The following is a 128,642-nucleotide window of genomic DNA, read 5'->3' on the forward strand; positions in this document are numbered from 1 at the left end:
TCCCATGGCCAAAAAAAAAAAAATCAAAAAAATCCATTTTTATTAAAAAATCAGCTTTTATAGCCCCACAAAGCCCAATTTCTTTTATTAAAATGGATTTTTTAATACTTTTTTTTCTTTTCTTGATCATGAGATTTTTTCAAGTTATCCAATAGTCCCAAAAATAAATTATTCTTTAAAATTTATACTTGTATTTTTGGGTAAATTTTATAATCATTACATCAATTTAATCCAATGTTGTTAGTAATTAGAACACTTAATCATGTATTGGTTGTGTTTTATTATCATTCTATTGTTATTTCTTGTGAATTATAAATTTAATCAAATCAAAAATGTAAAATTACATTATTTTTCATTGAGTAACTTTGAAAAATCCCATGGCCCAAAAAAAAAAAAGATCAAAAAATCAATTTTTATTAAAAAATCAGGTTTCATGACTCCACAAAACCCGGCCCGAGTTTTGTGGCCCCACAAAGCCCGATTTCTTTTATTAAAATAGTTATTTTTATCCGTTTTTTTTCTTTTTTTGGCCATGAGATTTTTTCAAATTATTCAATAGTCCCAAAAATAAATTATTGTTTAAAAATTATACTTTTATTTTTAGATAAATTTTATAATCATTACATCAATTTAATCCAATGTTGTTAGTAGTTAGAACACTTAATCATGTATTGATTATGTTTTATTATCATTCCATTGTAATTTCTTGTGAATTATAAATTTAATCAAGTCAAAAAAAGTAAAAATACATTATTTTTTATTGGGTAACTTTGAAATATTCCATGGCCAAAAAAAAAAAAAAAAGATCAAAAAATACATTTTTATTAAAAAATCAGGTTTCATGGCCCCACAAAACTCGGGTCGGGTTTTATGGCCCCACAAAGCCCGATTTTTTTTATTAAAATTATTATTTTTATTATTTTTTTTCTTTTCTTAGCCATGGGATTTTTCCAAATTATTCAATAGTCCCAAACATGAATTATTGTTTAAAAATTATACTTTTATTTTTGGATAAATTTTATAATCATTACATCAATTTAATCCAATGTTGTTAGTAGTTAGAACATTTAATCATGTATTGGTTGTGTTTTATTATCATTCCATTGTTATTTCTTGTGAATTATAAATTTAAACAAGTCAAAATAGGTAAAAATACATTATTTTTTATTGGGTAACTTTGAAAAATCCCAAGTCCCCCCCTCGAAAAAAAGATCAAAAAATCTATTTTTATTAAAAAAACAGGTTTCATGGCCCCACAAAACCCAAGCCCACAAAACCTGGGCTAGGTTTTGTGGCCCCACAAAGCCCCATTTTTCTTATTAAAATGGTTATTTTTATCTTTTTTTTTCCTTTTCTAGCCATGGGATTTTTTCAAATTATTCAATAGTCTCAAAAATAAATTATTGTTTAAAAATTATACTTTTATTTTTGGATAAATTTTATAATCATTACATCAATTTAATCTAATGTTGTTAGTAGTTAGAACACTTAATCATGTATTGAATGTGTTTTATTATCATTCCATTGTTATTTCTTGTGAATTATAAATTTAATCAAGTCAAAAAATGTAAAATACATTACTCTTTATTGGGTAACTTTGAAAAATTCCATGCACCCCCCCAAAAAAAAAGATCAAAAATTCATTTTTATTAAAAAATAAGGTTTCATGGCCCCACAATACCCAGGCTGGGTTTTGTGGCCCCATAAAGCCCGATTTTTTTTATTAAAATGGTTATTTTTATCCTTTTTTTTTCTTTTCTTGGCTATGGGATTTTTCAAAGTTATTCAATAGTCCCAAAAATAAATTATTGTTTTAAAATTATAATTTTATTTTTGGATAAATTTTATAATCATTATATCAATTTAATCCAATGCTGTTAGTAGTTAGAACACTTAATCAGGTATATGTTGTGTTTTATTATCATTCCATTGTTATTTCTTGTGAATTATAAATTTAATCAAGTCAAAAAAAGTAAAAATACATTATTTTTTATTGGGTAAGTTTGAAAAATCCCATGGCCCCCCCCCCCCCAAAAAAAAAGATCAAAAAATTTATTTTTATTAAAAAATAAGTTTCATGGCCCCACAAAGCCCAATTTGTTTCATTAAAATGGTTATTTTTATCTTTTTTTTTTATTTTCTTGGCCATAAGATTTTTCCAAGTTATTCAATAGTCCCAAAAATAAATTATTTTTTAAAAATTATACTTTTATTTTTAGATAAATTTTATAATCATTACATTAATTTAATACAATATTGTTAGTAGTTATAACACTTAATCATATATTGGTTGTGTTTTATTATCATTGTTATTTCTTGTGAATTATAAATTTAATCAAGTCAAAAAATGTAAAATACATTACTCTTTATTGGGTAACTTTGAAAAATCCGATGGCCCAAAAAAAAAAAAAGATCAAAAAATCTATTTTTATTAAAAAATCAGGTTTCATGTCACCACAAAACCCGGGCCCACAAAACCCAGGCCAGGTTTTGTGTCCCTACAAAGCCCGATTTATTTTATTAAAATGGTTATTTTTATCCTTTTTTTTCTTTTCTTGTCCATGGGATTTTTTCAACTTATTCAATAGTCCCAAAAATAAATTATTGTTTAAAAATTATACTTTTATTTTTAGATAAATTTTATAATCATTATATCAATTTAATCCAATATTGTTAGTAGTTAGAACACTTAATCATGTATTGGTTGTGTTTTATTATCATTCCATTGTTAATTCTTGTGAATTATAAATTTAATCAAGTCAAAAAATATAAAAATACATTATTCTTTATTGGGTAACTTTGAAAAATCTCATGACCCAAAAAAAAAAAGAAAAAAAATCCATTTTTATTAAAAAATCAGGTTTCATGGCCCCACAAAACCCGGGCCCACAAAACTCGGGCCGGGTTTTGTGGCCCCGCAAAGCCCGATTTTTTTTTATTAAAATGGTTATTTTTATCCTTTTTTTTTCTTTTCTTGGCCATGGGATTTTTCCAAGTTATTCAATAGTCCCAAAAATAAATTATTGTTTAAAAATTATACTTTTATTTTTGGATAAATTTTATAATCATTACATCAATTTAATCCGATATTGTTAGTAGTTAGAACACTTAATCAAGTATAGGTTGTGTTTTATTATCATTCCATTGTTATTTCTTGTGAATTATAAATTTAATCAAGTAAAAAAAAGGTAAAAATACATTATTTTTTATTGGGTAAGTTTGAAAAATCCCATGGCCCAAGAAAAAAAAAAAAGATCAAAAAATCTATTTTTATTAAAAAATCAGGAATCATGGCCCCACAAAACCCGGGCCCACAAAGCCCGATTTTTTTTATTAAAATAGTTATTTTTATCCTTTTTTTTCTTTTCTTGGCCATGAGATTTTTCCAAGTTATTCAATAGGCCCAAAAATAAATTATTGTTTAAAAATTATACTTTTATTTTTAAATAAATTTTATAATCATTACATCAATTTAATACAATATTGTTAGTAGTTAGAACACTTAATCATGTATTGGTTGTGTTTTATTATCATTCCATTGTTATTTCTTGTGAATTATAAATTTAATCAAGTCAAAAAATATAAAATACATTACTCTTTATTGGGTAACTTTGAAAAATTCGATGGCCCACAAAAAAAAAAGATCAAAAAATCTATTTTTATTAAAAAATCAGGTTTCATGTTCCCACAAAACCCGGGCCCACAAAACCCAGGCCGGGTTTTGTGGCCCCACAAAGCCCGATTTGTTTTATTAAAATGGTTATTTTTATCTTTTTTTTTCTTTTCTTAGTCATGGGATTTTTCCAAGTTATTCAATAGTCCCAAAAATAAATTATTGTTTAAAAATTATACTTTTATTTTTAGATAAATTTTATAATCATTACATCAATTTAATCCAATATTGTTAGTAGTTAGAATACTTAATTATGTATTGGTTATGTTTTATTATCATTCTATTGTTATTTCTTGTGAATTATAAATTTAATCAAGTCAAAAAATATAAAAATACATTATTCTTTATTGGGTAACTTTGAAAAATCTCATGGCTCAAAAAAAAAAAAAATCCATTTTTATTAAAAAATCAGGTTTCATGGCCCCACAAAACTCGGGCTGGGTTTTGTGGCCCCACAAAACCCGATTTTTTTTATTAAAATGGTTATTTTTATCCTTTTCTTTTCTTTTCTTGGCCATGGGATTTTTTCAAGTTATTCAATAGTCCCAAAAATAAATTATTGTTTAAAAATTATACTTTTATGTTTGGATGAATTTTATAATCATTATATCAATTTAATCCGATATTGTTAGTAGTTAGAACACTTAATTATGTATTGGTTGTGTTAGAACGGGTAGGTTCTATGGCACACACCAAGAGGGGGGGTGAATTGGATATTTTAAAAATCTTTGACAGAACTTTGAAATCCTTTTGATGGAAAATTCGATGCAAGTGAGGATTATTGAATTGCTTGAAATAATAAATGAAATAAAATCACAAGCACAAGAGAAGAACACAAAGGATTTATAGTGGTTCGGCTTAATCCAAGCCTAATCCACTACCTTAGCTCCTCACTAAGGATTTTTCAAACCATCCACTAAAACCCCCTACTTAAACCAAGTAGGTCCTCTAGTCCAAGACTAGGAATTACAACCTCTTGCTTATACAAGCAAGCCCTCTAGCACCTAGCTAGGAATTACAGCCACTTGCTTCAACGAGCAAGTCTTCTAGCACAAAGCTAAGAAAATAAGAACGATATAAATGAAAGAGAGAAGCTAAGAGTTAACACTCTTAGTTACAAGTTCTCTCACAATGAAAACAAGGCTTAATAATAAATTTACAATAATAGAACAACAAAGCCTTGGATAGAAAATACAACAGTGAAAGCGCAAAGATTGTAAGCTTCGAGTAAAAATGATTTTAACTCTTTAGATCAACTCGTTCTCGTCAATTAGTCTTCTCTTGATCATCCATGACTTGTATTTATAGGCTTCCCAAAAGATTGAAGAGAAATGTAGCCGTTTGTGATCGTTGGAGTTGAAAAACTAGCCGTTGGAAGCTTTCTGTGAAACACATAGTCGACAGATCAAATAGGTTAGTCGACTATTTTATCAAATAAAACTAGCCATAGTCGACAGACAGAAAAGCATAGTCGACTATCTTATAACACAAAAATCCCATAGTCGACAGATACATATGCATAGTCGACTATTGCAAAAATATGAAGAAAATTTTGAATTTACAGAACAAAAATAGTCGACAGATGAAATAGCATAGTCGACTATCCTTTCATAATAGTCGACAGACACAAAAATAGTCGATAGATGCAAGATATAGTCGACAGATTGAAGAAGCATAGTCGACTATCCTTATGCATAGTCGACAGATTGAAGCACACAGTCGACAGATAAAGTAAATGTCCTCATTTTGTTTAATTTATATTTTACCTTCCATTTACTTTAATACATAAATGTAAATAAGAAAATACCCCCCATTTGGATTCAATAAAAATATCTAAAAAATCAAAATCCATAAGAATAAAAAAGTAGAATTTGGATTTTAATAGGAACTTAGGATTTTGCGATTTTATCACCTCCAAGATATACACTTTTTATTTCTTGAAAAATTCGTTAAAAATCATTTTATCACTAATGAATGTTAGTTATTGAATTACCGGGAGTTAATTTTCTAAAAAGAAACCATTTTCATATATGTCTCCTTATAAGGTGCTAGGCTTCCAGACTTAGAAAAATATTGAAGCGTTATCAAAACGAGTTTCAAGACATGATGCATGAATTAAAGGATTTTTCATACGATTAAGTTTCAAACCAAAACCTTTCATGCATATTTCAAAATATGAAAGCTTATTCTGAAGAATGAGATTAACATAAATGATTTTTCATACTTAAGATTGAATTTTCATCAAACACATTTATGTTCAAGTTGGTCTTTTGCCTTAGAACAATTTTAGCTCTATGTTAACCAACGACTTCAAAGCTAATTTGAAAATCATTTTAGGAGATTCTTTTAAGACTAAAAACTTGACTTTGCAAATCTCTAACTAAAATAGAAAATCATAAATCTTTTTGGTTTTCATTTTAACAATGCACTTGAAATTGATTTTTGTTGAAAACCACCACCTTGATTCATGACTTAGGGATTTAATAACATATGTTTTTCATCATCAAAACTAAGCACAAGGGTAGAACATCAGGTTGTGTTTTATTATCATTCCATTGTTATTTTTTGTGAATTATAAATTTAATCAAGTCAAAAAAGGTAGAAATTCATTATTTTTTATTGGGTAACTTTGTAATATGCCATGGCTAAAAAAAAAAATATCAAAAAATGATTTTTATTAAAAAATTAGGTTTCATGGCCCCACAAAGCCCGATTTTCTTTATTAAAATGGTTATTTTGATATTTTTTTCTTTTCTTGGCCATGGTATTTTTCCAAGTTATCCAATAGTACCAAAAAAAAATTATTGTTTAAAAATTATACTTGTATTTTTGGGTAAATTTTATAATCATTATATCAATTTAATCCAATATTGTTAGTAATTAGAACACTTAATCATGTATTGATTGTGTTTTATTATCATCCCATTGTTATTTATTGTGAATTATAAATTCAATTAAGCCAAAAAATGTAAAAATACATCATTTTTTATTAGGTAACTTTGAAATATCCCATGGCCAAAAAAAAAAAAAAAAGATCAAAAAATGATTTTTATTAAAAAATCAGATTTTGTGGCCCCACAAAACCCGAGCCCATAAAACCCGGGCCGGGTTTTGTGGCCCCACAAAGCCGATTTTTTTTTTATTAAAATGGTTATTTTTATCCTTTTTTTCTTTTCTTGGCCATCGGAGTTTTCCAAGTTATTCAATAGTCCCAAAAATAAATTATTGTTTAAAAATTATACTTTTATTTTTGGATAAATTTTGTAATCATTACATCAATTTAATCCAATGTTGTTAGTAGTTAGAACACTTAATTATGTATTGGTTGTGTTTTATTACCATTCCATTGTTATTTTTTGTGAATTATAAATTTAATCAAGTCAAAAAATGTAAAAATACATTATTTTTTATTGGCTAACATTGAAAATTCCGATTGCCAGAAAAAAAAAAACTATTTTTATTAAAAAATCAGGTTTCATGGCCCCACAAAATCCGGCCCGGGTTAACCCGATGACGTTGTGCAATTTTGAAAAATTATTTTTTCATGAAAATTAGTATAGATCTGGAATAATATTTATCAAAATTTATTTTATTTACAACCATAAATATACTACACAGCCTTTATGAGTAATGTGTCAACCCTTAGAGATTCAGTCAGTGAAATTGTTTGTTAGAGAGAAATAATTTTGTTTAATGAGATTTCAATGAGATCGTTGTGATTGATGAAGATTGTTAAATGACCCAACAAGCAAAAAAATTGAATGTATAATGAATGATTGAGTTTGGATGGTTTGATAATGGAGAGAAAGAGAGTACCGTGAACGTTGAAAGATGAGAGAGAAGAGAAAGACAATATGAAAGAAATAAGGATATTTTAGTAAATGAAGATAAGGACAATGTGAGTTTTCTAATTTAAAATCTCATTAAGGGTATTTTAAGCATTTCATATAAAAGTGGGTATAGAGTGCAATTAGTTTGTTTGATTTGTCAAAAATGTTTTTTTACTAGAAAGTGGTTAAAAACAATTTTTTAAATTTCTTTTAGGTTATTTATGAATTTCTCTCTATAAAAAAATTAACTTAAACCTTGTAAGTTACAACTTTAAAGCAATTAGCTTTGTAGTACTGATGTGACACTTAGTCTGAAGAACTAAACATGCAAGTACAGTTACCCCAATTTCTCCTGGAAATTCAACATGGCATATATCATGATTGAGTCAAACGAGCCAAGCATGGACAACTCATTCAGAAGCCGAGTGGAGCTTGAACATGTTGAAAATAATCTAGCGTATCACTCAAAGGCTATGGAAGATGTGTCTAGCCAAGCTCAAGCTGGCACAGGTTTATCTCAGTTTGGATTGATTTCACCTCTTGTGCCTTTCTCTTTTCTCACTTCCATCCGCACTGCCTTGAGTGATTGCACAAGATTCTTCTGCCAAAAATACATATATGTGCCTTTTCATAATTAATTATGAAAAATAACATTTAATATTTTTTTGAAGGTAAAAGAGTGTTGTCAAATGCTAGGGTCCTGGATATTCTCAGAAGCCATATGTGTGGCAGAGGTTAAATCCAGAAGGTGATAGACCATATGCTAGAATGTGAGTTTAATGCTTTTCTACATTGTAAGCTATGCTTTGGTGATTGCTGAAGTTCTTGTCTCCTCATCATCTCAGAACTTGTCTTTTATATTCATTATTGACCTTCTTTCACAAATGCGGTTCTGAATTGCTGAAAATAGAATTCCAGAGTGAATCTTGTTTTCTGAAATAAGATAATTTTGAAGCCACATTATTGTTATGGTATTTTTAAAAGTAACATGTTAAGAGTGTTATTCTGGGGCATCATTGAGGGAAGAAATCAATCTCCAAATATGTCAAATTAGCTGTCTTATTAATATGGTTATCATACTGTTGTTATTTGAAATAGGCTCCGCCTGGTTTCCAAAATAATGTGTTCTTTTCGCAACGATCCTGTTCTTTTTTGCAAGTAATTGCTGCTTCAAGGGTACAATCTTGACAAAAACAAAACCAAAAATTGTCTGTTTCTTCTTGTTTTTCTCCGTTCTTCCTTTCTTGCAGTTAATTGCTGCTTTTCAGATACAATCTTGAGACAATGGCAAACCCTGTCCTTCATCAGCTAGTCTCATTCGTCATTTCTTTGTCCAAGTCCAGTTTTCTGTCTATGGCAGACGGCTTGTGTCTAAGTTAAGTAGCATCTCTGGATGCTACCCTGCAACATTTCTTAATTGTCAACATCCTATCCATATGCAGGTGTCCCTGCAAAACTTGCAAGTTATGGAGAGGGCTTTTAGTAAGATTTCAAACTTCTTACTATCTTGGCACTGCGTAGAGCTGCCTTTTCCACTGTTTTCCATTCCCTGCTGTTGTATTATAGTCCCCTTTCAACTTCCTCTTTCTTACTGGTGGTATTTGTTGAGCCATACTTCATGCAGTTGAGTATGTGCAAGTTTCGTCAGTTAACTGCTATTTGTTGAGGCTTGTAAGTTTTATCAAGCCTGCATTGCTCAATTTGTTATTTGTACTGAAATGGGGCTTCTTTCATGTCTTAGATTAGCATTTTACCTCTCAATGAAACGTTACGAATTTCCCCATTCTTAAGCACCAAATGTTGCTTATTCTTCATTACTTATGGGCATGCAACAGCCAGTGCACGCTCAGGTGGCATGCTTTTGCTGTGGGGAGGAAGGGACTCCCCTGGTGCGGTATGATCTAGTTTGATAAATGGCTTAATTCCTCTGTTGTGGAAAGAAAATGATTCTAGGTTTTTTGGATTCTATGTTCAAATGTATAGCAGAGAGATTAACTGATTTGTCTGCAAATGATGCTACCAAATAAAAGGAAAAACATTGAAAAGTAGAATGGCTATATCCTATGCTTAATTTGTTTGTTGTCTGTGCTGGGATGTTGTGTAAATTGGATGTCTCTTGGAGTCCGTTTTTCCTTTCATCTAGGCCAGCTTGGTTTGTGCCTTGTTAGGGCCCCCTTTCTTCAAATGATAAGCGCAAGACACAGCATCAAACACACACACACAAACAAAGTCTCTTTAAATCCATTTTGATGTTTCCCAAAACATAATTTTTTCCCTAACCTTTAATTGATTAATTTTTTTAGTACTATATTTGTATTTTATATTGAGGATTATTCATTGCAGCATAGGATCCATGTCTTGATTGTTTGTGTACATAGGAATGGGCTGCATATGCATAGGAATGGTCAGTGGGAGTGGACGCTTGCACCTGGGGTGTCCACCACCAAGATATCAACACGCTGCTGTAAGTGATAACCCCACATAGCAACATCTCCTTTCAATTGCATTGTTCATTACTTTTTATCTCTCAAATTTCCTGGGAGTAGAAATTTGTAATGAATCTTGTTCAGAGAACATGTTAAATTGGAAGGGCTACTCGGGCTTTGGCTTACAATGGCATGTTGTTGCAATTCTTCTGTTGTTCGGGTGGACCTTCAGTAACTCACTTTCATTTTTCCTTAATAGCTTAGCTTTCAATTGATTGGTTGTTGACATGGTTTTAGCGCAGGAAGTACTGCAATTGATTGGTTGTCAAATAGATCTGTTGCTTGATGAAAATGAGAAGATAACTAGTGCATGTCCAATTTATTATCATTCCTAGTGACAGGACTTTTCTTCGATGGCGCACACCCAAGAGACAACGCTTACTCCGGCACTTACGACAAAACAAAACTACAACAATTGGATTCCACTTAAAAAGTAATAGAAACAAATCCCACAATCAACCAAACTGGAGATGTAAATTCTGCTAAAATCCTTCCCCGCCCCCATTCTTTTCCAAACAAAAGAAAAAAGAGTGACAGATATATAAGCATCAAATGTATACATTTAGAGAGATAGAAAACCCGAAGGTCGCCCCTGGTGAGGCACGCAGTACAGTATATAATTCGGATAAAAATTTTGCTATACATGATCCACGCGATTCCTCATCACTCCACCAAATGTATTAGCAGTCGGGATGCCAAGTCGAGTCGGGTCTTCATTTTCTAGCATTGCTGCTAGAAATGAGCCTCTTATCCACCATCATGTGCTAAAAGTAATGAAGATTGGCCGCTTTGCTTGGTGGAAACCCTCTTGAAATTTTCCCAGAAAGGCTCAACCCAGTGGACCTCCTCACTCCCGCAGCCATAGCTTCAGTCTGCAGAAATCAGTGGGCGATTATAGACTGATCTGATGTATGACAAAAAAAAAAAAGTAGAAGGCAAGCAGCATGTTCAATCTCGGGTCTGTTGACATCATTTTAGTTGCTATTTTGAAAAGGGAGCAGAGATGGAAAGAATGCTGAAGAAAGAGAGGAAATAACATATTAGTATCAAAAGTGAAAATAGGAGAAAAGTTAAAAAAAAAAAAAAAAAAACCTTACGACTAAGGCCTGTACTCTGGTACAAATATCAAATATGCGACTCGTCTGCAGGTAGGGGAAAGCTCTTACCTTAGTCTTCTAAGAAAGAGATGTGTGATGGTATGTATTCACCGAGGGGGCAGCATGAAAAGTTTGTTGGAATCCCACAACACTCTCATTGAGCCAAGTTTCTGTTCAGCTTCGTCAAATGAGGTGCCCGTGGCTTCACCCGGGTGTGGAAGACTCGTCCATCTCTCAGCCTTAAGCTCAATAACATCCACAACACACGCATTTGATTCCTCCAAGTTACGCCCAAACCATCTGCCTTGCACCTGATGCACCTTTCCCTTGCCAATTTCTTCTCGTTGACCATCTACTAGCACAACGTGCTGACCAGGTGCGCAATGAACAAATCCTGCAGACGCAATGTCAACAAATTCTGCAAGCCCGGTCTCTGATTTTTCCCTACTACCAATCTTGGAAGGGCTTTCTCCAATTCTGTTCGGGTGAGTCCCTCTTGTACTGGATGACATGTAAACATCCTCAGCAGGGCTCTCAGCCGAGTCATAGTGAGAAGCAATTCCTGAGCCCCCCTGTTTGTCAGGAAAAGCATTGTTTTCTTCAGATGGCACACGAGCATCCTTAGCTGCTCGGGCTAGCCTGGCTTTTCGATTATTCAGCCTGTCAGAGAGCAAGAGAACAGGAAAAGGAAAATCTTAATGCCTAAATAAATATTAAGATAAACCAATAGCCATCACAGAAGCAGCTTATAGTAAAATCTCAAATTATGATGAGATAAAATATGGAATTAACAATGTTGCCAACCAACAACTTTTCAATGGTTCTACAAATTACAATTATGGATATATTTACAGCACCTTCCAAACACAATTCATAGTCTGACAAGAGGATGAGAGGAAGCAGTCTGACATTCAGCAATGTGGCAAAGGCAACAATGGTAGGTATGATCAATAACAATTAAAAACTCTAGTTTCTCCTACATCATAATTTGTGAAAACTAGCAAAGAACAAAAATATTGATCAAATAGTAATGCTTTTCTAACCCAAAAACTAAACAGATAAGAAAGAAATATGCAAAAAGATGGAAGCAGGAACTCCCAAGTATATGTAGCATGGCATGGTAAACTTCTCAATTTAATGGGATGTGAAAAATTCTCCTTTTCTTCTATCCTTACTCTTTCAGATCATAAGTTAAGAGTATTGTGCTAATGAAAGATGACAGTGGGCACAATCTGTAACTTGTTTCTTCTAATCCCTATCCCCTTAGATGTGGGATATCTTAGTTAGGTCATGTCTATGTGCAGATGGTGTACTGGCTGGTACCTAACTTTTCAGGTCATGATAGTATTTCTCTACTTATAGATTGCCTATCCTCTAAGGTTGGGTTGTTTTCGCCTTGAAATTGTGTTGTGAGGTTCACTACACATCCTTCATTGGGGACAATGGTACTTCATGACCTTACTTCACACTGAAAAAAAGAACTACAGATGCAGAAACACGGCTCAGCACCTCTTTTCCATAAATCAAAAGCCAAAAACAAAAAAGCAAAAATATTTACCAAAAACCCATTTAGGAAAAATCAATCCACACCAGTTCCATTTAGAATGAAAGAAGATGATGTCTCCGCTAAGAATAGAGTAGTCAGAAAATGCAGGTAATGGTGGGCACCTACTAAAGATGTCCAAATAACAAGCTACACCTCATTATGATCACAAGCCTTATTCCCAACTGGCAGGGTGGGCTACATGGGTTCTTACTCTTCAATCATCTCTAATCATGGTCATATCTTCTATAAAGCCATCATATTCCATGTTGTGTGGAAGGGTTTTCCAAATGGCATGGGATTACATGGATTCTTACTCGTCAAGTATATCTATCCACAGTTATATCTTCTGTAAAGCCATTATATTCCATGTCATGTCGAAGGTTTTCCATCAAGTTCTCTTTGGTATTCCTTTAGCTCTTTTGCTACACATTTTTTTCATTCTATCTACCCACGTCATGGGCACATCTATTGATCGTTTTTCTCACGTCCAAACCTTATTAATTGTGTCTCATACATCTTATCTTTAGTAGGCATACTCCAACCTTATTACAAATATTCTCATTCCTAATTTTGTCCTTTTTTTATGGCTGCACATCCACTGCAGCATCTTTATCTTAGTTATGTCATATTCTGTATATGTTGATACTTAATTGCCCAACATTTTGGCTCATAGAGGGAGGAGGAAAAATCATTTCCTAAAATGGACCAAAAAGATTCCTTCCCAGTTCCAAATCACATCTACAGTCATGCTAATAGTCTACTTTTAGAGCAAACAAACAAGGCACCATGAGGCAATACCTTTTCAATGACCTCATTTAACACGGTACAGAAGTTTATGTCAGTAAGGCTTAAATCTCCAGCAGAAACTGGATATTTTTTGGGATAGATAATGATGAAAGATACAATGTTAAAAGGGATGGGCCTACACAAAAAGCATCAAGCAGCTAAAAAAGAGCTAAGAGTGCACAAGAACCTTATCAAGAAAATGATAACAGGGAAAATTGAGCAGAACTACAACACAGAAAACAAAAAAAATAACAAAATACAGCCCCTAATAAAAAGAACTGAATGGTGCTCATCCTTGAAGGCCCCGGAATTCCTTTCCCACCAAATGCGCCATATCACAAAGAAAGGGATGACCAACCAATCTCTTCTTAGAACCAAACGGGAAGGGTGCCAACCCCAAGCAAACAAAAAACTCCTTCACCAATGGTAGCCTAATCCACTGAAGACCAGGGCAAGAAGATGAGGGTTTAAATTGCACTTATGAGTTCAAAAAAATTAAAAAAATAGCTCTGGTTCCAACGATAAAATTGTCATGAGGTGTGAAGGAATAAAAGTAGATGCAAGAACACTCCCAATGACTTCCAAGTATTACATTCCAGAAGGAAGTCTTGCAACCAAGACTTTGTGATTGTTGGGCAACAAAAAGAAAGGGTTCTCAAACCAAAGGTCTGCAATCACACTGGATAGAGGAGGTCCACAATAGCAAGAATGCAGACAAGGCCATACAAGAGCAGTTTGGACTCAGCTCATTTCACAATTCAATGAAGATTCTCCAGAAGTGAAATGACCAGAACTGAAGCGAGGGTCAAGGCTGTGTTGCTACAATATGAAAATCATCCCACACATTTGGTTTGGTGAGCTCAGTCATGGAAGCAATAAAAAGGTATTTGGGATGTCATGAGGTGCATTGCCACCCAAACAAATAGAAGCTACAAAATTTAAGCGTGAATAATATTTCAGTTAAAGCATTGGGGGTGCTCCAGTGAACAGCATTTCAGTCAAATCATTGGCGATTTTCCATTTTATTGTCAATGATTAATAGGATGACAGGTGATAGAGGGAAAAGAAAGAAAAGAAAAATCAACCTGTTAATTTTAAATTGGGCGTTTAATTTTTCCCTTGCCTTTTCAGGAACTAATACACCAGCAAATAAATTAGCAGAAGAAAAAGTTGGAGAACTACAGCATGTATAACATGAAAGGTGAGGCTTTATTACCAATTTTTTAGTTGAGAAGCAGTAACCTCTGAACCCTGGAAAAGAAAATAGGCACATCATAGGAAGCATAATTGTCTTATGTTCATAAGAATATAGAACCAAACTTCAAAATGAGAACACTTGCTCATTACATACATGGGAACTTAAATTTTCTGCCCATAATAGTATTGAAGCAGCATTGCGTTGCATGTCAGGTTCAACCGAGAGGGCCCTCTCAATCAGGGAAATCTGTTTATCATTCATTATGGTGCGCTTTCTTTTTCTTCTCTGCTTCTCTTCAAATTGAATAGTTTCAACCTTCTCTTCCTCTCTAAGTCCTCCAAACCCACTTTCTTTGATTTGCTCACTCGACTCTTGAAACTCAACATTTTGCCTTTGATTAACAACATTCTTTCCTCGAGTAGAGCTTGAATCTGAGCCACTTGTTTCAACATTCTGATTATCCCTCTCAGTCTCCCTTAAATTTGCAGTGTCCCTGCCAGATTTGGCTTTCTCTTCCCCCTTATCTGGTTTCACAACAGTTTGATCTATGCAGTTGCTCCTGACATAGTATTGGTCCTCTTCCTGGAAAGCCGAGTTCTCTGACATGCCCTCTTTCAGGTTCCCACTTCTGTTGGTACGATCAGGACCAACTTTATCTAAAAGGGGCGAAGAGCATCGACCAGCACTTTGAGCCTCCTTAAAGGGAATCAAACACAACTTTTCAGATGACTTATACCACCAAAAAAAAAAAAAGAGAAAAAAATCTAACACCATGAGAAAACAGGAGAAAGAAAGGAAAAGAAAACATTGAAGATCAGCAGACTGGTAGAGACTAGAGAGCCAATTTGAGAATTCACAGATTTTATACATATTTTAACATTGAAGATCAATTCTGCTTTAATTTTATGACAAAAATACATCCTTTGGTCCCAAATACAAGTCACCTAAGTTCAAATTTTGCAACCACCATTAGGTCCTGTCGTGAATTACTTGACCTTTGTAAACATAGTAATGAACGTTCCAGTAAAGTTTACTTGACTAAAATTTTAGTGATATCCAGCTAGATAATTTTATTAAAGTAAAACAAAGTGAAATTCCAGATTCACCTGAAGATGTTCACTGATACTGAGTTTTGATAACTTATCCCCACATATCGATCCCTCAAATTTGCTTTCCTAATTTCCTCGGGCAGCACATTTTGATCACATTGAGTTGGCAGAAAATGACAATTTCAGCATGACTATTAATAAGTAGAAGTGAAAACACATTCCACAAAGTAAAATAAGTTAACAATATATTAAAGATGAAAGATTTACCTGAACTTGATTAACTTCAAATTCAGCTGGACTGACCAGCGATTCTAATCGCATAATAAACACCCTGTATCAGAAATTTTAAGAATTTCTTTAAGGCTCATCTCTATGTTAACTATGCCAGAACAATGTCCAAGACAAACTGAATACATCTGTAACAGAATCAACAAATCAAGTGCATGAGAAGTGAAAGACAAGTTACCCAAAAAAATACTGGCTAATAGCTTAGACATATAAGACATTGATTATACACCATGAATATTATGGTAGACAATTAACTCCTTGTAAAAGATTCTTTAATAATTGCTAAAAGCTGTATGCAGAGAGCCAGAAGCAGATGTTAACACTGTAAAAGCTGTTGAGGCTCAAGTGCCATGAAGACTTGAATTTGACATCCCAAGGGCCTTATCAATCATTTTAGGGAATAAAATTCAAAACATTAAGGAAAAATACAACTGCCCAGTCACGTAGAACCATGCAAGTGCCTCAACTAAATTTTCCCATGAAATTATATACAACACAGAGTAATAGTAGTTCACAGAGCTCCCTCAAATACATTCTCTGGAAACTTCTAAATCATAGCTGATAGAAGAGGTAAACTGTCATGTGCCCACAAGTATAAGGGTAAGGGGGGTATAATTGTATGTTGCATAAGTTGCAGCGACCTTACTGTAATAAACTAGTAGTAGGCGGTTATGCTTATTTTGAATTTGAGCGCCGATTACCAGTAGAGGATCAGTATATAAATCTGATCCCGCTCACAGGAAGATCATCAATGAATACAAGTTGAATTCACTTTCTTGCTTACCTTCTCTCTTTTCTCTCTCGATTCTTCTCTCATTCTCTCCCTCACTCTCAATTCCCTCCCAAAATCTCCATAATTCTTCTCCATCCAAAGGAGAATTCCCCTTGTCAGACCCGGAGTCTCACAAAAACAAACTTCATCCTTCAATCCATTCTACTCATATGATAATGTAGAATGACTTAAACAGCAATAAGTCAAATGAGAGACATCTACACTGAAGTGAGTTCGGAAATGATTTCTACTTCAAGCAAACTTCCCATGTAAAAAAAGAGATCTCAAGTTGTATATTGCTGGCCCTTTACATCAACGCACTATTAGACACTTACAGAGTATGATAATTAGAATATGGAGCTGTGACAAGAAAGTAAACATAATGGTTTAGGCAGTTTGTATCATGGTGTGCAACAAAAGCTTGGTCAATCATCAGAAGGCCAGACCAGAAATCATCATGACATTGTCAAGCAGCTCAAAATAAAATATCCAAACATAAACAGAAGAGATGGATGATTGCAGAATTTAGCTTTGAATCACCTTAAAAGATGTACATCATCCTCATTTAGAAAAGGAGGAGTCAGAGACTCCGCATGACTCAACAAGGAACCTACACATCCAAGTCAGTTATCAGGGATGCAAAAAATAAAAATTAAATAACAATATATTAATTTTGAACAGTGAACACAAGATACTGAGATTTACGTAAGTTCTTGCTAACAGTGCCAGCTTTCTCAGAATCACAAGCTGATAACTTAGGTAGCTCAGCTCGTAAGCACTCAAGAAACTTGTTAAGGAATAAATCCTCCTCCTCTGTGGATTCACACCATATTATGCTTAATAATCAATAAAACTTTAATATGAAACTGAAGATAGCTGCTATTTACATTGAAAATGTGTTGATAAAAGCACTGACCTTTACAGATTTCTGGAACAAAACAATGGAGATTTGCCATTATTTTGACCAACAATGATGCTCTCTGATGTGCATAGGAAGCCCTTGGCATGTTACTAGGAGTGAAGTTGGATCCAGTATTCATTACACTCAAATCGGACGTTGAAATTAAATCTAAAATACATCCAGCTGCCACAAATGAGTCATACTCAAGAGTAGCATCTTCTTCCCAAATTGGAAGGTCTGATGCACACCATCTAGACAAGAATTCTTGATGTGGGAGTGAAAATATTGCAGCCAGAACTTCTGTCTGAAGAGATACACAAGTACTCATCAGAAACCCCACTATTGTGCAGAATCTATAATGCATACATATTAACCATTAATATAAGATGTAATAAAATCTCATCATCCTGGCACAACTTTTAACAAGTAATGGCATAATTGAATTGATTCTCTAGTGAATTTGCATTTGCCATGGCTCTATGACAACGAAGGCATCCTTGCATAGAACTACAGTAACATAAAAGAAGCTAGAAAAAGGGAATTATGCCAAGCATACATAGAGACTAACAACAAGCTAGATGAACTGACAAAAGGCTTACAAAGTATATAGTGATAAATGATCGAAAGTTTGAGTCATCTGATAATATATCTGACAGGCGCATTGCATTCAGTTGCAAAAGCCCCGTTGGGTAATTTTTGTTGGAGCAAGCATCAAGCTGTTGTGGTTCTCTAACAACCATAGTCTTCAATAATTCAAGAACCTACACAGTGACATTTGTATCGAAAACAAGTCAGTCAAAGAATCAGGTTCTGTGGATGAGACAAATAATCACAAAAAAGGTTAGCTGATTACAGTAAGAAACTAAATGAAGGATGATGATGGCATAACTATAATCTTTTACTCATTCAAGCAAAAAGGGAATAAAAATGACTCCATAATTGTCAAAATCATGTAATGCACAGCACACTTCATATTCAGACATGCACTGCTATTGTAAGACAAGAATTTATTTATTTATTTATTATTATTATTATTATTATTATTTTTTTTTTTTTTGGGGGGGGGGGGGGGGGGGTGGGGTGGTGGCGCTCTATGTTTGGGTAATCTATCACAAGTGAACATGTACTATACGACAAGTTTCAAATATTCAGCCATATGATAAAATAGAAACGAATTAAGTTCACTTAAACTAGAAGCTATATTAAATGCTTTATCAACACAGCAAGACATTTTACAGTGCTTTTTTTTTTTTAATAAACAATTCTGTACATATCAAATAATGCCTATGCACGTGGTCAAAGAAAAAAAGGCCTATGCTAAAAAGAAGCAATAAACAACCAGAAGTTTGTGCTACCCAAAACCAGAAATCAAGAGATCATTCATTAACTATACAAAAGAGAACAAACAGAAAAGGAGTCCAACCAAGAATATTTAGTAGATAAAATATACCACTTTGAACAACAAACAGAATGCTCAAAACCTTAGCGACAACTCCTTATTGATTTGTCACCTTATATAACACAAAACAGAAAAAGGAAACTAAGCCCAAATTGTCCCTAGCCAAAAACCATGGGTAGCTTTGCCTCCAGGAAAACAAAAGACTGTTATGACCCAGGGGTAGACTAGACATTTTGGGGGGAAATCTTGTAACCAATTGTAACAAAGAGGAAGTTAAGAGGTGATAGGCGGTTGTAGACAGTTGAATTGTTGGAAACGGTTACAAGTCCTTCAGCTGACTGTTAAATATCAAGCTGAAAGGAGTGGCCTTTAAGAAGGCTATTGTAGAGAATCAGGATCAGCTTTTGGCAATAACAGAATTCTCCTCATTCTCTTTACTCTCTCCCTCTTGTTTCTTCTCTCTCTCGTTCTACCTGTTCCTTCCTCAACTTCTATTCTTTCTTCTTGAATTCTACCAAAATTCCCAAATTGCCCAACCCTCAACTTGCAGGTGTGGCATTTTGGTATCAGAGTCGGTGTTGACTGATTCATGAGAATATGAAGAGGATTGGATTATAATGTCTTCCTAATTTCGCACAGATCTTATCTACAATGTTTAGAAAGAAATTATTCAGATTTAGATATTTCCTATTCTAGTTTTCTGTATCTTTGACTTTTGTATAGAGTACAGCCTACCTTTCCTTATTGTTTATCTTTCCTATGTTGTATTCTTCTTCCCCATTAATAGGGGTTGTAACTTTTTGTCCAATAGTGAGAAATACGGCGTTTTCTGTTCCTCCTACATCTTTTGATCTATTTTTCTACATAATATCAGAGCCATAACCTATTCTCTTGATTTATTTGTTGTGAGTCTTCATTGCCACAATTATTCTCCCCCCCCCCCCCCCCCCACACACACACACACTATTTTTTGTTGTAGTCCCGCATAATGTTCGAAATTTCTGAAATAGCTTCTCCCATCTCCCATCTCAATGAGAGAAACTATGCCAATGGAACAACCAAACAGTGGTACCCCTGCTGGTGAGCTGCCAAGAATGCACCATTCACACTGCCTAGATGGTGGGAATTACCTTCAATGGTCTCAATTGATGAGAACGTTTATGAAAGGTCGAGGGAAGATTGCTCACCTTACTGGTCTAGTACCCAAGGCCTCAGATCCTGCGTTTGTTGCTTGGGATGTAGAAGATTCAATGTTGATGTCATGACTTTCAAGTTCAATGCTACCCGAGGTAAGCATGAACTATATGTTATTATCTACAGCTAAGGACATTTGGGAGACAGTTAAGAAAACTTATTCTAAGGTGCAAGATGCATCAATTGTCTATCAAATAAAAACAAAAATCAATAGCATAAAACAAGGGTCTTTGTCAGTAACTGATTACTACAATAGGATGAATGGTTTTTGACTTGAATTAGACCATTATCAAGACATTAAAATGGTGTGTAGCAAAGATGTTGTTATTCTAACCTCCATGATGGAAATAGATAGAATAATAGAATTCTTGATTGGGCTTAATCCTGAGTATGATCAAATAAGACCACAGATTCTTAGCAGGGAAAAAAATGTCATCTTTGAATAAGGTGTATTTCATAGTCGTAGTGAGGAACATAGACGGGAAGCCTGGAAGGGTCAACTATGGTATCTAATAAGGTGGAGGGAGCATGGACTAAATCACAGCAAGGTAGAGATATGTTCTCCTCTAAGCAGAACAAGAAGGGCTTACGTTATAAATTGGGAGCACTAGTAGCCTTTAAACACACCCAAAAACTAATCAAACACCACTCAACACACTCTCAACTCACCAGCCAACAAACCACAACACACCAAATAATAAAGAACAGAAATAGAAGCATAAACAGAACAAGAAAGAAACATCAAACCACATGAGACACAACCTTTTATCCTAGTTCAAGCCAATTGAATTGGCTCTACATCCAGCAGTCCAATACCCTCCATCGAGCAACCTTTATTCAGTAGAAATTGATCAATACAAAACTCAAGCTCTCATACAATCCTATCGCTCAAGTACAATCTCTCATTCACTTCAAGAAAGCCCAAGAACTCATACACAAGCCTTACTTTCTCTAGAACAACATGTACTCACAATAGCAACCAAGAGCTTAAAAGGATATTGGATCTCTCTAGACTGCCGCCTTACCCTCTTATTTATAGAAGAGGCAGAACCCCCATATAACTAATCAAATACGGGATATTACAGTTAGACCTCAAAAGATACAACAATTACACTTTGGAAAATAAAATTCTTAACTGCCTAAAATAAATCCAGCCGATAAATCTTCAAAGCTTGCACTAATCTCCTATCATCTATCTTGAGGCAAACACAACAGCTTATGGTGTTCCTATTGTAAGAAGCCAAAGCAAACGAGGGAGACATGCTTTAAATTGCATGGAAAAGAGGTTGTTTTGAACAAAAATGGGAGGATTTAAAAATATGTAGTCTAAGAGTCAAGCAAAGGTGTATCTTACAACTAAAGAATATGAGGAACCAGTTGAAAAGTTGACTCTACTATCTCTTATGATCTAGGAGAATTAAATGCAGAAGAAATTAGTAAGCTAAAATCCTTCCTAAAGACTTTTCAAGGAGAATCATTCTCTCTATCTATAAACAAAGGGTGATGGAGAAATAAAGTTCTCTATTTTCTGTATATCAAAGACACTGATTCCTTTTTTTCTTATAAAGGAAGAGTATAACATAATAGGAAAGAAAAAAAAAAGAAAGAAGAATATACATAATATTCCTACAGTATACTCTTATCAATCAAGGAAGTGATTTGGGGTATCAATTACACAAATTGAAGATAATTCCCATTAGTCAAAGAGGGTAATTAGCCCCTTTCCATTTCCACACTCCCCCTCCCCCTCAAGCTGGCTTGAAGATATCTTCCATGGCAAGCTTGCTTACTAATTTTTCAAACTAATTTTTATGTAACCCCTTTGTAAGAACGTCGGTGAATTGATAAACTGTTGAAATATACGCCATACAAATTATTCTATTATCAATTTTATTCTTAATAAAGTGTTTATCCACCTCTACATGCTTAGTCATATCATAGAGTACCAGATTGTGGACAATGAAAATCACAACTTTATTATCACAGTAAATCTTAGCCGATAAGGAAGTGGAGACCTTTTAAGTCTTCTAGTAACCTCTTTATCCACATAACCTCACAAATGTCGTGGGCTACTGAATGAAATTCAATTTCAGCACTACTTTTGGCCACCACGTTTTGTTTCTTACTCCTCCAAGTGACAAGATTATCTCCCATGAAGGTGCAATAACCCAACATAGATCTTCTATCAGTAACATTATCTGCCTAGTTTGCGTCTGTATAAACCTCTATGTGAAGATGCCCTCGTTTTTTGAAGAGCAAACCTTTTCCAGTTGCTCCCTTTAGGTACTTTAGAATTCTGTACGTAACATCAAAGTGCTATGAACTTGGTGAGTGCATAAATTGGCTTACTACACTTACTGCAAATGCTATATCAGGTCGAGTGTAAAATAAATAGATGAGTTTGCCCACAAGTCTTTGGTATTTCTCCCTTTCTACCACATCTTTTGCCTCAACAAGTTGCAACTTCAAGTTAGGTTGACGAGAGTTTCAAATATCTTATACCTAAGCATTCTTGTTTCATTGGGTAAATCTAGGACATATTTACGTTGGTTGACAGAGATTCCCTCCTTAGATTGTCACGGTATAAGCACCTAGAGGGGGAATGTACCATGCAAGTGGCATGGCCTTCACGTGTAATGGTTAGAGAGTTGGGTAGTTATTTCTAGAAGGGGGTACAACTCTAAATAAAGCTTCCTTTTGGCAGGAGCTATGGCTACAGAATCCCCTATATAAAGGACCCGATTACTTTTAATGAGGCATGCTAAAATTTGAACTGAAATTCACTATGGAATTCTCCCTCATTTCTCTCTCTCCCCCTCTCAATTCTCTCTCCCTCTTTCTCTGAACTCTACCAAATCTCCCTTAATTCTCTAGAATTCTTCACGAATTCTCGAGAGTTACTGTCAGATCCCTCAAGATCTGACAATTTAGTATTAGAGCAAGGCTCGGGCCAAAGGAATTCAGTAGGTGAAGCGATGGCAGAAGTGACTCGAATGAAGAATCAGGAGTCGCAGGTGTAGCAGTTCCATTCAACGATTACCAATTTGCAATCTCGAGTGGAATTGCTGGAGATTGGATCCAATCAAAACCATGAAGTGATCATGGCAATGAATCGGAAGATTGACACCTCTCTAGGAAGCTTGGAGAGGAGATTGGATGGGATTAGAAAATTCGGGATCAACTGCAGAATTTTATGGTAATGTTCACACACCTGATTTTCCCCCGAGAGAAAGGACGGAGTTGGTTCTAACCAGTCATGGCATGAGGAATGGGAACGTCGGGCCCTCTGAAATTGAGGTTGCCCCAAGAGAAGAAAAGGATCCAAAGTGGATCATAGGCAGGAGGGATGAGTTGCATTCAATCAACCGGGGTTTCCTATGCCTAAATTAGATATTCCCTTGTTTGATGGGAGTAATCCCAGATGGTGGGTGAGGAAATGTGAGCGAATGTTTGGCTAGAATAACTGTGATGACCCAGTGGTAGTTTTGTAAATTTTTTGCAATTTCTGTTATAATAACCGCAACCCACATGGGTCACTTGTAGCGGGAGCTAGAAGCTTCTTCCCACAGTTACAATATGAACCGTGAAAAGGCCGATTACTTGAGGATGGGATTTATATGTTGAATGAGAAGATCTTTCCCTCTTAAACTCTTTCTCTCTTCCCTCTCAATTCTCTCATTTTTCCTCCCAATTTTGTCTCTAACTCTCTCTCGATCCTTCTAAAATTCAGTTCTCTCAAGTCTTACATCCGAGACTTGACATTTTGGTATCAGAGCCGGTCATCCTTGGCCGAGATTCCGGTGTAGGAAGGTGCGTGATTGATTAATTGTATCGGGCCAGAAGGAATTTCGAATGGCGGAAGGCACTAGGATGAAACAACTGGAGAATAGGATGGAAGCGATGGATTCGGAATGAATCAGATGCAGGAGGCTGTGGCCTAGAGTAGAGAAGAAATAAGGGCAATCTGAGAAGAGCTGCGCGAAGATATAGCAGCTTCCCGAGAAAGAGTACAACGAGAATTAGCAAGGAACTGGGAAAACATGGAGCAATTCGGACAGAGAATCAACAGCATGTTCAACATGCTGTCGTCATTGCCTCAATTCCGATTGCCATCGAAATTCCCTCCCAGAATGGGTTATGAGCAAGGAATGGCGAGAGCAAGCATCTTCTTGAGGCCACAAGAAATCAATACAACAACAATAACATATCCAACCTTTATCCCACTATGTGGGGTCGGCTACATGAATTCTAGACTTCCATGTATTTATGTCTTTTATCATATTTTCATTTAGGTCCATACACTTCATATCAAACTTTAATGTCTCTCCTAAAGTATTCTTGGGTCTGCTTCTACCTCTTTTTTTGACTAATTGTTCCATTTCATCAACTCTCCTCACAGGAGCGTCTCTTGGACTCCTTCTCACATGACCAAACCATTTTTGTCTAGTCTCTCTCATCTTCTCCTCGATTGGCACTACTCCTACCTTATTACGAATGACTTCATTTCTAATTTTATCCTTTTTTGTATGGCCGCACATCCATCTTAACATCCTTATCTCCGCTACACTCGTCTTTTGCTCATGCTGGTATTTAACTGCCCAACATTCTGAACCATACAACAAGACTGGTCTTGTAGTTGTCCTATAGAATTTTCCTTTCAATTTTAATAGGATTTTATCATCACATAATTCCCCCGATGCATTTCTCCATTTTAGCCAACCTACCTTAATTCTATGTGCGACATCCTCCTGAATTTCTCCATCTTTTTGAATCACTGATCCCAAATATCGAAAATGGTCTTTTCTTTGTAAGATTTGGTCTTCCAATTTTATTATAACATCTTCCACTCTTGCATTCTTACTAAATTTACATTCCATATATTTTGTTTTCTTTCTATTTAATTTAAATCGCTTAGATTCTAAATTGTTTCTCCACAACTCAAGCTTAGTGTTCACTCCTTCTTTTGTTTCATCCACCAACACTATGTCGTCTGCAAATAACATACACCATGGCACCTCTGAAGCAGGAAATTTATCCTACGAGGAGACAGGAGATCAGGCAAGAGAAGCTAATTCCCTTAGATTCAATCAAGGCCCAATGCCGAGATTAGAGATCCCTCTCTTTGAAGGATCCAAACCAAGGTGGTGGATCCATAGATGTGAGAGATCCTTCTAGTTTTATGGGGTAGTGGAGAATTAGAGGATCAATCTAGCTACCGCTTATCTAAATGATACGGTAGACGCTTGGTTTCAAGGCTGGTTTAGATCAAGGGGAATGAATGTGAGGTGGATAGATTTTGCTGAAGAATTATGTGTAAGATTTGGCGAAAGAAAGATGGCAGATATAGTAGAAGAGTTCAATAAGCTTAAACAAGAGAGATCAGTGACTAGGTATCAAGAGAGGTTTGAAGAATTAGGGGCACTAATGTGGAATGCGCAGCCTACATTAACATACCAATACTTTGTGTGTAGCTTTATTAGCGGCCTCAAAGATGAATTAAGATCAATGGTTAAAATGATAATGCCCATCACAGTTAGACAAGCTGCAAAGAAGGCGAGACATCAAGAGTTAACATTGGAAGCCATCTACAAGAAGAACTGGACACTGATGAGGCCCCTACCACCCAATAATCATACCTTGGGAGGAAATTCCAGAGCCTTAGTGACTGGAGGGACAATAGGAGGGCTTAGGACCAATCCCAATCCTCAACGATCTACTACTATGGAGCAAAGGAGACTCATGGGGCTATGTTACAAGTGTGAAGAAAAGTTTGGGCCGGGACATATCTACAGGAGACAATTGCTGAACATGGAAGGGAAGAAAAAGACGAAGGTGAAGACGGGGAGGATATAGTGGAAAGGGGAACTGGCCAAGATGCTACAGCAACCCATAACAATGAGGAAATAGAGCAAGAAAGGGTGGAAATCTCATTTCATGCTCTCAGAGAAGGCACAACAAGAAAGATCATCAAGGTACCAGGGAAATGGGGAGGAAGGGAACTGCTAGTACTAATTGATAGTGGCAGTACACATAACTTCCTAAATGATGCTACGACAATAGAGTTGGGATGTAAGATGATGGCCACCACCCCCTTATCAGTGACAGTGGCTAATGGTAGCAAAATGTACAGCCACAACAAGTGTGAAGGGATCAAGTGGTCTATGCAGGGTTAGCTGTTCCAAAGCGATCTGAGAATACTGGAATTGGGAAAGTGCGATATAGTGCTGGGCGTTGATTGGATGCGAACTGTAAGTCCTCTCACATTTGACTTCAACAAACTGAAAGTCACCGTGGGTATGGGGAGTATCAAATTAACACTAAAGGGCATCACAGAACAAGGAGAGCATAAAATGATAGAAGGGGGCAAATTGCAAAGGCTAATGCAGAAGAAGAAAGGGCAAATTGCCAAATTATACTCTATTCATGTGCGGGAATGGGACGAGCAGGAAGGAAGAGAAAAGGCGAATGTACAGAGGAGGGAGAGCAGTTTAGCCACCCTACAATACCCAACTAAGGTACTTCTCCCTAATAGCTTACACTTACTTTTGCAAGAATTTTAAGACCTTTTTTATGAACTCAAATCACTACCACCCAAAAGAGCCCTTGACCACTCTATACACCTTAACCCAAACTCCCTACCCATAAACATACGTGCCTATAGATATTCACCCATCCAAAAAGCCAAGATAGAGAAGCAAATCTCTAATATGCTCTCTACCTCAATCATCACACCCTCTCAAAGCCCATTTGCCTCTTTCGTGTTACTTGTTAAAAAAAAAAATGGGTCATGAAGGTTTTGTGCTAACTATCATCAACTCAATATCAACACCATCAAAAACAAGTATCCTATACCCCTAATTGATGATCTATTAGATGAATTGAATGGAGCACACTTTTTTTCTAAATTGGACCTGAGGTCCGGCTACCACCAAATTCGGATGACCCCTAATGACATACCCAAAACTGCATTTACTACTCATCAAGGGTTGTATGAATTTGTGGTGATGCCCTTTGGGCTCACCAATGCCCCGGCCACCTTCCAAGCCCGCCCTAATGAACCAAGTTTTCCATCCTTACTTGAGGAAATTCATCCTAGTTTTCTTTGATGACATCCTCAAATACAACCCGAACTATGAACAACACCTAGACCACCTTCATACCACCTTTGAGGTCTTGACTTCTAACAAGTTGTATGTTAAGCTATCAAAGTGTACCTTTGCTGAAAAAGAAGTGGAATATCTAGGCCATATTATATCGGGAGACGGAGTGAAGACTGATCCAAATAAGATCACAACCATGGTAGAGTGGCCCAGGCCACAAACAGTAAAAGAACTAAGGGGTTTCTTAGGGCTAACAGGTTACTACTGGAAGTTTATACAAAGTTATGGCCCCATCAGCAAGCCCCTAACTGGACTTCTCAAGAAGGCCATGACAAAGGCATCAGTGCTAGCTCTCGCAGATTTTTCTAAAAAATTTGTGGTCAAAACAAATGCATGTGACAATAGGATAGGTGCGGTGTTAATGCAAGAAGGAAGACCCTTATCGTACATCAGCCAAGCTTTGGCCCCTAGGCCTAAGTGTGTATGATAAAGAACTTCTGGTTGTGTTAGGAGCTGCTGATAAATGGAGGCATTACCTAGAAGCAGGACCCTTCATTATCAAAACAAACCACGAGAGCTTGCAATTCTTGGACCAACAAAGGCTGCACACCCAGTTACAGAGGAAGGGAGTGTCCAAGTTAATGGGAATGGATTATACCATTATGTATCACAAGGGTAAGGAAAACGTGGTAACTGATGCCTTCTCGAGAAGGGAAGAGAAAGGAGAGTGCAGATCAACACTGGTTGTGGTACCTGAGTGGGTTAAGGAGGTCACAGGAAGCTATGACCAAACACCTTGGGTGCAAGACCTAATAACTCAGCTTGCAGTACAACCCACGAGTAAACCAGGGTATACTTTTTCCAATGGTCTACTAAGGTTCAATGGCAGAGTAGTAGTGGGTGAGGATGAATCACTCAAAAGGCAAATCCTAACCTCTCTACATGCTTCACCCATAAGAGGTCACTCAAGAATACAAGCCACTTATCAAAAGGTAAGACAAATGTTCTACTGACCGGGGCAAAAGAAGGTTGTGGTAAGTTTTGGGTTGTCTTGTGAAGTTCGCCAAAGGTGCAAGCATGAGAATGTGGCTTACCTAGGTTTGTTGCAACCCTTGGCAGTGCCCGATCAAGCATGGGAAGGGATCTCTATGGACTTCATAGAAGGGCTACCCAAATCAAAGGGTAAGGATGTGGTGTTAATGATGGTGGTAGATAGGCTAACTAAGTTCTCCCATTTAATCAGTCTAACCCACCCCTTTTCAGCACAAGAAATAGCAAGAAAATTCATGGATTCAGTAGTTAAATTACACGGGGTTCTGAAATCCAATGTCTCGGATAGAGACAAGATCTTCACAAGCATGTTTTGGCAAGAATTGTTCAAAAGTATGGGGGTAGGGCTGCACATGTCCACAGCCTATCACCCCCAAACAGATGGCCGAACCGAGAGAGTTAACTAGTGTTTGAAAGCTTACCTGAGATGCATGTGTTTCAACAGACCAAAGAGTTGGAATAAATGGCTATCATTAGCTCAGTGGTGGTACAATTCCAACCACCACAGTGCCATTGACAGAAGTCCTTTTGAAGCTGTGTTTGGCTAGAAACCACCCCTCTTACCAGCCTTATCAAGTTCTACAACCACCCTGGCTTCGATAGAGCAATGCTTACAACAACGGCAGGGAGTGTTGAAGGAATTGAAGAGAGAATTGGCCATAGACCAAAAAAGAATGAAGTAGAATGCCGATAAGAAGAGGAGTGACATAACCTTTAAAATAGGGGACCAAGTCTATCTGAGAGTGAAGAGATCTATGCAGCAACCATTCACTGGTACCCTGGCATCCAAGTTAAGTCCAAAATACTTTAGGCCATATACTATCGAGACTAAAGTGGGACAGGTTGCCTACAAGCTCAAACTACCGCCACAAGTCCACATGCACCCTGTATTTCATGTGCCTCTACTTAAGAAAGTCATAAGTCCCCAAGCGGGTGGAGCCACAGGCTATTCTGGATAAGAGGGTCATCTACTAGGGGTCGTTACCCTTAACTTAAGTGCTGGTCAGGTGGTCTCACATGGATCCTCATCACACCACTTGAGAGTACTTATCGGAACTGCTAACCCAATTCCCACGAGCTACTGAACTTCTACAGATTCTTGAGGACAAGAATGTTTTCTAGGGGTGAGGAATGTTATGACCCAGTGGTAGTTTTGCAATTTTTTTGCAATTTCTATTATAATAACCGCAACCCACATAGGCCACCTGTAGCGGGAGCTAGAAGCTTCTTCCCACGGTTACAATATGAACCGAAGGGCCTATAAAAGGCCGATTACTTGAGGATGGGATTTCTATGTTGAATGAGAAGATATTTCCCTCTTAAACTCTTTCTCTCTTCCCTCTCAATTCTCTTATTTTCCCTCCCAATTCTGTCTCTAACTCTCTCTTGATCCTTTTAAAATTTTGTTCTCTCAAGTCTTACATCCGAGACTTGACAATAACATACTAGAGGGGCGTAGAGCAACATTGGCAGCAGCATACCTTAATGATGCGGGGGATGCTCGATATCAAGGGTGGTAGCAAACTAGGGTAGTGTGTCCTTGGGAGGAGTTAGTTGATAAATTGTGTGAGAGATTTGGAGACAAAAATAAGAAGGATGTGGTGGAAGAATTCAATAAACTGCAACAAGAATGAGGGGTACAGACTTACCGAGCCCGATTTGAGGAGTTGAGATCAATCATGGTCAACTTGAACCCCCAGCTCTCTGAAGCCTATTTTGTCTCTAACTTCATGAGTGGGTTGAATGAGGAACTCTGGCCTATGGTCAAGATGCTCCACCCGGAAACGATGGAGCAAGCAGCAGAGAATGCTAGGTTGCAAGAGATTGTAATAGAAGCTATCATGAAGAAGCAAAGACAGCAAAGTAAGGGAGCTAATATGGGGCTTGTAGTACTAATGGTGAAGGGGTATGGTAAGGAATTGGTACGGGTAAATCGGGGCAGAGAGGGATGACAGTGGTTGCACCTGGTAGTCACTCAGCAAGTCAGAGTGGGAATTTTATAAAGCAAAGAAGGCAGGTTGGGTTCTGTTTTAAATGTGGTGACCGGTATTATCCAGGGTATCAACGCAAGAGGCAATTACTCTTGTTGGAAGGAAAAGATGGAATAATGGAAGAAGTAGAGGAAATAATGGGAGCAGAGGAGTTAGAAGGGGAAGATAATGGAGAGATTTCGTTACATGCTCTCAAGGGGTTAACTAACAACAAAATCATTAAGGTGGAAGGTAAGGTGTAGGAGGGAAATTTGATGATTCTAATTGATAGTGGGAGTACCCACAGTTTCTTGGGTGAGAGCACTGCCAAGAAACTCTATTGTAGGCTTACCGAAACCTAACCCTTATCAATGACTATTGCCAACAGCAACAAAGTGCTAAGCAACTTAGCTTGCACAGGTTTTTGTTGGGAGATGCAAGGGGAGTAATTTGAGGCTGATCTAAGACTACTTAAGCTAGGGGGCTGCGACGTGGTGTTGGGGGTGGATTGGATGAAACAAGTTAGCCCTATCAGCTTTGACTTTAACCAAATGGAAGTGACCTTTGAGAAAGGTGGGAAGAAGCTTACCCTCATTAGCAGTAGGGAGATGGGGGCTTGTAAGATGATTACAAGGAGGAAGTTGCAGAAGTTACTCAAGCACAAGTGGGCTCAAGTAGCTCAACTGTTTTCTATCCAAGCAGTGGATGAGATAGAGGAAGGGAGTGAGCCAGAAGGGGAGTTCCATCTAACCACAATACTCCAAACTAAAGCCAATTGGAGGTACATTACTTAACCCGTCTTAATATGCTTTTGGCTGAATATGAGGAACTGTTTGTAGAGCCTAACTCCCTAACACCCAAAAGAACCCTCAACCACTCAATCAACCTAAAACCTAACTCAGAACTCATTAATGTCAAATGTTAGATCCTACAGATACCCCCCTTACCAGAAGACTGAAATTGAAAGAATACTTAAGGAGATGCTCCAACAATCCTTAATTAGACCAAGCCAAAGTCCCTATGCATCCCCTGTCTTTCTTGTCAAGAAAAAAGATAGTTCAAGGAGCTTTTGTGTTGACTATCGTCAACTTAATACCCTGACCATCAAAGACAAGTTCCCTATCCCTATAATCAAAAACTTACTCAATGAACTAAAAAATGCTACCATCTTCTCCAAATTAAACCTACGTTCGAGATATTATCAGATTCGTATGAATTATGATGACATCCACAAAACAACCTTCAGAACCCATCATGGCCACTATGAGTTCTTGGTGATGCCATTTGGGCTCACCAATGCCCCAACCACCTTTTAATCACTTATGAACCAAGTCTTTGTGCCTTTCCTACGCAAATTCATTCTAGTTTTATTCGATGACATCCTAATATACAGTTAGACCTTCAACCAACACTTACAGCACCTAAGGACTACATTCGAGGTCCTCAAGTCTAGCCAATTGTATATTAAACAGTCAAAATGTTTAGAAGTAGGTAGAATACTTGGGGCATGTTATTTCAGGTGCATGGGTAAGCATTGATCCGAGAAAAGTGGCAACTATGGTGAATTAGCCCAAACCTGCTAACCGTAGAGCATTGAGGGGTTTCTTGGGGTTGATAGGTTATTACAAAAGATTTGTGAAAAAGTATGGCCTCATAACCTGGCCACTAACAGAGCTATTGAAGAAAGATGGGCTTAGATGGGGATCGGAGGCAGAAAAAGCATTTGGGCAATTGAAAGAGGCCATGAGCAAGACCTTGGTGTCGGGTTTACCTGATTTCAGTAAACCTTTCACCCAGGAGACTGATGCTTGTAGCACGAGAATAGGAGTTGTGTTAATGCAAGAAGGGAAGCCCCTGGCTTATCTCAACGAAGCCTTGTCACCTAGGCATGAGGGGCTTAGCATATATGAGAAAGAGCTATTGGTTGTGGTGATGGCAGTGGAAAGGTGGAGACATTATTTGGAAAGAGGGCAGTTCATCATTAGAACTAACCATGAGAGTTTAAAATTCCTACTTCAGCAGAAGCTTCATATGCACCTTCAAAGGAAAGGGATGGCCAAACTTATGGGTTTGGATTATATCATACAATATAGGAAGGGAATAGAAAATGTGGTTGTCAATGCCATTTCCAAATGCCACAAGGAAGGACAAACAACAGCCCTTACTATGATAACCCCGGATTGGTATCGAAAGGTTGAGGAGAATTATGAAGGAGATAGCAAGATGAAGGAGTAAAGGGAGCAGTTGATTCTGAATCCTAACAGCAAGCTCGGGGTACACATTGAATTAGGGAGTGATAAGATATAAAGGGACACTAGTAATTAGGGGTAGTGAGACACTAAGGAAGCAGATATTGAGTTCCCTTCATGAGTCACCCTTGGGAGGCCATTCAGGAATTTAGAATACCTACTACAAGGTGAAGCAGATCTTCTATTGGACCCAGTTGAAAAGGTACATGACTGAGTATGTGTTAGCCTTTGATACTTGCAGTTGTTGCAAATATGAGACAATAGCTCCACCGAGCTTACTGCAACCCCTACCTATCCCTGCACAAGCATGGGAAAGTATAAGCATGGACTTTATTGTATTATGGTAGTGGTGGATAGATTCACCAAATTTGCACACTTTATTAGTTTAACCCATCCCTATTCTGCCCAAGAGGTGGCCAGAGTTTTCTTGGATCAAGTCATAAAGTTGCATAGAATTCCCAACTCAATAGTCTTTGATAAAGACAAGAAGATCTTCACGAGCTTATTATGGCAGGAGTTGATAAGATCCCTAAGGGTGTAGCTGAAGATGTCTATAGCTTACCATCCCCAAATGGATGGGTAAACTAAGCAGGTGGCATAAATGGGTTTCGCTTGGATAGTGGTGGTATAATTCCAGCCACCATGCATCAATCAAAAGGTTACCCTTTGAAGCATTGTTCGGTTACCAGCCCCCACTCTTTCCAACAGTATGGGAAATACTACGGTAGCTATGGTGGAGGCATATTTAGAGAAAAGACAAAGAGTATTGCAGCAGCTCAAAGAAGAACTTGCAATGGCCCAAAACCACATGAAGTAGCATGCAGATAGAAGAAGAAGTGAGAGGGAGTTTGATGTGGGAGAGAAAGTATATTTGAAACTCAGACCAACCCACCTCAAGACAATTGTTCGAGGCCGAATAACCAAATTGAGCCCCAGGTACTATGGGCCACACCTAATTGAAGCTAAGGTGGGAAAAGTGGCATATAGGCTAAAACTACCAGAAAAGTCCAGGATTCACCCAGTCTTTTACGTCTCTTTACCTAAGAGATTGGTGGGGACACAGCAGATGACTTCTAGCTTGCCTTAACTGTCAAGAGAAGTGATTGTGACAATAGAACCCAGCTTAAAAATAGACATTAGAGTTTTGTACAAGCATGGAGCCCCCTATCATATAGGTGTTGGTGAAGTGGTCCAACCTTCCACACGAAAACAACACTTGGGAATATTTGCCTAACTTATTAAGGCAATTTCCCCAAGCAGCCAGCCTACTCAACATTTCTTGAGGACAAGAAAAATCTCAAGCATGGGGGAATTTGTCATGGTACAAATACCTAGAGGGGGAATGTACCATGCAAGTGGCATGGCCTTCACGTGTAACAGTTAGAGAGTTGGGTAGTTATTTCTAGAAGGGGGTACAACTCTAAATAAAGCTTTCTTTTGGCGAAAGCTGTGGCCGCAGGATCCTCTATATAAAGGACCCGATTACTTGTAATGAGGCATGCTGAAATTTGAATTGAAATTCTCCCTCATTTCTCTCTCTCTCCCTCTCAATTCTCTCTTTCTCTCTCCCTCTTTCTCTGAACTCTACCAAATCTTGAGGGATCTGACATAGATCTTGCAAATTCCATCCCAAGGAAGTAACTTTAGGAGTCCTAAGTCCTTGATCTCAAACTCGTGTGCTAGTTTCCTCTTAAGCTCTCCAAGCTCTCCCATGTCATCACCAATCATTATTATATCATTCACATACACAATCAAAATAACCCTTTTATCGCCTCTAGAGTGCTTGAAGAACATTGTGTGGGCGGCTTGACTCTGAGTATAACCATAGCTCTTCACTGCCTTACCAAACATTTCAAACCACACTCTTGGAGATGGTTTCAAACCATACAAAGATTTTTTAGTCTACAAACCCTGTTGGTATTGAGGCTCTTCTCAAATCTAGGTGGGAGGTCTATAAACACTTCTTCCTCCAAATCACCATTTAGAAAGGCATTCTTTACATCAAGTTGGTGCAGAGGCCAATCAAAATTCACCACGAGAGAGAGGACTCGAATAGAATTTATCTTTGCCACCAAAGCAAAGGTCTCTTGATAGTCAATATCTATGTTTGGGTGAACTTCTTGGCAACAAGTTTTGCCTTGTACCTTTCTATGCTCCCATCTGCCTTACATTTTACAGTGAAGACCCACTTACAACCTATAGTTGTTTTGCCTCTCAGTAGCTCCACATTCTCCCAAGTCCCATTCTTTTCAAGAGCATTCATCTCCTCCTTTACTGCTAACTTTCAATCTGGGTCACCTAGAGCATCCGGAATAGTTTTTGGAACATGTAGGTTAGAAATATTATAAAGAAAGGCTTTATGGTTATTGGACAATTTCTGGTATGACAAGTATTTGGCAATAGGGTGTTTGGTACAAGATCTCACCCCTTTTCTAGTAGCAAACATCATGATTGAACAAGTCAAATAAGAAAGAATCCGAAGAAAGTTTAGAGTTAACCTGAAAAGAAGAAAAACCATCATTCGGAGATGTCGATTATTCAATTGTTAGAGGAATATTTGGATTAATAGTATTCTTCTGAGTTTGCCTTCTCGTATAAAACTGAAGCTCTGGTTTTGGATTGCTTTAATCTGTTTGTGGTAATTCTCCCCCTAGTTCCAATCCCATCATGCTAGGTACTTGTGAACTGAACACATCTTGTTCCTTAATTTTTTTAACATTTGTTTCCTCGGATTGTTTATCAAAGTGGAGTGGAGTGTCAATCATGGTTGGAAGAGGATCATGGATTTTTAGAAAAGTATCGTCCTCAACATAAAGTTTCAAAAAATTATCTTCTTCCACAATATTCTCCCCTTGAAATGGCTCGGTTGTTTCTAGATTTTGTGGTTAAGATTCATGGAGTCCCTAAGTCCATTGTGTCGGATAGGGATAAAATTTTTACAAGCACTTTCTGGCATGAGTTATTCAGGAGTTTGGGAGACAGGCTACACATGTTGACAACCTACCACCCAGAAACCGATGGGCAAATTGAGAGGGTGAATCAATACCTAGAGGCATATTTGAGGTGCATATGTTTCACTAAACCTAAGAGTTAGAACAAGTGGTTGTCTCTAGCACAATGGTGGTACAATTCTAGCTACCATAGTGCTATACTATTAAAAGGACCCCCTTTGAAGCAACATTTGGGTACAGCCCTCCCTTATTACTAGCCATTCCTAATTCTCTGACCACTATGACAGCAATTGAGCACTACTTACAATAGAGACAGGAGGTATTGACAGTCCTAAAGAGAGAACTTGTTGCAGCCTGGAACCGAATGATACAGACTGCCAATAAGAGGAGGAGTGACAGATCATTTATGGTGGGGGGCAGGGTGTTTCTTAAGGTCAACCACTTCCTACACCCTATTTTTTCAGCCACCATAGCCTCAAAGCTCAGCCCAAAATACTTTGGGCCCTATACCATAGTAGCTTACAGGTTGCAGTTACCTACGGGAATGAATATACATCCTGTGTTCCATGTCTCATTGCTCAAAAAATCAGTGGGACATAATGCTTCTGCTAGTCCGAATCTGCCCCCTGTGGAAGAAGATCCTGAAGGAGTGATTAAGCCCCAGGCCATTATGGACAAGAGGATAATTTACCAGGGCACAACACCCATCACACAAGTATTGGTGCAGTGGACACACCTGCACCCTGATCATACTACTTGAGAATACTTGACAGAATTGTTGAAACAGTTCCCATGAGCGACCAACCTACTTTAAATTTTTTAGGGCAAGAATTTTATCATTAGGAGGGGAATTGTTACGACCCAGGGGTAGACTAGACATTTTGGGGGGAAATCTTGTAACCGATTGCAACAAACAGGAAGTTAAGGGGTGATAGGCGGTTGTAGACAGTTGGTTGAATTGTTGGAAACGGTTACAACTCTTTCAGCTGACTGTTAACTATCAAACTGAAAGGAGTAGCCTTTAAGAAGGCTGTTGTAGAGAATCGGGATCAGCTTTTGGCAATAACAGAATTCTCCTCATTCTATTTTCTCTCTCAAATCTCTCCCTCTTGTTTCTTCTCTCTCTCGTTCTATCTGTTCCTTCCTCAACTTCTATTTTTTTCTTCTTGAATTCTACCAAAATTCCCAAATTGCCCAACCCTCAACTTGAGGGTGTGACAAAGACTTGTCACAGAAGCTGGCATAACCTCCCTGACAACAAAGAAAGAATTAACAAAAACTAAAAACTTTCCTTAGCCACAAAACATTGGAGGAAGAGATGGTCCACTGGCTTGTCATTACTCTTGCCCATAAAATGACCATCAAAGGACAATCTACCTTTTCCTCAGGTTGTCAGAAGTAAGAATAGCCACCCAGAAAAAGAATGCAACTCTTTGGAGAACCTCAATATCCAAAATTAGCATCCAAGCAAATTCCAGCCTCTCTTTTTCCCAAAGAGCCTCATAAAAGAAACGTGACCATTTCCTCTTACAGTTGGCATCATGCTCATCTACATTCCCCTTGGCCACCCAAGGGATGGTCATCAGGCAATCATAGAATGACATCATGGAAATCAACTTTCCAATCCGAAAAATTACATTTTAACTGCAGAAAAAACAACACCCTCAGGATAGACAGATAAACACTCACTAACAAGAGCTTTTTTGAAAGCCAAAGAGAACAAAATTCAGATTATTATTAAAAAAAAAAGAAAAAGAAAAACACTCCTTCCTTGAAAGACCTATTCCCTCACCACTTATCCTCTGAAAACATCACCAGAGACTTAAGCCACATGGTACTAAATAGAATTTGAGAAACCTCAATAAACTTTTTATAGCCTCCAAAGACCAAAAGGAGAGGGTTAAAGATCCTACTTGTATGCCAACCCCCTCTAGTGCACCCATAACTATTCACCGTCACTCTTTTCCACAAACTGCCTCTATCATTAGAAAATCAAAAAGGTAGGTAGGGTTACTCTTATTAGAAGTTCCCTTTATGACACAAACAATGAATCAGAGGTACATATATGATATAATATTATGATACATTTGCCCTTGCATTGCGTCACAACCGAACACGTAAATAATCAATGAGAGCTTTTCCACAGCATCCTGCTGCTCCCGTTTCCTACTCAGCTTCAATTTTAACAAGAAAGGAGAAACACACATGCACAAAATTATTTCAGTCAAGAGAAGAGAAAGACAAAGGATAGAGAGCTCAAGTTCTTTTAAACATATTATCTTTTTTATCACTTCCACGATGCAATACTGAAAAGCAAAGCAAATTGAGGCATGTTGGTCTGCTTATGTACCATCCTTTCCAACAAGTCATTAAAACAGTTTTTTTTTTGCTAAGTATGAAAAGGGCATTCATGATCCATAAGAAGAACCTCATAAAAGATAACAACACCCTACAAAATGCTAAGAACGAACCTCTAAGGCAACAGATTTTGCCAGATTCAGGGTTTGAGGAGTGCTGGCTACCTCATCCAGGTAAGAGATACTTTCTGCTTCGCAGAGATGCAACAGCTAAACAGAAATTTTTAATTAGCTTAAGCCTCCAGTTAAGTTTTTAAGAAATCAAGACAATCACTTGGGCTTACAACTGATAAAATTTTAGACTTCAGCCTGGAAACGGCAGCCACAACAAAGGATGACTCTTTAAAAGGTGGCATTATCTTTAGATTCAATATAGCTTGAGCCAGTAAAAGAATGCCACCTTTTCCACATAATTCCTGAAATAGTAACAAAAGTAGACTTTGTGTTAAAAGCAATACCACATTTAAGAAAATACCCTAGGTTAAAAGTCAGGGCATAAGACATAGGCAGTTTGAAATTAAACAAGAAGGCAAACCACATCCAGATTCATTGCAAGAAATAATGCGTAAATGGTTCCATATCTCAAGAAGTTTCCATGAGATTCACATGGAGAAGTGCTATAGTTGCTAACAATATGTCAATAACCACGCAAAACAAACAGAGAATGTGTAGCCATGATATATATGGTCTCATCTCATTGGGGAATATTGAATCCACACACTATTAGGTTTCTTTTGGCAAGTAATCATACCATTATGACATAATAAATCATGGTACAAATTTCTTCAATTACCCACCAAATCACAGCACTTTTCTTTTTAATCATTGAACCCACTCAAAAAATCAGTGATGGTGAAGTGCTGCTAGAAATCATCAAGTCTACCTTCAGTACCTTTGGTTCCAGTTTAAAAGAAAACTGTTTGCCTTATTCCAACGCAATAGAAGAGATGACATGCATTGCATTTCCAACTACTTGTCACCAAATTCCAACAGGTAGAATGGAAAGAGTTCTTAATAAAAACCTTATTTTTGACAAGGCGCTCTCGGAATGACTTCTGCTGACACAGTGATTGAAGAAACTGCAAAGAAGCCTCACATTGCTGGCACAAATAATCCAATGTTCCTTCAGCAATAGAACCTGAGTTTATTTCCATATCAGTACATTGACCAGTCATCTTATACTGGAGAAATTTGATGTCCACTCGAAGTGCTGCAAAAGCAGCATCCATAAATATATCAACCTATGACAGAAAGATCCACAGTCAGCCATCCGCCTCATGTTTTTTGCCTCTGTAAGCAATAGCTCATGGTATGTATATCCAATAAGAAAAATGTGGCATCACTAATAGAAGAGAACATTTTAGAGCAATCAACATGCATGCACAGGCTCTTAAATCCAAACAAGTAGCACTGTAGCTTACATTACTTAGTTTTGATAACAGACCATTGTTCTGCAGTCATAAAAGTGAACAAGTTAAAAATTTACCTTACGGTGAGCAACCAAAACAGAAGCAGTATCTTGCCACTGAGAAGCAATACATCCTGTCAATAGGTATAGACTACAGGCTACTAAAGTTGAATGCAGTAGGGGCATAAAACTTGTTCTGTGGTGTTCCTACATCAAATCATGTAAACCTCAGTGCACAGAAGCAACATGAGAAATAGCTAAAAGAAGAGAATAAATGGGTAACCTGTCTATAATTGCTGAGAACTATAAGAAGATAAAAGACCAAATCCAGAAGCTGCTCTGATATTTTCACATCATCTAGTAAAATCTGAAAGAATATAAAATAATTATTGTTTTCATTGATCAGACAAGAATTATGTAAACTATTAATAAAAGCCAGTGCAATTAAACTTTCAAAATAGTTAGGAACGTAGACGAGAAAACACTAAAGGGAACATAGGCATAAGCAATCAAAGCAAGAGTGAGCCAAATGAATCCAAGCAAAGAGTTGGACCAATTTACATGTTGCTTTATCTTACTTATCAAAAGTTTTACCAAAGTGTATAAACCAATAATTAGAATCTCCAGCACAATATTTAGAGTTCAAACAGGTTTTCCCAGACACCTCTAAACTCCCAGGAGAAAACAAAAGTCAGCTACTGCAAAAAGTAGAAGTGTCAATGGGAGGTTAGATTATAATAAGCTCCCAGATTCCAACTTCCTTGGAACTCAGATAATCTTGTAAATGAGTTTTATGTATTAATAGAATCATCAGCTACTGTAAAACTTACCATAAAAAAAAACTCAAAATAATAAAGAACACCAGAGTAGATTATAATGACAATTGCTTCATGGGAAAAACAAACTACTATATTGGTCCTATGACAGATGAAGCATGAACATGACTAGATAGCTTCATGGGGAATAGACTGTCAAGACCTAGATGAATTAGGAAGTTATTTTTATTTACAATTATGCATTAGGAGTAGTTGAGTATTATGTACAGTTAATTGACAGTTATGGAGGAGTGGGGAAGTAGTGGAGTAGTGGTAACAGCTGTAAAATAACTGCCAGATAGCTTTATATATAGGCTATGCCACCATTCCAAGAATCATATCAGAATTATTGGAATATCAGAACTCAAGTCTCTTACTCTCAATTCTCTCCCTATATATCTGTTTCCCCCCACAATTCTGTCAGCTTCTCCCTCATTTTTGTCTGTTTCTCCCTATTATTCTGTCTTCTTCTTCCTCAATTCATTCTATTTCTCCCTCACTCTCAATTCTATCTTCAAGGAAAGCCTTAGTTAGGACTAGGATCCTGACATAGACCCATAAGGATACTAGCAGGACATTGGAACATCAAGAAATGGCACTAGTTGCCTCTGGAGGCAGCACTAGCATACATACTCCTCCATGAATGAAACACTGGAGAAACACAAAGGGATGGAGTTTTACCAGATTTTGAGAATTCAGTCTTGTTATCCTAGGACTATGCGGAATGACCCTTGGATGATATATGCCTCTCTCAACACTCTCAAAATCCACCCAGCAATTATAGGAATTGAAAATAGAAAACATAAGAACAAGAAACAGAAAGCAAACCACACAACGCAAAGATTTATCCTGGTTCGGTTTCCTTTGAGGAAACCTACATCCAGCCTTCAAAGAGTCCTTCTAGCAGTCTTATTAAGGAGAAGAAATACCAGTACAGCAGTAAGATCTCCCCCCTATTCCCGAGTACAAAAACAACAACTTCTTTTCCAAGATTACAAAGCTAAAAACAGAACTCTAGCATTTCTCTCAGAGAATACAATGCACTCGTTACAATAGAAGAGAATAGAATGGCCGCACACACCCCCTAGCACTCTATTTATAGAGCTGGCAGTTATCTCTAGAGAAAACATTAGATATTTACAGTTTAACTCCCCTAATTTCCATCAATTACAGTTTGGGATATAAACTTATATCTAATTCTTCAATGGCCCTCTAGAACACTGCCATCACACACTGCTTGCACTTTTCTTCTTCTTATACCATATACTCGAGACAATATTTCAACAAATCTCCACTATTGTCTTGAGTATACTTCAGCCTTCATCCATCAAGCCTTGGCCTTTCAATAGATGAACTTCTCCTGCTCTCATCTTGCTCTTCATATGACCTGCTGCTCCTGATCACTCAAGACATAAAACAAACATATCAAACAAAACAATGCTGAAAAACATAACAATGGACCACCTTTGAATAAATTCCTAGCTGCAATAACTAAACTTGCAACTCTCATTAAATATTATCTTCCTCGAGGGATTTCCTAATGAATATATTCGTAACATCAATACGATAGGTCTCTACATGGTGTCTACCTACACTCCACCATAAATAAAAATCCATACTTGATGTTACTCATTAATCCAAAGAGGTTCCATCCTTTTACACAGCATCACAACACAGTGAACCTTACCCGGATTGGCCTTAACTTTGCTAGACTTACTCTTAGCACCCAAAACTGGCCTTTTAGGATTTACCACTGACTTTCTCTTATGTTTGTTTCAAACTTTGAGAACTGCTCAACTCTCTTGAGACTCTTCTAAGTACCAGCCTACCAAGATATGCTTAAGATTTGGGTAACCTAGGCTGCCATAAGCTGTCCATTTCTATTCCAACCTCTATGCCTGATCTTTCCAGCTTCTCCTCCTTCCAACAATCTCAAATACTGAACTACAACCTCAGCTACACCTTGAGATTCCCATTGGATAACTATCAATGAAGCTGCCTTACTTATCCTAGGCATACCATTGAAATTGACACAGCTTCCTCATGCACTCAATTTACCCTTTGGACTATCACAATCTTATATCTTACCTAGGGAATTACTATCATACCTAGAGAGACCTTCTAAGCAACCAATCCTTGCTTACCTTTCCCTCTAGGCTATTATCCCTTGGCTACACTATAAGATCCCTTTTCTCTCTTAATTTCCACATGGATAATGGCTATTAGAGATTACCTATTTGATCCAAATTAAGCCTTCATGTGCTGCTATAACCAATGGCCATGTCTAGCCATTTCCCTAGACTTTTCCCATTTCCCAGCACTTCCTTAATTTACAAATAGACACTACAACAGCCACCCCTTTAACCTAAGAGATATACCATTTAAGTCCAATATTCTCCCCAAATTTACATGGCTCCATGCCATTCATTTGGACAAGAGTGCATCACCTCTTCTTATACAAGAGATTCTATTTTCCAGCCTGCTCCTTAGCACTCAAACCTGAGCCTAAGCATCCTTCAAACCCAACATTCCATACCTCACTGGTAGATTACTTGAGGTTCTATCTTTTACCCATCCTTGGCAACACTAGCCCTTCTATTCCCTTGCTCATTACCTACAAGATGATTCTCCTTCCCTTTCCTTGCTTAATCCAGATTTTGATCAACCAAGGGCTTCACCATACAAGACAACCCTTGCACACACCCTTATCCCCTCACTGACACAAGGACCCTCACTGCAAGAGCAAAACCTATCTTAAACACTAGCTTCCTCCCTCTCACAATTCAGCCCAAGCTTACACAATGAATCTGATCAAAAAACATTTTCCAGATTTCCATATTGCTATACCCTGGTTCATGGGTTAGTTTTGGACATTCCCAAAGGATTCTCCTTGCTGGCCAGCATTCCAAATTCCATCCCCTGGCCTTGGAATCAACTAATTCCATGTCCTATTAGAGTTTTCCCTCATAGGTAAGAACCCTAGCTTTAGGAGACTTAGGTATACCTATTACACAACTCCGCACACCTAACCCTTCACACCAGAAGCAATTTCCAGCAAGCTTCCTAAATTCCAGCAAGCTCATATACACTTGGGAATTCCTTAGGAACACATCATCTTCACTAGGTTCACCTCACCTAGCTCCACCATGAGACAAGGCCTAGATAGGTCCCCCTAGATCCTAGAAACTGATCTCTAATGGGCTTGATACTTTACTCTTGATTATTGCCTACTAACACCATATCACCTACTATGACTCTATAAATTGAAAAAACCATTTCCTATGATAAGTCCACCCTAAACCTAGAAACTATGCTATATTTCCAGCATTTCTAAATACTTATAGGGCATCTGCACTATCATAGTCAGCCTCACACACAGATGAAGAAATTCCAGGGTTTTTCTCTAGGATTTCACTCTTTCTTTTGGGACAATTTTTCTTAATATGTCCCTCATCATGGCAGTGATAGCATCTTATCATTTTCTTGCCATTCCTAGACTTTGACCTAGACCTACCCTTAAATTTAGGGTCCTTGTTTTCTGGTCTAGTCCCAACTGTAAGAGCATCATGTATAGAGTTCTTTCCTTCAACCTTATGTTGTAATTCCTTGGAACTCAAGGCTCCGGTCACATCATCTAGAGACAACTTGTCTCTACCATGTTTTAAGATGTCAACAAAGGTTTCATATGACTTTGGTAGAGAGTGCAATAAGACTAAGGCCTTATCCTCATCATCATATTTAATGTCTATGTTCTCAAGATCCAAACATAACTTGTTAAACTCATCTATGTGCTCCTGCAGTTTCTTACCTTCATCCATTCTAAAGGAGAAAAATTTGGTTTTCAAATATAACCTAGTAGACAAGGTTTTAGTCAAGTAAAGGGTCTCCAATCTTTTCCAAAGGTCTAATGCCGTGGTCATTTTGGCCACTTCCCTCAAGACTTTGTCCCCTAAACTTAAAATCAAGGTGTTAAAAGCTTTCTTGTCAATATCTTTCTTTTCTTTTGATTTTTCCTTTTTTTGTTCTTCAGTGGAGGTTTCAGGCAGAGTTTCTTCCTCATCTAAAGCCTCTTCTAGTCCTAGATTCCCTAGCAATGCCCTCATTTTCATCCTCCAAATGCCGAAATCATTCTGGCCATCAAACTTCTCAATATCATATCTAGTTGCAGCCATTATAACACTATTCTATGATAGAGAATTCAAAACAGATGAAATCTTGAAGGTTCTTGGACTGTTCTTGAACCTAAAAACTAGCTCTGATACCAATTTGTTATCCTATGACTATGCGGAATGACCCTTGGATGATATATGCCTCTCTCAACACTCTCAAAATCCACCCAGCAATTATAGGAATTGAAAATAGTAAACATAAGAACAAGAAACAGAAAGCAAACCACACAACGCAAAGATCTATCCTGGTTCGATTTCCTTTGAGGAAATCTACATCCAGCCTTCAAAGAGTCCTTCTAGCAGTCTTATTAAGGAGAAGAAAGACCGGTACAGCAGTAAGATCTCCCCCTATTCCCGAGTACAAAAACAGCAACTTCTCTCCCAAGATTACAAAGCTAAAAACAGAACTCTAGCCTTTCTCTCTAAGAATACAATGCACTCGTTACAATAGAAGAGAATAGAATGGCCGCACACACCCCCTAGCACTCTATTTATAGAGTTGGCGGTTATCTCTAGAGAAAACATTAGATATTTACAGTTTAACCCCCTTAATTTACATTAATTACAATTTGGGATATAAACTTCTATCTAATTCTTCAATGGCCCTCTAGAACACTGCCATCACACACTGCTTGCACTTTTCTTCTTCTTATACCATATACTCGAGACAATATTTCAACAAGTCTCATGCATATTCCTAACAGGTAGATCCACTTAGGTCCAGCACAGGTCCCTCACATGCCCATGGCATCCACTGCACATAGTAAGAGAATTTTTCTTTGCGCCCCCCCTCCCCCCCCCCCCCCCCCCCCCCCCCCCCCAAAACCATCCTCTCCACAATAAATGGAAAACAAAAAGGGAAAAATGGGAAGAGGAAATAACTATCTTATGTCACATTTTCAGATAATATATAGCCACAATAAACCTTCAATACAACAACCAAATAAATAGAACTTGTGCCAACCTGCTCTAGCTTAGGATGTCTAGGTGCTAGATCGCACAAGGAGTGCAAGAGTCGAACCCCGCATAACAAATATTTGAACAAGGCTTCATCTCTTTCAGACAACATGACCTTTGCAACGAGATGCAACGGGAGATACCTTGCAAATTTTTCCACCTCAATCTGAAATGTTAAGATATGTCAAATTGACACAATAAGTGCAAAAAGCAATCTCTAGTGCCAAAAACAAAATAATTCTTAGTAGTAACCACCCACCAGAATAGATGACCCAGTTTCAGTGAACATCTGAAGGACAAAATTCTCTGAGTTAATTAGTTTATTAAGCTCCAGAGTGCTGAGCTTGTGTAATTCTTTCACTGCAGAAATTAAGTCAACAGCCTGTCCAGAGGGTGGAAATGTGAGAAAAAGTAGCCAAGCTTCTAACAAAATTGAGCTGAGCTTGTGTAATACCTTTGTAAGGCCATTATATCTTACTTCTCATCAAGATCTTTTTTGTCACCTTCTTTATCTTTTGCTACAAATTGCCTCCATTTCACACATGCATCTCATAGGTGTGTCTTCAGTCTTCTTACATGACCAAGTTATCTTAATCGTGTTTCTTACATCCTATCTTTAATAAGAGCTACTCCCACCTTATTACACATGATTTCATTTCTTATTTACTCATTTATCATATCATTTTCATCTTAGCAACACTCATATTTTGCATAGTACCTAACTAACCAACATTTTGGGCCATAAAACAAAAAAAGTCTTTAACAACCCAACAAAAAAGTCCTATATTAAAAAGATAATAATAATAAATTAGAGAGGAGAAAAGACATAAATGAAAAGTCAAAGTAGAGTCAACAAACACAAACAAAAACAGAACAAAATAAGGCCTATAGTAGCAACGACAATTTAAATGTGAATGGTTATATTTGGGTTTCATTTATATTTTTAAATGCATTATACTAAACCTCTTATTGGGATTTAGAAGAACCTTGTCCACAACCTCTTTTTTCTTTTTAAGAAGAAGAAGAAGAAGAAGAGGAGGAAGAATTTGTACACAATAAATGGTTTCAATCTTAGCATTTGGTCCGTTCTACCCTCCAAATACCAAGAGCCGAAGACACTGAAATATGTGGAAACTAAATCTTTTCTACTGTTTGAATAAATTCTGAAAAATAAATATAAATAGTTAAACCAGGAATAACATACCCACTGAACTGCTCTCCAGACAACTCAAGAGGGCAAAAACAGCTTATCAATTTACGGAACTTTTCCCAATGCAATAGAAAAATTACAGAATTCTTCCCGCATCAGCAGCACACAATGATAAGGTTGAAAGTGCAATTCGCGACTTACTTGATGTCCCGTGCCAGTAGATGATTCTTCCCTGCCGTGCCTCATTCTTTGCAATCTGAAGCCAACGAACAAAACAAAGCATGTAAAATTTATGTATATGCATGCGCATACTCATACAGATTCAAATGTATACACGCAGAATCTTCAGAGAAACGAAACAAAAACCCTAGATTTATGGCAAGACAAGCGAATTGGACGTCTAAACCCTAAAAATACGAAAAAAAAAATAGCGACTTTCAGTAAATAAATATACAGCGCGAAACAGTGCAAATTCAGAACAGTGAGTGGTGACCTTCAGTCAACTGTAGCGACAGAATCGAAGAGAGCGAGAGAGAATCTTCGAGCGACAAAAATTGAGAGCAAAAATTAATAACAAATAAGAGAGAAATTCGCGAGCCCAAACCGTACGAATGTACGTGCTGGAGTTGGGATTTTCCGGGCGCAGCGTTGATACTCTGATTGTGGACTACGTTAACATGCGCTTTTGTTGATTAATTACTGGCTCGTGATGGGGACGGCGATCGCTAAATTGCGCCGGTGCGGTGAGTCGCATAACCTGAGCGCCAGGCAAGAGAGACGGAACTCACAAATACTCTATTCTATAATAATATATGGTATTAGGCCAATGATTTCGGAAACTAAGAAGCGAGCTGCCGATACGTAAAGCCGACGAATCGAATGACGGAATTGCCCATGCAATTTATTTCGGTACATTATCAATGTCCATTACAATAATGTTGAATATTCAGAAAATAAAATGTCAAAACATTTGATAACTATATATTTACATGGTCTCAAATTTGCACTAATTTCATCATTTTCACCATAATTGACAAAAAAAACTATATTTGTACACTAAAAATGTGAAATTTAAATAAAATAAAATAAAATTTGATGCCTCAAATTAATGAGATTTTATCAGTTATCACATCACAAATTAATGATAGGTCAAGGTTAAATTCATAAATATTCACATGAATTCTTTTAAAAATATATATTAACCAATTGAACTTTATCGCTGATATGTGACATCTCATTGGTCTGAAACACCAAAGTTTTATCCTAGATTGTCTCAAAAGAGCAAAATAGTTTCTGATACGGGAACAAAGACCAAGCAATTCACAGACACAAACCCCGGGCTTCAAATTACATATCATACACCAAACGCCCGGTTCAACGTCCTTTCTACATGCTGCTCGCATTCATTAACTTTTTCAAATTTGTACATGACTTGGTTCTGGACCTCTCTACACCACTCTCAAAAAAAGTTTCAACACAGTGAGAAGCACCGAAGTCTGCAGCAAGGGATGAGTAACATTAAACTAGGTCACTTGCTGGAAGGCCCTGCACCAAACAAACAAATTTTAGAACATGAGAACCCATGTGACAAGTAAAATAGAAACCAATATTTACTGACGACTCAACAATAAGTCCATCTTTCCTCTCTGGTTCAGAGGCCAAAATAGATCCTCGCCATTGATTATCCAAGTGAATGATTTTCATCTGAAATTTACCAAGTAGATCAAGATCTTTTGCGGATTCAAATAGCAGGTTCCCTAGCTAATTAAGAAAATTTGCTGTGCGAAAATATTAATGAAAGATTTTGCAAAAGAAACAAATTTAGACTAAAAAAGTAGGTTATATTCATTGGAAACAAAGAAAAGAAAAGAGTTGTCTAACTTAGTCTGCATCTGCTTGTGCATAGACTTCAGCAACACGAGATATTCATTTCACACATGCATTTAAGAATTGCAAGGTTCATCACCGAAAAGCGAGGGCAAAACCAGCAACACTTACGGTGACCCAAAGCAATACATGACATACCCACCTAGATAATTGATGGGGAAAGCCCACACAGCAGGCCCAGGGATACATGCAACCAGAAACAGACATTTAGATCAACCCCACATTTAGTGTAGTAAGTTGTTTCATATACTGACAATTCACTGAAGCAATCTTCATATTGCAATTTGCCATTTTTCTACTAGCAGTGCTATTTTGCCCGACAGATCAACTGAGGGAGTTGCCGAAGGGTGTCAAAAAGACCAAAATACCCTTGCCCCAATTGGAAATTTTCAAAAGCTGCCACTACCTTGCCCGCAGCTCTCTCCTCTCTCCATAGCAGCCGACCCAACCACCAACCCTTGCTGCCTTTGCCTCACTGCCATCGCCTCGCCTCACCTCGTCGCCTCTCCGACCACTGCTGAGGTGATGCAGCACCGGTCAGAGAGATAACAAGGCGAGGCGAAGACAACGGTGGTCGGTGGTTGCATCAGCGGCCATGGAGAGAAGAGAGAGCAGCGGGCAAGGCAGTGGCAGCTGTTGAAAATTTGCAATTGGGGCAAGGGTATTTTGGTTTTTTTAATGTCTCTTGGTAGCTCTGTCGGGCAAAGTAGATTAATACTTTTTCTACAGGTAAATTACCAGGCAAGATGCTAATATGAACACTCAGCAAAAGGATCTTTGTTCTGAAATGCACTTAGAATGTGAACTATATCAATCAATAACCATAAAACAAATTGATACCCGATGTTCTAGAAGTGCCCACATTCTCTGTAGCTCGCTAGTAATCTGTTGCCTTCCCATGCCCTTTATTATCCCCCCTTGGAACTTTCAGTGAACGCAGTTTGGCTGATGATCTAAGTGAATGTATTAAAGGTGCCTCTTCCTCTTCCTGCTGTTCATCTTCTGCTTCTTTATCAGATACACTGATTGCATCCTCTTCTTCACTTGAACTGTGCTCGTCAAAAAGTTTCTTGCCTTGTAGGTCAGGTCTCTTGCGTGGACGACCTCGGCGTCTGACAGTCATCCCTTCCTTTTCATCTGCAACTCAGACATGATATTAAGCCCTTGTGTCAATATAATTCAAAGCCAACATTATCGTACATTAGAAATAACTACTGAACACAACAAATTATCTTTCACCCCCTTTTCATTTGCCAGATCTTGACAATATATAAGAACACTATTAGCACCAGGAAAAAAAAGGAGCAGAAATAAACAATTAAGATAGGAAAAAAATCATAAAAAAAATTCTGATACTCTCCAAATCCAGTAAATTGAATAGGATTTGCAGGATGACAATATGGACACCGAATCCACCCCCCTAACACACACAAAAAAAATGAAAAACAAAAGAAAAAAAAAAAAGGCTTGTCTTCTTATCATGTAAGATTAAAGGCCAAATAGAAACTTTACTCTTATCAATCATGATTTAGGATAAAAGCCAAAAAGATATGTTTATTATCAAAACTTCAATGAGAAATAAAAAATTTGGAAAATGTTAAAACATAAAAATCAAGTGTTCCTAGCCTAACTGCGCCCTGCAACACACAATAAAGAATAATAGCTTTTAGAAAAACAAATATGGGTACCTTGGAAAACTTCATTCCTTGCATACTTCTCATTTAAGTTGTCTAGGAAAGTGTAATAGGGCCGCCATCCACTAGGATCCACCTCTGTGTCCACATTCTCTGTTCGTTTTTTTACATCCTTTAGACTGCTTGCAGAAATATGAAGCATCATAAAGCATTTTCCTTTCAAGAGTACATACTAGAAAGTAGAAAACTAAAAGAAAAGGTCGAATAGCATTATAACTCTCACATTTCTAGGATATCAGGCATAGGAAGTCTGGAGACAAAATGGATAACTGAGACATCCAAAAAGGACAGCTGCTTTGGAGCATCAAGAAAAGCATACTCAATACCATCCTTAACAATGTTCAAGATGTCTGATCTATACTTATGCCGAGCAGCACCCACAAATGTTCCAGAAAGCCGAGCAGCCAGATCTTTGCATTGTTGAAAAGACTTGCCTGTCAGAGATTCATCAGTGCTTCCTGAAACTCCCACCAGTTGCCGATGGTAAGCCTAGTCAAAGAAAATATAAGACATTTAACAGCCATCCAAAACCAGGCGAGTAGCCCTCTGAACTTAAAAATAAAACCAAACAATGATAAATCAAAAGCAAGGCCATGTTTTCCCATGCTAAACACATTCTTTTGGTTAAAATCATGTAATAAGTGTTGTATAATGAAAAAAAAAAAATTCTGTAACTTAAGAGTGTTGAACATGGCATAATCAAAAATTTCTGATCCAGTTTGATTTTCCACAACAGTGCCATACACCACCTCTTTACAATATATATACATATTATCAATAATACATAAAGATGAGAGATTAGTAAAATTATCATATTTACATAGGATTTTGGAATAATAAATGCATTCATGTGCAAAAACAAATGCAGAATATGATGGGGCGGATATTTTTGTTTTCCTCTAAAATTATCTAGTTGCGTCTGCATGAATATATAAAGGAACCAACTAATAAGAAAACCAGAAAAAGTGAGAATTACAAATTTCTCTCATCTAGAAGTATACACAACATAAACAAAAACTCGTAAGACTGAGCATGCTGAGCCAAGCGCGTGTCTCTAACCAAAATGTCCAAGCATTACCCGTTTCATTGCTTCTAGAAAAAAGCTGGACACATTCTCATCCCTTTTCTTTAAAACAGCTATGAGATGCTTCACAATCTCTGTTACGGACTGTCCATGCATTACAAAATGAGAAATGATCTCCGGACAAAGATACTCCTGCAATTGGAATTTCATTAAACAATACTTTATCACTTAATTGAAACAGAAAGTACCAAGAAAAGGAAAAGCGTGTTTTTCAATCAATTATATTCTAGATACTATAATCAAATACATTTTTGTTATTATGATTTAGAGGATATAGAATGACTACTTAATAGTTTCCAGAGTCACTCAAGTAAAACACTTTCAACCAAAATATAATCAGAATCCTCCCCAGCAAATGATTTTCGACAAATTTTCGGCACCACTTAAAAGAGTGATAACCTCATAAACTTTATCAAATAAAAAATAAAAGATCACCTTTGGAACCACATCACTAGCAATTAACTTAGCAGCAGCAATCATGATTGCATCCCGGTTTGTCTCCTCAACATATTCTTTGTGGACATCTTCGTCCTCTGTCTCATCTGAAACACAAAGGAGAAGCGATGAAGCTTTAAGGATGCAATAAGCCAAGCAGCATAGAATGCTAGAAATGAGTGCAGACCAGGACATTAGGTGAAAATCAAGTAACAGATCAGATGATTCACAGAGAACTTTAATTTGAAAACAAAATATGATCCACAAACAAAATGTTAAATCATAAACAAGTTATTTAAAAGGATGGGGGCAACACAAAAAAAAAATAATAATAATTAAGTTTTTGGTTGATCGAACCTAGTTTCATGAACACAAGACATAACTTATCAGCTTAGTTTTAATTTCCTGACTGACTTTGTAAATCACATGAATAATATCAAATACTATAAGAAAACTGGATATTGCATGTTAATTCCCTCCCTCTCTCTTTAATGTTTTTTGAGGGTAAGTCCTGAGAGAAATAATTAGGGTGTTTATTTGTGCTAAAGAGGTCATGAGTTTGGGTTATGGAAACAGCCTCTGGGCAATGCAAGGGTAAGGCTACATAGAAAAACAATGTTTCCCCAACCCTCGCAAAGCAGGGAGCTCCATGTATAGGAGGCACCCTTTTCTCTCTCATTTCTCTCTCATACACTCTCTCTCTCTCTCTCTCTGTTGTTAGGCTACTAGCATTATCTTTTACAAATATGAGTGATCCAGATGTAAATCAGCAGATATGATTAAAGCGTAGCATAAGAGCAAATACGAGTCATATTTACCTGATATGCTGAGCTGCTGTTCACAAACTTTCCAAAACTTTTGAAGAGTAGAATCGTCAGGACAATAGCCTAAACTTTCCAGCTTAGTTGAAGCAAAATTTGTTTTTTTGAACAAACACCATGACTCTGCAAGGATAGTACAAACCTGGGGAAAATGCGAACCTTTATCAGACAGATATGATTCTTGAGCAATTCAATAGAGGACATTTCAACAAAATGATTCATTTTCAATAATATGGCATGGCAGAATTTGTAAACGAGTCCAAATAATGTTTACCCTGCACACTAGGTGACCACTCGATTTACCCTCCACCTGAACTTTAGGAGGGTGTTCCAGGTAGTACTGAAGATGCTCAAACAAGGTAGTGCGTTTAGACAATAAGGAATTTAGAAATGCCTCAGAGACAGTTTCAGTGTTTATAATGGAGTGCATGCACCACACTACATGTAAATACATGTTGAGAAGCAGGAAGCTGACAACCTGGATGAGCAGGAACAGCTATACCATAAGCAAGCACAAACAAAACAAAATGCAATTCTGGTGGAGGCTCTAGCATACGCACCTCATCATCCATGTTTCTAAAACTTTGAAGAAACACAGCCACTTCTTCGTACAAGCTTTCCATAGGAAAAGATCTTGACAATTGAAGCTCATATAACCTTTTCAAACTTACAAGCAACGAGTATTCATCATCATCATCCTACAATACTGAAGCATATCAAAATTGATTCAAAATGATCAAAGGAATGAACAGACTTCCAATACAATACCGCCACTTCTCTGATTGCAGATTTAAGCTTAGCAGCAAGCTCATCCTCGAGTTCCTTCAATTTATTTTGAGCAAAATCTTGTAACTCTCCTCGACTCTCAGTAGAACAAAAATTGATAGCTTTCATGCAACACCTCAGAGGATCCTTCTCACCATGTTTGAAGAATGCCTCTTTTATAAGTTGGAGAACATTCTTGAAATTCTGAAAAGGCAAGTAACTGAATGTTAAATTATATGACTACGATGAAAACAGCAAATGACTTGCATGATAAGCATCTAGCAGCCAACCTGCTCCTGTCTCTTAAGGGAATAAAGTTCAAGGTTCATATGAACAATAATCTCAATCAGTGGTGCTATCTTTGTCTTATCAGCCATGAATTTGCTTAGAAGCTGAGGGTATCTCTTCATCATGGCTACAGTTACATCCCGCCTATTGCTTTCAAACATTTCCTGACAATTTCAATAACAAATTATATTTAACTTGTAAAACAAAAAAGCCTTTCGCCAAATTCAGTTAAATTAATATCAAACGGAAGTAGAATCCAATCAAAACAGATTTCTCACGGCACTGGATAACTTCTTCCAATCCAACATCATACTTGAACAAACTGAATTCTTACGTCTCTGAATTATATTAATTTTAGTATATAGAAATAGGACCAGTAAAAGTCCTGTTTCCAGGCTACAAATTTAATGAACCACGCAAACCACAATGCATTACATGGCATTATGAAACATAATTCTATTGATAAAGATACCACACTAGCAACCACATACAAGTTCTCACAAACTGTTGGGAAAGAATACAGAGAAACATAATTCTATCCCAACGAACTATATACTTCACAAACATGTTAAGTGAATTAAGGTCTAAATGAGATTATAAGGTTCCTTTGTAAGCCACTGAAATAGTTAAGCATTGTTGCATGCATGCAAGCATGTAGTTCTTCATCAATTAATAGAGTGCAATTTGCAAGCTTACAACTATCAACTTTGTTTTCTTCTATTGTTCATAAAATTTCATTTGATCAATTTCCAGATTAAAGAAGACAAATAGACATAACAGTACAAAAACAAGAGGAAATAAATTAGAAGAAAATATTAAGCAGATAAAATAAATTAGAGGTCATATATACCTTATTCAGAAGATCCCAACTCAAAACCAGAACTTGAATCAACCAGATAGTTTAACTATTGATCAAGTTCCTTAGCTGGATTCCTTCATCCATACTCATGAGTTATGAGCTATTTACCAATAAGTTTGGTTCTTTGTTAGTGTTTTACTAGATTAAGATGTAGCACCTTTTGTATTAGAAAATTGTACAATGAACTGGATCTAAACTCATAAAACAGGATCTCACTAGTAAATTTTCAGCACATCAGTCACGTGTAAAAGCAGAGATTCACTTGCCTAACTCCTCCAAAATACCAATCCAGGACAGACTAATGCCTGCCTGGCTCAATATGTGGAGACTGAAAATTTTGCATTCAATATATAAAATCTAAACAAAATGAGGCAAAAGAAGCTCCTAGAATCTGGAAAGACAAATTATAAGTAAACAAAATGGTGCAAAAATAACTGAGGGCATGCTCACCCTTTGGCCTTTATTGTAGTATTGCTTTCTATTATCAGTTGCAGGAACTATCTTTTCACCCACTGCCTTTCTGATAGAGGCAGAGAGAAGCCGAATCAAGTTTGTTGAGTCCTCATCAGTAAGCTCAATTAGAGGATTCTCATCCAGGAGCATAGAGACAATACACTTCCAATCCTGCCACAAACATAAACTCTCATAAGAAACAAAAGAGAAAAGAAAATAAAGCAATTTATTAAGGAAATTGCATATAGGCCCAAATGTAGGGTTGGACAAGGGAAACACAGCTCTAACACAATTAATTACTATAGTGCAGCACTCAGGTGCTGGTCAATGAACACAAACACTAGGGGCGCGCCTAGACGCACCTTTGGTGCCTGCAATGCTCCCAGGTAGGTGCAGACCAGCCAGACGCGCTACCAGGCCCTCGGGCGCAGCCTTGGGCTTAGGCACACCTGACTTTTTTTTAACTATTTTTAGGATTTATATTAACTATTTATTACTTTATTTAATTTTTTACTATTTAGGGTATATATTTATTTCTGTAACTTTTTTAAAAATTAACTATATCTAATAGAATCCTAATGGGAAAAGGAAACTTTTGAAATTCCAATTCCAATTATTACTAAATACTAAATAAAAAATAAATCAAAAGAAAAAAAAAACAATTGCTTCAACTCCAAATTTGACAATGCGTAAACGGGCAACTACTTCAAATGCTCCAATTGAACTTGATGAAGATGGAGAAATGGAGATGATGTGGAAAAAAATAATATTGGAGATGATGCTTCTAATGATAGAAATATAGAAATGTTTGATATTGATGATGAAGATGATTTTTAGAATATTTAATATGCATATAGTAAGTTAATCTTAATTAAAATTTAAGACCTATAAATTGTTTAAAATTTAATTTGAGTTGACTTAAAAACTTTTAAATTGCATCTTTTAGAACGACATTTTTTATTGTTCTTTTCATTATATATTATGCTAACAATAGATTTTAAAATTCTTACAAAGTTTTTAACTTTTGTAATGTTTATATGCAGGTTGCTGAAATATGATGGTATATGCTTTGCTAAAATTTACAGGTATGTAACTTGTTTTAATATTTTTTTAATTAGCATATGTTGAATTTTTAATTTTCTTGATAACATGCTTGTGAATATATTATTAAGAGTTAGGACCTATTTTATACCTTACTCTTCAAGTAGGACATATATTTTTCTTTTTTTCTTTTAGTCAACATGTGCCTCGTATCCACCAGGCACACGCCTTGCCTTAAGCATTGCACCTCAAGCTCTAATACCCTTTGCGCTTAATGTGTCTTGGGCCTTTAATAACACTGACTGAGCTAGTTAGGTAATCTATTCATGGTTTTATGCACAATCAAAAAGAATAGGACAGCATCAAGTAGAATCAACTACCACTCCCACATACCTACATAAATTTAGACCCCCTTAACATTGAAGGGGGTGTAAAGGTCAAAACCGTTAAATGAAGACACTGAAATACAATTTTCCCCTCTCCAATAAAAGGACTTTAATTTCAAGACTCCTCCATCTATAACTTTGCATCACTTAACCCTTTGAATTAATAAAAAATTTCCATCCCACCTATTATTGTTTGAAAGGCACAAAATAAGGTTTGAAAATTAGAAGTTATCTCTTAATTCCATAAATATTTTTGTTTTCCAAACATTCAAGTTAGATCTATGGTATTTAAGTAAACACCATTAAAATGGAAAATTTAAAATTTGATGCTAATTTCTTTGGCAAAAGATATGCATATCGTTTGATTGGATAGTCAATCATTATGATAAAATACCTAACACAAATGTGTAAAAGACAATAACAACAAGAATACCAAGTCTTAATTCCATTAAGTGGGATTGGCCATATGACTTCTAACACATCAATAATCTGTATCCATGACCATATCTTTTGTAAAGTCACTATATCTCATGTCATATCTAAGTGTTTCTTACTAAATTCTCTTTACTCTTCCCCTTACCTCTTTTGCAACAAATTTCTTTCATTATATCTACTCTCCTTATAAGTGCATTTATTGGCTTTAATATACATGTTTAAAAAATCTTAAACGCATCGAATGCATCGTAGTTTCAGTAGCTACCACTCCAACTTTACTACAAATAACTTTATTTCTAATTCTGCCTTTTATATGGCTGCACAGCCATAACAACTCCTTAACTTTGTTATAATCATATTTTGCACAACTTACTACTAAATTGTCTATCATATACCAATGTCGGTCATATAATTGTCCAATAAAATAGTTCTTTTAACTTTAAGGGAACTTTCTAATGCACAAATGCTAAAAATTACTTTTACATCTTAAATATCTTGCCTTGGTTCAGTGTAAAAGACGAGTCATGCTTTAACAAACAATATACCCTTAAAAAGGGAGATGTTAGATATATTATATTTAATATAGTAATTGCAAAACATTTATTATTTTCTTTAGGGAATATATTTCCAATAATCTAGTAACATGTGCAACAGGCATGTTTAGAATCTTCTCACTTTGTTGAATTGATGGATAATACAAAGTAATTTGTAATAATTATATAAAAACTGAGGGTGTAAATGGACAACTCCTTAGTCTGATGGTTATGTGACAAGGTCCCTATAATCTTTTTTGATTAAGAAGGTATAGTAGTAATTTTAACTTCTTCATTTCACTAAGTTAACTTCATTATCCCCCCTCCACAATAACAACCATAAGCCTTATTGAGTTCTAGACCTCCATACATCTCTACTCACGGCCATATTCTTTGCAAGGCCATTTCATCTTATGTCATGTCAAAGGGTCTCCCATCAAATTTTCTTTGGTCTTCCTCTTCCTCTTTGCTACAAATCTCCTCTATTTCATCCACTTGCTTCATAGATGTTTCTATCAGTCTTCTTCTCACATCCAAACCATCTTAATTTGAATCCCACATCTTATCTTCAACGGGTGCTAGTCTAATCTTATTACTAACGAACATCCACTATAATATTTTCACACATATTTTGCATGCATTGATGCCTATTTTCCCAAGCCCAACATGACAAGCCATACAACAAAGATAGTTTTATAGCCACCCAATATAACCTTCTTTTAGAATTACAAGGATTTTACAATCATATAAATGTTAAGACACGATTCTCCACTTTAAACATCCTACCTTGATTCTATGAGTAACATTCTCAATTATCTCCCCTTCTTTTCAAACGACTGACCAAAGATATCAAGATTGTTCATTTTTTTTTTTTTTTTTGGTCATGCCCCTTCAATACTAAGAGGGTCGAAATTTATGCCTTTTCATTTAGGGGAACTAAATGATAAGGTCATAGATACGGCAAGTTCCCATAATTCACACTTTTGTTTTACCATAAGATAGCCCTTTGGTGAAAAAGGAGTTGAAAACAACTTCCCACCAAAAGGTTTAAGAATTAGACTCCAAAAAAGGAAGGCAAAATAAGGTTTAGTAGAAATAAAACAAGAATAACTGGACTTCAACCATCTAAGCACAGATGCAACGTAGAAGACATAAAAAAGTAGAGTAAAACCTTTGACAAAAGTGCAAATATTCTACTACCACGTCCCTATGGCATACATATATAAAGATAATTGTATAACTCAAGTATGTACTAGTCAAGTTGCAATCCTTCAAGTCAAGTCCAACCCTGTGCTAGGACAAGTAATATTTTCTCAACCCAAAGCTGAAAATAAATTTTCAAATTTTGTCAAGATCCCATGAGGGAAATATTTAACTAACAAGTAGTAGGCCCTTAAGCTCAATAAGATACAAGCTCTTTACCTTCATGGCATCCATGTACTCCCAAACATCATCAATAACATAAGTACTTAGAATTTGATCAGTTGAAAACTCTCTTAGTATTTGCAACATTCTACCAAGATGCACCTCTGAAGAATCATTGTCATCACCTGAAAAGGCATTTTTATGAGACTAGATGCCTAACAAGATTCTAATGTCTACACCTTATCAGACATAATTCGCAAACACCTTTAGAATGTGATTGAGAGCTAGTAAATTTCTGCGCAATCAGATGCCCGTATACTAGTTCTCCAATGGCACGCCTGATCTCTGGAGGATCATCAATTAGCAAATCATACAAAGAACCCAAGTCATCATCATGTATAAGTTGATGCCTGCAAAATAAGCCTTGTCAAGTATCAATTTGGGATTAAACAGTCACTGACTCGTTAGAAATGTAAGATGAAATTCCAAAAAGTTAAATAACCAGCAGATACCTTAGTAATTGTTTCACAAGTCCTATGGCACATACAGCCACTGAAATATCAATGTCATCGGCAAGTTCAATCATCCGATTGGAAAATCTTTCCGTAAAAAGGCCAAGAGATGGTACATTATCATCCACCTCATAGAGATTTTGCAATGCAAGGGCAGAAGACTTCCTTACACCAGCATTCTTAGATGAACAAACATAGCCGGTCAATATTTAGTACTTGAGAAAAAAAGCTCAAATGACATGCAAGGTTACCAGGGAAATACAATTTACCTTGTCATTCAAAGTCCATCCAAGATATTTCAAGTACAAATCCTGCAAGAACAGTGATGGGTATGACAAGATCCACATCCCAAGTGATTGTATGCAGGACATTCGAATGTCCGGATCAATATCTCGGTAACGATGCACAAACAACCTTCATGAGATAAGAAATTTGGTAAGTTCCAAAACTTGTTATCATAATACATGGGGGGAATACGTTGAAAAACCTTATAAATTGTATTTTATTTCCTTTTAATTCTATTACAAACAGATTAAAAAAAGATTCATAGATTTATCATACCCTGTAAATATTTTACGCATCATCTCTTCTATCACCATTATCTTTTCATGTGTCGTAGACAATCTTTTATTCAGTGATTCCACACGTGGACCATCAGTCCTCTTCTTCCTTTCAGCATTTAACTGCCTCTGAGTAGTTTCCCGCTGTGCACCAAGCATTTTGGCAACATTTATCAGGGATGTGACAAGTTGGAGTCCCATCAATGAAGCAACCTGACGATAAATTCTTGGAGGAGTACTGAAACATACAATTACCAGACAGATTAACTAAATTAACCTAATTAAAATTTTAATTAACACTTCAGAACATCAAATTAAACACTGACCATGAAAGTGCAATTACATAATCCATGCATTTGTCAAACAAGATCTGATCAAACAACGGCCCATTTTGACACTCAGTGACCAAATTGTCCCAGAATGAAGCAAGATTATCTTTAAAATTCTTGAACTCCTTCTTTTTTGAGCTTTGATAGTCTTCAACTTGACCCTAAAATTGTTTAGATGTTAAGCCAAAACTAAAAAAACTAGTGCTGGTGCATAAACTCAAGAGATTTGGAGATTTAGCCTGTCAATGGATTTGCAAAGAATACAACAAAAACATATTAAGGAATTCAGAGGATACTTTTTTAGCCAGATTGACAAGAGCAACTACTACGTCATCAACATCAATCTCGTCCAATAGCTCCTCATCAATTATATACTTTGCTCCACAAGCCTGTACAAAGGCATACTTAGTTTCATGTGCATCATGAAAAATAAATAAACATTTGCAAAAGGTTGGCCTATGGTGTTCTAGATAGAATTCTTAAGGAACATCTCATAGCTCCGGGAATTTCTTGAACCATTAAAATTATCAGATTACCTCAAATGGTAAGTTAACATTTGCAAATTATAGGGTTACCTCAAAAAGCATCATCAACAGTTCAACCATTGCAGGCTTTGGATCCTTTTCATACTGTTCAACCCAGTTCTTAACGACTTGGGGAATAAGCTTTCCATTCCCTTTTATAATCTCTGCAGACACAGAAATATTTAGCCAATCCTCTCCAACACATGTTGACAGGCAATCATGAAAGATAAGAGCAAAAGAAAACTTCTAAATCAAGAATGCATTTAAGCAAAAACACATTAACCATGTCTAAATATCCCTTCATTTAGAGGAACATGAAACCCAAATCATCCATTTAAACACCCACATCTGTGTAGTACACCTTGATGATGGCAAAAAATCTAAAGAAATCACATAAAACTAAAGAAATCATGTAAACTCTACAAATTTAACTCAAGAAACTAAATAGTACCTCTAATTATATTATGAAACCATATTACCTCCAAAGCATGTATCAATGTCATCATCTAAAGGGAGAACACCAATCTGATCCTCCTACTTCTGAATCAATGTCATAACTTTTTTGGGACATTTTTACCTTCAATAATTTTCAAACACACACATCTGTATTCTTCTATTTTCAGCAAATTTTAATTAGTTATTGAATAATCATAAAATTTTATAAGATCATTTACAACTTCCTGTTTATCATATTTGCATCAAATCCATGGTTACACTAACTGCATCAAATCCTTTACAAATAGACAGAGAGGAAATAAAAATCGTGAAGAAAAAAAGGAAAATTAATAGGGAGTACTACACAAAATGCTTAGGCGTGTGTGCATGTTCTCGCTTCTTAGTACTAGAAGTGACACCTCATGCATGTGGGTGCTCAATATTGTTTTCAATTCTCCTTTTTTCCTTCAATTTTCTTCCAATAATCGATGATCTACCTAATAAAAATTTGATACAATTGGAGCATTTTATGTAGTTAAAGGGAATGGTAGAAGTTATAATTGATGCAACAAGATATCACTTTGAGGCCCTCCTACGGGCATTATTAGTTCCTCCGTTGCCCTCAACTAAGAAATATACACACTAACGATTCATTGCCCCTTCAACTAAAATGCAGTGCGCATTGCTATTTACCGTTAGTCCAAACTGAGTGATTGTGAATTTGAATTTACCGATCAGACTTGCGTGAATTTTGCTTGGCGCAGCGGAAGCCTCCTCGGAAGCCCGCTTTCGCTTAGCCTTGGGACGAAGCTCCTCAAAATCATCAACGGAGTCCTCTCGGTCGGCGTGCCGATTAGGGCTCTGATCACTCCGATCGCTGTCCTCGTCCCGGTTATCTCGGCCGCTACCCCTCGACTGGGTCCCTTGACCAGCGCCCGTCGGAAAAATCTGAGCCCTAGTCCTTTTCTGTATTAAGCAAAAATCCAGGAAGACAAACAACATCAAGAACAAGGTTAGAATAAGCAACTAATTTGTAAGCATTACAATCAAATGAAGAATAGGGGGCTTGCATGAACCAAATTGAAACTAACCGAGCGACGAATTGCTTCTGAAGCTCCGGGCGAATCCTCCATTACCTACTACTGTTACTCAGACCAGAAAGAGCGTCCAGTAAAGAGAAAAAACGGAACAAGAGAGGGCGAATCGAACCAATGCGTTAAGTCACCAAAGCATTTTTTGCCCTAATTTTTGGAAGATTCTCGAAGCGGAAGGAAAATCCCGCCAATAAGCAGAGACAGCTTTGAGCGCAGAGTCGGCGTTAAGTGCCGCATTTGCCGACGCCAATGGGATTTTGTTTTCCGCTTGGAAGCAAAACAGGCAACAGGTAACAGCTAAGCATAGTTTTTTTTTTTTTTTAGCCACATGACTATTTATTTCCGTTTCTTGGTGTGACTAAGAATATGGGAATATGTTTCTTGGATATCCATTATACTTTGAATTACACATAAATAAATAATTAAAATAAAAATGCATAATTAAAATATGTCTCTTTAAGACAGTAAGACAGTAAAACGTAAGAAATATTTTAGTTATTTATAAATATATGTATAATTCTTGATGTATAAATAATATGATCCAAAATTAAGATTTTTTACATTGTTATTTTTAATTTTTTTATTTTTAAAATATTCCATTAGATATTAATAAAACTATGCTAATTAATTCTTCATAATAAAAATTTCTATATTATTTAAATATTTAAAAATTCCAGTATACGATTTGTATTATTAAGTTTCTTATTTAATTTTCAATTTTTTTATTACTCTTAGAAAAATATATATATAAAATATTAAATTCCTGCCAAAATAAAAAATAAATAAATTTAAAATTCTGAAGAGTATTATTTGTAGCCTTCTTACTCCACCAATAATGTTTGCCAATCAAAAGAAAAGATCAATTTTCTCCGACGACACCAAAGTTTCTTTTTGCCAATCAAAAGAAAAGATCAATTTTCTCATTAAATTTCAATAATAATATCCAACTTTAAAATTAAAAGACGCATCTCATTCCAAGTTTTCTAGCCGTAAACAGCAATCTGAGCTGGGGTGGCTCACAAACATTCTGACAGAGAAAAGGCACACAATGTGCATGAACACGATGGTTTCCAAGCTGCCAGTGCATGGCACATAGGTTTTGATTTGCTACCATTAGAAACTGTAGTGTAATAAACAACAACCCAACCATGTATAGCATACAAACTTTAATTTGAAGCAGAAAATGTTCATCCTAAATTATAAACTGGCATAGTACTAGAAACACTCAAATTTATCTAAAATATAAATATCCAGACACACGGGGATTATGGTATTTAGATATCTGTTACAGTCAAAGCAAGGGGCTTTCGGGGCCAGGCACATTAGCCCAGAGGGAACTAGGAACACTGGACTAGTCATCTTTGAGTTCAAGCATCAATGCGTGGTCTAGACCATCCAAAAGGCATAAAGAATAGACGAGTGTTATCAGTTCCACACAGCGTTGCAAGAGCTATCAAGAAGCACTGGCCAAGGACTCAATTAGGAGCTGGTAACCTTCTGGCACAGCCGTTTGCATCTGTACACACTCTGCCAATGCAGGAACATCGGCATTCACATCTAAAAACCTGGCCAGCAATAGCAGCAGATGAAAATCAGAAATTCGCTTCACAAATGTAACACCCCTCATTCTCTCCAGATGATTCTTCAGTGCGTTCATTGTCACTCCTGTAATTCTGTTCTCAATAGGAAAGTTTGTTGAAAGTGGACCCTGCACAACCATAAAACTTTATCAGAACCACTTTGGTGAGAACAACTCGCTTACTAGAAGTCATGTACAGTGATACAAGCAAAAACTGGCTTGGAAAATTAGCTTTCTCAGTAGAACAACACAATCATCTCAGAACAAATTTTTATCCACATACTGGTGAAAAATAGGCCTCTAGAGTGTACGCCACCTTCCTATTTATTTAAATTTAAAGTTCTTTATGCCTGTGATGCTCTCCCTCTGTGGAGGGAGAACATAGATGTAACGGTTCAGTTTACATATTCAGCACAAGCATGACTATTATTCTTCAAATTAAAAGAATGCCATTGATCCCACTTTAGAAAAAACAACATAACAGAAATCAAATCCTCAGTATACAAACTTGAAGGAAGAGACGGTGACCCCACTGGACAGGGTTCAGATAAAGGCATTGTGTGATTAGAGGCTACTTCTAAATATAATTAGAAATCAAAACCATCAAGTATCTTTAGTTGGAAAAATTAGACCCTATTCCAAAGTACTTTTATAGTTTGATAGCTTATGCAATATTTCAAGCTTATGTTATTTTGAGCCTGAAGTTACTAGATTGGTTAGAAATTAATCGTGTCAAGTCTTACCCTATATTTACAACTAAGCAGATCTTTAGAAGAACATGAAGCCTTAGTTTGAACAATTTATCAAATCATAAGCCTAACTTTGACAACAACATATCAATCCTTAAAACCAATTTTGTGGGGGTAGACTGCATAAATTCTAACTTGCCTAGCATTTCAATATATGGCCTAATATTCTCTGAGGCTTTAGCCTAACATTGACAGAACTCAAAATTACTTATCTGTAAAGTACCCCCTAGGAACAAAGCTTTGACTTATGATAAGAAGCTTGAATCTTCTTGTTTTATCCAACTCATCTGAGAGCCATTTTTGATAATGTATATGGGAGGGCAAATTAGATCATCAAGAGAGTAGGCTAACTTTTCATAATTTTATTTTATCGCTTTGCTTTCCAAGCCAGTATTGCAAGCTTTGATCTCTTATGAATAGGAATATGGTTCAGAGCTTTTACAATGTAAGTTAAAGCACAGAAACTTTAAGGAATATACTTAATGGTGTCAAACTCCAACATTTGTCAAGCACTTTTTGGTGCATGCTATACTCACGTCATTATTTTCTTAAGTATTTCTGAAATGTATATTAGCTTTTTCTTCAATTCCATGACCAATGAAACTCTCATTCCTCTGTTAATGCAGTGCTGATTGAAACAGCTTAAAGGTTAGAACTAGAGATTGTCCGTGATGCCCTAACCTTGATTAAGATGAACATGCAGGTAGAGATTGGCTGCAGGGTACTGGAGGAATGGAGGGGGGATGGTGAGCAATAAATGATGGATGGATTGGTTTCCTACCCCATTTAGCCTGTGTCCATATAAAGCTTTATGTGGGAATGTGGTGAGTTTCTCCAACCTAGCATGTCAAGTCTAAGGAATTCCTACCAAGTTTTCTTAGGTCATCCTCTACTCTTTTACTATAAACTTCCCCCATTCCATTTAATCACCTCACATAAGCATTCATCAGTTTGCTTCTTGCATATTCAAACCATCTTAATTGCTTTTACATCTTATCTCCAACAAGTATTACTTCCGCCTTATATATATATATATATGTTGTCTTGTATGGTTGCACATTCATTATAACATCTTTATCTCAATTTCACTTACATCTTGCACATGTTGGTATTTAACTGTCGAAGATCATAAACCATATAACAAACATGCTCTTCTAGCCATAACTTTAAAAATATTTTACAATCGCATATATGCAAGTGTATTTTTCCACTTTAATCATCCTATATTGATTTTGTGGGTAACATCCCATTCTTTTTGAATAATTAATTCAAGATACGTAGACTGATCTTTCCTAATAATAACTCAATCATCAAATCCTGCTGTGATATCATTTACACTTTACTTTTACATTTACATATTCAATTTTTTACCCGCTCAACTTGAAAATTTTGGATTCTAATGTATTTCTCTATAATTACATCTTAATATTCACAATTTTTGGGGGGGTCTCATCCACCAAAACGGTATCATCTACAAATAATGTAAACAATATCACAAGAGAAAGATATTAATGTAAATCATTGATGTAATCCAATTCTAATTGAAAATTCTAAGTATCTCATCTACAAGTCCTAACATACACATCTTTAGAAACCCATAAATAATCAATCCAAACTCTTTCCTTCTCTAAAATCTTATACAACACTTCTTTAGAAACTCTGTCATCAACTTTTCCAAGTCTATTAATACCAAATAAAAATCGTTCTAATTCTATTTATCTTTGAACCTTACCATTAGACATCTTAGTGAGTAGTTAGCTTCCATAGTTAACCTCCTAAGCATAAAACCAAATTAATTTTCATAAACCTTCGTTTCTTTCCCTAACATTTGTTTAATCACTATTTCCCAAAAGTTTCATAAGATTGCTCATTAGCCTGATTGCTATAAAATTTTCACAACTTTAAATATCTCCCTTATTCTTGTAAATGAGCACTAAAGTTCTTTTTCTCTAGTTGTCAAGCATCATTTTTATTTTTTTGAGGATTATATTAAATAAATTCAGTAACCTTAACTAACTCACCTACAAAACCAAAAGTAACTAACTTACCCCTATATAGATATTTTATAGGAATCTTCCAAAAAGGGTGGGTTTATAAAAGAATTCCTTTTTAATCTGATGAGGTGTTTAATAAAAACCTTGCAAACATGAAAAAATTATAAAAATTTTAAGAGAAATATGTGACTTGACTCCACGGTTCAGTTAGACAATTGAAATATGATGTTTTCTTCTATTGTCGGAGTTTCTATCCACCTGAGTCACCAGAAAGAAAAGAATCTTCAAAATTTTGATTTTGTCATTGGAGAAGATTTAGGTTCTCTATTACTATTATACATTGACCACGTCAACTAAGAATTTTATGGATCTTTTCTACTTAAACACAGGGCTTTGCAGTTGCACTTCTACATGCTTACATGAAGCAGCTAATTGGAAAGCAATTCCTGGATTAAATATTAGTCCAACAATGAGTAAAAGGATCTAAAAATACAAAAGGAAATATTTGAAGGAGAAAAAACAATTTGGAGAATGTCACTGGAGGAGAGCACTACATGTTTTTAAAATAACTTTGCTTTTAGAGATATCTCAGTAGCATGATTCCTTATAAATGCCACAAACTCCAATGCCTTCAGCTTCATTGGCTGCTACTCAAAAGTTTATGACCATTTGATTGACATTCTTCTTTACAAGGAAAGGCAAATCTAGACTCTCTAATTACAGGTTCTTCCCAAACTAAAGAGAAATGGCATGAGATGAAAATAAGAGCAGCAGAGTTATGTAGTTAAGCGTCTAACAGTAACCACAGCCAATTAATTGCCTAGAGTGAGCACAAGTAAAATGACTACTGAGATTGATTATTTGGAACATGAAAGAAATAAATGTGAGAAACAAATCTGCAAAAGTTAAAAGCCACGAGTAAACAGGACACACAAGTACACAAGACCAGCCCACCAGCTCAACATATTGCTCAAGCCAAGCCAAGCCAAACTTGAGTTTCTATTAAACAGCTTGGCCGGTTTGCAAGCATCTACATAAGTAAAGCGACATTGTTTGAGAATAATACACTAAAAAATGGATCACCATAAAACAATGTGTCAACAATTCATTTAATAAGCCAAAAATATTTAAATTGCTATTCCCCTATTAAGATAATTTTTTATTCTTCTTATCCTCCGTTTTGGAAATTATCTTTCACTAACCCACATTCTGATCCCGGGAAAAGAAAATATAATGACATAGGAGATAAATAGACAAATACAAGTAAAGTTCAATTTCAAGATAAATCAAATTTAAAATTGCAGATATGGAAAAGTGAAGTGGTAAACAGCACGGACCTGGTGATCGAATATCTTAACTACCACCAAGAAGAAGTCATTATCAACTTCCTTGGTATCCTTCACACCAACAACCACATCCTTCTTCATCCTGGACAACTTTGGATCAGCATCTTCCCCAGCCTCGGTCTCGAACCACCCTTCTTTAAACAACCTAATACACACATCACTCATCTGAAACGCCTCAAAGTGCACGTCAGCATCACCCTCCTCGTTCACCTCCAGTTTCACCACTGCGGTGACCCACTCCTTCAAGTCGCCCTCCGCCTGCAACTCGGCCGCCTGTAAAATCTCTGCATTCGACAAAGTGTAGTCCTTTTTAGCCTGACTGACCGTCTGTGTGAATATAAATCCCACCTTCCTCATCCCCAAACCCATGGCGATCGCTTCCACCAGCTTCTCCTCATCGGGGTCCCGCAAGAGCACTAAATTCTCCTCCGTCCCCTGCTGCGGCGGCTCGTAGATGAAGTCCACCTCCACTTTACCTTCGGGCGACACGGTCCCATACATAATCCCGCCGCGCTTCACGGCGAAGGCAAGCGAGTCGTTGACGTAGTGCTGGAACGCGTTGGCGGCGTCGCGGTCGAAAGACGCCAGCTCGCAGTGAGGGTTTTCCTGGCGGGTGACGCGCATCTGCTTGGCGATCAGATCGTCCATGGTCATCTTCCGGCCAAACGAGCCCGCGGGGCTGAAATTGGGGCCTGAGACGGTGCGCTCGCCTTCGTAGGAGAGGTAGATGATCGAGCCGTGCGCAATGCCGAGACTGGAGATCGGGGTTTGAGGATTGGACATGTCGGTGAACCGCGCGATGTCTGCTAGGGTTTTGGCGAGGAGGAGGTTCTGATTGGTGGATAGGGTTTGGTTGGCGACGGGAACTCTGAGTTGGTATTCAATTAGGGTTTTGAGCTGGGCGATCGTGATGTTCGGATTGTCGATCGTCGCCCGCTCGAGCCCATCTCTGCTCCGAATTCTGATCATCATCGTCGCTATCCTTGTTTCAAGCAACGCGAACCAGAGATTATTGCACCCTCCCAACAAATCTATCTATCTATCTATATATACACAGAGGGATACGGAATACGGATCGAAGAAGAAAGGAAGAGGAAGGCAGTTGCAGAGTCCAAGTATTGTTTTGGAATCACTTGTTGAGCAAGAAGCCGAGGGAGAACACAGTGCCGCTACATGCGACTGCTACAGATGGTATATATGGGTTTCGAGTGTATGATCCGCTACAGTCAAGTCAGCCAATGGAGCTATGCCACGTCATAAGCTAGCCGGGGGAATATCGGATTTATTCGACTGTTCATTTGGCGGATGCAGTTATGCTGCCCCGCATACGATAATTATCCGCCGATTCCAAATCCAAGCGAGAATGGTTGTTGGCTGTCCCAAAGTTCGACTTGGAAGTGGATGATTGGATTGAAAGCTTGCAGTTATCAAGCCCATTTATTAGTGGATGATGCTCTCCCAGCCGATGGAGCCCAGAGTCCAGGCAGTCCATTGGGCCTACCATGGCCCACAATACGAGCACACTATTATCTCATTGAGATAATATTAAGAAGTATATTTTAAAATTAATCAATTGAAATGTGTAGTTTCTCAGCAAGAAGCGAATGAAAATGAGAGTGGAGGGGAGTTGGATGGAATTAATTTAGGGTCTTAATTTTGTTTTGATTTTTTAATTGGGTGAGTAAGTAGGGTTTGGGCTGGGCTGGGCTGGATTTGAATGGAATTAAGCGTAATGAGAGCGGAGGAGGAGTGAGAGTGAATAATAATGGTAAGCCATAGCCACAGTGAGTGAGTGATCTCGTGTTTGGAATTGGAGGATCTTGGAAAAAGCAACGAGTGGTGGTGGAAGATAGAAAAGAACAGAGAGATGGAGTGGAAGAGACGACAAGGTGATGGAGGACAGGAGAGGAGAGAGAATCAATCAATCAGGTAGTTCCTTCATTCCGCTTCGGTATTTGAAATTCGAATAGTTGCTTTTGGAGGGAGAACTGCCCCCACCAACTATATATCTAATCTAATGAAATAATAAAAGCGTGGTTGAATTGAACAGATAGATCCCCACCCCTTTTTTTTTTTTTTGGTTTTTTAGGCGCTCCCCGACATTAATTGCAGGAAAAATTTGTTACTGTCCTGTTTTAGTAAAAGTCAAAAAAAAAAAAAATGGTGGGTTCTCTTAAAGAATCCATCGGCCTGTCACCCCAGCAATGTCATGCAAACCCCATCAATCATCGCAAAATCAATTGAGAAAGAGAGGGCCTGCCTTCGATCATCAAAAAGCCCATCAATAGCAAGACCGGCCCCGGAGATTGCTCACTATTATTTCCACCATTCCACCAACCCACCAAACTGCTAGCTTCACCATCAATAATAACCCATCAAATTGTCCTCATCTTTGTCTCTCAAAGAAATCAATGCAGCAAATTAGTTGAAACCTCAAAGCCCACTGGTTCAGTTATGCAATTTGATGTCTACACTCAACTAAAAATCAGGCTCACCCTTTTAGTCTTAGATACATCTTGAATCTAAATTTGGCTTAGAAGATGAGAGGGGAGAACAGAGAGAGTTCGATCAGACTGAGGGGTTATTCTCATCGAAAACTAGCACCATCACTAGAGACGAGGGACTGTCACCACCGTTAACAAAGAAAAATAAAAGAGATTGAAAAAAAATAAAGAGAAAAATAGAAGAGATTGAAAAAAAAATAGGGAAAAAAAATTTAAATATAAAATTATTTACGTCTAAACCAAACGTAAATAAAAATAAGACTAAGACTATTGTAAAAGCAAATGTAAGAAGGAAATAAAAATTTAAAAATGTTAGTTTAAATACTCTAATTTTGACATTTAAAGTAACACCCGTATATTAATATTTATATAAATATATAATATATTAATATAAAATAAGACTTAAAATATAAAAATAAAAATTGGCCCCGTTGAAGGCGTGATGGAGAAAGGGAAGCAGAATCCAAGGGGAGGAGAGAAGACGCCAATCCATGACCCATGGGCGTCCAAAAGCGGCCATCATTCTTGGAAATATCAACCTTGTCCTCTCTCCCTCTCTTCACTCTACTCTCTCTACTTCCCCATATCAGTCAGCCCTGCCTTTTTTACAACGGTCTTCTCCAATTTGAATCTGTTCTCAAAATCAAAATCAAAATCCTCCTATTGCCCTTCAATTAGTTAATTACATTATAACAGACACAGTTTTAGATAACAAAATATCTAGATTAAGCATCCATAACATTAAAAAAAAAATTATTACTTATATAAAATTTATTGGACGCAAATAAATTAAAAAGGAAGTGTGAGTCCTATAAAAAAACAGATAAAACCCATACACACTCACTCCTTATAAACCCGACGTGGCCAACATTACAATGCCCCTATAACATTTATGGGGCTACTGTGTGTTGTTTCTTAAGACTTCGCATGCACACATACACATTGCTCAGTTTGATAATTGGTTTGGTTAATTATATTTCCTTAAAGCTTGACTTGTGTTAATGTTTAATTTGTCATGCAAACAACTCCAAGTTTAAAATAATGACAGTCGTCAGGTAGAACACTGTTCACTTGGTTTATTTCGAGTGGCATATCCGTGATTCTTTAGAAAAGGAAGGGGCTTTGTTTCTATCCGCTAAACGAAAGTGGTGAAATTTGAAATGGGTGGCCGTTTGAAGTTTGGACATGGATTCGAGGTTAAAGACCCACACAAGACGAGACCAGCAATAAAAACAAACTTCACGCCTTCAATTCAAACTTCATTCACTCACAGAGAGAGAGAGAGAGAGAGAGAGAGATGACGGGAATGGTAATGGTGACAAAGGCGGGTGTCGGATGCGGTGGAGGAAAGCCGGCAAGACGAGCTGAAATAGACGACGATGATCAGCAGAGCAATCTCTCGCTCGTAGCATTCCTGTTGGCGGCTCTGAGAAAGTCCATGGTTGCTTGCCGTGTAGATCGCCAGGAAGAAATCGCCTCCGCCGTTCGCCACATGGAAATCGGCTGGCCGACCAACGTTCAGCACGTCGCCCATGTCACATTTGACCGCTTCAATGGCTTTCTGGGTCTTCCGGTTGAATTCGAAGTGGAAATTCCGTCCAGAGTTCCCAGCGCCAGGTTCCAGATCCTCCTCGCCTTCTCTGCCTCTTGTGTTCTATTGTGCTATGTTTTGGAGGAACTAGGATCTGTGGAAGAAGACGAAAAGAAAGTCGAAAAAACTTGTTCCCAACGGAGCCTTAAATTTCTATTCATATTTTTGGTTAGGGTTTCCATTACAATTCTTGAGTTTATCTTACAAGCTGTCTTTAGTTTGACTGACTGACTTTCAAAAATGGGACTGCGAAATTACTGCCTTTGGAAATGGGGTTCTTAGATAGGATTGTTTGAAGTTTACATCTGCCAGACAACATAGTGAATAAAACAGTTGGTTTCGAGATTGCGAGTGAATCTCCTGAAAAATTGCATTTTTTTTCTGCCCTCTTGGTAGAAATGCTAAGTTTGCTTGCTTGTGGTTCTCCCTTTTGTAGTGCTAGTGTTTTCGGTGTCTCAGCAGAATCCATGCAGTGTTCTTTCGATTCCAGAGGCAACAGTGTCCCTACAATTCTCCTACTAATGCAAGAGAGACTTTACTCTCAAGGGGGTTTAAAGGTATGTGACACCATGGCAAAGTCTTGTTATTGTTCAAATTCAAGGTTTGAAGGCGAGTCTTGGCAGCAATAGCTTCCCTTGACCTCCAGAAAGCAACGAGTCTTATGCACTATGGGTGCCCTTTTTGTTAAAAAATTCAAGCTTTATCATCTCATCACTCTTTGTTTATAGGAGAGTTCTTTATGTGGGTTTTCTTTGAATGGCTTTTTTTTTTTTTTTTCTCAGGCAGAAGGAATTTTCCGAATAAACCCAGAAAACAGCCACGAGGAGGATGTGAGGAGGCAGCTGAATAGAGGCATTGTGCCAGCTGACATTGATGTCCACTGTTTGTCAGGGCTAATCAAAGCCTGGTTCCGGGAGCTTCCTTCTGGAGTATTAGATGGGCTTTCCCCTGAACAGGTTCTGGAATGCAACACGGAGGAGGAGTCAGTTGAGCTTGTGAAGAATCTAAAGCCAACTGAATCGGCGCTGCTCGGCTGGGCGGTTGATCTCATGGCTGATGTTGTTGAACACGAGGAATACAACAAGATGAATGCCAGAAACATCGCCGTGGTCTTCGCTCCAAACATGACTCAGGCAAACCCAATTGAGCCACATACTTTTCGCATTAACCTGAACAATTAGACTTGTTCTAATGCTGCTTCCTTTTTTGTTCTAATCAGATGTCTGATCCGTTGACGGCTTTGATGCACGCGGTTCAGGTGATGAACCTCCTCAAGACTTTGATCATGAGAACACTTAGAGAGCGCGAAGAGGCTGCAACAGGAGGATACACACCATCACCGGTTTCTTCTCATTCTTCCGATCAGCGAACGGACGGGGAAATTGATGGCCAGCAAGAGATGGACACCAGCTGCGAGTTGAGGGGGCACATGTCAGAATTTGATGAGACCGATAACGCCTATTACAGTGAAAACGAGGACGAAACCGAGAGTCTAAACGATATAGAAGAGTGTTTCTTGAGGCAATTGGACGAGAAAGACAATGCCAAGGCCATGAAAAAATCTGACCAAGATTCGGCAAGAGGGCATGCGAGTCCCAGAAGTGACTCAACATCTTACAAAGTTGAGGCCTCTTTATCTGGGGTTTCTTTATCTGGCAGCAAAGTTGGAAGTTCTGTTTTGAGCTCAAGTGATGAGGAAGATTCAGAGGCGAGCGTGGTTGTTCTCGGCGAGAACCCATCCAAAAGATCTAGCACCTATGACGTGAAGATGGTGGACAAATTGGTGGATCCTGCTTTTCCAGCGCCATTGCCTGTTGCTATTTTGAGCCCAAGCGAAGAGGAAAATTCCCAGGCAAGTGCAATTGTTCTTGGAGAGGATGACCAGAACTCATCAAAAAGATCCAGCACCAACGATGTGGAGATGGTGGACAAAGTAGTGGATCCACATGTTTTTCCGGTTCCTTTGCTCGGTTTTAGGTGAATTGTAATAGTAAACTGTCGTTTAAACTCATTTGTGTAGGCACCTCGTTTGCTGATTCTGGGTTTATCTCCATAGCCATCCATGCGTTGCTTCTGTAAATTAGATTAGGGTTTGGAGTGTTGCTGCTCATCAGTCATTCGTTGCTTTTGTATGCGAAAATGCAGCGAAGGAGATCTGACATTTGAGAGATTCATATTGGAATTGGTCTCTCTGTTGTTTGGCTAAAAAATCCTTGCTTCAAGGATTTATTGGGACTCTTTCAAAGAGGTAGCCTATTTTTTGTTTGTATTAATTCTACTTGGTCAAGCAGCTAAGAAAAGACTCTTTCAAACAAGTTTTTGCCCACTAATTTTTTTCCTCTAGTCAATTCGAGACAATTCAATTACACATTATGACATCTAATAGACTAATTGGACATCTATCCCTTAAAAAAATCTTAAGAATTCATAATCATCAAAGCCATAAACATCATTCACCTTTGAGTTAAAACTAAAAAAAAAAGCGAGCTGCATGCTTCATGACTAGAGGATATTTAAGCACCCACTAAGTTACTTCGTACTGTTTATTAGAGCTCAATCCTCTATTAAGTTGTCGACAAGAAACAAGTTCCATCTTGCTTACAAAACATTAATGTCTACATTTAGCCGTGGAAGTCACAAATCATTAATGTTTACAAACCTAGACGAAGGAAAAGAAAAGAGTTGAATCAAGTAGTCAACGTCTAGTGTCTGAAATACCCACAATTGCATTCAAAATGGAGGGAGAGAAGGCAATACAGATTTTTTCCCCTTCTTTTGTGCAACTTATGCTCGGAGAAGAAGAGGAAGGATTAAAATTGCTGGAGAATAGCAAGAGGTGGATTATTTGTTTGATCCACAACTCTAGGAAACAAACAAACTCACTCCTGAAACCAAATTAAACGAGAAGACACAGGTTTAAATTAAGAAGCCAAGCAGGCCTCCCAGAAAAGCCTGCTCTTTTCCATCTCATTCTTCAATGCCATGGCCGAATCAACACAAACCTTGGACTTCCTGTGCTGCCCCTCTGCCTTCGCAATCCTGCTCAGTACCACATCATCATCATCATCATCACTCCAATCTAGGTTGTGAATACCTTCCTCCATATCATCATCAACATGACAATCTTCACCATGGGCATGCCCTAGATCATCACCAAACTCAACGGTGCTCCCATAATCCAATACATCGCAGCAACAAGATTGAGCATCATCTTCTGCCAAAGCATTAATGTCCGATTCCAGATTGAGCCCAGAATCGGCCTCTGAATCACCGGTGGCTTCCATGAGCATGAAGCAAGACACATCAAAAACCTTCTTCTCATCCATCTTTATATAAATGTGTATGGATATATATATATATACACACACACAAACACACACGCACTGAAACAGAGAGATTAAAGAAGAAAAGGGCAGGAGTAGAGCGACGTGGGTAGGCTTCTGCTATAGTGGGAAGAATTCTGGGAAATGGCAATGGGCTTAGGTTTGTCTGCGATGTTTTGGCTGACCATTTTTTTTTGAAGTGAAACCAAAATAAGGAATGGAGAGAAGCGAAGGGCTGTAGAATTGCGGGAGCCAGCCATGTGCTCGTCTTCTAGAAGGGAAGAGAGACATGTCAAATGACACGACACTTCGCTTCCACACGTCACATCGTTTTTATTCTTCTTTTTTAATCTGAATCGACCAGAATTGCACCGCCGGGGTAGATGAATAATAAAACGGGTTGATCAGAAAAGAAAAAGGGGGGGAAATAAATGGAGGCCAGTTGAATTAAAGATTTTGGTGGAAATTTCGCCATTAATAGGTAATTTCAATAAATTAGTATTAAGATGGGAGTAGTTCCCATCTACTTGATAATAGATGGAGTAATAGTGACATTTGGATGATTATTATAAGTTAAACTACGCAACCTTCTAACTTTTTTAATTATTGTCGAAACATATCATTTTATATATAAGTTTTCATTTATACATCATTACATAAACAAAATAACATAAAATTATGCTTATCCTTATTTGAGCTTATACTTCATTGTAATTTAAATGTGGATTTTTTTTTATCAAATTTTATTGAAAAAACAAACATGATATACATTGATAAGAATTTCTGAATCACTTAATTGTGAAATTTATATTAACTTTAATATTAAGTAATTTTTGAATTTTTATTATTATACATCACAAAAGTTTTTGTCAACAAAATTTTTTAAAAAATAAATTATAACAAAAATTAAAATATAATCAACAATTTGTTAAGAAACCCAAACTTCAAAGACTTATAATAATAAAGTTATAATGTTTGTATCGTAACTTAAAATTGCCATATATCCAGACGAAATTATAGGCTGAATTGAACCCCTGTTTTGGTGTAAACGGAGACAGTCTTTTCACAAAATTGATTTGATCAATTCGTGCACTTCCAATCCTTCACTCCTTTACTTTTCGTTCAAAATCAACCATCAGACCTCCAACTATTTGAATAAGAGACCAATAACTTACTTTCAATGATTACGCGGGTCTCAGCATCATATAAACAATTGAGTAACACATAACCAAAATGGCAAATTCAAAGTCGTTCAGCTACAACCAATCCACGTGTAAGCGTGATCTTCTTTCGTTTGGTAATCCTGTGAGCCTGCAGACGCTACAGTCCTAGTTCAAGCAACCAAATAAGGAAAGAATAAATATCGCAAGCACATAATGTTTTGGTTTATTGCTCCAATCCATACATTATTTATATAGCGCACATAGTTTAAAGGTTTATGAATCTTCTGAAGGTGCCAGCAAACATCTTGTTCGGATGATGGCAACGCGTCTTTATTGAAGCAATTCATCTCAGTCTTCACGTGCAATTATCTGCAAGGCCACAAAACAATCAAATTGATGAGAACGAAGCTATCAGTATTGGGGCAGCTCTAGGCTTAATTTGTCAGAAAGAAGAATATGAGATACAAGCAATCAATATTTTTTTGAAACTGAAAATAATACAATTTATCTAAAAAATAAGATACATTTATTGTAACTTAACCATTCCGCTTGGGGCAAAGGGGAGTGGCTAAAAATTGATTTTTAGACAACAATTCAAGTTGAGATGAGCTATTGTCTCTTACTAGAGCATAGAACACTTCAATGCCACCGCAATGAGCACCGCATGCAAGCCTGAGGTACTAGATTCACCAAATTTTAAGTAGCATGCACAATTGCGATATTGGTTTATACAAGAACACGGATGATAAGCAACCTGAAAAAGAGAGAAAGATCATTCAGCTAATAGTTGATATTCACAACAAAAGTACTGTGAGGAACAACTAACACGTGTGTGAGTTATCATGGCAACAAATATTAAAGTTTTAAAGGTAGAATTAGCCGAACTTGGTTCATTTTTGAGGAACCAACTAAATATAGGCATGCTCAGCCACCCTCCCCCACGCCCCTCCGAAAATAAAAAAAAAGAAACATATATATGCATAGAAAGTGGCTATCAATGTCAAATCATAGATTCGGTGCAAAGTACAACACCTCGCTAAAACAATCAAACATGTAACAGCATCCTGGATTTAATTTATGTTAAAGAGTCCTCAGTTTAGTATCTGAAATACATACACAAGTAATAGGTACATCCTCAATAGAGATGGTATACAACACCTTTACCAGATAGGATGGTGTCAAAAGCTTTAAACGAGAAAATTAAGAAATCTCATAAAAATTTGTCATTAGCTGGTCAGTCTACAGAAGAAGTCTTGAGTGGAAGCTTTAATTCCACTCAGATAGGGTAAGCTATATGAATTTTGGCTAGCCAATCATCTCTTCAAGCTAGTCTACATGGTCAAATATTTCAGCCATAATAAAATCCATTCCGACTATCAGAACTAGAAAGATCCATAAAATTAGGAAGGAAAAATATGGGAGTCAAACATTTTTGGTAACGGGAAGCTCATAAACAATGCTTACAGCACTTGTAACTAAATTTGCACTTACAAGATTACACCAGAACTATCAAAATCCACATTCAACAGCCACTAAAGCTGCAGGTCAAGTACTTTAATTGTCTACCTGGGAAGCTGCAACTACTTGCATTGACTATTAAGGAAAGCTATCAATGTTCTCTGTCAGATTCAAAAATTAATTGTTGTCATCCTTCTTTGTCAGCCTGGATCCCAAATTCCTCACAGTGATGAAGATGTGGAACAGGTAATTAGGAATAACCAAAGATTAAAAGGAATGTAAAGTACCTGATTCCATGCTGTTCACAATCCACATAAAATCCTTTCTTTTCTTTCTCTCCTTTTTTTCTTCAGACAAGTGATATGTATGCTTGGATCAGGAGTGGAACTAGAGATTTCGTCAGGTGGTGGCAAGCAAGGCTTAAGATCTACAATAAATATGACATTTATATGCACTCAAAACTTGGAAGTTAAAATGGTACAATAACATTATATTAAAAAATAACAAACAAAGAATAACCGAAGATTGAAGATTAATTTGGAAACGAAACCTTAAACCTAATAGCAATAGCTTTGAACAATATATATCAATACATGTTCAGTTTTTAATTTAAACAAAAAACTTTGAAAATTTATTGATTAGATATGTTACAAAAACAAAATCTCAAAGAGAAATAAAATGTTAAATTATACTTTTTTCCTGACAACCAAAGTCAAATAGGGTACGAGTTAAATAAAGGGATAAGTTAATGAATGGTGATAGGATATAAAAATAATGAAAGAGAGATTTATGGCAGATTTTTTTTTTCTTTAGCTAGGTATTTGTAAAAAACCATGTACAAGAAATAGAAATAGTTAGGTAGTTAGGCAAACTGACAAACTATAAGAACAATTTTTCATTCATTATACATTTATTTATTTTCTAAGTGAAAGTTTTTTCTGTAATTGTCACCGTATGAGCAGTTATCATTTGTATATAAATTTGTCCAATCCAAATAATAAAATGAGTTTTTCTGTTTAAAATCAACATGGTATCAAACATTTATGATTAGAAAATTCCTCCATCATCCCAATGGCGTCCTTCACCACAACAGTTTCTTCTTCTTCCTCTCAAGTACCCATTATTCCTAGTTCTAATGGACATTCGGTTATGATGTTCATAAGCACCAAAGGAAATGATGATTATCTTAATAGTGAAGCCCCTAAATCAAATTCAACAGATTCAAAATACAAGATATGGAAGGCAAAAAACAATATGATAATGTCATGGCTTATCAATTCCATGACTAATGAAGTCAGAGTAAATTTCATCCTCCACAAGATGGCACAAGATAATGCCACAAAGGAGAAGTACTCTGACTCTAAAGACACATCAAATCGGAGAAAATACAAGAAATCTAGGATGCCGCAAAGGAGAAGTATTCCAATAGTAAAGACAAAGCAAAAGCATTGTCAATAAGACCTCTCAAACACCCAATATTTTAGTCTTCTAACTAAACTATTGACAGCAAGTCGACATGTTCAAAGTGATCTAAATAGACATGCACTTTATAAAAAAAAAAAAAAATTGAAGGTGAATTTCCTACATACCAAGGATCTATCGAAGACTACCTACTGAAGACTCAGTTTGAAGATATAAGGATCCAAGCTGGACTTCCTTAATAATTACAGCTCAACTTTAGGGGGCGTGTAGAAAACTGTGTACAAGAAATAGAGACAGTTAGGTAGTTAGGCAAACTATGGGGATAGTTTTTCATTCATTATACATTTATTTATTTTCTTAGTGATAGTTTTTACTGTGTAACTACCACCATATGAGCAGTTATCATTTGTGTATAAATTTGTCCAATCCAAATAATAAAGTGAGGAGTTTTTCTGTCTAAAATCAACAGTATTTATGGCTAAATGTGTGGTGCTCCAATTTTTTACACAGGGAACTACTAAACTAACCCGATTGAAGTCTATTAATTCTCTCTATATTCCTGGCAGGCCTGCAGGGGTAACATGCTAGGTTGACAAGAACTTAAATTCTAGTAAATCATAAAATTGGGGCTGGGGGACATTATGGTTACTCCACATCCTGCTATTACACATTCCAACCTTTCCTTGAAAACCGTCACTATGTTCAATGATTATTTTGATGAAAAACAAATCCGCATGATTGTACAAGAACCACTATCATCAAATGTCCATCTAGAGGGTTATGGTAACTAATAAAGTCAAATAACGAATGAGCATGCTTGTTACTGATACACTAGTTTTCTTTCTCGCTATAATGTCAGAATTCATCCATGATACCAATGAAAAACCAAATTAAAAAATTGGTAAAAATCGGTACACGTGCAACACTAGCTGTCCAAAATTGCACCGGGCCAACACCCCCCCCAAAAAAAATAAAAAGAGAAGAAAGAAGCCACAAATACCTAGTTGCATAGCCAAAAGGCTATTTTTTAGCATTTAACTGTACCAGGAGGTCCAGGACGCACAAGAGCTCCAAGATCAATATGCATACATCTGTGACTCTCCAGTCTCCACTACCATAACATTATTACAAATCTTAATTCCAATATGGCACCCCCCCGGCGGGGGGGAGATTAGTGTCATGATCCTAGGGTTTAATCTAGGATTAGATCGGAAATCGGAAGGATCCGATAGGTTTAGAACCAAGAATAGCCTGTTTTGATAGGTTTAGAACCAATATGGCACCCCCCGCGGGGGGGGGAATTTCTCTCTCCAAGAGTCCAATCAACTCTATCTGCAGTAACAATTCTGTAAGGCAATTATATTTTCATGTAGTTTTCAGTTTTCTCTGGTCTTCTTCTACCTCTTTCAACATCCACTGTCACAACACGATGAAAATGATAAAGCTTTGTTTCCCATCAAGTCTCAAGAGATTCCTTCAATAACCATGCCAATATCCACATGGCACAATAATTTGCAAGTAAGGCATGTGATATGATATTTAGCTGATTACCTTATTTTATTTAAATTATAGATTTTTAGATTCTCTTTAGATCTATCTTTGCTTATTTTGTTAGGTTAATTATCTTTTAGTTAGTATTTCATCCTATAAATAGGCTTATGATGTAATCAGAAATTTGAATGCAGAAATCATTGATTATAATGGATGTAATCAGTAATTACGATGTAATCCCCCCCTCCCACCCTCAACCCTAAACCCTAACCCCTCCCTCTCTCAAAGCACATCAATTCTAAGCTTCCATCAAATTGGTATTGATTATAAGCTTGATTATCAATCACATTGAGGATAACATACCATATCCACCAAGATTCCAATGTCAAACAATTGATGATCTTCTTCACTCTTCATGTAACGGCCTTGGTGTTAACATCCTGAAGATAAACAAAGATAAGAAAGAATTAGATCTAAAGGATTAAGCACAATTTCTTATAAAACCACAAATAAGTGAGACGGAATAACCAAGATAAGGCGACAAGAAGAACAGACATAAAGGAAGAATGTAAGACATTAAGATGCCCATAGAATGCAAATACCTGAGATTCACTGCACAGGCAAACAAATCTTCAACAGAGACAACATGATGAATAATCACTTCACAGAACTTTATAATCAAAACATCTGTTCTAAGACATTGCTTTGATAAGAAGAATACTTCAGGATACTCAGAAACTACAAATTTCACAGGTATGGACATGAATTTGGGAACAATGACTCACGAAAAGTGAAGAAAGATAAAAATGCAAGGTCTGTAAGCTCATATAATGGATGGAGAGACTGCTTATAAAATTTGAATAGTTCCAGTGCTTGCCCAGCACAAAATAATTATTCTTCTGAAACTACATTAAGTATCAATGAAAGACACAAGCAGCAAAATAGTTTTGTAGGAGAAACAAGAATAAAACTTTAGGCATGACAGGTAACGGTATTACTTGTAGGTGTTTGAAATGATACCACTACCAATCTCAAGGGAAGAATCAATAAATTCATAATTAATGTCTAAATGAATTTCATGTTACACAATTACAGAATACATTGACACAGAATTAACCAGAATTACAAGTGTCAGGGACATCAGTCCCAGGAGTCAACTACAAGTAAGATGGAGGATTGGATATAACCATCATTGCCTCAAACCCACCCCACAATAGCTGATACTGCTGTAACTCCCATATCCAGGTTGCATGTGACCATCAGTGATAGGATTCTGCTTCTTTCCAATGCTTACCTTTGAATCAATAAGGTTTGTTTTGTTTGTTGACCCTTTTAAGCTGAACCTTCAACTTTTTACCACCTAACTGATGGCCATCCATCATGGTAATTGCAGACTGGGCAGCAGTTGATGAATCATAACTCACAAATCCTGCCAACAGAAGCTTATTAATGGCAGAAAGTACTTATTTCGGATCCAAAGAAATAACCAAGATCTCCTTACCAAAACATTTGCTAACACCAGTTGCTTTGTCAATAAAGACCTTGGCACTCAAGATCCTACCAAATGGTTGAAAAGCACTTGCAAGTTCTTGATCACCGAACTCTTGAGGAATGTGGTAAATAAATAAATTGGCTCCAGGTGGACCTAGGTTCAGAGTAAATTCATAAGCATACAACCACAATGAACTGAACAAGCAAGGCACAAAAAAATGTGACATTTTACAACTAAAAGTTTTAACAACCTTCAGGTTGACCCCCAGAACTTCCACTGGCACTTGAAGATGCTGCAGACTGACTGCCTACATTTTCAGGTGGCATAGAAGCATGAGAACCACTCCCAAGCCTATTGCTCATCATTCCCCCAGGATATGGCACAGGATACCGAAGCCCTGCTACTGCCGGGTAAGCAGAGCCCATATAAGTCACTGGCGGTAGAGCATAACTTCTTGGGGCCATACCAGGCACTCCCTGGTTTACAGGTGGAACTAAATTACGGAAAGCAGGTTGGTTCTGCAACTGTGGCAGCCGATACTGCATGAGTCCATAAGTTCCAGGAGCCTACAACAACAACCACATTTAACTTGCAACTTAAATATGAGAAAGATAAGCATGATGAAGAGAACAAACAATAAAAAATCAGGCTAAGGATTTAAAAGAAGAGGAAAGGATGCCGTGTTGTTGAAAACTTGAAACATCTTACAACATACAACACTGCTGTGATTCAACATAGTAGAGCTTATGCATTACATTACATTATGTAGTTCAAAAAATTTGAATTATATGAGAGGATGGTACCTGATAACCATATCCATTATAGGGGGGAATATAGCCCATTGGTAAGGATCCAAATAAAGACGGATCCTGTACAGAGTTGGCATTTGGTGAATTAGCAGCTTGTGATTGAGCTCTCTGAGCCCTCCGAGCCTGTCTTTCTCTCTCTGTATCTGCCCATTTGACAACTAAAGGAATGCTTGAACCCTGACACAGAAAAGGTGAAAAGATCATATTTCACCAAAGCAACTAATCCTACTAAGTTTGTGGCCTCAGAAATATATATTTCAACAGGGATTTGATGCCAACATACAGAGAAAGGCAAACAGTATAAGCATTTTGAACTCATTACTTCACATCACAGATACTAGGACATGACATTTAGTTACATTAACCCTCTGAATAAGCGTCTAAGCATAACCATGACTATGTCTCAAGAAGCCATATTATAATATCAAACCTATTTCTGAAGACTTATTCCAATAAAAAGGCATCCCACTTTGTGAGGGATGGGGAATGGTCATTTTCATATGCAGCCTTACCCATGTTTTTTTTTTATTAAAGAAGATGTTTTCAGAACTTGAATCCATGACCTTTTAATCACAAAAGAATAGCCTTACCATTGTTACCAAGGCTCACCCTTTTCAGACTAATTCCAATAAGAGAGCATTTTATGATAACCCTCTTATTTCCAGAAGTCAGGAATGAGCACTAAGTTTATACCTTGGACAATCCATTCAAAGCATGGATGATAGAAATGTCTTTAATGTCATGTTTTAGATTCTAGAGGCATGCTAAAAAAGACATAAAACCAGGAGCCAGGTCCTCTTGAGGTTGTTAGGCATGCCATCTGATTACTAACCAAAATAGTTGGCAGCACTAAATCAGTCAATGACCTCATACTGAACTATTTCCAGGCCCCCAACAATTAATTTCTACTGTAGCCCACACAGATAACAGATGGTAGAAACAGTTTTTCTAGAGGCAAGCAAAAAAGGATATAAATTCAGGAGTCAGGTCCTCTTGACATGCCAAATGATTACCATGAAAAATAGTTGGGTGGTAGACATTAAATCAGTCAATGACCTCATACCGATAACTATTTCCAGGATCCCTCAAGCTGTTGCATCACAGAAACAGGAGTCACAAGTAGACTCACAACAATAATCTGGGTTGGGCAGTGAATAAATAGACAAACACAGGCATTCAGCAGAAACCCTGTTTAACTGGTTGCTGGAAACTAAATTAGATGCAACAGGATATAACATGTGTCCACTCTAATGACCTCTAATTAGAGGTTAAATAGTTAGGCAGTGTGTTGACAATTAACCACAAATGAAACAAAAAATTTAAAAAAAAAAAACAGAAAAGAAGAAAACAAATAAAATGAGGCAGAACTCTAAAGTTCATTAATCAACAAAAATCTAAACTTTCAATAAATGAAGAACAAATTCATCAATGGGAACCAAGATTCTTAATAATATGTACAGAAAGAAACCCTTTACATATTAATCATGCAAATTTTTAAGGTGAGATTGAGGCTCACCTCACAACAATCATATTCAATTGTGACATAGTATCAAATTATCAGCGCCACATTTATTGAGTATCGACTCTGAAATGAATCAAAATAAGAAGCAATCCACGAAATAAAATAAACTAAAACAAAATATAGTAAAACAAACCTCCATTTTATGCTTCCCATTGAGGGCCTCTATGGCTGCAACAGCTTGCTCCTTTGTCTCATACTTAAGAAAAGCACAGCCTGTAAGAATTGAGGTAAGGGGCATAATCAAGAAAGTTATCAAGACAATGTCGTACTCTAGGTTTTAATAGTTTGTAAGAATTAAACAAAACAAAAAATTGGGACCATAAAATGTACCTTTGCTTGTTTGCTGAGAACCTCTCAGAATTTGCAAGTCTCTAATAGTTCCATATTCAGAAAATAGTGCAGAAAGATCAGCATCAGAAACATTCTTTGGAAGCATGCCAATGAAAAGTTTATGCTCTGGAGCACAAAACAAAACATTATAAATCAAGGTAAATGAAATAATTACATATAGAAACAGGGACGGATAAATTGACAAAAGATGGAGAATGGGAACTGGCAAATGCAAAATTTGAGAACCATCTTACAGATAAATAAGTAAAAAAACATGAAAATTACATTTTACCTAGCCTTTCCAACTCGCCATCTGCATATTTCACTTGCAACGGAGTAGATGCCTGAATTGGGAACAGAAAAACAGGATGCCTTCATATCAGAAAGAGAATGACGTGTGACAGAGCAAAATAAGCATGTAACACCCACACAAGTTTAAGGATTTTCAACTGATTACTCAGAACTTAAATATCTAAAAAAATACATAAATTTCATTTCAGAACCTATATACTTAAAATGCATTATGAGGTTCAGATAAACTGGATGATTTACAATTATTATCAGGTTTCAGAGGAGAAAACTCAGTTGAACACATTACTGAATCTCCTGGGTGAGGCTGAGAAAATCTATTACTTCCGTGGTGCATGATGTTTGACAAGCAACAAGGTCATAATCATCAAAATCAGTCTATATAGTATACGACCTTAATCATGGTTCTTAAATACCAGATACTTCTAAGAAAATGCATTAGCATTTTTTGCTTTTCCTTTAATAAAATGATACAATATAAATCAGGACATCTGCTAATTCTATATTCACAAGTAGCACATATGCATCACAAACAATTTCTTACTTGATTAATTGATTACAATGAGTATTACATAAAACCTCTTCCTTGCTGTTCCTCATAAGCCATCTTGCAAATACCAAATGCTAATATTAACTTTTTGCATATGATCATTGATTGGTGGTTACCAAGACAAACGTTACATAATATCCAGAGCTCTACAGAGAAGGTTTATCATACAGCATTCCCAAGGCTTGTTTCAACTTGAAGTTTATATCCTCAGCAGTCAGTTCTAGGGCAGTCAGTAGGGGCAATAACGCAAATCCTACCTCTTTCATCCCACCAAACTGTAAGCCAAGATTTGGCGAGTATTATTTGACCAAGCTGAAGCCGGAGAAAGAGCCAATTATAGCTCAGTATTCAATCATTACGCAGAGCCACCAAATAATTCTATTACTATTTTGGATAAGCTTGCTTTTCTTCTTTTTGTCCGGAATTTTTTCTGTCTTAACTTTCCAACGAGATTTGTTGGTTTTGTCCCCCCCCCCCCCCTCTCCCTCCTGAATTTAATTTTCTCCTCAAATGAGGGAACCTCAAACTGAAATACAGCTTGGGAAGAACAAGAGCAGAGCTTGAACATAGAATGATCTAGTAATAATATGCTATGTTCAGGTGGGATAGGAAGTTCTGACAAGCTGAATAGGGCTGACCTTTGAGAACCGCAGATCAGACCCGCAGAATGAGCTCTATTAGCTTCTTTACCATAGCTAGCATCTGCCATGATTTTTTATGCTCATCAGGAAACTAAAAGACAACCATGTTCTAGCTTCTTATACGCATAAGAAGTGTTGGCCAAACGCAGTTGAGTTGATCTTCCAAGATGGGCACAGAGCGCATCAACTTTCACCCAGTGAATATTAAAATATATCAGTCAAATAAATTTGAAGGAACTGAATGTAAATATTTAAATTTTTTACTGTTATTATTCTCACAATTATGCATTATTGTATATTATTGAGCCTTCATGTGGTATTGCATTTACAAATGAGTACGTGTTTCATGCAAAGGTAGACACTTGACAAGCAATACAACAGCACCCTAGCATTACACGTTTCTTTCTCCAGGTAAATATAATTTAAATGGTTACTAGCTATTGCTTCAAATCACTTGCAACAAATTGACCATCATGACCATTTAGCATTACAACACCACCAGACCTTAATGCCACTAGATGGCATCAACAAGGATGACGACTTGATTACGTGGGTTGATCTTCCCTGATACACCCTTCATAATCAAATGCAATGTGAGGTGACTGTCGTGCCAAGCCCAAGGATGTTTATCTAACAGACATTAACATCACCAACAATTTCTATCTAGTATCTGTTAGCCTTGGTCAAGCCAAGCCAATACACATTGAATTAACAGCTTACATTGCCAGCTTCTAAAAATTCTTTAACCGCAAGTTCAGAAGTCTACAGCAAAGCCATCGAGGAGGAAGAAGATTCCTCTGAGCATGAAAAACACTCTAAAAGAAGAAGCATCAATTGTCAGAAAGGAATAATATATAACAATATCTTAGGCCGGGAAAAAAAACAGTAATTTGGGGACCTAGCAGTGAGAGACAAGTTTCTCTAGAAATAACCACAAGTTCCAAAAGCTTGGAGACAAGCAGATTGGAGAGCACTGGTGAATGGAAAGATAATGGTAAACACTTCAAAAATATTTATATTATTCATAATCAGCCCCATAATAATAGACAACTACTGAACCCTTAACACCAAATTAATAGGCCAACTGAATTTCATGCAATGTTTAGTAGTTTGTAAAATTCTCTATCATCCATATGCCTAAGCAAGAACTAAAGAGTAAGTGCCCCCACGGGCATGACTCAGCGGTAAAGCATGTGGAGTTTCACAAGGAGTATCAGAGATTAAATTCTTGTGGTGGCATTTGCCCCATGTGGAGGTGTGAATTGAATGTCCTACTATGTGTGTGTATAGTCTGTGACTGCATCTGGGTTTACCCGACGAGCGAACCGGGGGGGAAGGCTACCCATCCCCAGGTAGGGTTGGCAATGGTTCGGTTTGGTTTCAATTATTACCAAAACCATAACCAAACCAAACCTAAACTACAAAAACCAAAATCAAACCATTACCCATTGGTTTTAAAAATTAAAAACCATAACCAAACCATTCAGTTTCGGTTTTGACCATAATTTTTTTAGTTTGATCTATACCAACAAACAAAGACAAACTCTTGCAAATAGCATTCATAAAAATTTTTAATAACTCCACAACAAACAAAGACAAACTCTAATAAAGTTACTTTCTTCTTGCATAAAGTTACAAATTAACTTCAAACTTCTTGGATATAATTATTTGATTGATAAAAATAAAATAATTTAAGATTAAGTTTTATTTTTATTTGTTAATTACTTTATAAATGTTAAATATTTTATATATTTTTAATGCATTAGTTAAAATACTTGTAAAAAAATGCATTAGTCAATATATATTATGTGTATATATAATATATTAAATAAATAAATATATATTATATATATGTATATTCGATTCAGTTTGGTTTGGTTTGGTTCAATTACCCACACATTCGGTTCGGGTTTTGATTTGGATTTAGTGAAAACCATAACCAAACCATCCCCATTGAAATAGTGTTTGGTTTTTCCCCAAACCAAACCATTATCCAATCACACGGTTTTCAACCACTTTGACCAGTTCGGTTTCAATTCGGTTCTCCATAGTTTCGGTTGCAATTGTCATCCCTATCCCTAGGACTAGTCGAGCAAAGCTCGGAACCTGGGTTATCAAAAAAAAAAAAAAAGTAAGAAGCCTAGTAATTATCAAAGTCGTTGCATTGTAACCTGGTAAATGAAGTGTCATCAATTTAAGTTATGGGAAATACATGACCACTTTTTTAGTAGTTTGTAGTAAACTTCCCTTAAGTTCGTTTCTTTTTTTTTTTTTTAGTTTATCTTTCCATTTTTGGTAGGTGAACACTTTTCGGTAGTTTGCAGAAGTTCTTTACCATCAACGGGCCTAAGTAAGGAAGTGTAAGTTTACTCTTCAGTTAAGCCAATGCTAACACTGCAGCACGTAGAGGACAAGTGTGCCATAACCAGTCTTTACTAGCTACTTCTATAGCTAAAAACTGCAGACAATAAGAAGAAATGAATGATTGTCCAAATCAGGAAATTAACGGTAGGAAGGCAGAACTTCCACAAATGTGAGTACGGGCTTTATGTCTCATCAATTAATGCAGAACAACACTATGTTTTGTCCACTATTAATCGAAAAGCTTTAAAGAAAACCAGTAGATAAAGATCAGAACCGTACTAACCCCAGGAAGAGTTCTCTTATTATGACACGCATTCACCGCCTTGTCGGCTTCTTCCCTTGACGGACAAATTACGAAACAACATCCTGCAAAGAACCAAATGCAAGAAAATACCTCAAATTAGGGCTTAAGAACATCACTGTACACATTCAGATAGAGTAAATCTCGAGCAAAACTCGAGGACGCGTTCGAACTGCACATTGCGATCCGGAGCGGAGGAAGATCGAAGATTCGAGAATGCGCGAGAGGAGAATTGGTAGAGAGAGGAGCAGAAGATTGGAAGAGAGTAAGAACCTCGAGAAGTTCGCGTGGTTTTGTCTTTGATGATGTTGACTTCGTCCACGACAGCGAACTCCTTGAACATTGCGAGGAGTTGCGATTCGGTCATGTGCTTCGGCACTTGACCTACGAACAACTTCACGCACTCTTCGCTGTGCTTTCGCGGTTTCTGCCCCTCCGCCATCAGTGCCTTGCTCGCTTCTCCTTCCAGTCTTCTTCACCAACTCTCTCTCTCTGCCCTTTCTCTCTCTTGATCTCTCTGCCCTTTCTCTCTTCTTCGTCTATCTCTCTCTCTCTCTCTCTTCGCTTCGAGGCCTGTTTTGGGAGAAGAGACGGCAAGGTTGGATCCTCGGATTATTTTATTATGTGCGAAATGCTACCAAATACCCCCGGCCGTTCGAGATATATACGGAAGTGCCCTTGCAGCTGACGATAATTGGAAAGCCTAAATGGCAACAACTGTGCTGTAGCAAACATGGACGGGTTATGGATATAACCCTTTGGACTCCCTTCTTAGACCACGTGACTCAACTCAAATTGACGCCTGTGTCGCTCGTCTCTCAAATGAGGCCAAAACAGTCATTTACGCGCCGCAAGTTGGGCCTCCAGGATCTTCAACTTGACTTGAGAGCTGGATTTGAATTGGGATTGGATGAAAAGTTTACACGCCTTAATCATTAGAACAAGTAAATTTAATAAAATATATTATTAAAAACAATATGATCTCATACTACCTAGGGTGTATCAGTTAAAATATAATAAATATATTTTATTTATATTTATGATATTTTATTTATATTTTATTTTTAAATGAATATATTTATTAAATTTTGTTTTTAGATCCTAAACTATACTTATCACCAAATAATATTGGCTTTGAGTTGAGTTTGAGTTAGGAAATTGACCATCGGATCGGCGAGACAAGCACAAGGCGGAAGCCAAGTGCCAAAATAGGAGGAGGAGGGAGGGGGGGGTTGGTACAGCCGTCAACGCAATGAAAGTGGTAGAGGCGTAGTTTAGCGTGGAAAGCAAGGTCGGGAGATAAGAACGCCAGACTGTCCCGCCAAGCGTCGTCCAATGGAACCCAGTACCAGTGCCTTTTAGCTCAAAAAAGTAGGCCAATTTCATGCAAGAATTTAAAAAAAAAAAAAAAACAATTTTTATGTACTTTTCCTACACCCAGACCCAGCTCGCGGGGTTGTTCCTTGTGAAATAAATTAAATAATCATGTGTTCATGTCTTAATAATCACGTATTATTATTAATTAAAAATTAAAAACATCGCGCTTTTTAAATCCAACCTAACTCTTAAATGTGCAGTGTTTTTTTTTTTAACTATCTAGTCCAGTATCAAAGTGCAGAAGCCATTTGAAAGCCATTGCCCCCGTTAACTCTAAATGAAGGGTTCGTCAGTCCGAGAGCTAAAGTGTGGTTCAAGGCACAGCACAAAGTCAAACCAAGTTGGTTTGTACGTAAACCTTTCCCTACCAACACCTTTTCAATTCATGTCATTTACTAACTTTGGCAAATCATTTCAAAACCAAACCATTATGTGAGCAGAGATTAAGACAATAATTCAGGCAAAAACCAAACAGAATCAGAATGAATGTTTCATTTATTTATTTATTTATTTCTTCAATCTGTTACAATCACAACAATAATAATACAATCATATGAGAAGATAGGAACATCACTCAACAAAAAGAAGAAGAAAAAAAAGAAGAAGAAAGAATTAGGATCATCTAAGCGCATCAGCTGCTGGAGATTGTGCGCAACAAATGCTACAACAACCGGCTAGGTTGAGAGGGCGAGGGCGACTCTTCGACACTGTTCTGAACTGATCAAATTTCAGTTACTCGCATGGAACAGTATATCAAATCACCCCCAATAACTGCACTTGCAAAATGTGAGTGAGTGAATTCGGATGGGACATCCCATGAGCTAGATTGACCTCAATCCTGCAAACTCCCGCAGCTTCTCACAGAGTATGAATGTGATCACAGTCTGAGGTCCCAATCTCGCAAAAATTGCAAAGCCCCTGGAAAGGTTTCGATGTCAACTCTCTGAAGCAGTTGGTGAATGAACGACGAAAACTTGAAATAACATTTTAGTTGATCAAACTTTTTGTGTTTATCTAAGGATGTTAGGATGCAGGCATATATAGTTCTCACCCTTTATAAAGGCCCCCGAGACCTTCTGTACGCATAACCTGGAATTGCATTGCACATCAAAAGGCACGTCAGGAAAAGGCAAGCGGCAGCTTACGCAAAACTTTATGTGGAAAAATTGACGAGTCATCCAATTCAATGTGCATAGGCTTGACTCAGAAGACAAAGGCAAAATTAAGAGATACCCAGTGACAGTGAAAACTGAGTATTGATTGTGAGACTAGACAGAAAAAATGTGATTACCTGGTATGCACAGTGAAAACCATTTTTGTAGGTTCCAAATCTTTCAGATTCTCTTTGCAACATGAGACGTGTTTTAACCATGTCGATGGGTGCAGTTATGAGGGTGCTTGTCATGCCTGCTATCATACTTGAGCTTCAGTAAGTTTAAACTAGAGTTAGATATTGCTGATAGCAAAAGTGGAAGGTTGTAAAATTAAATAATACATTGATGCATTCTTGTTATTCCTACATGTCAAACTAATAATTCAAAATCCCAGAAAAAGGGTACTCACAGAAAAAACATCACTCAAACAAGCAAATTTAGTAAAAACATGAGAAATTGTAGTGAATACAAGAGACGTTATATAATAACCACATACCAAGCCTTAGTCCCGATGGGTGGGAGTCGGTTACATGGATTCTAGTTTGCAAGTCCTACTCCTCTTTATTTATGTCCATATCTTCTTTAAGATCATATTATGCACATTGAGTTTATCTCTTAGATAATCCATCTCTATAGTTAGTATATATATGCATGCAAAATTCTAGATAACCCCATATCTTCTAAAAGGCAATTCATTATACACATGGAATTCATCTCTTTTGATAATTCATCTCAAGAGTTACTATATGGATGCAAAATTCTAGACAACTAAACTATGAAAAGAGGTTTCACACTAAATGTTTTCACTCTCTGGGAGCATGTCCATGTTTTTTTATTGAGATTATGCCATTGGTTCACTGAGCTGAACTTGCAGACAGCATGTTCTCCATATTCTCCACCCTATACAGTTTTTTCAGAAATGGCATTTATTTCAGGAAGACTCTTAACAAACTAAAATTCAAACTGCAGCACTTCACAAGAATATAGGCAAAGTGGAACAGGTAGGAGCAATACATGAGATGCAGATGAAATCCTTCTTTAAGAGGTGTCCACTTTATCAAAACCTGCAACAATGGATTGTAAATCATAAAATTAAAAAAAAAAAAAAAAACAAGTGGTAGAACACATACAAAGAAGGGAAACTGAGCACCCTGCATCAATTTTAAACTAGAAAACCAAATGAAGTTAAACTATTCAGAAACATTGGGAATTACATCGTGGATACTGAAACTGAAAAATAGTATGCTTAGAACTTGACCCGCTTGGATTCATCATATGTTGCCAGCTGTGATGCAGTCAATGCAGCAGCTCTGGCCATAGCAGGGCCAACCCCCTTCCACAGCACTATTCCCTCTTCTGAAGCCATTTTACGCACTTCGTGTATTGCTCCACTTCTAGAACTTCTATTCATCTGTAACCTCACCTGGAAAAAGAAAAGGAAGCATCAAGACAATGTCTAAAATATTGAGAGAAGCCTCTGCACTGAAATACCTTCAGAACTTCCACAGGGTTGGTCAGAGCAGTAGCAACAGCACCAGAGAATGCTCCAGATGCAATCTTGACCAAAACATTGGTGGACTCAAAAGCCAATTCACTGACATACTTACATGGTTCATACAAGCCTAATCGGAGACCTCCATAAGTAACTGACCTCATCAATGCTGGTGTTAACCCCGAGTACAAAGACCTGGGTCCTTCACTTTTCACAACTTGGAAAAAAAGGCGTCCCTGTTGTATCCACATATAATAGAACTTGCTGTTAGTTGTTGCAAATATTGAGATTTTTTTATGGTCAATATGGTAAAACACAAACAAGATGTTTTGACTTCATACCATTCCAATTAAGGGACCTCTCTGCCCAACAAGTTGCATTTGCAACCTCACCTTGAGAACATCTGCATTCCACACATAAACAGATCATGTTAATAAATTCAAGACACCTGTTCTTCAGAATTTTTTATTTTGCTACAGATTTGCTCCATTCCATCCACTCTCCTCACTTGAGCCTCTATAGATCTTCTTCTCACATGACCAATTATCTTAATTGCATTTCATACATCTTAATAAATTCAAGACACCTGTTGTATCTTAATTGCATTTCATCCACTCTCCCTTTTCTTGTTTGGCTGCATATCTATCTTAATATCTTCAGCTCTATTACTCTCACATTTAGCACATGTCGCTGCTTTACTGTCCAATATTTTGTCCAACACAATAAAGCTGATCTTATGGTCATCTTATAAAATTTTCCTTTTAGGTTTAACAGAATCTATCACAAAAAACAATGGACACTGGCACCAGAACAACATAAAAGATTTTTTTTTCTTTTTTATGAAATAAGATCTACACTACCAAACACATCACAAAAATAAACATGACACCTTTCAAGTCAATGTATTGCCTACATGCTGCACAATGAATTCATTGTAATTCACGATATGGTCATGCATTCATACATCTAGTACATAAACCTTGCAAAACAGTGCATTAATCACATTACTACCAACGCAAATGATTCGCAAACATCAATCTCACCGTGTTCACAAATTATTGCCTGGTGGGATGGGGGAGGCAATTGTCTATGTTTGGACAAATGCATGAAAAATTCAATTAAAATCCTTGACAGGTTAGCTGCATAGAAGCCACATGCACACATAAACAGTACAGAACAGGGCTTTTGGATGCTGATAATTTTCTTTCACCTTACATTGATTGCAAAAATGAGATTATACTACTTTCTTTTTATCATAAATCTCACCCCACCCACCAAAGGAACAAACTAATTGCATAAATTTATACAGAGTTCCTAATTTCAGAACTCAAAATATAGTTCGTGCCATTTTTATGCTTAAAGAGAGAAACTTACCTGCGCCCACTTTCTTTCACGATCACATATAAGGATCTGCATAGTTTAATCTTTCCAACTAATGAACGTTAGCATAGCAGTCCCATGATAATCTCCTGCTACCAACTCTCCCAATTTCCCACTCTTCGTCTTACGCTACTTCACCATAACATGTCAAAGTAAAAACCTAAACTAGATCAAACCTCACCTCAAGCATTACCAGGACAAGAAAATTGCAAGAGAAAAAGACCATAACATGTCAAAGTAAAAACCTAAACTAGATCAAACCTCACCTCAAGCATTACCAGGACAAGAAAATTGCAAGAGAAAAAGATGAGGATAAATCTCTCAATTCCCGAATCTTTGGAAGAAAAAAAAAAAGGATGAAAATAGCATCAGGCATACAGAATTTCAAGCAATTAATACGTGACCATAACCAATCAGATTCCCGAAAATGCTAAAGGGAAATGAATCTTAGAAGTTAGAACCAAGAACAAGAACAACCCATGCTTGAATGAAGAACATAGACTCGATCGGACACGGAAGCCCAACCAAACGAAACAAGCGAAAAGTGGGGGAAGTACTCGTACCCAAAGGGTGAGTGATGCCGGTGGCAGTGGCGACGGAAATTCCACTGGTACCAAAATGGTAGAGAACATCGGATCCCGACACCCCCCATTTCTGCTCCATGAGATTGGCTTTCACGGTCCCTGATTTATACTGTTCACAAATCAAAACAGACAACGAACAGAACAAGCTTCGATGAGAGAATTCACATTCAGAAGCCAGATTCCAGATAGAATCACAGATCGAACCCCAGACGACTAGAAAGAGAGAAAGTACGAACCTGCGGACGAATTGGCGTCCATTCTCTCCTGCTCTTCAGCTTGTACGTTGAATTTGACTCAAAACCATTTATTTAATTAGTTAATTAAGGGCCCCGATGACCTGAATTTGCGTTCGGGGCCGCCTTGTCGAAAATAACGACTGGCCGTTTACCGTTTAGCTTAATTAGCCGATCTCTTTTTGCTAATCAAAGTTGACAATCTATTATAAAAAAGATTAAGTTTAATACATCTAAAAGTTATTACAAAATATAACATTCAGTCCCTCACCTAAAAAATCTCAAGATTAGATCTTTAAACAATTAAAAACTATTCTTTTAGTCATTGTCGTTGATGTAACTAAACAGTTCCGTTATGTTTGTCCCAAACCTATATATACACGCATATATATACATATACACTCGACTCTATATACATATATATATATATATACAAAGACACACAGAGTCGCGGCCATGGCAATCACCGCCATCGCCATGGTTGCGGCCATCACCCATCCCCCCAATTATGGTCGTGGCCATTACCCACCCCCAATATACATAAACACATGCACACATATGGCTGCTATGAACGCAATCGTCACCCACCCGTCATGCCAACCTCGATGAACGTAGTCATTATTGTGTGAGAGAGAGAAAGAGCTGGCTTGCGTAAAGCCTTCAAAATAGGCCGCACCACACTAAGGACAGTTCAAAAGGTGGCTCTGCAACTTCTGCTCTACTATCTCTGCTTCGCTGATGTTTCCTTCTTCTTCTCCTTATTTCTTTCTTTCTTTACGCCTAACTTCAGTTGTCAACTGTTGTGAAGTCTTTAAGATTCATTGGTTTTCGGTTCTTTCTTCCAAATCCAAGAAATGGAGATGAAGGTGATCATACCTTCAGCGGTGGGGGATTTCAACTTCGACAGCAAGTGCACTTCTTAGTACATAAGCACGCCATCCAGTCCCCAAAGCTTTGGTAACTTTTTCTTCAGTGCCCCCACCAGCCCCACTCAATCCTTCTTCTTTTTTCGCAACTCAGCCGAGGCGCCCGACGGCGATCCTCCTTCCACGATCCCTTTCAAATGGGAAGAGAAGCCCGGAATTCCGAAAACCAAGAGAGATAATAATGAAGAAAATGACAACGATTTCAAGTTCGAGTTTAGCGGGACGTTGGAGTGAGCCCCTGTCTTCGTCGCCGACGAGCTCTTCAACAGCGGCAAGATCAAGCCCTTGAAACCGTCGCCTCACTGGAGTTCCCCGATCACGACTTCACCTATTCTCCCAAATCGTCGATCAACAAGAAAGCTTTCAGAGAATCCCTCTCGCCAAGACACAAGAAGAAGGATTTCAACCCCCTTCCAAGCCGCGATTAAGCAGGCTTGCCAAGAAAACGCAAGTCAGGTGCGTGATGTCACGCACAAACAGATTTAAACGGTAAGGACTAAAAATGTATCTTTTTAATTGTTTAAAGACCGAATCTTGAGGTTTTTTAGGTGAGGGACTGAATGTCATATTTTGTAATAGTTGAGGGACTTTAAAATATATTAAGCCAAAAGATTATGATTTATAATCAATATATACATATATTTAATTTTCATATGAAATATTAAAACACATTACAATGATAATAAATAATATTTTTGGACCGTACTAATACATTGGGTCGTGGGCCCAAAATTTGGCACCTAGCCCGACCCACAAATTAGATCTTGGCTCAAAAAGATTGAATAATCTTTTCATTTCCATCTAATATAAGATTATTGCACCACTAACAGATTCTATCAATCTTGAACAACTCTCACGTTGATTTTCAACAACTCGTAATTTTCATCAAATATGAGTTCCTCAAAAATGATCTCTATCAATACTGTCCATTTCAGTTCTCTATTCTTTTATGACGGACGGCGACACATAAAGTACATTCATCTCTATATAATCCAATTTAATCACATGTCAAGTTATATTCTTTTTAAATTTTATCAACACTCTAATATTCTGAATTTTTGTTGACTTGAGAGTCGGAGTATTTACAAGTGCCAATCACTCCATCACAAAAATCGTTGAATCGTGACATTCCACTACCATTACAACATGTATTGCCAACCTTGTTGGGGCAAAAATATCACTTTTGTTTAAACATTTTGAGCCTTTTAATCATGTTAGAGCGAAAATTGTCTCAAAATAATATATTGAATTCGTGTTATATAACAGTATACTGTAATGTCTTTGCTTCCACGAATAATAAGATAATATAATTTTGATAAAATTAAAAGAGAAAGATAATATGTATGTATGTATGTATTTATTCTTGTTCTATCCGTTGGAGATTGGTGTTCAGGGTAGCTAACTGAGTACTTCATCGAAAAGAGACTGCATGGACAGGAGGATCCATCCACAACGCATTCTCTAACAGTGGATTCGTGCCCATCCATCCGATTCTAAAATTTGTTCACATCTTGAATATGACCCTTTGCCATAGACCAATTGCTAAAAGACTGGCTAGCAGGAGCACAAATAAAGCTAAAAAGAGGTTACCCCTAGTTGATTCTGCACTTCCTACCTTTAAGAGGGGTCTAACGCTTGCTTTATACACACACACACATATACTGCACAAAAAGGGATAGCTTGGAAGTCACCCCAAAAATGACTTTTGACCTCAATTTTAAGGGTAAGAAAATAAAGTTTTTAACGAAATTGGAAATAAGATTTTTGAAAAAGTTTGAAATCTTACCCAATTAAAAATATATATATATCTTTGGAAGTGGTCTCCAAGTGGTTGCATATTATTGCCCAAAAAAATATTTAAGGGTGAATTAAGTTTTTAAAAATTTATTAATTTTTAATTTTTTAAAAAAATTTTAAATTTGTGATCTTAATATATAATAATTGCAAGAATAAGCACAATAAAATCAAACAATCACAGACAATAAAAGAATTTTTATACAGATTTGTTGACGTACGAAAATCATCAACCGGAGTTCGAGAGCCCACAATGCGACAACGGATGCCAAAGAGTAAGGAACAGAAGCAAAAGAACAAACAAGAAGCACACAAGATTTTTACGTGGTTCGGCCCGAATCGTGCCTAGTCCACGACTGTTCTCTGATTATTCTGGCAGAGTCACAGTATGTAATTTAGTCATCATTCCTTTACAGTGGCGTATCATCCTCTATAAATAAAGTCGTGTTGTTTACAATTCGAATCAGTTCTAAGTATGGAAGGAGTCTATTCCGTTGATGGCACTTTCCTTATCGTTCGGAATATCAGGGATAGGTTCCTTGTCTTCAGGGATTTGAATTACTTCTGATAGGCAGGTGTATATCGCTTCCGATTATCTCGCGGTCTTCTGGCTGTTCTAATCTTTGACGCGTCTTTCGGCGAAGCTGAAGTCGTGATGTTGTGATGCTGGGATGTTGTTTCGAGTGAGCTCGCTTAGGACGAGCTCGCTGTATTCAAGCGATCTGACTTTTTACCGTGAGACTCTTCATTGGTGGTCCTTGATCTTTGGGTCTGACGGGCCTCTAAGGAATTCCGGCCGGCCTATTGGGCCTTGGGTATTTTGGGTTCGCCCTGCGGGGTCGGGTCCAGCCCGCTAGCTTATTCTCGGAGATCGCCCATAACAAGATTCAACTCTAAAGAGTCTATTTTTCTCTCTTAAGACTTAGTTTGAGATTTCACTTAGTTTGAGAATCAATATTAATTTTTTTTATTGAAACTAGAACCAATATATAATCTCTTATCTAGGTAAGAATCACTGGCACACAACTGGTAAATACAATCTCCTACATAACAAGTGAGTAATAACAAACTTAAAAATAGAAACAATATCAAACAACTCACCAATCAATTGAGAATTGCATCAGCCAACACACTTTCAACACTTGAGTTCTCTCACTCTTGTTTGAATGCTCTATCAAGTTTGTTCTATCTTTTTTGTTGTCTTCATACTCATCCTATATTTATACATATTTTCAAAAAAAATAGTTATTATAAATAAAGGGATAAACAATCTTTTGAAATACAAAAAATTCTTAATTATTTTCCGGCTCTAACTAGCATCTATTGAAATCTTAAATACAATAATTAATCATTTGTATAAAAAGTAAAAAAATGAATGCTAAGAGGACAATATTTTCAAAAGATAAAATTTCAAGAGAAAATCAGGCTATGACTTTAACGATAATAATAAAACATATATAACAATATACCATTCGCGTGCAATAACAACAGATCAAGAAATCTGAGATAATCATCAATGATGGATCAACTTCGATCGACTGAAGGCACAACTTCAGTTGACCGAAATTGTCTAGTAATCAAAAACACAACTTCAATCGAAAGCTAGGTCAACTTAAGACACGATATCAATATTCTGGCTAATTTCAGTCGATTGAAGAAGAACTTCAGTTGACCTAAATGGCATATGACGAGAAAACATTCTCCCTCGCTCCAATCGACTTAGACTTAATCACTAGTCGACTTAAGATACATATACATGAAAAACATTTATTTTTTAACATAAGAAGTTTATGAAATTTATTTAAATTATAAAAATATTTTTATTATTATCAAAATTTATTTACTTACTCTTGAACTTAAACACATATAAATAAGGGTCATGAGATTGGTCTTTAAATCTTTAAAATAAGAGAAATTCAAGTGTGTGTTTGTGTAAGAGAAAAGGAAAGAGTATAAAAAATAATAAGAAGTTTCCGCTAAAAAGACCAAAGAAAAGTTGGACAGTTTGGAAAAGCAAGCAAAGATCTCCTCTAAAGAGACCCAAGGTGAGGTTCTCCCATCTACAAAACTAGTACTTCGTGATTTTTCTCATGTTGGATGAAAATCAATTTTAAAATGTAATCTATTTAACTTTTCATTTGCATCCATAATCATAGATTGTCATGCTTAGGGTGATGATTGAAAAAGCTCTTGAAAGCTTGCTAGACACAATTTCAAGTGGTATCGCAAAATAAATACTTACATTCTATTTCATGTACACATTTTATATAAATGCTTTTAGAGTTATCCACTTAGAAGATTTGTCTTCTAATTTGATTTTATCCTCTGAAATATTCAAATGTTACATATTAGACAAGTGGTTCTAAGGGAAAGGAAGTCCTCAAAGTTTAGTTTGGAAGTTTCATTTATATTTTGTAACATGCTATGTTCCATATAAGTTATACGTGTTTTATGTGATGTGTTTGAAAGTATGTATATGTTTTATTTTTTGTTACATCAAAATGTTTAGAGCAACAAAACCTTATGAGTTAAGTTTTCATTGAAGATATTTTATTTTTTTGGGGAGCAAATAAATGACCTTTACATTCGTATTTAAAGTTATATTGAGGTAGAATTTATTTTAAAGGTTCGCAAATATTTCTAGTAATTTTGAAAACAAAGTGGACACAAAAAATAAAAAATCCAATAAAAATTAGAATTTAACTCTCTAGAACTAGACTAGGGGAAGCAAATGTTTCAAAACTTGTAGCTATTAACATTACGGCTCGCTATTGATTATCGCAATGAAGCGAGGTTGGTGTCGCCTGAAAACCCTTGAGGCGTAAATTAAAACCCTGCAAACCAAGACAAAAAAAGGAAGCACATTTTCAAAAAATAAGGCTCGAGAGTAGGCTGGTTTTGAAACCTATGTAAGAAGTTTCAAAACCTCTTGCTTGAAAATTGTAGGGTGAGTTTGAGATTACTTATGATGCATAATTTTTTTTTTCTTTCTAAAATATGGCTAAATCTATATTTTGGAATGAATTAAAATTTAGACTGCTTAATACAAGTTACAAATTAAATTAAGTTTGATCTATAGAAATAAATGCACATATAAAAACTCTGCCTTAATAAATTAAACCAAACAAAAGAGTTTAGGTGGAAAGGCAAAATCACTAGTGGTAAACCTTTTTAAGTGTTATTTAGAGAACAATCTCTAGTGAATTTTGAAAAAATAAATAATGAAGATAAAATATGAAATAAATGAAGGTTTTGAAAGTAAGATAGAATTTTAGTGAATTTTGAAAAAATAAATAATGAAGATAAGAGATCAAACAAATGAAGGTTTTGAAAGTAAGAATTCATAAGGGTTGGCTAAAGATAGAATTTGAAAGGATTGGTAATGGCCTTTACACAAAAAAAAAAAAAAAAAAAATCTCAAATCATGATGTGGAAACACGTTATAAATAAATGGGTGTTTTAGTATATGATTTCATCATCACCTGTGCAACCACCACCATACACATAAATTCTTTTTCTTTGGCATGAAATAAGTATTTTTCTTCTCTTTCTCTCATACACATAAATTCTTTTTCTCTTAATTTTCAATGATCAAACCTTGTTAAGATTTAATTTGAAGCTAGATATAAAAGGCCCAATCGAACCTAGATGCAAAGAAGGTCAATCTCAAGCGTAGCGAGCGGCTACTGATTGTTTATTTTTAACTTTTTTAAATTAGATGAGAGTGCAAGAGGGAAAATAATTGATAAAATAATTATTTTGTCCATTTATTTAACAGCAAGATATGTTATTGTTATTTTTAAAATATAAAAAATAATTTTTTACGTTAAATGTTAGAGGTAATTAATTCAATTTACTCTATAATATAATATAATACCTAAAATCAACAATTTTTTTTGTTATCTAGAATTAAAGTTTTGTCACACTTTGAAACTCAAAAAGGTACTTAATCCTAACTACAAAAAAACTTAATATAATGTTTGACAAATATGGTTTTTTTTTTTTTAATTTTAATCCTAACTACAAAAAACTTAGTATAATGTTTGTCACACGTTTAAATTTTTTTGGAAATTGAAATTGGGGCCTTGGCAAGCAAAGATCCCAGCAAATGACAAAGCTTCTATTATTCATGCCACTAATAAGTTGGGATATATTAGAAAAGAATAGTATTATATTTTTTATATAATTACATTTCAATGAACAATTATATTAATCATAAGTATAATCAAAAGAATTTTTGCATAATATATAATTCAATCTTGAAACCTTCAAAGTTTTTTTTAAGACTTCTGTTCTATCAAATAAAATGACTATAATATTTTTATGGATAAATTATAGGGTAAATTGCATGGAACCCTGCACTTAGAGTCGTGTGCAACTTACCCCTATGCTTTCGATTGTATCAAAAAACTCCCTTACACTTTCAAAATGTTATAATCAGTCATAATTTGTTATTTCTTTACATAATTTTATGCAATTTATTGGTTGATTAATGCAATTTTTTGTATTTTTTTGATATATTGAAATTATATATGTAGAATTATTTATTTTGTATGTAGATTATTGTACAAAATTATGTAAAATAACAACAAATGATAGCTAATTGTAACATTTTAAAAGTGCAAGAGGGTTTTTTGATGCAATCGAAAGCACATGGGGTAAGTTGCACATAACCCTAAGTGCACGGAGATTTCATATAATTTATCCTAAATTATAAAGAACATTCATGGAGTTTGACTAAATTACAAGCAAACCATCACCATTTAGCAACTATACAAAGAGAGAAAAAATGAACCCAAAGTGACCTAGGTTCATTGTGATGAACCTAATCACCTTGGTTTATTCGTAATGGATCTAGATTTATTGCAAAAGAGCGAAAAACATTTTTTGTTGCTACCATCTTTGCGCGCAACCATTGTTGTTGTCTCACCATTCAGATTGTTTGAAATCTAAAATAATTATACGATTCTAGAATGACAATAAACCAAAACAATTTAAGTTAATTGCAAGAAAGACAAAAAGATTCATATTATCACTGTGATTATGAACTCATACCAGATTTAGATTTATTATTGAGATAGACTTACTTTCGTGATCGTTGTCGCTATCTCATCATTCAAATTTGGAGCAATTGAACAAATCTAGAGCAAAGGTTCCAAAACTAAAATTTGGAACGATTGTTAATATGATTGAAACCTTAGAAAAAAGAAAAAGAATGTTGTTGTCATCGTTGTTGATCAAAAAAAAAAAATTGAGGAGAGACTTGAGAAGAGAGATTAAGAAAAATAAAAAATAAGAAAAAAATTTAAATATAAGAGTATTTTAGTTATAATTTAATATTTAGTGAGGGTTGACTAATAATATAGAGAAAATTACAACACAACATTTTATTTCAAGGGTACTTATTATATTTTTTCAAACATTAAAGGTATTTCTTGCAATTATTTCAAACCTCAGGGGTATCGGTGGTAATTTTTTATTTTTAATTATTTATTAAATAGACATTTGTTAATCAAGATATACGATGAAAAAATCAAAATATGAAAAATATCTCCAACTTTTATCTTTTTTAACGTATTTATTAAACTTATCTAATTATTCTTGAAAAATCATCACGTGACCTCTTATCTTATCTTTTACAGATAATTTTATTTGGCTCCTTTCTAGATAAATTTATCGAATATTTTACAAATAACATAAATTACACATATGCCCTTGTTCAAATAATAATTGTCAATCAACTAGTTTATTTGTTCTTTTTTCTGCTATTTTATTTGTTAATTTGTCATCTTCTTTGCTTTTAAGCTTTGAATTTTCTGGGTGAATTTACTGCAAATATACTTTTAAGCTGTTCCAACCATCTTAACCAAAAATTTCTTGTTAAATATTGAATTTTTAATATAAATTTTTTTATATTTCGATTTTATTTACTTATTGTTGATTTTGTTACATTATTATAAGAGAGTATGATATTTTTCTTAAAAAAATTTATTGTCAATGTTAACAAATAATTTTAAATGAATTTGGTAAAAGTAATATTTTAATAAAAAATTCTTATCATGATGCTAATTATATGTATTAATAAATATATAAAAATAAAATGTACAGTTAGTGAATTTTAAAAAAATTAACAAATAATCTGATAAAATATTTAAAATATTTTTTAATATTATCTTAATTATTTCATATCTTAATTTAAAAAATATTTTAAATTTATCTTAATACCATTTATCTTATTGATTTTAACGAAACTACCCTAAAAATAAAAATTGCCTCGGTGACAACATTAATTATCCCGAGGGTACTCGTTAGTAAATCGGGAATGCCAAACGCAGTCGCATTGTGACTAAACACGGCTACCCAATGGCGTTGTCACGCGAGTCCACCGCTATAAATACGCCCACTACCTAAGCCTCCTCTGCGTCTCCTTTCTCCCCAACTCCGCTTCTCGTCTTTTCACTTCACTTCGATGCTCGCATGGCGCACGCTCCCAACCCTCGGAGGTAACAAAGCGAAGCATCAATTATTTTATGCCCTTTCTCTATTCTTATCTTCTGCTTCTCGATTTCTACGGCTTACATATGATTGATGGAGTATGGTTCCGGCGTGTGCTTCCTGAATTGGATGCATGACGCCCGCCCGCTGTACGATCGATGATCGGATCAGTACTCCCAACTTATTTAATCCTTGATCGTGTTAATTAAACTCGTGCATTGTTTCAGGCGATTGTGTATTTTGATTAATTGCTAGAACCGGCACAATTGTAGTAAACTGAGAGAGAATCAAGGATTGATGGTTTCTAGTAGTAGTTTTGTGTTTTGCTATCCATTCCTGAACTGTTTATCCGCATTTTGGGGATAATCCGGGTTGCGTAACTACACGAGAGATATTTAGTGGAATATAGAGTAATGTGTTGATCGTGTGACCGTATCCTGTATTGATTTAAGAAGAAGACGAGGCAAAGCCTTGACCGTTCGATATCCATGTTTTGTATGATAATAATTTTTGTTCGGAAGTATTGTTTGAAGTTTTCTAAACCTTAGGTCTTATAACATTTTAAAGCGAAATGTTTGCGATGATGAAATTCAGGCTATTATTTAGTAATTGTATTAATTTCGTATAAGATTTTGTTATTATTGGGAAAGCTTCTAGTGAGAAATCATAGATGTTCTTGTTATATGGTAATTTTTGTTGGCTGAAACTACGGATAACCAGATATTGTTTGATTCCTGCTTTATGATGATGTGATCAGCGTTAAGTTTCTCCCCAGGGCTCTTTGTTGATATCTATACTCAATTTATTTACCCACCTATGTACACTTAACACTGTTTGCTAACTTGTATTTGATGATTATAACTTACCCAGCTAGGTACACTTGAACACTATTTAATAACTCGTATTTGATTATTCTAACTTACCCACTTAGGTACACTTAACACTATTTGATAACTTGTATGTGATGATTATATTCTTCCGATCGTTTGAATCTTTCCTGTAGCAGTAGAATAGTCACCAGAAGCTGCACCAGCAAGGCTGCAGTAAGGCCATGGTCTGATCTGCCCCCAGAGCTGCTGTCCCCAATTGCAGACCGGCTGGGTTTAATCGAGCTCCTTGGCTTCCGTGGATCATGCAAGAGCTGGCAGTCAGCATCTTCCACAGCCACAGCTGAGATTGAATCCTCCCCGGATCAGAATCCCTGGTTCATCCTCTACGGGGAAGATTCAAAATGCATCTTGTACAGTGAATCAGCCAAAAAGAAGTACACCATCAATATCCCAGAACTGGATGGAGCCACTTGCCTTGCATCCAGCCATGGCTGGCTTCTACTGTACTGCAAGCAATCCATTTTCTTCTTCTGCCCTTTCTCCCGTGCCAAGATTGAACTGCCTGAGTTCCCTCACTCTGATCTTTCCAATCATGTGGGAGTATTTTCAGCTCCACCCACTTCAGAAAATTGTGTTGTTTGTGTTATTAACCGACAAGATGATCGCATTGTGGAGCTGAATATGCTCTGCCGTGGAGCTGAGGCTTGGACTAAGGATGAACATGTTTGTGCCTTTGATTGCCTAGAAAATATCTCTAGTGCAACTTATCATGAGGGGAACTTCTACTTCTTGGACAATGCAAACAAGATGTTAACTTACTCTGTGAACAAGAAGAAGTGGACAAGGTACAGAATAATAGAGAACAGAAAAGATACATCGCCAGATGCTGATTATCTGCCATTTGGATATAAAAGGAGCTATTTCAGAAATTGTTGCTTGAAGAATTGCTTGGATTTGGAGGACAATGTTTCAGTTTCTACTTGTGGGACAACGATTCCGGGCCATGATTGGGCTGTGGTTCTCAACAATGAGAAGATTGAAGCTGAAAAGGAAAATGAAACCCGCCAGCTTAAAGGGGTCTGGATTCATCCTCGATTCCTTCAGGTTCCTCCCAATCTGAGCTGGGCTAAACCTAAATGAGTCTCTGTCTAACTTATATAATCTCCCTTTCTGTTTCTCATAAATTATGGTAATGGTGTTGACAATGCCAGTTTTTGTTGAAATTGCCATGGAGGTGGTAAGTTAGATAGCTGGTTGGAATTTGAACGTTGATTTCTTTGAAACTTAAGTCGTAGCATTAGTCTTTAAACCTCTTTTTAGAGAAGCATTTCTTTTGATCTATCGTGCAGCACTTTAAAGTTGCAGGAAAACATTCCTGTACCCTGCCTTCTTTTCTAGTATGTTGGATTCCTTTCTAGTTAGCCAGCATGGTAATCCTCTCTCTGGGCCTTGTAAATTTAAGGAGCTTTTTGCGCTAGGATGCCTATTTTCAAGTTTTAGCTATGTTGGTCTTATATGTAAGAATGGCAATCAACTGGATATGAAATAAATATATATTTTGCGGGTTCTGTATTCCCCTTCTGAATATTTGGATCCACATCTAGGCTAGTAATATATTTAGTTCCTATGCTTATTTTTATAGAGTAATGGATATCTATTGAACATTCATGACCATTCCATTTAAATTAACAAAATATCTATTCATGTGTTTCTGGGTTAGAACCATTGTTCAATGTTTTTTATTTGGTTATCCAATATCAAAGTTTATATTCACGAAGCACTGCTGTTTCTCTTGCTGCAATTACAAAAATAATGATACAAATTTCTGTTTCTCTTATTTCTAGTCTCTCTCTCAAACATTACGAAGAATATGAACAATACTATCCACTTTTGGCTACAGCATCATTCACTTTTGCCATGATGATGATTCCCCATATCATTATTAATTGCAGTCAACGCACCCTGTTATTTTCCTAGGCTTTTGGTATCACTATCTGAGAAAAGGATCATAATTAAACTTGGCCATAATGTTGATTGCATTTGCAGTCGTTCTCTTTGTATGAGATGATAAATGAACTACTAGCCTAAAACTAGTGTTTCAACCAATCCGTGGCTGCTTCTGCATCATGCACTGTCAAGAACCCATCAAACTCTCTCTCTCTCTCTCTCTCTGGAGCTAAAACGTCGAGGTTATGATTTTGTCCGTTTATTGGACAGCTTAGAAAATGTTAGTGATGCAACTTATGTGTCATCAGGGAGGCTTGCAGTACTTGGGCAACAGGAACAAGATGCTGATTTATTCAGCTAACAAGAAGGTACTCACAAATTGTGAGCCCCTCTCAGATCCATGCTCGCCAGGGAAGGTACATTGCCTATCTACGAGGGGATACTCGCATGTTTGTCTACACAAAAATGTATACTCGCATGTTTGCCTACACAAAAATTTAGTTTGTTCACTACATCTCAGTTATCTATGAAATTTGTCTAAATTATATTAATTATTTTTATATTTTTAAAAATGACATCAACCTCTATTATGGTTAATAAAATATCGAAATTGACCATTTGACCTTTACATATAAACAATTCACACCACCACTCTCTCTTCTCTTCTCAGCCTCATACATTTCTCTCTCTCTCTCTCTCTCTCTCTCTTCCTCTTATTTTTAGCTATCTCTGGGAATCCATTTGATTTTTGGTTACATAGCAGAAACTCGACTGCCCTTCTTTTTTTCTACTAAAAAACTTAAATTTGAAACTTATTATTGTGTGTTCCATTGATCGAAACCTAGATTGACGAAGATGATGAAGATGCAATCAATCAATAAGTCTCTCCCCTCTCCCCCAAGATTTGGGTTTGAAGGAATCTAGATTTAAAAAAAAAGAAAAGAAAAGTTCAACCCCTATCATTAATTAAACCATTTGGGTTCTTAAAAATAGTGAGGGTTTGATTACTGGGTTCAAGAAACCAATATGAGTTTTTCAAACCTATCTAGTTGTCTCCCTCTTATCTCTTTCTCACTCATGAAACCTATTGTTGGCTCTAGCAGTAATTTGCTTTAATATATTTTAATTTAAAAGAGAGAGTGGAGTTAGCATTTTAATAAAATTAATTGTCATCGTTAAGGAGCAAGAAAGATTTAATCTCGTGAGAAGTTATTGTAATTTAAAAAAATAATTAATTAATTTAATTTAAACAAATTTTAAGAAGGATTTACATAAATTTTAGTAGCCAGTACTATTACGCGCTTAAAATAACACCTTGGCCGTTACCCAATATTTTATTGAGGCATACCGTGCCGTGCATGAGATTGAGGGTTCCACCCTTTCTGGTGCAATAATGTGAAGGCAGATTGATGTGGGTGAGTGATGAGTGAGTGGGGTTAAGGAGATGCCTTCACCTCCTCACAAAGCAACTTTGGCTGGTCAATTGGAATCCTCCTCCTGAGAAATCGGCTCCCAATCTGCCCTTTCTCTTTTAAAAGATATTCTGATCCCAAAATCAATCAGATCGGGGTTCTACTCAATCTGTTTAAACGTCTGCCTCAACATTTGTTTAAATAAATAAAAGATATAACCAATTATGCGAGCAAGTAAAATCTTCACAAAACAAATTTCTTTTAAAAGAGAAGGAGTGCAGTAGATAAGGGCAAGGGCAATGGGTAAATATGTAAATGTATTTCATTGTTTATAATATAAATTAGGAAATTTTTATTTATATCCATTTCTTTTGCTTTCTATAGCCACTTCCTATAATTACTTAATTATTTTTTAAAAATACCCTTGAGCTATCTTATTTGCGACGCCCATTATCGCCAACGATTGTGAGGATCGTGGCTGCCCATCACCGTATCCGTCGATGGCCACAACGAATACAATCATCTCACTTATCGGCAACCGCAAGGAATGAGTTTATCCATCATCGCAAAGCTCCCATTGATGGCCGCATCTCCAATCATCACCATCGGACGTGTTTGTCACAACTATGGTGGGAATGACGCATGATAGAGAGAGGGGGAAAAAATGGGTGTGATAATGGGTAGGAGGTGTGAGTTAATGGTGGTTGCGTTCGTCGTGGTCGTCAATGGGAGTTTGGGCCGCCGACAATAGTGAGTGGCAATGATGAGCGATTGCAAGTAAAGGTAAAAATGATATTTTTCTTTAAATATTTTTTAAGAGCAAAAATGGTATAGAATTTTTTTTATAAATTATTAAATATAATTATATTTTGTGTGTGTTTAAAGTCGATTTAGATTCAAATTAATATTTTTATTCTTTAAAGAAATGACAACTTAATTTTAGACGAAATTGGTGAGTGTTGAGTATAAGACAAATCTATTTTTAAATTGAATTTTAGAGTGTTTATTATAATTTAGCCTTAATGATTATGGTTCACAAATGTCAAATCCTTTTTCACACGGCAGCATCTTTCCCTTTGGGACCCCCAATAGGGTGATTCTCCAAATCATTAACTTGCATTTCTGGGCAATTATTCTGAGCAAGTGGAGAATATTGGCCGCAACTCTCATGACACATTTGGGCTTTTCCCTTTTAAATTATTATTATTCTTTCATTTCGGTGCAAATAAGTTTGCTTTCAGACATCGTTCATTGTAACGAATTCGTATCTTGCTTTTTATTAAATGTTCTTATGTGAATGGGGGCCAAAAAATAAAGCTCATGATCCTTCTCAAAATTAGTATTTAAAGTTTATTAGCTTCATCTAATATTTTAAAGTATTTTCTTTCACCTAAATTTGAAATCGTCGAAATCAAATAAGTTTATTTTAAAATATTATTAATTATAGTAAATTTGTGTCTAACTTTTAACAAGTGTTCTGAGGTGAATTGAGAGCACGGAATAAAGTTTCAATCCATCCCGAAATAAGCATTTGAAGTTTCTTAATTAAATTTAGTATATCAAAATGTCATCTTTCACCTAAATTTAGAATTACAAAAATTAAGTAAATTTTACTTTGAAATATCATTCATTGCAGTGAAATGTATCTTGTTTCTAGTAAGTGTTCTTAGATGAATCAAGGGCAAAAAATAAAGCTTCAAATTCTTCTTGAAATCAGCATTTGAAGTTTCTTAATTATATCAAGTATATCAAAATGTCATCTTTTACCTAAATTTATAATTGCAAAAATCAAATAAGTTAACTTTAAAATATCATTGATTGTAATGAAATTGTATCTTGCTTTTAGTAAGTGTTCTTAGGTGAATCAAGAGCAAAGAATAAAATTTCCAATCCTTCTCCAAATAAGCATTTAGAGTTTCTTAATTTGATATAGTATCTCAAAGTGTCATCTTTCACCTAAATTTAGAATCGCCGAAATCAAATAAGTTTATTTTTAATTATCGTTGATCGTAACAAAATTATAATTAAGTAAATGTTCTTAGGTGAATCAAGGGCAAAAAACAAAACTTCCAATCCTTCTCCAAATAAGCATTTAGAGTTTCTTAATTTGATATAGTATCTCAAAGTGTCGTTTTTCACTTAAATTTAGAATCGTCAAAATTAAATAAGTTTATTTTTAATTATTGTTGATCGTAAAAAAATTATAATTAAGTAAATGTTCTTAGGTGAATCGAGGGCAAAAAACAAAACTTCCAATCCTTCTCCAAATAAGCATTTAGAGTTTCTTAATTTGATATAGTATCTCAAAGTGTCATCTTTCACCTAAATTTAGAATCGTTGAAATCAAATAAGTTTATTTTTAATTATCGTTGATCGTAACAAAATTATATTTAAGTAAATATTCTTATGTGAATCAAGAGCAAATAATAAAACTTCCAATCCTTCTCGAAATCACCATTTAGAGTTTCTTAATTTGATATAATATCTCAAAGTGTCATCTTTCACCTAAATTTGGAACCATCAAAATTAAATAAGTTTACTTTTGAGATATTAACATATGGAGTTTGTGTAGCTGAAATCAAGGGCAAAGATTATGTCTACTTTGGATTCACTTTTATTAAGAACACTTAATAGGAGGAAGGTACAACTTCACTATAATCACCAATTGCTAATTATTTAAACATGTTTGAATAGATATGAGAGTTTTAAAAGAGGCCAATTATTCTGAACAAGTGGGGAATAGTGGACAAGCAAAAACAAGTCTGTTAGATGCAACTCTCATAGACACATTTGGCTTTTTCCTTGTCTTTCCTATTAACTCTTTACTCATGAAGAGACACCAACAACACAATTCATTTGGTGAATCAAAGAATGGAATCAAGCACCCACCATCTCAACTGTTTGAATTAGGGATCTTGGCTTTCAATTAAGCTATACTGCACCTTATTATTTTCCCAGTTAATGCATCCACTCTCTCTTACAAATAATCATTCAAAGATCATAACCCCTTTTATTTATGAACGTGTCCCTAAATCTCTTGTTAAAAACTCCATTATTAAATTGTTAAGAACATGGTGACGAAATTCTTTGTTATAGGATTTCTTAAATTGTTTTTAGTTCTTAGATTTCTCAAATAATAATTTTAATCAATCGATTATGGACTAATACATGGTTTACTACGTTTGATTAGTATGAAATATTAATGATAAAAGATGGTGAATCACATATACCATATTACATGAAATGCAAATAATAAATATATGGGTAGGTGTTGATTGAATATCCATTGAATGTGACTTTAATAACATATCATGTGGCTAAGAGGATTAATGATCTGTTATTGGTTGTAATTGTGTAACTGATGCTCAAACTTGAGACAACAAAGTTGTCTTATATGATATTTGCTGGTTAGTAGAACCATTCAATTACGATGTGGAAATGTTCATTGTATGATCTATCTTCTACTAATGTACAGAGACAGGTGATTGCTAGATAAGATCCATTAACTTTCGACATGAGACAAATATCTTATGCAATCTTTGTTGGTGGTTGATTGGTAAAACTCCTGCTCTTGGTATGAATGATCAAAAAGAAATTTCTTATGTGTTATATAGATCACACTAAATTAAATCTTGGCATAATTATTGAGTCTTGTTTGTGAGCTTAATTAGTCCATGACTCTCACTCAATTGAGATGTTAGTTGATGAATATATTTTATTACACAGTAATCGTCAACAAAAATAGGATCACACGAAGTATGACTTAATTATCATATAGGATCATCTTAATATATTGTTAGATGTCACTCAAGACTTTTCGAGATATTTCGAAAAGATGAAGAAATTATCAAAATAAATCGAAAAGTTTGATCGACATCAAAAGGTTTTAACGTTTTCCAATTGTTATTTATAAGTGAATCTAAAAAGTCACACACTTAAAGTAAAGTGACTAGATTAGTGAGTTTGAGCTATTATATTGTTCCTCACCATTATTAAGAGTTAATGAAAAATTAAAATATTATTAAGAGTTAATGGTGAAACAAATTACTATTAAGAGTCAATGGGGTTTAAAGTGTAATTAATAATAGTGAGATAAATATAACAAAACAAAATTAAAGATAAAAGAGAATTGTTGGGCCAAGGCATTAAATGTGCATTGATAATGCTTGCAATGATCATATTATATGTTATATATGGTAAAAGGCATAAAAATACCCCTCAACTTTGGCCTCTTAGCCCCCCAACTTCAAATTGGACCTATTATGCCTCTTTATTTTCAATTTCATCATAATTGTGCCCTTCAAGTTCTAATTTTGTAATAATTACATATCTCTCGGTCTAATCAACATAACACATGAACTCACACGTGGTTGAAAAGCGAACAAGCTAAAAATTTCATCAACATCCAACATATTTTTTTTTCTCTTTTCTCATGCTGAAAACCTCTAGCATTCCTCCCTGCCACCGACCTCCCTCTTGTCTTCTTGTCGTCGATCGACCTTTCACCTTCTCTGTTATTAATCAATCAACTACCCCTAACCTTTCGTCTTTCTCACCACTAATCAACCCCTCGCCTTTCTCATTGCTTACTGACCTTTCATCTTTTTCACCACCAAGACCATGGTCCTTCATTCCTTGCTATCGACCAACCCTGGTCTTGTCTTCTTTCTGTTGATCAACCTTGTTTGAGGCTGAATCGACCATGACAACAACCTACCCCAATTTGTGTGTTTGTGAATCAATGACGACACTAAGAATATTTGAGGCTTAATCGATTCATGTTGCATGAAAACAGCAACACCGAGCATGAAAACGTAGATTTGTGTTCATGAATTGATAGCAACTTAGCCCAATTTGTGTTTGTGAATTGATGGTAGCACCAAGCAAAAGGAGTTGACACTACAAAAAAAATCAGCATTTAGTGACGAAAAATTGCGTACCTAAATGTTAAATTTTCATCACTAAATAATTTAACAACAGATTTAATAACGGACAGGTTTCGTCACTAAAATTGGCATCGCTAAATTTTAGCGAGAGAATAAATTTAGCAACAGAATTTTTTTCCATCGCTAAAATAAGTGATTTAGAGATGGATGCATTTTCGTCGCTAATCAGCGACGAAATTTTGTTCCGTCACTGAATTTAGCACCAGCTTATTTGGATGTCTCATTGACTATTAATATGCATAAAATATATTTATAATATTTTCTTTCAAACTTTCCAGAATTATATCTACACTCCGAAATTTCTCGAACATTAATTTTAATATTAATGTTAATAGAGAGAAATGAGTATTAATTTTAATTTTAATATTTATTAATTTTATTTTGTTACTAATTCAAATAGAAGTTCATAAATTATTATATTAGCGGCAAAAAAAATTTGTTCTTATTTTGATTTTAATTTGTAATTTCATATTTTATTAATTTTTTAACTTAACAACGAAATTTTCTCTTACTAATTTTGGATTTAATTGGAATTTTTATAAATTCTATATTTAACTATGAAAAATTTTGTTATCAAATCAGATTTTAAATTTAATTTAAATATTTTATAAATTTCACATTAAATTTTTATAAATGTTTTGTTAAAGGTTATTTTTAAAGGTTATTTACAGTTACATCATTAAGTTTCTATGTAAATTCTTGAATTATGTTTGAAGCAACAAACATGGAATTTGTGCATAGGCTCTGATTTTAGTTCATAATATATGTTTTTGGGATAACTTGATGAGACGGTTGCAACTAGCAGCTTTACTGCTAGTGACTATGCTTTTTCACCATTTGAATTTTTTTTATGTTTAAATACAATTTTTAGTTATTTTAGTGTCTTTTATTTTGAGTCAGACCTTTAATGTAAGGGTCCAATCTGTCAAGAGCCTATAGCTCGTTAGGGTTATTATTTAAATACTTTCTATCATTGTCAGATTTTGAATGATTACTATAGCTCGTGGGCCTTTTTGGTTAGATTGGTTAAATTGAGATAAAAATATAAATTTTGTTGCAAAAATGTAAAATTAAAGTATAAATTTCATATTAAATATAAACTCTATTTATTTTTTTAAAAAAAAAATTCAGTGTGATTTTTTTTTAAATTTAAAATTTTGATTTTTAAATAATTTTTTTTTATTTTTAGCGATGGATCTGTTCTATCGCTAAAGTTTTAAATTTTTTATTTAATTTTTAAAATTTTGTATTTATTTTTTTTTTTAGCGATGAATTTTTGTCGTCTCTAAAGTTTTAATTTTTTTTTCTTTTTTAGCTACTAATTTTTTTTGTCGCTAAATTTTGAATTTTAAATTTAATTTTTTTATTTTTTAGCAATGAATTTCTGCCATCATTAAAGTTTTAAATTTTTAATTTAATTTTTTTCTCTTTTAGTGATATAATTTTTTTCTCTTTTAGTGATAAATTTGTTCCCTCGCTAAAATTTTAAATTTATTAAAATTATTAAAAAATATTTAGTGAATAAATGTCCCTAAATTAAAAAATATTAAAAAATATTAGCGAATGAATATCTATCGTTAATTAGTGACGGAATAATTTCATTGCTAAAAACTATTTTTCTTGTAGTGTGTGAATTGATAGCGACATCGAGCAACTTAGAGTTTTATCGAGTTATGCCAAGGTCTCCACTTTCATCCATATCTTTACTTTTCTCTTTAGCGAGGCCGAGGTCGTTGACTTAGACCTCTACTGTGTCCTTTATTGTTAGCCTCTCTTCTCTTGCAGCACCAAGACCCGACTTCATCATACAATAATCTTTCTACCATGTCACATGTGACACACTTTCATTGGTTCTGTGAACAAGTAGGCCCACAACAAACTACGTGCAACTCACACGCAACATACTATTAGATGAGGTGTTTGATTGTTTCGAAATTGAAAGTATTGGAAGTTGGAGGCATTTTTATACTTTCTTATATATATATATACTAGTGTATATATGTGTCTAAAAGTACGGTATAAATAATATTAAGATTAAAATACAGTTATAATTTATACGTATTATGTTATAATAATTTTACCAGTACTAAATGCTCTACAAAACTCAAATAAGAGATAAACATATAAGATTTATAATGTTCACTAATATTACAATTTAAAATATAAAGCAAGTAAAAAAAAATGTAAACATTGAACAAAAAATAGAAATTAAACTTATTGTATGCTTGTTAACGTTTTATAATAAAAAATGACTAAATCTATATAATGAAGCATATCAGTAAGTGCTCTACAATTTGAACAAATTAAATTAAAAATTAAATATCAAATAATACATACTAGCCGTCGTCGGTCACGGCCATCAACCGAGGGAGGGAATCCCAGTTCGGGGTTGGAGAACCTTAGGTTCCTCGACCATGCGTGGTCGGAAACTCTTTGATTTTTATGTTATTTTAATTTAAAAAATATTTTATTGTGCCTAACAAAACATTAAATTAATAAATTAAAATTAAAATTAAAAAAAATAAATAAATTCTTTTTGAATATTTGCATATTTAAATAACTCAATAACAAAGATTAACCAATTTCATATTTTTTTAAGTATCAAAAATTCAACACCTAAAGATAAAAATATTAAATTTTGAATTAAGTTTCCTATTTTTATATCATTATTTGAATAAAGTTTTACACTAAAAATAATATTTAATCATTATTGATTTAAAAAAGAGATTTTTATTTCTTTTGAAATTGAATTATCCATGTCAAATTCTTATACATTAAAACTTACACTATTGGTGTTTTTTATTTAAAATTTTTTAAAAATTAAGTATTAAAACTTACATGATATTTCAAAAACTTACACTATTGATATTTAAGAGTACTTAAAAATTAAGTATTAAATGCTTGAAAAATTAAATTTAAAAAAAATAAAAATTTAAAACAATTGAAAAAGTCCCCGACCTTAGTATAAAAAAATTACACGTTGGTGTTTTTTATTAAAAAATATTTAATTAAAATTAAGTATTGATATTTACAAATTAAATATATATATATATTAATTTTTTAAAAAATTAAAATTTCAAAAAAAAAATTGGAATTTCCATTCACCGCTGGTCAGGGGCTTTAAGGGCCCCAACAGCAATCAGTCGGGGCCCGCGGGTCAGGGGTTCGTTGAACCCCTTGAACCCTTCATCATCACCAATCGAGGGCGATGGGTCGGCCGTTACCAATGGCCAACCAATGCGAGCACCGCCATAGCCGTCAAGGGCTACCTCTTGCGTCTCTGCCTGCGCGCACGGAACGCTGCTGCTGATGGCCACCATTGGCCAACTCCACTGGCCAGTGCTGGTCATTGCGCGTCGCCTTAGCGTTGCTTGTCGCTTCTCCCAACACTGCGACCACCATGGTCGCCTTGTTGCTAGCATTTGCAGCCTCCATGGCCATTGCTTCCAAACACCGCCTCTTAGACCACCATTGCCCCTTACCAACGTCTCGCCCCCACCCACTCACCGTCGTTTCTCCCACCCTCCCTTATTGTCGTTGCACCTCAATTCCCCTCCCACCGTCGTCGATAGCGTGGGTAAATGGGTTTGTGAGAGAGAAAGAAATGGGAGAGAATGGCAATGAGTAAGGGCGATGGGTGGGTTAGTCTGTGTGTATATGCGTATGTGTGTGTGGATCTGTGAAGAGAAAATGATAGAGGGAGAGAGAGAAGTAGTGAGTGTTGGGGGAGAAAAAGAATAGAGATGAAGTAGGTTGGTCTGTGAGAGAGAAAATGAGAAAGGGAGAGAAAGGGGGATGGTTTTGGGAAAAAAAATATATTAGGTATTTGATTTTAGCCATTGACCAGCATTCAAAACTCATCTCAACCATAAGATTTTGAACATTTTAAAAAAGGCTTAATACATCTAAAAGTCCCTCAACTATTAAAAAATATGACATTTAGTCCCTCACCTAAAAAACCTTAAGATTCGGTCTTTAAATAATTAAAAATATATATTTTTAGTCCTTACCGTTTACATCCGTTTGTGCGTGACATCACCCACCGTTTAAGGTGCCTGACATCTCGCTCCTGGCTTGCATTTTCTTGGCAAGCCCGCTCCATCACAGCTTGGAAAGGGTTGAAATCCTTCTTCTTGTGTCTTGGCGAGAGGGATTCTCTAAGAGCTTTCTTGTTGATCAACGATTTGGGAGAATAGGCGAAGTCATGATCGGGGAACTGCAGCCTAGGCGGTAGCTTCAGGGGCTTGATCTTGCAGCAGTCGAAGAGCTCGTCAGTGGCGGAGACTGAGGCTCGTCGTTGGATGTCGCGGCGGAGTCGCCGAAGAAGAATGAGGAACGGGTGGGGCTAGTGGGGGCACTGAAGAAGAAGTTGTAGAAGCTCTGGGGACTAGACGACACACTTATGTACGGAGAAGTGCACGTGCTGTCGAAGTTGAAATCTCCCGTCGGTGACGGTATCATCACCTCCATGTTCATTTCTTGGATTAAGAAGAAAGAACCAAAAACTAATGAATCTTAAAGACTTCACAACAGTTGACAACTGAAATTAGGGCAGAGAAAGAAAGAAAGAATGAGGAGAAGAAGAAAACAGCAGTGAAGCAGAGAATGAGGAGTAGAAGTTGCAGAGCTACCTTTTGAACTATCATTAGTGTGGTGCGGCCTATTTTGAAGGCTTTACACGAGCCAACTCTCTCTCTCTCTCTCTTTTTCTCTCTCTCGCAACAATGGCTGTGTTCATCACGGCTGCCATGGCAGGTGGGTGACGGCTCATATGTGTGCGTGTGTTTGTGTATATTGGGAAGTGGGTGATGGTCGCGACCATGGTTGGAGAGATGGGTGATGGCCGCGGCCATGGCGACTGGAGGTGACTGCCATTGTCGCGGCCCCGTCTGTATTTGTGTATTTGTATATATATATATATATGTATACAAAGCCGAGTGTATATGTGTATATATATATATAAGTTTGGGACAAACATAACGAAACTGTTTACTCGCATTGACGGCAAAGACTAAAAGAGTAGCTTTTTAATTGTTTAAAGACCTAATCTTAAGATTTTTTAGGTGAAGGATTAAATGTCATATTTTGTAATAGTTTAGGGACTTTTAGATGTATTAAGCCTTTAAAAAACTGTTCTGGTTTATTATATATTTATATATATATATATAAAAGTTATATATATAAAGAAAGAAGAAAAAACAAATTGGCATATATATAACAAAGAAAGAAGGAAAAAACAAATTGGCAGAAACAATGGGACGTTGCATTCCGCCTTTATTATATATATATATATATATATATTTTTTTTTTTTTTCTTCTCTCGACAATATATATATATATTTTTTGAAGAAACTTTGGAGAAAAAAAAAATATTACACGGAGAGGGAAGGAAGCAGAAAATCGGGAGAGAGATACGAAAGGACCGCAGCCCCGGCGCTGCGACTGGCGGCACCGACCCAATCTTCTTGTTCGGCAACCTTTGCGGTCACCGGCGAAACCCGCAGCAGAACCGACCCAGGCGACCGGCAAAGCCTGCAGCGGCCGCCGGCGAGCACCCAGCAGCTAGCGGTGACCGGCGGGTCTTGCAGCGGCCGGAGGCGTCGGCTCCGGCCAGAGTTGCCGGTGGGATTTTCCGGCAAGTGTTGCCGGCAGACCTTGGGCAGCCCCTTTTCGGCGACGGATCTCTCTGATTTTCAGCTTCTCGCCCGTGCTTTTTTAATCTCAATATTCATTTGTTCATAAGATAAACTAGCTTTGAAGAACGATTCCAACTGTTACCCACCTTCGTCCTGAATTTGTCTAGCATAAAAAATTGACGTAGGGTTCCGTAATAGCTTGTTTGGTGAGGACGTCTAGGCCCTACATACAAAGGAGGAATAGGTCGATCGAGATTGTCAAGTGTCCCCAACGGATGCATCCAATCTTTATCCATCTAAATGTTATATTCTTTATTTATTTACATTTGATGAAAACAATTAATGCATATTGTTAAATTTTATCTAAATATCACGGGTCTGGTTATTTTATAATATAAACCCTGCTTCTGGATACTTTGATATTTGATGAAATATGTTTCTGAAAGAGTTCCAAAAAATAAGGAAGGCTAGAAACCCATGACATTAGAATATCACAACTGTTGTGGGCCGGTATCAAACAACATCCAACAGCGATGTCCCTTTAAACGGGCAAACAAAATGTCAATTATGGTGGCTTGTAAGATATCATTGCATTATTGTCAAAAAGTTCCCAACAAAATCATTATTGTTTTTTTCCCGATGAGTTGCGTTTGCTTTTTATTTATTTATTTGATTTATTAATATTAATAATTATTATTAAATATTTTTTTAAAATTTAAGAATCAAAACTAATTAAATTGAATCCAAGCAAATCATAAATTTAATTGCAAAGAACGTTACAAGATCACATCAATATTAAGATATTAATCTTTTTTTTTTTTTTTTTTGGGGGGGGGGGGGGGGGGGAGGGGGGTAAGTCAAGGGTCTTTAGACTTGTTAAAAAGCGTTAAAGTTTGGGCTATTTTAGAAAGGCTACTCTCGGGAGGGGTAGCGTCTAATATAGCACAGGCGCCAGAAGGGCATCTTTCTGTCACCATCGTTTGTGCAGCTGCTGACTTAATGTTACGAATGGGGAGTTACCATACTCTGTTATAAGTTATTATTATTATTCTTTTAAGCCCGCCCTCTCAGTCTCGATCGCCTCCAGCCAATTAGCAACCTATCAAATTTGGAAATCGGCTACTACTGCGCTAAACATCTCCCCCCATAACTAAAACCCTATTTTCAAGTATCATGTTGCTCAAGAAGATTGCATCCAGGTCAGATCCATCTTTCATCTTTCTCTAACCCTAGTTAGTTAGTTGTGTGCTTGATCTGATCCGACTCTAATATGAGAAATCTTTTAAATCTTCAGAAGCGGTTCCATTTCAGGAGGCTTCCTTCTCCGCCGATTCTCCTCTCAGAATCAGATCCCCAGGTCCGTCTTCATCAACTCTCTCTCCCTCTCTCTCTCTCTGAGAATTCTTCGCCTTTCATTTGTCATTTATCGCCGGTGACTTGGTATGTAGAAGAAGATTGCCGTGTAGTAGTCTCAGTGAAGGGGTTTTTTTAGATTCCGGCGGTCGGAAAAATTGCTTGGGTCCATTAGAATGAAGTTAAAGTCTTCTTTGTCATTTAGTTTGTTGTCGGCGTCTCCCACTGCCCACCCTCGGCTACCACCTTCCACCTTTCACTTGCTCTTTAACACTTAACAGCACCTCGTAATCTATTTCAACTTTATGGTAAGTATTAGTTTAATAAAGTGTATTTATTATATTTAAATATTTTATTTAAAAATAAAATATATTTATTAATACTTAATCATTGTTTTCGAAACAATAATTATTATTACTTTTTAACGTTAGTTTTATAATTTTAATATTTTTTTATCTTTCTATTTATTTCATGTAATATCTTTCAAGTAAAATTAGTTGTAAAAAAGTCTTTACGGAACGTACCTAAGAATGTGCTCTGCCGCCCACAGCAGATTGGAAGGCAAGGTGGCGTTGATCACGGGAGCAGCCAGAGGCATTGGAAAAGAAACCGCCTCCAAGTTCGTTAACAATGGCGCCAAAGTGGTGATCGCCGACATCCACCACCAGCTGGGCCGGGAAGCCGCGGAGGAGATAGGTCCCGCCGCAGCCTTCGTCCCCTGCGACGTCAGCAAGGAATCGGACATCTCCGCCGCAGTGGACTACACCGTATCCAAATACGGACAACTTGACGTCATGTACAACAACGCCGGTATCGCTTGCCGGACTCCGCCTAGTATCGCCGACCTCGATCTCGCTACATTCGACCGTGTCATGGCTATCAACGTGCGCGGCGTCGTCGCCGGGATCAAGCACGCGTCCCGAGTGATGATTCCGAGGAAAACCGGATCCATCATATGCACCGCCAGTGTTACCGGAATAGTAGGCGGCCTTTCGCAGCACACCTATTCTATCTCGAAATTCTCGGTGGTCGGCGTTGTGAAGTCGGTGGCGTCGGAGCTGTGCCGGCACGGCATCCGCGTGAACTGCATATCGCCTTTTGCGATTCCGACGGCGTTTGTGATGGATGAACTGACAGGATATTGTCCGGGAGTGGATCCGCAGAAGCTGATCAATATGATTCACAATTCTGGTGAGTTGAAGGGAGCTCACTGCGAGCCAAGTGATATAGCCAACGCTGCGGTTTACTTGGCTTCCGACGACGCCAAGTATGTCAGCGGCCACAACCTGGTGGTAGATGGTGGCTTTACATCAATGAAGAGTTTGGGGCTCTCTCTTCCAGAGTGAGAGAGAAACGTGAACAGCTGTAACTGCAAATATCCCCCGCCACTTCTGCAGATTATGAAGCTAATTAAGCTTGACTTTTACATGTTTTTCTTGTATTACAAAGGTCATTTCAACATTTGACTGAGGAGCAAAGAAGAATTAGTGTTCTAACAGGTTGAAAAACAACTCAACAATGGTTTACATGGACTTCCTTATTTTCTGCTCTTTTTTTCCCTTTTCTTTCTAATCCCTTCTCAAAGTTGAAGGCTTAAATTCGAGATTTTCTGCTCTTTTTTTTTTTTTTTTCTAATTTTCTACCATACCATAGATAAGAATGATTAACGAGTTAAAATTTAAACCTGTTTAAGCAAATAAGAGAATTTTAAAAGAGACCAATTATTCTGAACAAGTAGAAAATAATGGACAGAGAAGAATAAATTTGTTTGATGCAACTCTCATTGACACATTTGGCTTTTCCCTTGTCTTGTTGGACAGCAAGGGCACAAGATTATTGGCACATCACACTTTCCCATTAACTCATGAAGGGACACCAACAACACAATTCATTTGGTGAATCGCTTTGAATGGAGTCAGGCACCCACCATCTCAACTGTTTGAATTGGGGATCTTGGCTTTCAATTAAGCTAAGCCTCAATCATGAAAACCTAATTGCTATTTGGAGATGTACCTTGTCTTTTCCATTTGGAAAAGCCTTCACTGCACGGCACTGCTGCAACCATTTGTTGGTATGCTCCCAATGCTTCTTGAATTTAGAGAACGATGAAATATGGTCTATTAATATTTGCTCATAACTCACATTATCCACGATTCACAGAGAGGGAGAGAACCTTGGAGATCGGAGTTTGATCAGAGTTAGGCTGCATTCCCACACAAGAAGCATTTGCAAAGATCATTCCGGTTCTCAGGGTATAGAATGTCTTTAAAACATTCACACGGCACAGCCTCACAGGAAACTGCTTTTGCGAGTGCCTTTGCCCTCTCTGTCAAAAGAAAGACAATAGTCTGTAAGCTAGAAAATTGCTCGATATCCGCCAGCCTAAGCTGGTATAAATCATAGTGTTCACCAGAATTGCGGTTGAAAATGAAAACCCTAGCCCCTCGGCTTCTTGCACCAAAAGCCAGTGCTCTCCCGGCGCCTTCTTCCTCAACCAACACAAACACTTTCCCGGCAACAGAAGTATGGAATGCTTCCCCATTGGCAACTTGTCTTTCTGTTCATCCCAAAACTGTAAAACATAAGCTCCATGTAACATTAACATTGTGAGTTCAATTGTTTCTGTTTTCTACTTCCTTTTAACTATGACACAACACACAAATTTGCTCAGCCATATCCTTATTATCTAAAATCGCGCGCGCGCGCAACGCACGCACACACATAAGCCTTTCAACTCGTTCCTAATTTCTGGAGGCTTTCATTTTTCCTCCAAAGAGGCAATATGGGTCCTAAAGTAGACAATAAATGAAGGTCCACAATTCTCAATACATTATTTTAAAATTAATACTGGTACCTCTCAATGCATCCTCAATCTGTATTATAACCAACCAGCTTCCCATCCGTGGGTCTCCTAATAATATATTCACATCTCTTAGTGCCCGGTGGACAGAGCAGAACGGTTTAGAAATCCAACAAATACTATTGCATGATAAATATGACACAGGACTAACCTTTTCACTTCTCGAACAAAGCAACGCCCTTTCATAATTTTAAATAATGAATTATAAATAATGAGGAGTTGTTATGATCCATTGCAGAGTATCGGACTTGTCCTATATTGAAAGTTTAGGCTCCTGGTGTGGGGTTTATAATCTCTTGGACACTCTCTCCTTAACAACTAGTTTTTTAGAGTGAATTCTACTTGAGAGTTGTAACAGTGATATCAGAGCGGGCCCTATAGCTCCCAGTGCAAGCGAGCGGCAACGGAGGTAATGCCGGCATTGTAGTGTTCGCTAGGGATTAGTAGTGGCTAGTGCATAGTCTACCGTCGTAGGCACTGGATTGCGGAACGTGTTAGTATGTTATGGTCCACTATAGAGTATGAAACTTGTCTCACATTAAAAATTCAGTCTTTTAGTATGGAGTCTATAACTTTTTGGGCACCCCCACTTTTGAGGATAAGTTCTACTTAGAAAGTTGTAACAGGAGCCTAGTGCTTGAGGAGGCTCTTTTATTAGCCTAGAAGAAGCAAAGCAATGCAGGAAATTAAGCCTACCTTTTACATAACTGCCTTAAGTTGGCTGAGACAAGGTTATACAGATACATTATATTTTGTCTCCCAGGTAGACACAAGCATATATAGTTACTTTAAGCTTTGCATGTATGGATCTCATTCCAATTAGTTGACAATCTCAACTCAATCCGTTTCGAATTGACTATTTTCTTGTAATAAAAAAAATACATCTAAAAAAAAATATAAATGCAAGTAAAACATTTTATGGTAAGTGTCAGATACTCAGGAATGGGCAAAACAAAGAGAGTTTGGGCACTCAAGACAAAATATAAAATTATGTCTTCAGGCTATATATAGTGCATGTTTCCAGACCATAGCAAGAGGATCAACTTCATCACAGCATTTCACCGCATGCAGCTTCCTTGTGTGGGATTCCAACACTACAAGTTCAATCGAAGGAAAGCCGATCTTGCACTAAAAAGTTCTGTTCAACACAACCAATCCAACTCGACCAGAAAACTAAAGCTAGATAATTTGGTTTTGAAGACAAAATTTAGCAGTCATAATGCTGGTGCCAGCATTCTAAGCAAATATGTGGACTACTTTACTACTTCACCATGACAGAAAAATTGTACAAATTTATGACAGCATACAGAATATTTCTTACTAAAAGAAGCTGATGTATACCAAAAAAATGAAAAAAAAAAAAAAATGAATAAATTTGAAAATGAGTGTTAACTTAAGCCAGACATAGTAGGCTATGAAATTGAAACCAATCCGCATGCTATGTACAACAACCAAAATGTGTGCTTTAGGAGGAAGCATTGCCATATATAGCTTCGGTAGAATGGCTCTAGATGAGACTAGCTAGGACATGAAATCAATCAATTGCCACCAAAGGATAAAGGAACATAATGATTTCAAGCATTTTCACTTGTCATAACAAAAATAATATATATATGCATATATATCATCTAAAATGACACAGCCTAAACAAATCATTTTACCTACTTACCTCTCTCTAGCCCCCTCTAGGGGTTCAAAACAGGGCTTGCTCATAACCCAGGAAGATTCCATTATTGAATGCGCATCATGAAAGAATCTTTAAAAAAGCACTCCCTCACAAGAAAGGGTATCTCGAATTTGAGAAGAGAATAAACCAATATATCCTGTGAGTCAGAAGGCAGGATTATGCAGCAGAGGGCCATCCAGACATCCAAACACTAAAAGGGCACCAAATTTTGGGCCCAATAGTTGGCTTGGAAGGCCTCTATCACCAACTGCTGTGGCAATTAGTGGTACCTGCAGTAGGCACTCAAAAAAAGCTAAGTTCTAAAACTATTATATGTCAAAGAGATTGATGATTAATAAAATTGGCAAAGAAGATGGGATATATTACGAGACTCTTTATTTTGTAAGGATCGAGTGATGGACATCTTTAAAGACACTATTCTCATAATTTAAATTTACGATCTTCTAATCACAAAAAAACAATTTTACCATTACTATCAACACTCGCCCTTATTAAACCATTTACTATAAACAAGAAAATATAATTTTCAGTACAGGGTTGGGGGAAGTCCATCAATCACACCTTAGCCAAACATTATATTAATGATAAAAGAATGAAGAAAACCAGCACCTTGGGTGCACTAGACAGTTAGAACATAATAAGAGAAGCAGCATTTAAATGCCTTGAATTTGATTTCACCAAGTTCCTATTAATAAAAACAAATACCTGAAAACATCTGTAATGTAAACTACATCCACCACAAGTTTGATGACATCAACCCCTGTGGATTAAATGGACGCAATTACGCGACAAAGTTTCTCTTCTGAAGGTCTCCCACAGTTCACATTGCTTGATACAACTATCTTGCTACTTGAACGCTTGTTCATGAATTCAGCCATGCCAACATCAAAAGCCACCTGCCCAGTAACATTTGTAACATGGAAAGTTAACAACGAAAGATTTTTAATTTGGGCCCCAAAAAGAACTCTCCATAATGAAACATTGGGAAGGAAAAACATTTCCCTCTTTTGGAACCCTATATTTAGCAGCAAAACCATGAGTGTCTAATCTATAATATATGCCTAGATCTGTGTTGCTGATTTGTCTGGATTGCCACCAAATCATGTCAATTGTGGGTGTCAATCTCAATACCATTGGAAATGCTCCAGCGGGCCATTGAAACTTGAAATTAGAGTTGGCAAATAGGTTGGGCGGCCCATGAGCCCGAGTGGTTGGCTCGACTCAATCAGGTACTGTAGCAAACATGCCAGATCAGGTCTGTCCCAAGAATGCGGGCCGTGTTGGGCCAGTGCTTTATGACTCGCAGCCCGGACCCAGTTTAACTTATCAGGGTAGGATTGATTCTTGGAAGAGGCAAAGTTTCTTTATGAGAGTGATCATTGGTAAGTATCAGTGGACACAGTTTTAAAAAAAAAAAAACTAACTACCAAGCACATTCCTGATTTATCTCTCTCGTGATGATCCTGGGACGAATTTGATTAGGGACGTGAGTAATAGCACGTAATTAAAAAAAAAAAAAGTTTAGAACCATGCGCTCAAACACCCAATCGCCATGTTCTCTGCTGTCGTGAACGTGTAGCTGGAATAATTAAATACATAAAGGCTGGTTTCTTTTAAGAATGTCAAGTGGCTTGAAAACGGCGAATGAAGACAGTGGGCACGTTGCAGAACACCCGTTTTATAATAGGTCCAGTCCATAAAAAAGCCTGTATTAGGGAAAGCCCAGGACCACTGGACCAAACCCATTAAGGCCCAGCCATTAACAGGGATACTTCCAAGGTTTAGCGAAGATTATTGTGATTTAGGCTTTGTTTGGAGCTAATAAGTTAGAAAAAAGTTGGTTCGAAATAGAGGCTTAGAAAGTAATGACTTACGGAAGAAAATAAAATTTACAATAACGTGATAGAGTTTTAGCTTCTTTATTTGTAAACTTGAGATTAAAAATTTGAAATAATACAGATGAGTAAAACTAACCAAAATTGAAAGGCCCTAAGATACAATTTTTATACGACTGAAGCTCCAATGAGACGAAACACAAACTTTTCAGCTGTTTCTTGTTATTTGTTAATATACATACACACACATATACATCTAAAAGTACAATAGTTAATAATAGTTAATAATAATGTTGTACCCCTAAAATTGCGAAGAAAATTAACAGCCCGGTAGAGTTAAAGAAGACGTTTTCAAAGCCCTTCCCAAAAGGATTTGGCGCCTTCCAAAAAAAAGTCTTTCGCAAAGAGCTCATTTTAGAAAGGATGCCTGATTGTTTGAAAGAAAATATGCCAATCAATATGTGTCTCGTCGTCACATGTCCCCCGATGATTCTCGAAATTTGAACCCTATAAAATCCAAACTATAGTACTCAAAAAAGAACTTTTGGATAATCATTTGTCACCCTAACTTTTTTTTCCAAAGCTTTAGTTTTCTTTTCAGAATATATTTTCTTTCAATAACTAACTTAAGCATTGAAAGATCTTCCCAAATAGAGATCCCTTGCGAACCTTTTGACCTTTTGTTAGTTACTCACAATTCTCTCTAAAGCTACCTGATCAATCTTCCAAGGGAATTTTCTATCCTTTCTAAGAGAGGTTCCAAACTCTCTTCAAAAGCTCATTTTTCATCCTTTCTAAGAGAGGTTTGAGACTCCCTACAGAAGTCCTTTTTCATCCTTTTCAAGAGGTCTATGACATAAGGCTTGTCCTTCTCAAAAAGTCCCTTATTCATTTCGATTTTTGAGAGATCTATGACACAAGACTCGTCCTTTTCAAAAAGTCCCTTATTCATTTCGGGAAAATCCCTTCTCTCATAAAGCCATATTTCTTTCAAAAATATCTTCTTTTTTAGTAATCTATAGTTGGTCGATTCTCCACGGTACCAAAGTCTTTTATCGCAGTCTTTTTCGCTTCACAAAATTATAATTATTATATTTTTTGTAACAACAAATACAAATGTAAATATATGTACAAATTGAATGAAGTGTGCGTGAGAGATCAAACTTCACAACCAAATTGCAAAGCAAGCATAGGGGTCAACAGGACAATATGAGAGGGAAAGAAATAGCAAGTACATCAACCTAAAAGACACAATGACCGTATTGCTTCAACGTCCTCCTCCGACATATATGAGGTTGAATTGCTCTTGAAACAAATAACTCTCCATAAGATTGGAGTCGCCATTTCTTCCATGCTCTAACACTCTTAACGTCGAGCACACTAGCAAATCACTCTTCCAAGCCATTCATATAGAGAGAGAGATCTGTAAATGTTTTTTGAAGAAAATAGTGCGCCTGGCCACCATAACCATATGCTTGCTTATCACGTGGAGATTATTGTTCGTGTAACAAAATAGATAAATATTTTTTTAAAAATAAATATTCTATTTCTCAACTCATTATAAGATCTTTTATTTACAAAAATCTGAGTAATATTATTTTGATAGATTTTAACAATTATAAATGTTTAACTAAAAAGTAAGTGGTTTTATTTCCTTTCAATAATATCAAAATAACATTGTGTCCACATACAAAAGGTTCGCTTCCATTTATACTCATCAATTGTATAGTTTTTTTATTAAGAGATTTGCTACTACCTTAACATAACATGGGGTGTTCCATCTCTCTAATATTCTGATTTTAGTTAAAGATAGAAAAAGAGGTGGTGCCCATCAAATTAGACACGTGACATTCTTAATAACTAGAGAT

General features: G+C 36.4%; 9 protein-coding genes across 29 annotated transcripts; 3 read left to right on the plus strand and 6 right to left on the minus strand.

Annotated features, from left to right (window-relative positions):
* Nucleotides 1-10,379: 10,379 nt before the first annotated feature.
* Nucleotides 10,380-47,163, minus strand: LOC127814233 (nodulin homeobox). 7 transcript variants are annotated; one of them, XM_052355601.1, is made up of 19 exons: nt 47,005-47,163; nt 46,597-46,651; nt 45,505-45,627; nt 45,253-45,411; nt 39,588-39,671; nt 39,383-39,511; nt 38,919-39,137; nt 38,181-38,312; nt 38,011-38,106; nt 18,226-18,387; nt 17,642-17,930; nt 17,431-17,538; nt 17,266-17,335; nt 15,933-15,996; nt 15,723-15,791; nt 14,770-15,312; nt 14,635-14,669; nt 11,156-11,746; nt 10,380-10,861 (listed from the first exon to the last, which is right to left on the minus strand). In XM_052355601.1, exons 2-18 carry the CDS (start codon nt 46,639-46,641, stop codon nt 11,194-11,196), a joined length of 2,880 nt encoding a protein of 959 aa, XP_052211561.1. In that variant the 5' UTR covers nt 46,642-46,651; nt 47,005-47,163; the 3' UTR covers nt 10,380-10,861; nt 11,156-11,193. The 7 variants fall into 7 exon arrangements, with proteins under 7 accessions (XP_052211561.1, XP_052211562.1, XP_052211563.1 ...); XM_052355602.1 differs by having other exon boundaries at nt 47,000-47,163; XM_052355603.1 differs by having other exon boundaries at nt 14,770-15,309; nt 46,889-47,163.
* Nucleotides 47,164-47,565: 402 nt separating this feature from the next.
* Nucleotides 47,566-62,169, minus strand: LOC127814232 (sister-chromatid cohesion protein 3). 4 transcript variants are annotated; one of them, XR_008026317.1, is made up of 23 exons: nt 61,893-62,168; nt 61,533-61,767; nt 60,418-60,530; nt 60,139-60,231; nt 59,840-60,003; nt 59,515-59,751; nt 59,223-59,367; nt 58,954-59,132; nt 58,706-58,851; nt 58,499-58,626; nt 54,679-54,852; nt 53,372-53,533; nt 53,085-53,285; nt 52,877-53,014; nt 52,591-52,794; nt 52,314-52,458; nt 51,496-51,602; nt 51,055-51,192; nt 50,200-50,465; nt 49,971-50,095; nt 49,123-49,419; nt 48,022-48,099; nt 47,566-47,940 (listed from the first exon to the last, which is right to left on the minus strand). XR_008026317.1 is itself a non-coding variant. In XM_052355599.1 (22 exons), exons 1-21 carry the CDS (start codon nt 61,932-61,934, stop codon nt 49,160-49,162), a joined length of 3,402 nt encoding a protein of 1,133 aa, XP_052211559.1. In that variant the 5' UTR covers nt 61,935-62,168; the 3' UTR covers nt 47,566-47,940; nt 49,123-49,159. The 4 variants fall into 4 exon arrangements, 1 of the variants encoding a protein (XP_052211559.1); XR_008026318.1 differs by having other exon boundaries at nt 48,014-48,099; XM_052355599.1 differs by lacking the exon at nt 48,022-48,099.
* Nucleotides 62,170-62,962: 793 nt separating this feature from the next.
* On the minus strand, nt 62,963-68,742 carry LOC127814236 (NPL4-like protein 1). The gene is made up of 2 exons (XM_052355609.1): nt 67,555-68,742; nt 62,963-63,603 (listed from the first exon to the last, which is right to left on the minus strand). Exons 1-2 carry the CDS (start codon nt 68,533-68,535, stop codon nt 63,349-63,351), a joined length of 1,236 nt encoding a protein of 411 aa, XP_052211569.1. The 5' UTR covers nt 68,536-68,742; the 3' UTR covers nt 62,963-63,348.
* Nucleotides 68,743-71,272: 2,530 nt separating this feature from the next.
* Nucleotides 71,273-73,984, plus strand: LOC127814235 (rho GTPase-activating protein 2). The gene is made up of 4 exons (XM_052355608.1): nt 71,273-71,684; nt 72,095-72,215; nt 72,441-72,791; nt 72,878-73,984. The coding sequence occupies exons 1-4, from the start codon at nt 71,365-71,367 to the stop codon at nt 73,637-73,639; spliced, it is 1,554 nt and encodes a 517-aa protein (XP_052211568.1). The 5' UTR covers nt 71,273-71,364; the 3' UTR covers nt 73,640-73,984.
* Nucleotides 73,985-74,177: 193 nt separating this feature from the next.
* LOC127814237 (uncharacterized) lies at nt 74,178-75,265 on the minus strand. The gene has a single exon (XM_052355610.1). The coding sequence runs from the start codon at nt 74,982-74,984 to the stop codon at nt 74,580-74,582; it is 405 nt and encodes a 134-aa protein (XP_052211570.1). The 5' UTR covers nt 74,985-75,265; the 3' UTR covers nt 74,178-74,579.
* An 836-nt stretch (nt 75,266-76,101) lies between these two features.
* Nucleotides 76,102-89,444, minus strand: LOC127814238 (RNA-binding protein BRN1). 3 transcript variants are annotated; one of them, XR_008026321.1, is made up of 14 exons: nt 89,107-89,444; nt 88,816-88,898; nt 84,961-85,012; nt 84,669-84,794; nt 84,472-84,551; nt 82,811-82,993; nt 82,258-82,573; nt 82,017-82,160; nt 81,810-81,944; nt 80,879-80,955; nt 79,192-79,298; nt 77,890-78,029; nt 76,768-76,898; nt 76,102-76,513 (listed from the first exon to the last, which is right to left on the minus strand). XR_008026321.1 is itself a non-coding variant. In XM_052355611.1 (9 exons), exons 1-9 carry the CDS (start codon nt 89,273-89,275, stop codon nt 81,817-81,819), a joined length of 1,281 nt encoding a protein of 426 aa, XP_052211571.1. In that variant the 5' UTR covers nt 89,276-89,443; the 3' UTR covers nt 81,547-81,816. The 3 variants fall into 3 exon arrangements, 1 of the variants encoding a protein (XP_052211571.1); XR_008026320.1 differs by lacking the exon at nt 79,192-79,298 and having other exon boundaries at nt 76,109-76,513; XM_052355611.1 differs by lacking the exons at nt 76,102-76,513; nt 76,768-76,898; nt 77,890-78,029; nt 79,192-79,298; nt 80,879-80,955 and having other exon boundaries at nt 81,547-81,944; nt 89,107-89,443.
* A 1,240-nt stretch (nt 89,445-90,684) lies between these two features.
* LOC127787402 (uncharacterized) lies at nt 90,685-95,186 on the minus strand. 7 transcript variants are annotated; one of them, XM_052315428.1, is made up of 9 exons: nt 95,057-95,186; nt 94,800-94,929; nt 93,198-93,259; nt 92,856-93,092; nt 92,623-92,787; nt 92,379-92,428; nt 91,502-91,634; nt 91,262-91,299; nt 90,685-91,128 (listed from the first exon to the last, which is right to left on the minus strand). In XM_052315428.1, exons 2-9 carry the CDS (start codon nt 94,897-94,899, stop codon nt 91,032-91,034), a joined length of 882 nt encoding a protein of 293 aa, XP_052171388.1. In that variant the 5' UTR covers nt 94,900-94,929; nt 95,057-95,186; the 3' UTR covers nt 90,685-91,031. The 7 variants fall into 7 exon arrangements, 6 of the variants coding, with proteins under 6 accessions (XP_052171388.1, XP_052171392.1, XP_052171390.1 ...); XM_052315432.1 differs by having other exon boundaries at nt 93,198-94,365; nt 95,057-95,075; XM_052315430.1 differs by having other exon boundaries at nt 93,198-94,365; nt 94,503-94,929; nt 95,057-95,075.
* An 8,957-nt stretch (nt 95,187-104,143) lies between these two features.
* On the plus strand, nt 104,144-106,559 carry LOC127814052 (F-box protein At4g00893-like). 2 transcript variants are annotated; one of them, XM_052355275.1, is made up of 2 exons: nt 104,144-104,276; nt 105,272-106,559. In XM_052355275.1, exons 1-2 carry the CDS (start codon nt 104,251-104,253, stop codon nt 106,236-106,238), a joined length of 993 nt encoding a protein of 330 aa, XP_052211235.1. In that variant the 5' UTR covers nt 104,144-104,250; the 3' UTR covers nt 106,239-106,559. The 2 variants fall into 2 exon arrangements, with proteins under 2 accessions (XP_052211235.1, XP_052211236.1); XM_052355276.1 differs by having other exon boundaries at nt 104,149-104,276; nt 105,275-106,559.
* A 13,426-nt stretch (nt 106,560-119,985) lies between these two features.
* LOC127814067 (zerumbone synthase) lies at nt 119,986-122,887 on the plus strand. 3 transcript variants are annotated; one of them, XR_008026263.1, is made up of 5 exons: nt 119,986-120,238; nt 120,334-120,396; nt 120,943-121,891; nt 122,213-122,463; nt 122,553-122,887. XR_008026263.1 is itself a non-coding variant. In XM_052355300.1 (3 exons), the coding sequence occupies exons 1-3, from the start codon at nt 120,213-120,215 to the stop codon at nt 121,736-121,738; spliced, it is 885 nt and encodes a 294-aa protein (XP_052211260.1). In that variant the 5' UTR covers nt 119,986-120,212; the 3' UTR covers nt 121,739-121,945. The 3 variants fall into 3 exon arrangements, 2 of the variants coding, with proteins under 2 accessions (XP_052211260.1, XP_052211262.1); XM_052355300.1 differs by lacking the exons at nt 122,213-122,463; nt 122,553-122,887 and having other exon boundaries at nt 120,943-121,945; XM_052355302.1 differs by lacking the exons at nt 122,213-122,463; nt 122,553-122,887 and having other exon boundaries at nt 119,989-120,238; nt 120,946-121,945.
* Nucleotides 122,888-128,642: the final 5,755 nt, after the last annotated feature.

The sequence above is a fragment of the Diospyros lotus genome, chromosome 12, assembly GCF_014633365.1.
Source record: "Diospyros lotus cultivar Yz01 chromosome 12, ASM1463336v1, whole genome shotgun sequence".
Lineage (NCBI taxonomy): Eukaryota > Viridiplantae > Streptophyta > Magnoliopsida > Ericales > Ebenaceae > Diospyros > Diospyros lotus.

What these genes read in the sequence shown, in the direction of transcription:
- LOC127814238 (XM_052355611.1), bottom strand. Translation starts at nt 89,275, where the DNA reads ATGGCGGAGGGGCAGAAACCGCGAAAGCACAGCGAAGAGTGCGTGAAG. An exon ending in TTCTCAGCAAACAAGCAAAG is followed by an intron (nt 84,552 to 84,668) that starts GTACATTTTATG and finishes CAATTCTTACAG; the next exon opens with GCTGTGCTTTTCTTAAGTAT. An exon ending in TTCTGGGGGTCAACCTGAAG is followed by an intron (nt 82,161 to 82,257) that starts GTTGTTAAAACT and finishes CTCTGAACCTAG; the next exon opens with GTCCACCTGGAGCCAATTTA.
- LOC127814233 (XM_052355601.1), bottom strand. Translation starts at nt 46,641, where the DNA reads ATGAGGCACGGCAGGGAAGAATCATCTACTGGCACGGGACATCAA. An exon ending in CACTGTTAGCAAGAACTTAC is followed by an intron (nt 17,336 to 17,430) that starts GTAAATCTCAGT and finishes TTGGATGTGTAG; the next exon opens with GTTCCTTGTTGAGTCATGCG. An exon ending in TTGAAGTTAATCAAGTTCAG is followed by an intron (nt 15,792 to 15,932) that starts GTAAATCTTTCA and finishes CGAGGAAATTAG; the next exon opens with GAAAGCAAATTTGAGGGATC.
- LOC127814236 (XM_052355609.1), bottom strand. Translation starts at nt 68,535, where the DNA reads ATGATGATCAGAATTCGGAGCAGAGATGGGCTCGAGCGGGCGACGATC. An exon ending in TTAAGATATTCGATCACCAG is followed by an intron (nt 63,604 to 67,554) that starts GTCCGTGCTGTT and finishes ATGGTTGTGCAG; the next exon opens with GGTCCACTTTCAACAAACTT.
- LOC127787402 (XM_052315428.1), bottom strand. Translation starts at nt 94,899, where the DNA reads ATGGAGCAGAAATGGGGGGTGTCGGGATCCGATGTTCTCTACCATTTT. An exon ending in CGGCATCACTCACCCTTTGG is followed by an intron (nt 93,260 to 94,799) that starts GTACGAGTACTT and finishes TGTGGAATGCAG; the next exon opens with ATGTTCTCAAGGTGAGGTTG. An exon ending in GAGGTCCCTTAATTGGAATG is followed by an intron (nt 93,093 to 93,197) that starts GTATGAAGTCAA and finishes TGGATACAACAG; the next exon opens with GGACGCCTTTTTTTCCAAGT.
- LOC127814052 (XM_052355275.1), top strand. Translation starts at nt 104,251, where the DNA reads ATGGCGCACGCTCCCAACCCTCGGAG. An exon ending in CACGCTCCCAACCCTCGGAG is followed by an intron (nt 104,277 to 105,271) that starts GTAACAAAGCGA and finishes TCTTTCCTGTAG; the next exon opens with CAGTAGAATAGTCACCAGAA.
- LOC127814067 (XM_052355300.1), top strand. Translation starts at nt 120,213, where the DNA reads ATGTTGCTCAAGAAGATTGCATCCAG. An exon ending in CTCAAGAAGATTGCATCCAG is followed by an intron (nt 120,239 to 120,333) that starts GTCAGATCCATC and finishes TTAAATCTTCAG; the next exon opens with AAGCGGTTCCATTTCAGGAG. An exon ending in TCTCAGAATCAGATCCCCAG is followed by an intron (nt 120,397 to 120,942) that starts GTCCGTCTTCAT and finishes TGCCGCCCACAG; the next exon opens with CAGATTGGAAGGCAAGGTGG.
- LOC127814235 (XM_052355608.1), top strand. Translation starts at nt 71,365, where the DNA reads ATGACGGGAATGGTAATGGTGACAAAGGCGGGTGTCGGATGCGGTGGA. An exon ending in TCCAGAGTTCCCAGCGCCAG is followed by an intron (nt 71,685 to 72,094) that starts GTTCCAGATCCT and finishes TCCCTTTTGTAG; the next exon opens with TGCTAGTGTTTTCGGTGTCT. An exon ending in TCGCTCCAAACATGACTCAG is followed by an intron (nt 72,792 to 72,877) that starts GCAAACCCAATT and finishes TGTTCTAATCAG; the next exon opens with ATGTCTGATCCGTTGACGGC.
- LOC127814232 (XM_052355599.1), bottom strand. Translation starts at nt 61,934, where the DNA reads ATGGAGGATTCGCCCGGAGCTTCAGAAGCAATTCGTCGCTCG. An exon ending in GATGGACTTTGAATGACAAG is followed by an intron (nt 59,133 to 59,222) that starts GTAAATTGTATT and finishes TGTTCATCTAAG; the next exon opens with AATGCTGGTGTAAGGAAGTC. An exon ending in CTTGTGAAACAATTACTAAG is followed by an intron (nt 58,852 to 58,953) that starts GTATCTGCTGGT and finishes CTTATTTTGCAG; the next exon opens with GCATCAACTTATACATGATG.
- LOC127814237 (XM_052355610.1), bottom strand. Translation starts at nt 74,984, where the DNA reads ATGGATGAGAAGAAGGTTTTTGATGTGTCTTGCTTCATGCTCATGGAA.